The 111,169-nt window shown below is 26.0% G+C and overlaps 2 protein-coding genes across 3 annotated transcripts; both read left to right on the top strand.

Annotated features, from left to right (window-relative positions):
- The first annotated feature begins 9,027 nt into the window (after nucleotides 1-9,027).
- On the top strand, nucleotides 9,028-10,695 carry LOC129615366 (inactive peptidyl-prolyl cis-trans isomerase shutdown). Its single transcript, XM_055530528.1, has 3 exons — nucleotides 9,028-9,202; nucleotides 9,257-9,588; nucleotides 9,648-10,695. Exons 1-3 carry the CDS (start codon nucleotides 9,147-9,149, stop codon nucleotides 10,598-10,600), a joined length of 1,341 nt encoding a protein of 446 aa, XP_055386503.1. The 5' UTR covers nucleotides 9,028-9,146; the 3' UTR covers nucleotides 10,601-10,695.
- A 17,889-nt stretch (nucleotides 10,696-28,584) lies between these two features.
- LOC129615478 (juvenile hormone esterase-like) lies at nucleotides 28,585-68,432 on the top strand. Of its 2 annotated transcripts, none has more exons than XM_055530722.1 (7): nucleotides 28,585-28,629; nucleotides 64,201-64,357; nucleotides 64,409-64,534; nucleotides 64,609-65,323; nucleotides 66,186-66,569; nucleotides 67,312-67,438; nucleotides 68,235-68,432. In XM_055530722.1, exons 2-7 carry the CDS (start codon nucleotides 64,223-64,225, stop codon nucleotides 68,374-68,376), a joined length of 1,629 nt encoding a protein of 542 aa, XP_055386697.1. In that variant the 5' UTR covers nucleotides 28,585-28,629; nucleotides 64,201-64,222; the 3' UTR covers nucleotides 68,377-68,432. The 2 variants fall into 2 exon arrangements, with proteins under 2 accessions (XP_055386697.1, XP_055386698.1); XM_055530723.1 differs by lacking the exon at nucleotides 28,585-28,629 and adding an exon at nucleotides 63,947-64,146.
- The last annotated feature ends 42,737 nt before the right edge of the window (nucleotides 68,433-111,169 follow it).

Below are 111,169 nucleotides of genomic sequence, written 5' to 3'. Positions count from 1 at the left end.
TATTTATTCACTTTTCAAGTAACTCTTCAATCTGCACAAGTGCTTCTTCTTTTGTAGGAATATGTATTTTGCTTTTCGTAACTTTTACAAAAGTGTGTTAGTGTTTAAATACTTATTGGTAATAAAATTATTAAGAGTTAGGTTTTGTAAATATAATGAAATTTCTAATTTTATGTAAATTCTAAATTGGTTAAAATGATGACAGCCGATTTTCTCAAATTCAATTTTTCTATCTCTTAGTTTACTTCTTTCCACTATTTTTTAGTGTGTTCGTGTTATTTATTCTTCATATATTATATATTAAATATAAGCAAATACATTAATGCATACACGTATAACAATTTTATTTATAATTCACAGCACAATGTTTTCAATATATCTTTTCTTTCAAAACAAATGGTTATATGTACATAAAAAGTAGCTTTATTCCTTTTATTTTAATTTAAAAAGGACTTAACACAGGCAATATAAATTTTTATATTTCTATATTTATGTATATAAAGAAATCCAAAATAGCAGAAAAATAAATAATCAAATTTAATAGTTCCTTAACACATCGTAATTTTAGAGCTCTTTTAAAGATGTATTCGTTGTTAGAAACATATGTAGTGTAGGAAGTACAAGGAAAATTGAGTTTATTTTTTTCGTTAACTATTATTAAACACTTTCACCGTGTTTTTTTCTTTTTTTAATTCTCTTCTTTTGTTAACCGTAAGAAGCAGCGTTATCCAAAAGTATAAACAGGAATTCTGTACGAGTGCAAAGTTACACCTTTAGCTTTGTTGTTCTCTCTCTTTTATTCTGTAAGAAAAAATAGAAGAAATTCATTAAAATACTATAAATTTTTAATATTATACAGTTTTAATGTTAGTTTAATTACACTCTAATCCAAAAATTCTATATAATTCATACATACTTATAGACGTATTTACCTATGTACGTAGATGTTATTTAGTATATATATATTAGTTTAGAATTTTTCGAGTCAAGGTATAATTAACATTATATCAGCATTAAAAAAGGATAATAGTACTCATTATTATAATACGAAAAAAAAAATAACAGTTTATTGTTGGTTGTTTTTTTTCATTATTAAGGTGTTAAATAAATATCCTTTACAAAATTAAAACTTAAACTAAAGTATATTTATACATTTAAATATGTGAAATAATAAAGAATTTATTAAAACTAGTGTAGAATTTATTAAAAAGTAATACAAAATTTAAAAAATCCCAAAAAATTAGCTTAATTTAACTTAAAGGAGAATTGATTTTTAAAGTTGGATTAATAAAATAAATCGATCATTAACAGATTAATAGTCAGTAGTGTAACCGGTAAACAAAATTATATAAATATTTTAAACTAATTATATACCTACTTGGAATAAAAGCGCTTTAGCGTAGCAATTTTTAGGTATCACTAACATCAAAAGTAAGGTATCTGACTAAATAGATTATTTGTTTAAAATTGATTTCAAATCAAATTTCATTTATGAAAACAATTATACTTTTCTGAATTTTTTTTTAACTTTAAGAACAGGCTTGGAACAGAATTTTGTAATGAATTAGCAGAAGAAATTATGTATTGCAAAGAGATGGAACAAAGTATTTTTATTTTTAATATATATTTATTTTTATAATTATAAATAAATTGGTTTACACATTTTTTACACTTTTTGCTTTGTAAAGACTTTTTTACGACTTTACGGAATTATACTGAAAACAAATGTCAATAAATGTCAATCTTTGATGTATGCGCTTTCAAAGCTTCGCGTTTATACATCATATTGAAAATGGCGACTACGAGTTTTCACTAATATGAAATTTCAATGTTAGACGTCTCTTTCGCGATAACGTTTGAATGTTTTTCAAACACGGTTCTAAATTTATTTTTTTTTGTTTTAGAAGTTTTTTTTGTAGCAACAATGACATTTTTATGAACGAATGCAAATAATGACATTTTCTAGTATGAATACAAAAAAGTAGTAAAAAATGCTTTGAAGTAGTATGGTAGTATAGAATGCAAAAATGTAGTAAAAAACTACAATTTTAATAAAATTAATAACACTCTTTCTTACCACCAATTTTGATATAAAATTTTGAAAATTATTAAAATAAATTTTTCTAGATTCGGAAAATAATTCCTTTTTGATTTTAAGGGAGATAAATTGAACCTTGAATTCAAAAAGAAATATTTCGTTCAATACTTGAAAATATTAAATGCACAATAATATTAAACTATTGCGTAACATCCATCTTACTTATTTTTTAGTGTTCAATATAATTATATGAGCACCGTTGTTTTAATTATCACAACGACAATTTATTTTGGAAAACTTTTGAAATTATATAATAAACATTTTGTGTATAACATTTATTTACGAAATTGTATTCTTATACATTTTTTTTGTTGAAAATCGCTAACAAAATTTAAAATGAACTAAATAACTATAATGAACAAATATATTTTTAAAAAATGAATAGAAATTACAGTAGATAAGTGTACCTAATTCAATAAAACTTCATTTAAAAGAAAACCTCTACATAAGTAAGTGATTTTGTAAAATCGGAAAAAACATTACATATTGAAAACATAAAAATGTTGATATTTTTAAATAATAAAAAATATTATATTAAATTTTTTTTTATAAAGTAATAAAAAAATATATACATATGTAATGACTTATAAAGTATGTAAGTAAATGTGTATGTGTGAAAATAATGCACCACTACATATTTATGCCTATATTTTTAAGGATAACAACTTTATATTGAGAGTATAGCAATTTTTTATCACATAGCTACAAAAATACATATACATACTCATATATGTATACATTTTTATACATAATTTTAGAAAATCTCTTTTTTTTTTTAATTTTTATATGACGCAATTAATTAATTAATAGAAAAAAATATTTTTGTTTTTTTTCTCCTTTTCAAATTTTAAATAGTAATTCTATGGTGAAATGTTAATGAAAATTATAAAGAACTGTTTTGTTTCCTTTTCTTTTTTTGTTTGTAAGCAAAACCGCTCCCAAAATAATACTATTTTTTTTTATTCACTCTTTTTATTAATTTTTCCACATATTTGCGTTTTTGTTTATAAAAAAAAACCAAATTTCATTACAATTACATTCAGTGTGGTTGGGTATTTATATATCAACTAGTGGATGTATATATTGTAGAAAAAAATAAAGCTACAATCATAAAAAACAATAAATTACAATATGTGTGCATATTTTGTGTGTATATGCATAAATACAAATTACATATGTATACATACATATTTTGTTATATATACACGAAAAAATTGTATAATTATTTATACATAAATAAAATAAAAGTTATATAAAAACAAAAAAAAAATAAATCAATACTTATCCAGTTCTTTTTTAATCCATTTTTTGTTTCAGATTTTTCATTTTCAATTTTATTTTTTTATATTTAATACACAATTTAAAAAACAAAACTTTTCCCTTGATTTTTCATTTATAAGCTGAATTTGAAGAAGAAAAACAAGGAAGATATTTGAAATGTCCCCGACTGATTTGTTCACAAATTTTCAAAAAAATTATTCAAAAAGCACTTTCAATTTAATTTTTGTATCTTAATTGTAGATCCATATGCATTTAATTACAAAAGTACATAAAAATCAAGAAACCTAAACTTTAGATTTATTTTTTTTTTAATAAAATCAATAAAATTAATAAATAAAAATATCAATTTCATGTTGTTATCACAAGATTCTTTAATTTTTTTTTCAATTTTATTGGAATGGTTTGAAACTAATTTCCAAGTATTATATTTTAATTTTTGTTAATAAAAACAAGAAAAATTTATTTTAAAAATGTCAATACAACAATATTATATTTTAGAACTTTATTTTACTAAAATTTAAAAAAAGAAATAAAAAAAAAGTTTTTTTAAGTGCCATATTATACGTACACATTTTTTTGCACGCCATTATCCTACTAAAAATAATTCAAAAAATATACACAAAAATTTTGATGTAATAAAATCGAAAATCGGAAAAATTGTTGAAAAATTAAAAAAGTTCGAGGTTTCAAGAAAAAAAAATTGTATACCAATTCGAATATTTTTCTAAATAACGACTGCTGCTGCTGGTGCTCTAACTTCATGAGAGAAGAGAGACAAAACAAGAAGAAAAAGTTATATAAAGAAAAAAAAAAAAACACAAAAAACATGAAAAAAAGGAAAGCAAGGCAAGGCTACCATTACATTATGTATACATTTTATAAATGTACATGTATATACATACATATGAAAAACAACATACGTGAGTACATATGCACACACAATTTTATATATAATTTTTACACATATTATTTTTTTATATTATTTTGATGTTTTTTTTATTTTAAGTTTGTATACATAGTTGAATTGAAGGAATTTTTTTTTATTTCTTTTTCTTTTGCTTATTTTCATATAGAAATCGGGATATACACAACTTCATTTTTATAATAAATGTTGTAGATTTTTGTAGTTTTTTGTATAATTAAAATCGAAACAAATGGATGAAATATGGAGTATGATCCAGAAAATATCAAGTGAATCTTTTGTATTTTATAAGATTTCGATTATATTGTAGATATAAAAACATTGATATAGATTATATTGTTTATTCAATGCTTACACACCTAAAAGACGCAGTACTAGTGGTGTTTTTTACAGATCTTTTTTTATTTTTGAATTTCGAATTAGAATAATTAAAAGTGGTAGGGGAGTGAAGAACCTTCAACTGATAGGGGTTTGAAGGAAGAAATTTAAGTTGAACTAAAGTATATTTGAAATAGATATGTAAATAAAATTTCTAATAGTATTTTTGATATAATGAAAATTAAATTTTGGTAGCAACCGATACCTGCAGCTGTTTTAATCCCGCAAATTATTGTGTGATTACTATTATTATAATTATTCTAAACAACTTAAAAAAAAAAAACAACTGAAATTAACAATTAGTTTTAATTTTTGATGGTTAATAAGTTGTCACTACTAATATTGTAATACGTGTTTTAATGAATACGTTATTCTTTCTTCTTTTAAAGAATAAATAGGACGCGATCGAAAATGTTAATTGTATTCTTATATCCAAAATCAGAAACAAAGTCTTTTTAAAAATTTCAATGTTTTTGCAGCAATATTTTTTATTTTGTAAACTAAATTTTTAATTTCTAGTGACAAAAATTTAATATTTATCCTTAATAGGTAATGGCTTCCAAATTCCAAGTTATCAAACTACTTTTGGCCCTCACAATGTACGATAAACGACATTGAGTTTTTTTTATCATTATTTTCCCTACGTTGCTTTTGTCGTTCATGTTGGGGGCTCACGATTGATACTACTTTGGTGCTACAGATGTATAAGAATAAAAATGAGAAAAACAAAAAAGAAGCCAAATGAAGATACATTGATATGTATAAACATATCTATCATGATAATATGTATATCAATGTATCTACCTACATACAAAATTTTAAATCAAGACTTGGATAAAATGGAGATGACTGTGAAAATGAAATGTTTGTGTGTACTTGCATACAAGCATGCCCATTATAAATGATTTCTTGAATACAAATTTAAAATATTTTTATAGAAGCATTTTATAGTTCTCTTTAGATATGTGTGTAATTATATTTCAGGCTAATATAAAATAAGAAAATATAATGTAAAAAGAAATGATCGATCATTAATACTTTTTTAGTGTTGGTATACCGGCTGAGAAGAATAATGACGTTCGAATTATGGAGAGACAAAAAAATATCAGTAGGTACCTACATTATCCTTCAATATAAAATTTTTACAAAGGTGAACAAAAAAAAATTGTAAATTAGTAAAATTTTATTATTATGTAAAGTGAAATTGGCTAGATAGGGTAGGTATAAGTACATACCCGTCTTACTACAAAACATTTATTAAATTTTCTTAGAATGCTTTAAATTTGATATAAAATTTAAAATACAATAAGGAAATAACTATTTTGTGGCACAAAGACTTTATTCTAGCTGAGAGTTGTAATTCAATAGCAAAATTGGTTTCTTTGTGTTAAATTTTGAAAATTTTGAATGATTACTTGTGTAAATAGCCAGGCAGGAATTAAATGCGTTGCAGTAAACATATCATAAGGAAGGCCCTTGCGAAAAGACAATAGTAAATATTAAACGCATCTATGTATAGATATAAGCATGTTACGTTCGTGTCTTATTAAAAATTTCCTACATTTCATAGCATGTGTCTTCATAGCGAGTTTTATTGTACATTATGTAGTTTAAATTTTTTAATTTTATCACTAACTCAAATTTTCTATACGTATACGTATTATATACATATTTCTACCTATTTTCTTAAACAAAGTTCCAGGTTTTTCGCTTTATAATAGTTCTCTCGTAGATACTGTTGTTTTTTTTTGTATAGTTAAATATAGTTTTCTAAATTTTGGATAAGTATAGGTACTGTTTTGTTTATTCTTTAATTTCATTTTAATTCCATCTTTTGTCGTCCATTATCATCCGACCAGAAATTATATTAATTTATGTACCTATATTACACTCTATATGCATGTATGTATATACATGTATTTCATGGCTCTGCGTTGGCATGGTCGACAGTGGTGCTGGTGATGATGGCATTGAAGAAAGAAGAAAAAATAAAATTAAAATAAGTTAAAAGCAACAGCCGCAAATTATATACATATGTATGTATGTAGAAGAACAGAAGAACAGAACACCAACAAAACAAAAAAAATCTTATATTAAATGGGGCGGCGCAGTGCTTCGCGCATTTTAAAAATCAACGCAGAATTTTTTTTTCTTTTTGTGATTTGTAGAAGCCATTGACACCAATGTATAAAATTTTGTACAAGTAAAATTAAGAAAAAATTGCAACTTTCTATAATTTTACCAATAATTTATAAAAATCGTTTAAATTACTAATATGTTAAGTTAATGATGAAAAATGCAACATATTTCTAAAATTTTTAATTATCCCATTCATTTTGTACGAAAAGGTAATATTATTGTACCTACCAGGTTAATAATTCCGCTTTATACTTGAGAATTCATTTACACTTTAATTTTCAATGCCAAAGGTTTATTCACTTTTTTTTATTCTTCCATCGTATATTCCGCAATCTGTTCAAGTTTCGAAACGAATTAAACAGCGAAGCGAATATAAGCTTTTATGCCGGTCCGGTATTTTTTTTTTTCTTTTAATGCTATAAAACATTTTTCAATTCCAACTTTGTATTTTCAAAAATTTTCACTATATAAAAACTTTATGGTTCTTGTTAATTAACAAAATTTTTATGTATCTACTAACCAAAAAAAAAAAAAAGTTAAAAGTTAATTCCACCCGAATTTTGCTTTCTTTCCACATATAAAAAACTCAAATGATGTCTTCTGACATTTTCCTACTTGGACAAGATTTCATTTGACTATTTGATTTTTTTTCAATATATGTACTCAAATTTTGAGTAATTTTCCAATTGTTGTGTATTGAAAGAGAAAAAGGGACCGTTATATATGAGCTCAATGTATTCTTTCTTACGTATACCCGCTACTTTAATCGCGCCAAAAGTCTTAAACCACTTATTATTAAATATAGTAAATTAATCAATTATATTATAAAATTTATATTTACCTAATTTACAAATTTGTAGAATGGATCAAAATATTAAGTTTTTTTTCAATAAAGTTGTATTCAATTTATTTTTTTACCTTTATTCTATTAATTGTTTCAACATGATAATCTTGACTTCTTGCACTTTTAAAAATATTCAATTTTTGACTTTGAGTGGTTTTAATTTTGACATTCGTTTACATTTCACAATTTCACATGGCATGCCGACCGCATTGCCGTGTTTTCATATATTTCTGAGAATTCTCAAAGAGTTAAGATGGATTCCTGAATTCATTGGTTTCGTAATAGACTGCGGGCAATTTTTTCATAAAGTTGAACCAAATTAGATTTTGGTGTGTTTATAATGTCAATTTTGCACTCCTAATATTATAATATTAGAATTATATTCCGCGTTTACATGTCAATCACAAATTGGCATTCAAAATTGAGATTGATGAAGATTGACCATGCAAATATCGTCAATCAATTATTTTCATCAAACTTTTGATTGACGAAAAAATAGAAATTGTTCCTATTTTTTCAATAGAATCTCATTGGTTCTAACAGAAATAAAATAAAAAATGGCGTAAATATAAGTTTTTGCAAAAAAGTGCTGTGAGCAGCTGTTTCAATGTTTTGTTTCTATTTGTCATTTGATAGTGGAGTAATAGTTTCTTAAGTTTTTAATTTTAAAGTGCATATAGAAAGATTGATAATGATTCATTGCAATACACATGTAAATTCTCATAAATTTCCATCATTCTGAATCATAATTGTCAATCTACCTCTTCTCATGACATGTAAAAGCTGGCATGTACTATTATTGTCAAAGAATGAAACATTGAAAAATTATGAGAAGTGGCAACTCTACCTAAAATAGGTCACTTTAGAAGCAAAGAACACCTGCATAATAAATTGCATAATGTTTGGCTGAATTCACATAATAAAATTTAAAAAGTAACTCAGTAATTTATTAAAATAAACCTCGAGGCTTATGTAACATATGTAATTTGATTTAAAAAATAGATTAGTTACAATTAATAAAACTTTTTGGACAAGTTAATATTGAATAATAATATTTGATGCAAAAAAACACGTACACGAAACAAAGCTTATTGTTTTTTTACTATAAAATGCATGTTTAATGAAATGGAAAGTTAAGAATTTAATCTAAAATTTTGAAATGATAATGAGTAATATAAAAAATAATATATTCAGCACCTTTAGAAGAGGCGATGAATCTTCATGATAGAAATGTGAGCGTCTATAAAATAAGTTCATCCTTTCGGTAAATTCAGCTTAAAAAAAATATAAAAGTATAAACCGATTGAACCAGCCTATTTTATTCGGACGATGGCAGCACTTTTATTCAAATATCAAATTTTTTGATTGAAGAGGGAGCATGGGAATTGGGAATTTCAAAAAGTAAATTAAATTGCTTTCAGTTGAGTATATTTCAAAAATCATATATAAGAAAATTGAAACGCTAAAATAGTGTTAATATTAAGATGCCTTCCTCAAATGATGTGGATGGTGAAGTTTTATCTGAACCTTTATCAATTGGGTCGGTATTGTAAAAATTGAAGCATTAGAAATTGTGAAATATATTCCAATTTAGGGACTTGTTATCAACTGGGAAAGAGTTCGAGATAAACTCAAGTGCTAGTAATTATGATGGATTCCGCTCTGACATGTATGACGACTTCGGGTTTGGCAGTTCGGACGAAGAAGGGCCCGAGGTCGATCCTAAATTATTAATATCGCCTTGGCAAGAACCATTCGAGAAGCTCAGGTCGACCATGGTAAAAATTAATGACTTAATTTTTAAAAGGGTTGTCTTGGAAGGTAATAAAGAGTCCAAAATAGTGCCGGATAGAGCAAGAGTGTCCATTCAATATACATCATATGCCGAAGACTCTAGCAAAACTTTTGATTCCACATACTTACGAGGTATTTAAATCGATTCAGGAAGTTTGAAAGACAAAGTTGCTTGATATTGTTTATTTTAGGTAAGCCACATACATTTCATACTGGGAATCATGAGGTTCTACCTGGAATAGAAGAAGCAGTTAAAACAATGAAACTTGAAGAAGAATCCCAATTTATAATATCTTACAAATTGTTATATGGTGAACTCGGCTGTCCTCCCAGAATACCTCCAAAAAAAGATTACTTGTTTGTTATAAAAGTGTTAAGTTTTGAAGAAGTTGGTGATTTAGATGCAATGAGGGAAGTTGCTGCTCAAGACAAAAAGAAATTTAAAATCGTTTTTCCAAAGGTGAGAGAAATCCATAAAAAAGGAATTGATTTCTTCAAATTAAATAATTATCAAGGTGCCTTGAAGGCCTTTCACAAGGCTGTTAATTGTTTGATAGTTTGTCGCTTGAATGATGAAAGCGAGCAAAAGGAATACGATGAATTTATGGTTAAACTTTATACAAATTTGGCAACAATTTATTCCATTTTGGATAAACCTGCTAAAGTGTGTTCTATGTGTAATGAAATGATTGCTATTTCACCAAGATTATACAGATCTAATGCGAAAGCTTTATATCGTGAAGGTAAGGCATTTTCTGATTTAGGGGAATATGACCGAGCTCACAATAAGTTAATGGAAGCAAAACGACTTTGTCCAACAAATGAAGATATAATATTAGAATTAGAAAAACTCAATACCCGTAAAACAGAGTACATGAAACAAAATCAGGAAATTTGTGCAAGAGCATTCGGTTTGTTAAACATCAACAAAAAAAAGGAAACTGTGAGCGAAGAAGATATCTTTACTCAGGATATGAGGGAAACTTTAAATGCTTTTAAAGAAGATGATAGTTTAAAGGAAATTCATTTGCCAGATGGTTTGTCTGCACACGAAGTTGAATGCGTTGAAAAATTAGTTATAGAAATGGGAATGAAACTATCAACCGCGACTTTAACTAAAAAGAAGGTTATTATTAAAATTTAGAACTTCACACGCATATTCTTATTTTCATTATTGTTGAATTTATTCATTATTTCCATTACAGTTAAAAAATTAAAGAATGATTATTTTTTTATACTTGAAAATCGTGTTTTAATATCGATGTGTGAGAACAAAGAGAACCCCTTTTGAGAATAGGATTAAATTTTAATTTCGTAAGTTCGACTATGCATTTTAAATGTTTTTCTAATTGTGAGATAATGAGTAAAATAATAATCGCCTTATTATATCATGCGTTCGGTTTTATAAATTTACTCTAATTGTACATCGTTCTTTCAAAATAAAGTACAATACTTGTCAATCGCTTTTTTTTTGTCGAAGGTGTCGTATGGGATTGTAAAATATTGTAGACCACGCAACATTTTATTTGTTATCTGTTAATATATAAGGCCAGTGTCGTTATAACAATTTTTCGGTTTTCTTGGACTTCAAGTTGTATTTGTCGAAAGTACCGAAATCGAGATGTACTAACCAATTAACGCTTAAAAAAAAATATATAATATTTAATTATTATAATAATATAAAATTTAATACTAGCTTTAACTTTAAATATAAAGGTAGTATTAAACTTTATATTTATTTTTTAACTTTATAGGCAGTATATAAAGTTTAATACTAGCTATAAGCTAGTGTTAAACATTTTAAGAATCGTGTTCCCTCGAATGATATATGTATAGAATGTCCTGCATCTGACGTGTTTGGGTTATGTCGATTATGTCATAACATACCTACTGCAGCAGTAAAACTATGAGTTTGAATTTTTGTAGATCTTGTGAAAGTTTCATGTCCGTTAAGGCACACTTTGCAACTTGTTTTTTCAAATTTAATATTGACTGACATCAAGTTTAGCTTTTCGATACAACGTTGGCTTATTTTGATTAGAGCATTCAGACTTGTTCGTTGTCGAATATTGAATACCAATTTTTAATGTAAAAAATGAAAATTGTAACAGTTTGCTCAATGTTGCTCTTTAAGCCATTACAATGATTTCAATAAATGAAACAATTTTGAATAGATAGTAAGTAAACTATTAAAAACAAGTGACAAGCAATAAGGATACACCAAAAATGCAAATTAAAACAAAACAATTTAACAAAATCATAAAAAAAATTAATTTTATGCATAAAAAAAATCATAAAATATATAATTTAATTTTTGTTTTTAGCGTGAAAGTATTTATAAATTTGAAGAATTGGAAATTTCATGACAGAGGACGCCTTTTACGGGTCTTCGTTTTTCCCTCGAATATATTCAGTAAATATACAAAGGCCTCCTTTGGAAGTCTGCAATAGTTTATAAATCTGTGAATAAAATAAAATGTTTGTTACTAACTTACTTGAAAAAATTATTGTATTGGCTTACACTCCATTTCGCAAATCCAATGGATTAGAGCTGTCGTTAATCTTAAATCTTTTGATCCTTAATTGTTGTTTTATTTAATTTCATCACTACCGGAATCAGATGAATCCGTAAACCATAATGCAAATGACATTTTTAATTATTTAAAAATATAAATATATATACGGAAAATTTTTTTAATTTGAACTTTACTCGCCAAAATTTCTTTTTTAAATGCATCAGTTTCAATTGAAACGTTTCATTTTCGATTATTTCTCGGACTCAAGTCACTCGACAATCAGAAAACCACATTTCAAATGATTTGACAGCGACAACGACAAATGTCACATAAGTGACGCGACAACTAGAATAAGGTTCAATTTTTGCAGCAAGTTCTTAAATAATCTATAATAGAAATCTTATTTTCATCTTATTATCCAGATTTTATCTCATGAACTCTATTTAAATTGGACATGATCAGAGTATTAATTCGGGTAGCTATCATACAACTTCAAAATTTATTTGACTATAATTAATTTATTCAACTATGAAAGTTGTGGTATTGAAATTTCGTACAAATAAATATATTAGTAAGGTCAATGTGTTTGATAAAAGTCGCTGAAATTGCTTGGCTCCTCCTGGTAGCTGCCATAAAACTTCAAAAGTTATTGAGCTATATCTCAGAAACTATAAAAGCTATGATATTAAAATTTCACACAAACGAATATATTAGCAGGGTCAAAGGTCGTTGAAATTGCTTGTCTCCTTTTGGTAGCAGCCATACAACTCCAAAAGTTATTTGGCAATATCTTAGAAAATATTAAAAACACAGTACTGAAATTTTGTATAAATTAATATGGTAATAAGGCAACTTAAAGCCATAGTCTGCCCCATAGTTAGTTTTGGCACATTAGTTATTCGCACATGGAATAACAAACTCGTACGGGTATCACAAAGTTGACATGGTCAACTCTATTTTTGCTCGTTTTTAATAAAGAAACGAATGATCGATTATAATCACTACAAAATAGAGCCATGCGTATTATCCTCAAAATTAATAGATTAACTTCAAAGAATTTAATGTTTAGGACTTTGAAAACACAAAAAATGTTACTAGTTATTTAACAAACATATTAGTTTACATTAAAAATGTACAAAATTATTATTTGAGAAATATTTTTGATTTTAGATATTGACTTGTTTAACAGAAAAACACAAAATATGTTGATATACTCGTACAGCAGCCTTAAATTGTTTGATAATCTGCCTCTCACTTTAAAAATTGAAAATGTAATAAAAAAGTTTAGGAGGGCCTTAATTAATTATTATAACAATTGAATAGAGTTGGCTCAAACCAATGGTTTGTAATTTAGCACTTTTCCTTCGACAAATGAAAATACTGATTTTAAGAACAATCTAGCTATTTATTATATACTTAAAATTACTTTCATTCATATACATGCAAATATATTTCAGAAATAGCAAAAACGTCTAAGATAAGCAATAAACCAAGAAAAAATTGAAAGATGCGTTAAAATAATGTCCGCATTTAAGTTAAGGAAAATAATTATAATTCGATAGAGTTAAGGAAAATAATTAAATTTTATAACATTTATCGTTAGCTTTCTAGATTTATAGAAATTTGGAAAACCTTATAGTTTGAAAATATAAAAGCTGTTAAATTTTCAGATTCCCAAACCTTTCGGTATACAAGGAAAACGATTTAAAAAATTTAGAAAAAAGCGGTTTTAGGTAACGGTAAATATGCCGCGGTAGAATAAACAATTCACTATTCTGTGTTTACAAAATTTGAAAAATGCTCTAATACGAGTAATAAAAAGTTTCGCTCTAATAAATGTAAAAATGGTATTTTTACAGTTTTTAGGGGCTATAACTTTATAAGTGGGGGGAGACTAGGTAAAAATTTTCAGTCTACGTATGAAATTTCAGTCTTTCGTCTTTAAGGGTGTAAATGTGTTGTTAACATTTACGTTGTTTTGAACGGACGGGCAGAGTGAAACTAATAAGCAGTTTTTTTCAAAATTTTTCTGGAAATGTGCTAAAAAATGATAACCGACTTAGTACGAGTACCAAGTTAAAATTATAGTTAAACTAATGTCTTTATATCTAACAAGTCCCAATACTCAATTTTTTTTACGAAATGTTACGAATTTTTGGCCTCGTTGTTGGTTTTTTCTTTAAATGCCACTGATCGTGTCATATTTTTTATTATTTTTTTCTTTTTTTTTACGTAAAAAAGAGATTAATATTTTAAAAAATCTCAGGATATTATACACAGTGTTCCCACTCGGAAAAAACAAAATGTATCCAATTTCGAGAAAAAAATGTATCCAAAATGTATCCAACCTCGTAATATAGCATTATTATAATAAGTCGTCTTATTTTGTACAAATTAACCCATAATTAATATTAATTTGCTTTATTTCACAATATGAGTTTTGTTATTTATAGTAAATTCTTTAAGAAATCACATACAACTTCTATTATATTTTAAATGTGAAAGTTAAGGTCAGAAATAACATATGCATATATGCCTTCTGTAGTTGTTGAACTATGCGGTAAAGACGATTGACCATGACAACGGACAAATTTTAAAAAATATATACATCCAATGCATTTTCTATTACATCTAGCTAACACTAAAATATTTTTGGTACGTTCTTGTATAAATTTTCTAAATTTGAATACAGGAAGAGGCAGTTAATAAAGTATCTTTTTTACTTTCTTGTAAAAAATTCGGAAAGCTGCTTAGAATGGCCAGCAAATAACATTTTTTGTAGATAAAGCAAATTCGCGATTTAATATTAGCAGCATTTTAACTGTTTTGTAATATTTATTTAGTGTTTGAAAAAAAATGTATCCATATTTCAGCAAAATTTTAAAATGTAGCCAATTTCGGCATTTTAGCAGATTTGAGTATCTTTGTATCCAAGCTCAAATTTAAAGCAAAAATGTATCCAAATGGATACAATTGTATCCAAGTGGGAACGCTGATTATACACATTTTTTAAAAAGCTTCCCATTTAAATTCTATTGCACGAAAAAGAAAGAAAGGTAGGAGGAAAGAAAAAATGAAAAAAAATTTCAAATTCATATTTCAGTATGGTTTCAAATGTTAATGAGGAAGGATGTATGATTTTTTATGCACATTTTGTATTTCCCAATAAGGTAAGTTGAGTAGTGTCGGCTAACAAAAATGTTATTAAAAGTAATATAGGTTGACACATTTCAACAATTTGAATTATCTCATTTCGATTATTCATACGTTACTTATAAAATTGTTTCAAATAATTTCAGTTAGTTTTTAAATTATTAAAAATAAATATGTATGTACCAACTTCCAATAAATTTTTTTTTTAAATAATTATTTTAAAACTATTTCAAACATGTTATATTGAGTGCTTCAAAAATTTTGCTGTGCTCTTTTTTCATATTTTATTAGCAGGTAAACAAGAGCAATCTATTTATAAAATGTCCCTGCATGTGTATGTATGACCTATCTTAATTCTAAACGGAAAGAATTTTAAAATACCTGAACAAAAATTTTAAAATACCTGTTATTTTACAGTCGGAATTTTCGAGTCATGTGGTAAAATACCATTTATTTCAAAAATAGAAAAATATTCAAATCCGGCATAAAAATATATGATTGTTTTTTCCAAACATTTTAAATTTTTTTTTTTCTTAGGTAATTGATATAAATGATAGTAAGTTTTTAATATTTTTTCAAATAAAAATAGAGGTAAAATTTTGAAGTTTATATAAAATTTGTATTTAACAAATAATATTTGATTGTATTTTAGATATTATTTTCTAATTCCCTCTTCAAATTTTTTCTTTACTATGTATTTATATCAATATTTAAGAATTATCTTTCATTAATTATATTTTCAACTTGACACCACAGGTACTTCCCATATCTTGCGTTAACTTACCCTATGAGAAAAAAAAGCTGTTCACTTAAAAATAATGAAATGCTTTCAGTAACAAATAAAACGTTGAAGGCGAAGGTTGTGTTTGTTGTTTTTCCGCTTTTTTTTAAATTTTAAAATAATTATCAATGAAAATATTAATATATTTTTTTGATTTTTCAAATATATGTTCTAAATTTTACCTGCTTTATAATAAGTGTGAATTTATTTTAATATTTCTTCTCAAAAAATAGCCACTTCGATTTAAAAAAGGCCATATAAAATAAGGTGTGCTTTCAAGTTTCTCTCTGAGCATTGGGACTTGTTAGATATAAAGACATTAGTTAAACACATAAATGTTTATAACAAAATATGTTATGTATTAAGTTTAGTAGAAAATTTCAAAAATATTATAAAATTAAAAAGAAAAAAAGGAAATTATATACATAATAGTATTTATACTAAAAAAAAACAATAAATAAAAAAAATAAATAAAAACTCTCTGTACTGAAATATTTGAAAGTTTTTTAAAAGTATTCATAACAGTCGTTTTTACTAATGAAAAGAATAAAATCGATAAGACTGATTATAATATTAAAATAAAATTCATAAAATTAGTAATGAGTTTTCAGTAAAATTAAGAGTAGAAAACACTTACTACTTAATTTGTTAGTTTGTGTTGATCAGTAAGCATACTCTTCAATTTTTTTATTTGAGCGTGCCTCAAATTTTATCTACATAATCAAAAACACGGACATAATGTACTTAAATGTAATTTAGGACATAATGTACTTAAATAAAAATAATGTACTTGTTTATGTAAGACTTTACGTGTCAAACTTTATTTTAAGGAAATTTTACATTTTAGGCACGTTGAATGAAAATTTTTCTTTTTTTCAAATCTAAAAATTTAATTTTTCTCTTATTACTTTTTACTAACCGCATTGTGTATACAATAAGATATGTTATGTGATGGCAACAAATTTTGCATATCGAGTTTTCAGTGGAAACGCACTTCTTTATGGTAGGGAAAGTTAATAAACTTCTTTTAGCAACCTATCGGTCTGTGGGTCTGCCTGTTTGTGCACGCGTGTGTCTTAAGTTTGGCTGAACCGATTGTTATGACATTTTACGTGTGAGTTTGTTTTGGCTATGGCACGGATTGAACAACTTTTGAGATATGTCAGGCCTCGGGAACTAAACCTTTTTCAAAATCAGCAAATTTTCTTCATATTTAATATTTAAACTCCGGCATGATCAGGGCTCGGAAACCGGCCGGTTTTACATTTTTTACCATATCTATGGAACAGATTAATGAAAATTTTTGAAATTTGATATTTGAGTTCTGGTTCTCATCGAAACAAACTGGTGAAGTTTTCACAGAAATTGGGTTGGTTCGAAATTCTTCTAAGAGCCTAATCTACACTTTTCTAAGTGTGTTAATTAAAACCTTGCTAACATCCTTAAATTTGTAAAAAAATGCTTGAAACTAATTTTCATAATCTTCTGCATATTTACACTAAATAGACAATATACATTGCGGTCGGTTATGCGCTGACCACATCAGATTTTTTCGTGTATGTATTCCTCTTTTTCCTGTAAAATTTGCACGATGATTCTAGTTTAAATGTTAGAATTATCTTAAGGAAGTAATCTTAAGGAAGTAATTTTTAAAAGACATGAAATTAATGCATTTTTTTTAGTAAAATCAGGTGGGATACAGAATTACTTTTTTTATTTTTTGCTCATCTGTTTTTCTTTCAAGTTTTTGTTTAGATATTATCGAACTTAAAGGAGAATGTCAAACTTTTTAAAAGGTTAAGTGACTTCAGGGAAGTTTTACCGACCGCATTGTATGCAATGAGGTAGGTTATGTAATGGTATCAAGTTTTGGATGTCGACTTTTCTGCGGGAACGCGCTACACGATAGTAGGGAAGCGTAAATATACTACTCTTACAGAGATGTCGGTCTGTCAGTCTGCGTGCGCAATTGTGTATCTAAAGTTCGACTGAACCGATTTTGGTGAAATTTTATATGTGAGTTTATTTTGGTTATGGGACGGATCAATCAACTTTTGGGATTAGACCTCGGGAACTGGACCTTTTTGCGGACTAATTTTACATTTTTGCGTATACAGTAATCAACCAATTTCCTTGAAATTTAAAACATATTTAAATTCGGAGTATTAAAACAATGAATCTATAAATTTTTTGGAAAGATCGCGGCTCGAAAATCGAAGTGGTTGCCGATTTTACATTTTTTACCATATCTGCGGCACGGATTGATGGAATTTCTTGAAATTTGATATTTGAGCTCTGGTTGTTACCGAAACTAGCTTTTCAGAGGATTTGGATACCACAAAGTGAAATTCTACTAAGAACCAAACTTACATTTTTCAAGGTATGTTGACTAGAAGTTGACTAGTGTCCTTAAAATTATAAAAAAGTGGAATTGTAAAATTGCGGTCGGTTATGTGCTGAACACATCAGATTTTATTATCCTTGCTTTGCTTAATATTTTACACATTTATGAAAACTCTTCTGTGTATTTTTATAAGTAAACAAAAGATATTGTATATCGTTGTTTTTTGCATTAGTTTTGAAGTTAATAGTGGCACTATCAACTTAATTTTAAGACTGAAATTTTAGTCTCTACAGTAAAATTTTTCGATTTCGCAATTCATAACGATAGCTAGAATAGGAAAAACTAAAAAGATAATGCTATGTATCTCACTATGAGAGTTAGATACAATTTCTAAGATTATACCAAATGTGTTATAAAAGTTTTTAAGGTAAATAAAAGATTATCGATAAAGGTAGAAATTTAACTGTATTGTATAAGTTATGCTTTAAAAAGTTTGTGTTCTTGACATTAAGACTAGCTTTTTATAGAATATTATTTTTTTCTTTTATTTTGTACTTATCTAACATAACAGAAGCAGTTAAAATTCATGTGCGTTTTCAATATTTTAAAAATATCAGATTCCATTTTCTTTGTTATTGAATTTGAAAAGGAGATTAAGTACTGTTAATCAAAGTCTTGTGATAAGTTTCATATATGGTACAATAATTAATTAAGCAAATTCACGTACAGATGGAAGTATGTACTCGTATGTAAATGGAAGTTGTTACAAAATATTTTGTTTTTGAATGTCTAGTGTAAAATTATCTTGTGTTATCACGTATAAACATTTGTAAAGGCTTATTTTCTTATAAGACAGAAACTTCATATAATTAGATTTTTTTCGGAGGTCTGAATAATGCACTAAATTAAAAGGTTGTTTCTATGGCACGGTTTTCATTGTCTAAGTCAGCCTTTTTGTTTGATTAATCGAAAAAAATTCAACATAATTAAAGGTGGTTTAACTGAAATAGATATATGGTTAATATTCTTGAAGTGTTTATCACGATGTATCTCGAAATTTTATCACGGCGTATGTAACAGAAAGAAGAAAATATTTGTGACACCGTAAAGTACATATATAAAATCCTACACGTAATCAAATTCCAATTCGATCTGGATATGTCCGCCCTTCAGATCCGTCCATCTTTTGTTGAAGCTATCACTTGAGAACGCAGCACAAAAACACACTCACTTTTGTTTTAAAAAATAAAAATTTGAATTTGGGATTGTAGTGAAAGTTGGTATCAAGTAATGGCTTCATGCTTTGTGACATAATAACCAATGTTGAGAAAAGAAATTTTTTTTATATGTTTAAAGGACGGAAACAACTTTAAAATATAAAATATTTAAATGTTTATATTTTTGAAACCATTGAAGTTATCAAGGTCAATTGAGAACAAGTTTGGAATGTTTTCTTTCATATGGTGACATAGGGATTTTTTTTTGATAAAAAATAATATCTGAAATACATTCGAAGTGTAAAATAAGCACCCGATTTGTAATTACACTTATTGAGTTTAGTGTGCTAAAAAAAGCAATTTAATACAAAAATTAAATTTTCTTCAAGAGAAATTGACCAGATCCATTTGTGTATAATATTTCACTTTTCTATATATTACAACATTAAAAGAACAAGTTTTGCTAAACAGCTTTTGGACAGATACACTTGCAGTTTTGCCGGAAATATGCTAAAAATTTATTAAAAATTAAATTTTATCAAGATATATGAGTTTTCTTAAATTAGAAAAAATTTGCTTTTTCAGAAATACTTACAGTCTGATAGTAATTTTTTGGTTTTTCTAAGTCATTGGTATAATAATTCTGTTTTTTTACATTATTGTTAATATATTAAAGTAAATTCAATGAGAACAAATAATTGTGGAATTGATTTATAATTTGAGCGAAAAACATACTCAACTTTGGGTAAGCAAATGTGGGCCACATGATATTAAATTAAAGTGAAGTAATTATAAAAATTATTGCTAATATTTCAAAATGTTTACTTACATAAAATTTTATTTTTTCCATTTCTATGTCACGACAAGGGACGCCTTTCAGTTTAAAAACGTTGCATACATTTTACTTATTATATGAAATAATTGAATGAATATGAGAATAATAATATAGAATATATAAAAGGTTTCCTTTATGCGTTATACAACTATATTTATATCTATTTATATATATACAAAACAATTTATTTATTGTGTTACAATAACTTTTGGCAAATTTTACGAAATATATCTACATACATATGTATATAATAATAATACGAAAATACGAGTATTTCGCGTGTGTTTGATGAGAGCATATTTTATTTTTACATTTGAACAAACTGAGTTATTATTATTAAAAAAATTATAATTTTATGCAATTCACTAAAAAAAATACAATAAAAGCTGCATTTGAATTTTCAGTATTTTTGTCTAGGTGTAAATATATACTGCATTATTGTATGAATGTATATTTGTAAATTATTTTTATTGAACAGAATCTAGAATTGATAAATAAAATATTTTTTAAAATTTTGTATAATATGTATGTATATACGCGTATTATAAACTTTTTCGATGTAATCATAAAATTAAAAACAAAAGCACGAAAAATATTTTACGTTTTTCCAAATTTTTTGTGTTCTGCATTTCTCAGGGATTTAATTTCTATAAATATGTAAGTATATAGATGTAATATCCTTTATCACAATGGGAAAAGTAAAATTTCAGATGAATGAATAAATAAGTTTTTTTTTGATATACAAAGGAAATTTTTTTTTAGTATAATAACGGTATTGATGATAATGATGATCTGTTATGATGTTGTACATATATGTATAGTGTTGTGCAATGAATTGAACATAAAAAGTTGCTGTTAATTTTCAGTCTCCAAAAAAAAAATTGAAAATTTAGGGGAATAAACAAATTCTATATTTTTAGGTACTTATGCGTTTAAATTCAACTTATAATGTTGGAATAAAAACTGATAGTGTTGGAAATACGAGTACTTATATTTAAATTTATATAAAAAACACTTTATGCATATTGTGTTCAACACATCAAAACAGAAAAGGGAATGAAAAAAAATATTAAAAAGTCTCAAAGGATTTAAACTATTTTAATATACCCTTGTATGAGGTAATAGAAATTGGTGTAAATTGTTGGTAAATTAATATGCATTGTACGATGATACATACAAACTTTAAGCTTATCTTTTTGTCTGATAATTTTGTAAAATTATCAGAACAATGACTTTTGTTTTAATGAAAACATTTATACGTTCATATATGAATGCACTTGTTTTTTTTTAGAATGGTAATGATAAGACAGTATTAAATTTCATAATATCAAAAATATTTATTTCATTATAATATTAATAAAAAATGTTTTGATGTACGAATATATTTTTGCTGTTGTAAGAAATTCGATTAAAAGGTTAAAGTTAAATAGGCAAAAATAATGAACTTTCTTCTGAATTTAAATAAAAAAACAAAAATTGAAGAAAATCCAAAATCATTTTAGTTAATTTTAAATAAAACTACCCCTTGTTTCTAAGTAGTTTCTTTAATCCATAAATTATTTTAAATTTTTTTTTTTTATTATAAATGTGATTCATTCTAGGCAGAAGTAGATAGTATATGAACATTTTAAGTATAAAATAAAATAGTATTCGAACTGTAAGCAATGTAATATTACTATTCCGTTAGTTTGTTGATAATTTACCTGCCCCTTCAGGTATAGTAGTATAAATGGTTTTATACCATTTTTTTGAATTGTATGATGAACATAATTTCTACTAAGCATAATTTAATTTAATTCCTTTATTTTGATCCGTATATATTTTAACAATAAAAATAAGATTAAGTAAATGATAATAAAGCAAAAATTGTATAATAAATTTGAAATAGTTATAGCAAAGAATGTATATTTATAAAGAATCGCAAAAGTCTAAAAAGAACATTTTTTTTCATCTCTACTTTGTGACAACGATTAGCTATTCACCTCAACATAATGTGGTGTGTTGAATTATTTTTATTTTAACTGAAATTCTCATTTATATATGTATGCTGGTGAATACACAATCATGTAAACTTTAATAAGTCCATAATGTGTATAAAATAATGCTTTGCTAAAAATTAGTTGTTCTTATGCATCTAAAGCTATGCAATTTCTTTATGGGTGAATAATTCTATATATGTGTGCATATGTTTATTTACTTAGAATTGAAACGAAGTTCAAAAGAAATGTTCACTTTTTTGTTGAAACTCAATGTTGATCAGGTGCATTTTTTGATAATTTTTTATGAAATATATTAATCTATTTTGAATCTAAATGGCATAATAGGCTTAAGTCAAGATTTATTTGCTTGCAACTCGCCTAAAATTGAATTTTTACTTACATCCAGAATAAACCAAGATCCTCTTGAAAATATTTTTGCTCAAGTACGTTCTAAAGGTGGAAATAATAAAAATCCATCTGTATGTGAATTTAATTGGATTATCGCTAGAATTATGTCTATGCGTATAGTAACGTTTATGCACAGTAACAAAAACTGTGAAAATGATACAGATATTATGCTGGATTGGGAAACAGGAATCAGTGAAAACATAAATTTAACATTTTCTGATTCAGATGAATCACAAATTTTGTCAGAGGCAGAAGAAAACATAAATAATTTAATTCTTGATGATGACATCGGCGGATTAAATAGACCTGAAGCAGACCCAGCTAAAATGTATTTTGTTGGCTATGGTCTTTTTAAAATACTAAGTCATAAAATTAATTGTACGAAATGTTCTGAAATTATGATTAGAAATGATTCTTTATTAAATTTACCGTCAGAACAACTAATAAAATACAAAAATTTCGAAAACAAATCCGATCAAATATTCTTAAAAATTTCGAGCGATAACTTTTTCGAAATATGTAACCAAAATTTTAATGTATTTAAACATATTTTTGACAATTTTTTTCACAATGTAAATTTAAAAAAACAAATAGCGGAAGCATGTGTCTCAAAAACAAACGAATTATATCCCGACTGGTTTGATCCAGAAAATGAATGTTATGATCATCGAAAAACTATATTAGATTTCCTTGTTCTCGTTTTATTGCGAAAAAATTGCTCCTGGTTAGCGAAAAATTCCACAGAGCCATTCAATAGAACATCTTCTTCACATCATCGACTACTAATTTTGCAGCAATAAAGATCATTCAATAAATACTTCGATAGTTTTATACCATAGAAAACTTTACTACTATTAAAGTCTCATCAAACATCATGAATATTAAATTTATCTGACTTAAGTAACTGAAATTTCTTTTATACTAAAAATCTTCTCTTCTAAAATACTTTAGAAGAATTTTCAGATCAAAAAGGAAATTATATTTTGTTAATGCTTATTAAATATGTATGTATATATGTATGTACATATGTATGCATGTGCGTACCTAAAAAAAAATAAAAATTCTTGAAAAATAAATATGAACAATTATTATTACTTTAAATAATATAAAAAACTATTTAAATTAACTCATGTAACCAAAATCAATTTTTAATTTTGCAAAAAAGGACCATTATTTTTGTTATTCAAGCCATACATATTACCTACTTTTGTTTTTAAATATCATATTGGATCAAGAAAAAGAACTTAAAAAATTTTCAAATCATATGTAAATAGTTTTCTACTCGTACTAATTGGTAAATTATTATTGAATACACATATTGAATTTGAATACAAAAAAAGTGTGTGTTGATTTAATATTGAAGAATTATGATGCAGTTCGTATGTGTTTGTAAGTATATATATTAATATTTTATTTATTGTCAATTCTTAATTTTATTTTTAATTCTGAATTCATTTGAACGTATGTATATGTTCACAACAGTAATAATAAAATTCATATATGGTATACATACGAGTATACATATGTACGAGTATGTATGCATATTATTAGATCATTCAACAAACACTTTGTTAAACCGAACAACACCATATTACACATAACAAAATTTGTTATTGCTTTTTCACATTCCTTATTCCAAAACAAATTTTTTTGTTTTTTTTTCTTTTTAAGCTCAAACACACCACATTATGTTGAGGTGAATAGCTAATCGTTGTCACAAAGTAGAGATGAAAAAAAATGTTCTTTTTAGACTTTTGCGATTCTTTATAAATATACATTCTTTGGTTATAGTAATTCCGTTGTCGGTATAGGACATAATTTATATACACAATTTAAATTACGTTTCGTTTGAGACGTTTCGTTAGAAAAGAACACAATGTTCTTCTTTCGTTACGCAAGGTTTGCGAGTTTAAGGTAATTATTAATTTCAATATAGATAGCTTTATTCTAATTTTAAAATACAAATAATTATTATTAACATAATAAAAAATATGGGTTTTTTAAATTTTTTTTCTCAATTTCTTTTAAATTTTTTGTGTTCATCTAAATATAAGAATACTTATATTAAGTAATAGATCATAATATGCAATCATATACATGTCACATATGTACATATATACATACTCTTTATTCTATATTTCGTTAAATATTCATTAAAAATTTAAAAGAAAAAATAGAGTTGACCGCGTCAACTCTGTGATACCCGTACGCATTTGTTATCATATGTGCGAGTTATAAATATCCAATAGCTGACTCTGGGACAGACTATGACTTTAAGTTGCCATATTACTATATTAATTTATGCAAAATTTCAGTTCTGTGTACTTTTTGTGTACAACAGTTCAGTACTTTCCAATATTTTCTAAGATATGCCCAAAATACTATTGAAGGTGTATGGCTGCTACCAGAAAGAGTCAAGCAACTTCAACGACATTTATTAAACACATTGACTCTACTAATATATTCGTTTGTGTGAAATTTCAATATCACAGCTTTTATAGTTTCTGAGATATAGTCAAATAAATTTGAAGTTTTATGGCAGCTACCCGAACCAGTACCCCGATCATATCATTTAAATAGGGTTCTGGCATTTGTGAAAATTTGGTGAACTTAGCTCAATTAGTTTTTGAGTGATCGTTAAGACGGAAGGACAGACGGACGGACGGACGGACAGACAAAGCTGAATCGACTGAGAATTCGACGCTGATTAAAAACATACACTTTAGTCTATATCTTAGACCATTATTTCTTAGCGTTACAAACGGTTAGGCAAAGTTAATATGCCCTTACATACGTTCGTACAGATATATTAAATAATATTTTAAGGTTCAAATAAGTGAGAAAACTTTGTTTGTTTATCTTTCTGTAATAATAAAACTGATTTGTATGCTTTGAATGCCTGAATATATGCAATATTTTTTTTCATTTAAATGCTAATTTTGACAATGACACTTTTACATGTTTTAATAAGCGGAACAATGTTGCAAGAAGACTCTTTCAAGAGAAAGTATATACAAAACGAATTATAATTATTTAATTAAAATTTAAATTAATATGAAAGAAAATATGAATTATTAAATTAAGATAATAAGAAGTACTAGAAAATATAAAATTTGTTTTAAATTTAAAAAATATAAAATTTGTTTTAATTTGTTTGGGAAACCTTTTGAAGAAAATTTGGAAAAGTAAAAAAGGTTGGTAGTTCTAGTGTTTGCCAGCTTTTGTTAATATTACCGATATTGCGTTTTATGACGACTATTGGTGATCAAGGAAAACAAGGATGTTTTGTTTGCTATTATTAATTTTGAATAAAAAGTTTGGTTAAAAATATTTGTTAAGAACTTTTAAAAGTCTCCAAAAATTTAATATTAATTAATTGTTCCAAAACAAAATTTTTTATAGAATAACTCTTTTGTTTGCTAATTTTTCATGTTTCTGAAATTTAAATGTCTAAGTTGAAATAAATCGTGCTTTATTTGCTTTTCGTTAATTTTTTTTAGTTTAAGAGTTTGATTGGGAGAAGTTGTCATGCTTTTAATTAATCTGTGATTAGAAAGGTAAAATGATTGAGGGGTTTCAAATTTTAATTAATTATGGAATTCGTTAGATTTATGTAATTTTTTTATAGTATTAATACTATTAATATAATATGTAAATATACGTTACGTTCTTCCAAATAAAAAACAAAGGAAATAAATTTTACAAAATACAAAGAGTAAAGAAAATGTTATTTATTGAAGTTTAAAGTCATTCTTTTTATTTTCTTTCTATTTATGTACTTTATTATTTATTATTTACTATTAAGAATCACTTTTCCTTTTGATATCAATGCTCATACATTTATGTATGTATTTAAAAATGATAGCGAATTCGAAATAGAAAAAATAAAAGATTAAAAACCGTGTAAGTGTGATGCAAATAACAATTCAGACAGCCAGTTAGTGTGCTTGACAGTGCGCTATTACAATACACTAAGAATGTAAAAATGAAAAAGTATAAAAAAAATAATTTATTTTTTTTTATTTCTCACATTTTTCACACGTTATTATGGTAGTTCATTGCTATATTTCATTGCAGTTATAGAGACTCTTAGAAAACAAAGTATTCTTTACATTTTTGAGTAAATAATACTTAAAATGTATTTTTTAAACCAAAGAGCTCCATTTTTTTTTGTAGATACAAAAAAAAAATCAAAATATTTTTTTTCCAACACTGTATTGCAACAATAAATGTAAAACTCCTTTACTTTAATTTCCTGTACAGTATTAGAAAACTTGTTTGCTTATATTTTTCGTCGTATTCAGGTTTCGTGTCTTATATGTTAACTATATGTTAGCTTTTATTAACATCATTAGTATATTTCTAAAGATACTGAAAAAATTCGGCTGTTTGTGCTACTCTACAAAATTTTTTGCAGTAGCAAAATTAATTTTTTAACGTAACGTTGGCAAAAATTAAATTTCATATTTCGTCAGATTAAAAAATTGATCAGAAAATTGTATTACTGTATATTATTAAAGATTGTAAAGTAAGTCGGAAATGCTAATTTCACATTCAAATTTAATTTTAAATTGAACTATTACTGTATAATGTTCAAGGCTGCGCATAAGTTTTTTAATATTTTTAATAAGTTTTTAAATTTTAGAATAACAATACAAAAATAAATATTGTTCAATTAGAATTTCAAGATTTTTTAACTTATACATCAAAAACCTTGAATTTTTTATTTCGCAACCCCGATTTTTCGTAACTTATTCTATAAGTGTATATAGAAAAGGTTTTTTCAATTTAATGTTAATTTAAAAGTACCATTTGGATATTATGATCAATCTCATTTGCTCTCAAAAGTAAGCATAATATTTTCATTCTTTTGTTGTCAAATTTTTAATAGCGTCTTTATTTACACAAGATATAGATATTACCTTTAGTAACTTTTTAGTTTTCCCTTCTTATAGTGAAAAATTTCCTTTTTTGCATATCATTTTCATGCCTCAAACTTGCTTGCTTTTTATTTCGGGAAACTAAATTTGAATTTTTAATATTAAAAATATTCTTTTAATATTGCATATTGCTGAAAGATATGCCAAAACCTTTTAGTAAAAGGAGAAAATAGCAACAGAAAAAATTAAAGTTAAATAGAGTAAGGCATATTTAGTTTTATATATTTCGTTCATATATGCAGTTATGCAAATATCAAATCTAACATGATAAAAATATGCTGAATGTTGAATATTACAAGAATAAAAAATAAAAGTAAATAATGCAATATGTTTTTCAAATGGAATACAACAGCATCATTTCAGATATTATAAATTCGGTAACAACTTACTTTTTATTAAATTTTAGAGATTTTATTTTTATATTTTATATAATTTTATCTGAATTTTTATTTTAATCAAAATTTTACTGCAATTTAAACTATTTAGTTTAGAGAATAAATAATAATAAATTTTTTAGCTTTAAATAATTGACTTTAGCAGATTTCTTAAAATGGCTATAAAAAAGATTGAATTGTTTAAATTTAAAAATGAAAAAATTAGCAATATTTAGTGCATGTTTACCTGGTCAATGGCATAGTGGTTATGATACCGCTTCTTTAACAGAATGGTGTCACGTTACTCCAAAAATTATATTCCATATATTAGCTTAATATTCAATACTTACGTTATAAAAAAAATTAATCTTAATCTGATTCACATATTAACATAATTTCGATATTAAATAAGAGCAAAAAAAAAAAACTTAATTAATTTGGATTAACCTTGATTATGGAAATAAAAATTAAATTACAATCAAGTCTTCAAAAGAATTTATCAATTTTGTATTTATTTTTATTAATTTTATTTTTATTTTTCTATTTTATAATTCTCATACAGTTCTTTGTAATATGGTGCTAAAAATTAAATCGAAAAGTCGTATATCAAGGAAGCGTTAAGAGAGGTATGCCTGTACTTACATTTATACAATATATAATATTTATTTGCAGAACGCATTCAAAAATTATTAAGATAAGTATTTAAAATAGTATACACCTTTTTCGAAATAAAACTGCAAGTTTTACGAAATTAAGCAAAATATTAACGGTAAGTGTAATGCCGTCAAAAAAATTTAATTATTTATCTTAACTCACTTCTTAACCCTCTAATTCGCTTCTATAACACTTCTTTTATTTGTTTATTTCCTCCTTAATGAATGAAATATATTAATATATTTTGATTTATTAACGAAAATAATTTAGCATCTAATAGCTAGATTGTTTAAGAAAATGAAAATATATTTATTTATTCAAGGAAAAAGTTCTACATTGCAAACCATTAATTTAATAATTTTCGGGGAAAGGCATTATATTTTAGTGATGTTTTATAGGATTATTGCATTCTAAAAGATTAATTAAAGAAATTCGAATATGCTAAGTATAGTATTAATTGATAAGCTCATTAACTTACTTCTTTTACCATTAAGAAAAGTTTTAGCAATTCTATAACGGTAGAAGTTTATTCTACTCAGAATTATTTATTTTTTTTACATACGAGTATATTTGCAAGCTGTTTTCGTCCTTTTTTTGTAACATTTTTAAATTTTATTAATAAGAGAGTACTAGTACGTGCTACATTCAATACTTACACGTGTTTAGAGAATTTTTCTTTTTAATATTTTAAGTGAAATAGTTGATCGAATGAAGGTGATCAAAGAAATTTTCGAATAAATTTGCGTCAAAGATTAAATTGAAATCATATTTAAAGAAAAATGTATAAATGAACTTTTAATATTGCCATATACAACACAAGTAATAAATTTTATTACCGAATGATATAAAATGAAACGAAATTAAATTCTGTAAAACTAATTTAGTTACATATGCTTACATTTGATTTATCTTATATTTGAGAGTAATTATTAAGGAAAAATTGAATATAACATAAAAATTTTTAATTCAGTTTTATAGTACTTCAAAAAAAGGCTCATACGTGAAAGTCTAATACTTCAAATGTTTGAATTTAAAGTTTATATATATGTATAAGTATGAAAACCATATATGTACTGTAATTCTTCTCATGATCTCATGTCTAGTTAAGTGAATGTGTTACAGAATATTATAAAAATGCATTTTAAATTCTTCTTTTCAATTTAAGTTTGGCGTTCGTAAGCCATCCGAGTTCCCTTAAATGCTCGCCAGCTATTTTCGGTAACACAACTAGAATATCAAATTCAAGCAATTCCATTCATTAGTCTCATTGTTATGATAAAAAATGTAAATTCGGCCTCTAGTTGTTTTAACATTCCAAATTTAAATATTAAATTTCATGGAAATTGGTTGAATTTTTCTCTTTATATGTGCAAAAATCTAAAATATTTTTAGAAAAGCAAAAAAGTCTAGTTGTCAAGACTTAATATATCCCACAAGTTGATCAATTCGTGACATAGCCAAAACAAACTGACGTATAAAATTTCAAGAAAATCGGTTCAACCGAACTTGGGAACGATTTTATATTTTTTATTATATCTACGGAAGGTTCAAAGTGAAATTCTACTAAGAGCCAAATTTACACTTTTTTAGGTATGTTAGCTAAAAGCTTGCTAGCTTCCTTGAAAGTGAAAGGAAGTGTTCAAAAGGCATTTTCATGATGTTATTTTACACTTTGACTAAACTAGGCAATATACATTGCGGTTGATTATTATTGATGTTGCGGATATTTGTATTTTTTCAATTATGTTGACATTCCAAATTATTAATTTCGATTTAATAAATTAAAAATTTAATTAACGATTTCGAAAAAATCTAAAGATATTCAAAGCAATGGCAATAGTTCTACATTTATGTTGTAAATGCCTATAAGGACTAGTTAACTTTTAAATCTACTCATATGTATAAATAATATTTGCGTTTACATCGTGTATAATAGTTTAGCATTTGATATAGCTAACATAAATTTTTATTTAAGAGAAATTGATTGACATTTATAATAGTGAATGTCACTATTCATTATAATTTTAAAATATGCAATGTGAATGTAAATAACATAAATTATTTAAACATATAAATTGTTTATATATAACAAAAAATATATAATGTACATTAATATTGAAGGTTGATTTATTAACTTCAACAGGAGAGCAATACATGTCTATGTTAACATATCTATGCAAACATATCTATGAGGGCAATAAATGCAAGTGTGTGATTAAAATATAAAATTGTCAAAAATTTATTTTTTACATAATTTTTTTGAGAACGTGGACATATTTTGATTAAATGTAGCATATCAAACGTAACTATGAATTGTAGTTTTCATACAAAATGTAATAATATTAATAACATTAATAATAACGCTATTGCTAATAGGTTTTTATCAATCTTATTATAAATATTACAGTTATTTCAATGTCATCTCAATCGATAACGACATTAGAATAAATGATCAAACAATTGAACTAGGTTTAGAGTTGAATTAAATATGACGTTTGAAGAATTATAAAAATTTGTATATATAATAAAGTAACTAAAATATTTTTTGAAGAAATTTAGTACTCGTAATTAAAATTTTTTAAAAAATTTTGAGGTACTTAGTTTTTAATGATTATATCAAGCAATAAAAAAACTTTAATACTATACTACTAATTAATTTGAGTTAAAATTTCAATATTGTGCTCATTTAGCGAGTTAACGTAGTTGAATAGGAATTAATTTTAAAATAAGATCAAATTTCTGCTTTTATTTTGTTTAAAAGATTATATGACAAATATAATTTTGTCAGAAATTAAATTTCAAATTCAACATATTTATTTTAAATTCGATTTGTTATGCTTCATTACTAACTAATATCGAACTAGCACATTTACAAAACCATATTTGTATTTGATAGTATATTATACAATATTTATCATGTGACATTAGTAATAGTGTAATGTTATATTAAAACTATTAAAGTGCTCTTTAAGATAATATTTTTAAAATGTTTAAGTAAATATTGATTTCGTGTCACATAGTCATTTATAAATAAAGTATAAAATAATATGTATGTGTATGTAGTAAAATATGTGTATAAATTTATAAAATATGAACCATTTACTAGTCAACAAAATCATATCCTTTTTTGAATGTCATAAAAATGAATGAGCTTTATTTCATCCATTTCTTTTGCTTAAATAATTGTATGAGTACTAATGTAATGAAAGTATTTTTATATGTAGTATTGGGTGTTTCCAATTAAAATTTTGTATAAAAAACATAGAGAAACATATATGCAAGAAAAGATGAGCTTAAACCCGAAGAAATCTTTTGTTTGCAATCAATATTTTTCAAATTATAAATTTGACTTTAATTTATTTGTGTACGGGTTCCACACACGCAAATTAGAGTGATTTTATTTAGAGTGATAAGATTTAGAGTGATAAGATATAAGAAAAAATTTATGATTAACCCACATGCGTTTTTTTTCTATGCTATAGTGATATTTCAGTTATCAAATGTTAGGATTTAGGGTCAAAGCAGTTTTCTCATGATTTTACATAAATTAACATTGATGCGATTTTGTCTAACTTTCTGGTTGTTTAAAATAAGTTTTTGAACAAAATTTTGATATTCATTTTTCATTCCTGATAGAATATTTTACTCTTCAAATATTTGCTGGTTTCTTTTTCCTTTTAGATTTCACATAACTTAGCGATGACCTACGGGTTTAATTTACTGCTTCAAAAATGATCGGAGTTAACAAGGTTTTTTTTCAATTAATTATTTTTTAACTGCTAGTATTTAAAGAGGGACTATTAAAATTAGGTAGCGATTTTTTAACTACTTTTTCACTATATTCAAGCGTTAATTAATTTATAAAATTAATCAAAAATAAATCTGGGATTTCTAAGAAGTAGTTTATTTTAGTAATTTTGTTTAAATTTCATTTTTGCAGGCATACCTTGTACAGCATACAAAAATGTACGTATTTCTGATAACGTATATGCCTTTATGTGCCCTAAAGCAAATAGAAAGCTAATTTTTCTTGAGGAAGTTAGAGCAAAAAACCAAAAATAGAGAAAAAAAGAAATAAAATAAAATTAAAATGTTACAGCCTATTTTGTTTCCATTTTCCTGATAATGAAGGACTTTTATCTAAATATGTATGAAATAAAATTCTATATAATAAAAACCAAAATAAATGTACATGTAAAAAAAACTGATAAATGATCGTTCAAACTGAAAATTTTTTATAAATAAAAAAAATTAAAAAAAATGTTTTTTTAATAGAGATTTTTCATAAAAATGTCATTGAAAACGACAACCCTAGTGGAGATTTTCCTTAAATTTTTTTCGGTATTCCTTGTAAGTTTTTTTTATGTTTTTACTTTTTTATTATTATTTATTTGATAGTCTATACATGATATTGAGTGAGTGATGACAAAAATGTATTCAGCCTACATCCTTAATATTTTGGAGACGATTTTTTTTTTTTTTTTATTTTGTTATTCCTTCTGTATGTCTTTGCAAATTTTGCGCAAAAATTATCAAAACGAAATAAGAAAAACGTAAACAAAAAAGAGCCAATCCATCAAAATGAAGTTATTTTAGTCTTCTATACTTTTCTTTCCTGGGCTTTTCTTTTTTCTCGAAATTTTGTTTGTTTTTGTTTTATATTTTTAAGATTTAACTATTTTTTCTGTCTTTAAAAAAAATGGATTGTTGTAGAGTGTTGAGAAAAAAGTTATGTCTGAAAAGGTATTCAATCCCAATTGCAAAACTTAATGTTATCAACATTTACAGCAAAATGTTCGAATTGAAATTAACTTATTCAACACAAAACATCGAATAAATATCGAATGTTGAAGCTTCACGAAAATTTTTTGTTATATATAATATGTTTCCGAATAAAAATTTGAAGAACTAATTTGTATTTTACTTTAGCAATTTTTTAATTTTTCATGCTTCTTTTCTTCTTATTATATTAATCTGAGAGTGTATTAGGTTCCTGTGCTGTACTTCTATATATACTTGTATGCAAAGTACTTACGCAGCTAAAATAAGTATTTACCGATTTGATATCTCTTTTAATTCTACTATAGTAAGTACTTGTTATGATATATATTTTTAAATATTACATATTTTGAGGGCAAAAGTTCAATTTTAAACGTTACTTGTAATCTGATGGCAATGAAATTTCGATATTAATAATCTTTTAAAAAATAAATATTAATACAATATATAACAAAATCTATACAAAAATAAATTTTGTAAATTTAAATAAGTAAACATTAATAATTTTTACCTATTTACCCTCTGGTTGAAAAGATATATGTATGAGACCCAGACCCACATATTTAAACTTAAATATATGAGTCTGTGCTAATAAATAAAAGTACGTTAAAAGCTTTGAATTCGAATAATATTATTTACCAATATCTCAAAGACATTGAAATATTTGTATCCTGCTATTTGATTCAGTTGTAATATTAACACTTTTATCTTGAAAGGTTGAAGTAAAATGTACGAGACAATTAAGAGACAATACATTTATGTGTAATATAGTCATTCAACAAGGAAACAAATAAATTTACATATAATGCAGAAATTTTCTGATTTGAACAGCACATGACTGACTGCACGAAAAAAATAAAATAATTTGTACTAAATTCTTTTAATATTAAATAAATTTTAGCCAAACCAATAATTTACAAATTCATTTTTTTTCTGGAACAAGTGAAAAAACATTTTTGAAACAGAATCGTCTAATATTCGTTATGTGTGATATAAGAATTCCAAAGTTATGTGTGGTATAAGAAAATAACATTGCATACTTTTCGAAGACAAAGCAAAAATTTAAAAAAGTGTAAACACAATGCTCGAATTTAACTTTTGTATGGAATAACTTACAAATTTAAGGTGTTATAAGAGATAGTTGTTTTATTGCTTTCATACAAGCTTCGGTATACTAACTTTTTATAATCATAACTTGGTAGCGGAGGGAGGATAGGAAACAAGTTTTGTTACGACGAAATAAACTGTAATGTAAAAATGTGAACTATGAAATACGAGTATCAATCTAAAACAAATGAAATGTGTGGAGATCGAACGGACTTATATTAATAAACACTTTCCAATTTTGTTGCAAGTTTTAAATAAATTGTTTAAATGTTATCTAATTAAATTGGCTTTTAAATAAAAACGCATGAATCAGAAGCTAAAAACGAGAAGCAGGAATGTGGAGACGAACATCTAACTGAAAATAATTTCAATGTAACCTTTACGTGTTTTTCACACAGAAAAAGTACAATTTTTTAAAAATTTAGCATGCAAAATTTGATTCAAAAACAGTACTTTCTTTTACTATAGTTGGTCCGCAAAATTTATAAGGTTTATAAATATACGTTATCATAATGTCAAAATAAAGAGATATTTGGAATGAATTCGATGTGAAAGAAAACGATTTGTCCTACAAAAAAATAAAAAAAACTAGACTTAAAACAAAGGTTTTCAAAAAAAGCACATTTCTCTGAGAAAATTTCAAATGCTGAGAAATAAGTTTTTTAATGAAGAAGATTTTTTTCACAATTGAACTATTTCTGTATTATTCAACTGCTTATTTGCATATACTATATAATTGCAATAATTAATAGTTATATAATTATTGCAATGGTTATATAAATTATATAATATATGTATATAATTTGCAATAAATAATGGTTCCCAGGTCTATAATTTAAACAGTCGAATAATTAAAATTTAAATAAAATTTCATTCATTTTTAATAGCAGTGTCTCTAACGCTTGCTTCTTCAAAAAATTTGTTAAAGTTTGCAATTTAGACTATTCTTTGAAAATTTATAATTTTGAAAAGAGTCAGGAAGGGGGTAAAATTTTTGTTGTAAGTTTTCGCCCTAAATCATTTATGTTTATTAAACTGCAGTTTTCTACTTGAAAGAACGTAGCAGCTTTAAAAACAATCGTATAGGTGAACACCCGTACTAAGTACATTTTTTCTAGTTTTGATGAAATTTGTTAAAAAAGGGAAAAAAATTTCTTTTTTTTTTGTTATTTTACTTTTGTTTGTTTATATAATAGTTTTTTTTTCATTCTCTTTTACATCCTGGCCGATATGTTATCATTTTGTTTTATCCTAAATAAATATACACATCAATTTGCATAAACATATAGATATACATAAATATTTACGTACACACATTTACATTATTATAAAATACATACTTAATAATATAAAAGATGAGTTTCCTTTAATATTTTGTTGTTTATTTAGTGTCACTGTCAAATAAATTGTCATTAAATTGGATTTTATTTTCATATTTTAATAGTTCCTAGATCTCATCACACCAATAAAAGGAAATACAACAAAAAAAAGGAAAAGCATTTGATGGGGAAAAAAGAGAGAACAAGGCAATCAAACAAATGATTTTTTTAAAGCAAAAATTTTTGATCGATTGATGTATTTATTGATGTTTTATATTGGATATTTTATAAATTTATAATTTATGATAAATTTAAGTAGAGCAGTAAAAAAAATTTTATTTTGAATATCATTAATTTAGGACAGACATTTAATGCACAGCTTTTTTTCTTATTTCAAATTCCAATTGTCATATATTTTTCTATCTGTTTGTGTATATGTACATACATACATATGTATGTCAACAGACTGCGTTAATGATGCAATCTGAATAAGCTGTATAACAAGATTTTTAAAATAGATGAAATTTCAAATGGAATTGCTACAGTTTAAACTATTGCTTTGCGTAGATTCATTTCTGAGTTATTTCTGTTCATTGTCCAACTATTTGAAAGCATTATTTTATCATTGTTTTATTACACGTACCAAAGTTCTAAAAGATAATATTTTGTAAGAGGTAAAGCATGGGTAATCATAATTTCATGTTTCCTTCTATGTTGTGGCAAACTTCAAGTTTCCACAAATTAATTTTTATAATAAAAAATCGAATTTATTATGAATCAAATTTATATGATAAATTGCAATTTGCACTACTTTATATTTACTTTGCTTGATAATTTGTTCTTTCTTTATATAAATTTACAATCGGCCATATTTTTGACAAAAGTAAGTATTCAAACTATTTAGAAAGCAGGAGCAGCTAATTTTCCTATACATATAAAAATTTATTATTTTTTAAAATCAAAACTCTACACTAAATATTTTTTATTTTGGTATAATTTTGTGTTAATAAATTTATTAAACATTTTAAAAGAATCTCAATAATTTCGTCTAGTCTAAAAGCTTGTATTACATTTTATAGAGAAAAAGCATTTATTTTTTGAATAAAATTTTATATATGTATATAAAGTGAGGGCATAAAGATGGTTCACTTGTTAATTGTAAGAGAAAATGTACTATATAACTTGCTTTAACATAATTTTTTAACAGATTTTTATATAAAATAATGCGGTTATTATTAACCGCACACACAAAACAAAAATAAAAGCCGAAACGAAAAAAATTAATAAACTAATAAATTAATTTTTTAATTAATTAAACGAACTAATTTGAATAAAAGATCTTGCAAATTACACAGAAAATTATATTAACCACCACGATTTTGTTTTTTTTAAACAACAAGTAATAGTGTTTGAAGCTCTTGTTGAATAATACAATTTTGTGAATATCGAATAAATATAAAATTTGAATTGAAAGTGAAAAAAAAAATGAATTTTTGTTGTGTATTGTTTACTATGGTTTAATTCAAAAACAAAAAGAAAAGTAAAAAAAAGGGTTAACCTACAGAATAGTTCAATTACAGCCATTAATATTACTCTTATTTTATAGAACTAAAACATATTTAATGGAATTGCAAGTTTAAATAAAGTTTTTCAGAGTTTATCCAAAAGGATCTCGTTTTAATACATAAATGTTAATTGGAAAATGTTCCTATTTTCTCGCTATACAAAATTTATAAAACTTTTATGAATGAGATTTCAAAAATTATTTAAAATCTTTCAATAATTGTTATTAGCTCCATAATAAATTTTTTCATATATGCATTCGCTATTTTGTTTCGTGGATTTGTAAATTTCACTAAAATGGTATCCAAGTTAATACTATTTTAGGAGTTATTGTTTGTATTTTCAAAATTGTGTTAACACATGTTTTTTTCTAAACAATTTGTAAAATAATAAAATTTCGAAATGAATTATTTGTATATATATATATATATATATATATATACATATATGTAATATTCGAAATGAATTTTCTAAAACATTTAATTAATGGTATCATTATTCTAGTAAATACAATAGGAAAATATATGTTACCACAAATTTCTTATAATTTTACATTTAGGTGCTGAATGTTTTGTAAAATAAAACTAAATTTTAAGATTTTTGAAAAGACTCTCATACACGGTAGTGTGATGTAGTATTGAATTACGAGTATTAATGGACAGTGAACACAATTGTTGTATCTCCACTTTTATTTTGTATTTGATCTTTTTATTCACCATTTTGGAAAGGTAAAAGTTTTGGCGACATTTTGAAATTTGAACCATGCACAGAATTGAGAAGTAATTGGAAATCTCATATTTTTATCATATAAAAAATGACAAATGTAACCGAGGAAATGAGAATTTTGATTTAAAAAGTTAACTTTTAAGACGACCAAATGAGGTATTGTAATAGGATTTAATTTTACATGTCGAATACTCGAACGAATGCATTTCTCTATGATTTTAAAACGTAGATAAACTTCGTCAGTCTTTTTGTTTGTGCACTAATGTATCTTAATTTCGACTGAAATGATTTTGATGTTAATTTTTGTATGTAAAACTTTTTTGCTGGCCACTCTTGCCCTATTAATATTTTTTATTAATATTAATGGTAATTTTTTTTGTATCATTGTAAATTGAGATTCGTAATCATTTTTATCGTATAAGACTAATTAATATTGGGCTCTCAATAGTGTCCAAGATGTAGACAAATATTTTTTGAAGTTATTACAGATATCGTAAAGAGTCGCAATCTTTTAACAAGTCTATTAGGCCTTTTACCACCTTCGTTTTAATTATTATTTCTCTGCGTTATAAATGGAAAGATAAATTTATTCATATATTTCCACGGATATGAACATGATAAGCTTTGAAAAATTCAAGTTCACGGAAGAATCTTTGAAAAGTAAAACGGTCGGGAAATTCTTGAAATAGGGCGATTTCAATACTTTAACTTTTCTTTGTTTTAAAATAATATGAAAATTTTATTCATTATATTTTATTCACAATTTACCTATTCGAAAAACAAGATATGCTTTGTTCAAAAATTCTGAAATTTTAATATCTCAACATTTTCTAAAATAATTTCCCATTTCGTTGCCCATTATGTATATTGTGCCCATTTCGCACATTTTATTGTGTGAAATCCTATTATTTTTAGTTTATTGAATTGAGTGCAATAGTTTTTAGAACATCATAATATAATAGTAAAATATTTTTGTAATTTTGATAGAAAATGTGAAATTCTGAAGATATAATTGTTTCAATAAAATTGTGGAAGTAATAATTGAAAACAAGTGAAAAGGCTTTTTCTTTATTGAATCGTTCATGTTAAACTACTATAATTTTAAAATTTTGTTTACTAATTTTAAATCGAGACAGGGCAATTAATTATGGCGCCATTATTATTTCTGAGCTTTACTGTAAAATAAAATTTTAAATTGTTATTGCATATCACCCCGCTTTTTTTATTTGTTTTAATACAAATAAAGTTGGGTCAAACCAATGGTTTGTATTGTAGCACTTTTCCCTTCAACAAGTGAAAATACTGCTTTTAAAAACAGTCTATGTATATCCACCACACTATTAAAATTATTTTCATTTATAAACGAAACTATTTCTAGGATTGCATATATTTAGGATGAACCATTTATGCAGTCTTTGAAATAAAGCAAAAATTAATATAAACAGGGGTTAACATAATGCTCGATTTTAAGGGTTAATTGTGTGAGTTAAGAAAAATAATTATATTTTTTAATGTCATGGAATTTACCGTTAGCTTTTTGCGTTTATAGAAATTTGAAAAAACTTGCGGTTTCGGAAATATAGGGTGTCAAAAATTCAAAATTTACAAATTTCAAGAGGCGATAACTTGAGAGTGGGTGGAGATGGAAAAAAATTTTCTTCTAACGAAATAAAGCATTTATTAGTGTCTAAAAGCTCTTAAAATTTCAGGCTTCTAGAGGCTGGGGTCTAGAAAATAAACAAAAATTTTGGAAAAAGTGGACTTTAGATAACGGTAAATTTGAGCGGCCATTTTGTTTTTCTAAAGTTAACCTTTAGTATAACCCGCTAGGAGAAGCAAGTCACTGCCTTTCTGCGTTTGCAAAATTTGAGAAATGCTTATGGTTTCATTGCACTAAATAGTTAAAAAATGGAATTTTTTGTGTTTCGGGGGGGGGGGGGGGGGGGGGTATAACTTCTAAAGGGGGGGAGATAGATAAAAATTTTGTTCTACGAAAATAAGTTTCTAGTAAAGATCTATGTACATACAAAATTTCAGATTTTTATCTTCAAGGGTGTAGAAGTTTTGTAAACAGACACACGGACAGACGGACGGACGGACGGACAGAGTGAAACTAATAAGAACTTTTTTTCCAAAAATTTTTGGAAAAGTGCTAAAAATCAGTATACTTCTGTTTATTTTAAGATTCCTATTAAATGGCTACATTGCATTCTAAGCACTAATTCTAATATTAGGCAATAATTCCAAACGTTTTAAACTTTTACACTTCTTGCTTGAAGTAGATGTCGCTTAAAATATTAAAGCAAAAGTGAATTATACAATTAATTTGTGTAAGTATATATTGCTGAGTAATGAATATCGCATTAAATTGATGATTTTTAATAAAAAAAAATTCAAAGTTTTCTAAATAAATTTTTTTTATTTAAATTTTGCCCTTTTGCTGTTTTCCTTAATTTAATCTAGTAAAAATTGGATATTTTCATTAAAATCTAAAATTTTTATGTTGACTTTCTATATATTTATGGTAATCCATACTCTTTTCCTAAATCAATATGTTCAAATTATCCTACTTCGAAACGGGAGACTTTGATTTTATTTACGCCCCACTTAATTAGTAACAATGAGAAATATGTACATTTCAATTCGAAAGACTGAATGTTTGCACCATAAATCAATACAATTTTAAATTTAAAAAAAAAAAATTATTTTTAACTTTTATATTTTGAAGTTAAGTAGGCAGAAATTGGTTATTTCATTTTGTCTCCCAGGCCAGGATATACTCTTAAAATGGAAAGAAAATCATACAGAGAAAAGAAAAAAAAATTTTTCGTTATTGTGCTCAATCAACTTTGACTTATCCTTTTAAAATTGGTAGTAAAAAGTTGATAAAAAACCATTTTAATCTTTTTAAAACATTTTCAATTGAAGATGACTACAGCAGTAACAACAGGATTTAATGCAATTTCGTTTCTCACTCCTGTAACATTTCCATTCTCTTACATTTTCCCATTTTGTCTCTTATCGCTTCTTGTCCTGTTCTATGATAATGTTAAAATATAAAAGCAAAAGGGACATCGACCTTTTTTGAGCGTTCCAATATAATAATAAGTGAGCACAATACGAAAGATTTTTCAGATTTTGTTTTTCTACAGCTACTTTATACGAGTTTGAAAGACGCTTAAACCAAACCAAAAGATAAAAAAAACAGTCCGAAACGTGCTATTACTGTAAATAGTAAAATATTGAAAATTTAGTGAATAACTCACGTTTTTCACATGAAATTGATTAACGATTTTTATTTTATATTTTTAGTATTATGTTTTGGCGCAGTATAGTAGAGTGCCTTATATGTAAAGAGTGGTCAACTGCTTTATTCTTTTTTTTTTGAATGGGATGAATGAATGTTTGGATATCTTGATGGATTTTTCACCTTTTTTTGTAAACATTTTTATATATGTATGTATTTCTTATTTTTATTGCAAGGACCTTTTAACTTTCTTAAGTTTTCCATTGGAAAGGAGATTCTTTTATTCCTTACATATTTTTATATGTTTTTCTGCTAGAACTTTATATACGTATGTACATTAATATTATATGTACACTTTTTTGCATAGGATTGCCATTTACAAAAAAGCTGAAATTTTTTTTCTACATAGATCTTTACTAGAAACTTATTTCCGTTCCGAAGAACAAAATTTTTACCTATCTGGCTGGTGAAAATAGTTACTGGCTTCTTCTATCGTACCATACCATATTTCAACGTGAAAAAAAAACAAAATCGCTGTTAAAATTTACCGTTACATAAAACGCATTTTTACCAAATTTTTGATATAATTTTTCTTTTAGACCGAAAGGTATAGGAGTCTGAAATTTTAGCAGCGTTAAACACTAATAACTAGTTCATTTCGTTAGAAGCAAAATTTTTTGCCAATTCCACCCCCTCTTAAGTTATTGTCTCACGAAATTTTTAAAATTTGAATTTTTGGCATTTTATATTTCCAAAACCGTGAGTTTTTTCAAATTTCTATGAATGCAGAAGGCTAACGATAAATTCCATGTCACTAAAAAATATAATTATTTTTCTTAAATCACGTAAATAACTTTTAATTCGAACATTATGATACCTCCTCTTTTTTTGGGTTATTTCAAAAATTGAATACATTGCTCATCCTAAATTTTAATAATATATGTAGCATAGGTGATTATTTGTTAATTATATGTAGCATAGCTGATTGTTCTTAAAAGCAGTATTTTCACTAGTTGAAGGGAAAAGTTCTAAATTGCAAACCATTGGTTTGGCCCAACTTTATTTTGTTCCAATTAGATTTGAACTAAAAATTTTCATTTTGTACCCTCAAACATTAATGGGGACTGCCTTATCGAATTTTAATAACTTTCCTTTTTTTTAAAAGGAAAGTTTTTTTTAAAGATTTTTAAAAAAAATTCTTTCAGATCAAAATAACTTTAATTTGCCCTATATCGTTGAAAATGGTTACACTTTTTGCAAAGAAAAAGTTCAGAGAGATATAGGGAAAGAGAGAGAGAGAGAGAGAGAGAAAGAGAAGTGTACATAACATTATAGAGTTTCTAAGTACAGAGGTTTTCGATTTCAGACAGCAAATCTTAATAATAGATTTGCGCTTTTTATGACATTTCACTTTAGAATATTTTTTATTTTGTTTATCTTGGATGAAAATCAAAAGAAAAAATCTCTGATATATTTAAATAAGAAAAGAGAAAAAAAGTATAGAAGCATTTCTCTTTTAATAGATTTTAGTACCATTGCAATAAAAACAAATTAGAGAACTGAATCTCTTTTTTTTTGTAATTTTATTTTTTTATTTAGTATTTAGATTTTATTTTCAATAATAGAATTTTATTTTAGTAGAATATTCTTATTGACGATTTTATTAAGTTAATTTTGTTCTTTTTTTTGTTACAATTTGAAGAATTTCACGTCCTGATTTTAGCTTTAAATACTAAAAGTGTTTTTTTTTTTAAGAGACTACATTGATGCATGTTATATAATTGCAATTTAATTTTCAAAAAAATAAAGGTTTGAAGATATTGTAATTATTTTCAACTTAAAATTAAACCTATATTTGCTATAAAATTAAGACCAAAGCATTATAATTACTATAATATTTGCAGAATTTTGCAAAATATTACAGTAAACAGTCACAATGCAGATTTATTAAAATCTAACTAAAATTTTTAAATTAATTAAACTAAAATCGAATTTTTAATATTCCACCTTTCATATTCTATAATGTTAAATTCTATCTTTCTGTAATCTAAAAGTAAGTTCCTTAAATTAATAAATAATTCTTGAATTAAGAGACTAAATTCAGTTTGTAATTCTTTTTCGTTTAATGTATGAGTAATTTTCGAACACGTTAATCGCTATATGATACTAAAATAATATTTAAATAAAAACTTTGCGGAGTCTTAAAAATTTTTATTAAATTTTTGGTTTACTGTCATTAATCTACACATTAAAAGAAGTAAAATTTAATAAAATTCATTCAGCTCATCCAATTTAAAGAGAAAATTAAAATGTTTGAGACATTAAAAACGAAAGTAAAATATATTTTCGAACGGTAAAGTTTAATTTTACAGATTTCAAGGTAGAAGAAAGAGGAGGAGGAGGAATATGCTATATAATTGATGTGTGTAGCATAAATTTCGGTTTTTATAACAGGTTATTTTCAGAAAATGGAAGCTTTACGATTGAGAAATTTTTAATCAGTCCGAGGAATGATATTGGAAATTTTGTTTTTACATTTACTTAGATGCTTTTTATTCTATTATTTTTAAGATATAATAAAGTTGGGTCAAACCAATGGTTTGTATTATAGCACTTTTCCCTTCAACAAGGGAAAATTCTGCTTTTAAATACAGTCTATGTATACCTATCATACTATTAAAATTATTTTCATTCATATACAAAACTATTGCTAGGATTGCATATATTTAGGATGACGCATATATGCAGTCTTTGAAATAAAGCAAAAATTAATATAAAAAGGGGTTAACATAATGCTCGATTTTAAAGGTTAATTGTGTGAGATAAGAAAAATAATTACATTTTTTAATTTCATGGAATTTACCGTTAGCTTTTTGTGTTTATAGAAATTTGAAAAAGCTTGCGGTTTCGGAAATATAAGGTGTCAAAAATTCAAATTTTACAAATTTCAAGAGGCGATAACTTGTGAGGGGGTGGAGATGGAAAAAAATTTTCTTCTAATGAAATGAACTATTTATTAATGTCTAAAAGCCCCTAAAATTTCAAGCTTCTACAAGCTGGGGTCTAGAAGAAAAACGACATCAAAAATTTGGAAAAAAAAGACTTTAGATAACGGTAAATTTGAACGGCCATTTTGTTTTTCTAAAGTTTAACCATAGTATACCGGGCTAGGGGAAGCAAGCCGCTGCTTTTATGCGTTTGCAAAATTTAAAAAATGCTTATGGTTTCATTGCAACAAATAGTTAAAAAAGGCCATTTTTAGTGTTTTGGGGGGGTATAACTTCTAGAGGGGGGGAGATAGGTGAAAATTTTGTTCTACGGAAATAAGTTTCTAGTAAAGGTCTATGTACGTACAAAATTTCAGCTTTCTATCTTCAAGGGTGTAAAAGTTTTGTAAACAGACACACGGACGGACGGACGGACGGACGGACGGACGGACGGACGGACGGACGGACAGAGTGAAACTAATAAGCACTTTTTTTCAAAAAATTTTTGGAAAAGTGCTAAAAATGGAAATTTATTTTATACATACATACATACACAAAAGTGAGGAATTTTTCAATTTAAAATGAAAAACCAAAGCAGGTTAATATGAACTTGCACAATAAAGTTACAAAAAAATAAGGTTTGTGGCCCGCAAATAAATAATTAAATCGTGGAAATCATGGAACTTGGAATGCATTTTGCTAAATGCTGCTAGACTAGATACTAACATAGACAATATAGAGATTTAAAAATTTCAAGAATGTATGGAATTGGATACAATTGGATGGATTCAACAATGGATTTTTGTGAAGCAGATTCTGCTTTTCTGATAATACAGCGACAGTATTATATGTTTATACATATGTCTGTAAGTATAGCTTTATATTATATGTATGTTAAATCTGTTGTGGTGACTTCAAGATTGTTTTATTAGTTTTTAATCAAATCAGGCATATCAAACTCCCTATCATCACGGGCCATTTTAGGATTTCCGCACATTGCTTCGGGCCGCACAATAAAAAAACTTAAACTACTAAATTATACTCAAATTTTGGTTAAATCTAATTGGCAGTTGTAATTCTTGATATTGATTGAAAATGTTTATGTGTTAATCTTGGTCTTTCAATCGCTTTATTATTTTTTAATATCGAAAGCAATTGGTCAAAAATATGTGCTTCCGAACATGGTTTAAATACGTTTAGCCCATAGTAATTGAAATATTGGGAAATTCATTTATATAGGTAAATCATTATAAAATTTAGTAATTTCCACTTCTAATTTTTTTAATAATTTATTCTGATTAGAATATTCGGAAAATTTCTAATTTACTTAATTGGTCTACTGTTTATAAATATAAGAAAATTAAACTGGTTGAACTTCTCGAAACAAGGTAACGTGAAAATTCGGTTCCGGCTACATTTTACATACTATTGTTTTTTTTTCGCATATGCATAAGTTTGGTTTTTGGATGTGTGGCAAAACTCTGCAGAACCCTCACTTTCTTACTGATCTAAAACAATATTTGTAACAATACTAGTAAGAATTAAATTTCATAATTGTCAAAAATCATAACGGGTCGTAGGATCCAGAGCTGAGGACAGCATCCAGCCTGCGGGCTGTGTGTTTGATATGTCTGAATTAAATAATCTGTAAATTAAATATTTATAAGAGTAGGATCATAATTATTTAAGAGATATAACTAAAAAATCATTTTAATAATATCGCATATTAGTTAGTGAATTATAATAGTAGAATTTATATCATAATAGTAGAATTATATGTTGTAGAATATTTTTTGGTATAATGTTCGTTATTGAGCACAACTGAAAAAAATTTAATAATTTCTTCTGTTTATGGTGTACAAGTGCAGATAGCGTATATTTGTGCACTACTCTGTATAATAGGAATCTAATAACAATCTAATAGGAATCTAATAATAAGAAATAAATTTGTAAATTATAAAATTAAAAACAAAATTTTGCTTAACAATATTTTCTATGCTTTTCCTGCTATCAGAAATCGTATGGAACTTTTCTTACCATTAAAATAATAAGACAATTTAAATGTTTATCAGAACCTTATAAACTTTTCCCATTTAGTTTATGGCAGAAGGCTTTTTACAAGGACTTTCTGAAGGGTGAAAGTAGTAGAGCAGATAGATTTTTACAGTAAACATGTAGAATTGAACGTGTCAGTTTTTTGTTTATGTTCACGTATATAGTTAACTACACTATACCAAAATTTATATGAGAGCAAGAGGGCAATTTATTGAATTTTATTGGGTAAATTTTATTGGGATTAAAAATTCTGTGACAGAAGGTCTTTTTACAATTTTGCAGAAAAAAATAAAAAAAAAAATTAAAAAGAAACTCCAATATATTGCTAATATATTTGCTTGTGCGAAATTTCAATATCACAACTTTCATAGTTTCTGAGATGTAGTCAAATAAATTTGGAAATTGTGTGGCAGGTAGCCGAACCAGTTCATAACGAATCTAAATGGGGTTCTAGTATTTACTATAATCTTATCGAATCTCGATCATAACGAATTTAAATAGGGTTCTAGTATTTACTATAATAAATTATTTGTAAACATATTGTGAACTTAGCTCAATTAGTTTTTGAGTTATAGTTGAGACGAACGGACGGGCAGACGGACAGGCAAAGCTAAATCTACTCAAAATTCGACGCTGATCAAAAACATATACTTGAGTCTATATCTCAGACCATTATTTCTTAGCGTTAAAACGGTACGGCAAATTTAGTACCTTCGAACATACGTTCGTACGGGTATAAAATTAGTTAAATTTTGCTTTTGAGTTTCGTAGGAGTCAAACCCTAATCAATATGTGCTTATTTTTACCAAATTCCTTCTGAATATATAGAGAATATTTCTTTATCAATTCAATTCATTTTTTAAAGCCAAATTTAAATTTAAAAATTGAAATGAAAAAGTGTGACTTATATGAAAATAATCAAGTGGTTCTTCTCACTGAAGAGCCAAAGTCAACCTTCTACCACCTGACTAGTTATAAATATAAACGGTTTCATAACAAAAAAGTAGTTGTTAATAATAGCTCGATGCTCTGTTAATGTCGTAGCCTGTGATAAGATAAGAAACTTTTGTTCTTGAAGAGTTTCGAACCTTTAAGATAAAATTTTAAAATTTTTTTAAAATTTAAATACATGTCGTCACTGATATCAAGTCGTGTTTAAAAGTGGTGCTATAAAGTACATTGCTTTTCTTTTAAATAAAAATTAGATTTTATACATACATGTATATGGATATTATGTTTGTATCAAGTAGGAAATATGCATTTTTCGCATCTTTTTAAAACACATTTAACTCGTTTTACTGTCAAAACTATGAGATATAGAGGAAAATGTTATATCGGTTAACTTTATTTAGCTTTCATTCTAGCGCAATGAAAAAATAATAACAAAACTTTTTGAGAAAATTCTAGCTTTTTTTTTTTAAATATCAAAAAACAAAAATTCTAATTTTGAGAAACTTTATCTCCGAAAACAATGGCTCAAAACAAATTGATTATTAAATCGAAAAATAAAACAATCAATCGCTAAGGCAAGCTCTTGACCGTTAATCTATGTTGCATGGTTCCGAAATTATAAGCATTTATTTACATATATGCAAGAAAATTTTGGATACTTGAAAACGAGTATACTCGTATCTGCACACCCATACAATTTTTTGATCAAAATTGATCAAAGTATCATCCTTGAAATTATTTGCCACCTTATGTGAAACACCATGTATAAGGAAGAGTTTAACACCTTGCACTTAAAAATTAACACTATTAACTTTTGATTTATTTAAATTTCCTTAAATTTTTGGTTCAGTCCGAAATACATTTACAGAATTATTTTTTATTTCATATTTTAACAAAAATTATTTTTTTTTCATTTTATAATTTTATCGGATAAAATACTGAACTTTTTAAAAATTTTAAATAGAAAACAAAAAATAGAAAATTTAATATTTAGTCAAATTTTGTCATTTAACTTTTGTAATTTAAAACTTAATTTATTTTTACTTGTTTGAAATTTATTGAAAATTTTTTAGAAATAAAATAAAACTGATTTTGGAAACAAAAGTAAATTATAATAATTGTGACAATAAAAAATTCAATTAAAAGAAATAAAATTATTGATAAATGAAATTTCCAAAAAAAATAAATTTCAAATCAATAAAATTTTAAATGCAATTTTTATTAATTGTACAAAGCATTTGACTATTAAATCGTAGGATAAAATAAATTTTTCGAAATGTTCTTGAAAGGATATTTGCAAAATACAAATTTAAAATTTTGATAAAAAATTTTTTGAATTATGAATTTTAATATATGTATGTATGTATGTATGTATATATTTTAAATTTTTCAAAACAAAGAAAAAGAAGTGTTCAACTGTTTCAAAATTTCTTCCTTATACGAAAAATAATGTGCATATGTACTTGTATTAATTTTGAAGAAATTTCATCTTAATTTTTTATTTATTTTTTTTTCTGTGGCATTTTGGCAAAACTGTCTACATTCACATTATTTCCCCCAATAATCAAATATATAATGCTAAACAAATTTACCAAATAATTATTTTCTAGGATGTACTAACTAAAGCATTGATGCAGACTGATTTCCATCTTGCTATGTTTAGCAAATAAAGTTGTATTGCTGCATAGATCAAATTAGCATATGATTTTAACTCAGTGTTGGTTTTGTTCAAAATTATAACCTTAGTTTGGGTCAAAATTATAAACGTGCTCAAACAACTTTGAATCTGAACTGAGTTGATATCGAAAGCGCATAAATTTTTTAACCAATTTAATTTGTTATTTTCGTAAGCTTGTCTTTCTTTATATTTTGATTCGTTTTGAAAATGTTAAATGTGAATAGTACTAAAAATTCTATATTTTGAATTTCCTCATAACTTCAGTTAGTATTTTTACGCAAATTGATTATATCAAAAATTGACGAAAAGTTTAAATGAAATTGAAAAGAAAGCAACAGAAAATATTTTCTGTTGTAGTAACATATACTAGTAAATTTCATTACTTTACCACATAAGGGCCAAAAAATTATTTTTTTGTGCGATTTAATTATTTTCTTTATTCCTTTATCTTCAATTTCACTTCTTTTTAAACATATGTTCATACTTTATACACTTTATGTTAATTTGTACCAACACAGAGTGTGACATTACAATAATCGCTTACCTGAAATTTGGCATAAAATATGTAATTTCATGGTTCCAAAAACAATTATTGTACGAGTACCTTAAAAACTTCAGGAGAACAAAAAAATATTTCTCACATTGTTATAAATAAAGATGGCGTAATGAGATAAGAAACAAAATATTGTTAATTAGTTTCTTTTAACATTTTAATTATTTTTTTAAATTTAAATATTTAAAATTAAAGTTTTCCACTTACCGTTAACAACAAAATTATAAATGAATTGAAGATATAAACAAATAAAATGGTGATACAATCTCGGATTTGTATAGTTATAATAAATGGGATTCCCAACACATTTAGTTCTAAGTTATTTACTTTAATTTCATGGATGGGCATTAGATGATTTTTTATATAAATCATGTACGAAATGATATACAAAATTGCAATGTTTTCAAGAGTTAGAACAATCGTATTTCTAACAATGATATTGCAACTCTTTCTACAAAAACTCAATAATTTTTATAAATTATTGCAATTCTAATTACAACTTATATATTTTTATATTCCCTGTAAGTCAATTAACACCGACTTTAAGTAAAATCATTTGAAAGAAATATAACAGAGGTCTATAAATACCGCGGAAATAGAAATACACTATATTTGATAGTCCTTTGAACAACTTACAATAAATTAATGCTTCCTATATAATTTTGAAATCTCATTTAAAGTTCGGTGTTTGAAAATTTATGGGAATTTGTGCATGATCCTAGAAGCAAGGGAAACTTTTATTATAAGTGCTCTTACAATAGTTGAATTTGAAACTGTCAAATTAGGCCTTCATATTCTATAAAATATGACTTATTTAATTTTTATCAAACGTTTCACATTAACAAATCACACTCAAATGCAGATTATTTTAATCGGTGCCGAAAAATTGAAAAGAAACCTCTTTAAAAGTTATATAATTTCGCTTCGCAACTGCTTTTGATGCAGTTTAACTGTTAATAATTGAGCAAATTATAATTTTCTTAATAAATTAATGAATGATAATAGTTTGTTAAATTTTTTTCTATGCTGGCTAGTAAAATTTTTCCGATTAAAATGGTCAATATTGGATACATCCTTCTGCCTGTAAATTTATCGTCAATGCATATTCATATGTATCATGACTATATACTTTAACACTTATATACGTGTTCGATTCTATATGTGTAAAAAAGTGAAAAGTTTTCATTTCTACTCAGTGAATAGAGATAACTTTTTCTAATTCATTTTAGACATTCTTAAAAATACCCATTAAAAAAGTTTAGTGTTGCCGAGTTATTATAAAAAGAAAATATTTAAAAGAAAAAAGAAAGTGCAGAAAAAAATGAAAACTTTCACAACGAACAACCATTACATTTTTCTTCTCATGGTTTTCCTGAAATAGAAAAAAAGTTTGTCCATTAATCAATTTTTATATTTTCGGTGCAATAACTGGAAAAAGGAAAAAAATATCAGGATAATGTGTACATATATGAATATTTGTGTAATTATATAGGAAATAATTTTAGAACTATGGAATTGTAATAGAAAGGAAAAAAATGTTGTAAAAACTTGATGCGATCTTTTTTGAAAATGCACATATGTACATAGAAAACATGAAGTATAGGATGCTTAACTATGCGTCTTAAAATGGTACTCGAAACCAAATATTACGAATTAACGTGCACGCTTTAGAAATTGTTTCAGAACCTTCTGTTTAATGATATTTACATTCGAATTTTACAAAAAAATTAATTTCAGGCAAAATAGTATTTCAGTATACTTTTCAAATCAAATTAGTATCTCGCATACTTCACTTGCTTTGGAAATATGAAATTTGAAGAATAAAGTGGCAGTTTGTTTTTGTATTTCTGCAAAAATTCATAAAAAAATAGAAACAATAAATCTATTAAGAAATGTAAAATATGGTAACAGCGCTTACATAAAGTTCTATTTGGCCCTTGCCCATTGAGTATTTTTATTTATTTTGCTTAGAAAAGCTTTCAAAGTCAATTAAGTGCGTTAATCATCGTGTCGGTACTTTAACAGTGGTAATTCACAAGCAAAGCGATGGAAAACATTCACTTCTGTTTTGCTTTCTGTTTATTTAACTTTTTTTCAACTGAACTAAAACCGTTGGGGTATCGTGCAAAATTTATTGAATTTACAGTCATATTACGTCATTTGAAATTGAAGCGTTTATGTTAAGTTGACATTTAATATGTGTACTTAGTAAATATTTAGCATAGTGTCATAACAAGATCTTCCATGTAGTAAGCAATAACATCCGTTAAAATTATAAAGGCAATTTCCTTGTTTTCAAACAATGAAAAAAAGATACTTTGATATTTTGTTGATTGTTCCGGCTTTTTGCTTTTAGGTTTACTATGTGATCTACCAAGTATTTCTAAAAATGTATGGTGTGATTGGTATATAAAACAATTTTGTGCGAAGAAACATGGTTTTTTACTTCTTGTAGGTCTTTGAATTTTAATATCCTTGAAATTTTTTTTTTATATATTTAGGAATGAATCATTGAATATTCAAGTCAATTTTCTAATGGCAAATCAACAATTAAATATAATATTACGTTTTCAAACAAATAAATGTCTTATGAATATGTTCATGAATAACTTAGTTTAACGAATTAAAGAAATAGCAGACGACCCTGTATATAATGTACATACATACACATATATATGTACAGTTGAACCATAATATATGAGTTCCTTGAATAGGAAAGTATTTTCCTACGGGTGAACTTGTTTTTGCGGTCCGATGACTTCTCTAATAATAATCCTAATATAACATCAATTTTATATTTTGGTTTAAAGTAATTTTGCTCATATAAGTATAAATTTACCTTCTATGCACTTTATTTTGCTTGAAATAATGCTTTTACTCTGTTCGTGAATTCATAAGTTTTCTTTGCTTGTAATTCTTTACAGTGAAGAAACTAGAATTGTGCTTTGCTGTAAGACTTCCTGAGAAATTTTTTTTTATGCAGGTTCAACTGTAGCTCATAAAATATAATATAAAGTAACGTCAGTGTATTTAACAAATAACCATTTTGTTTGAATGTAAGAATATGTATAACAGATATGTATATATGCAAAAATTTTGATAAAACTTTTGATGTGTGCACATTTCTCCATTAAAATTCTTCAACTAGCTGCGAATATCCGAAAATATTTTGAAAATTTAAAAAACAAAAATTTTTGAATTAGCAATAAAAATTTGGAAAATACTTCGATGCTTTTAGATATAGATCATTTATCCAAAAAGGAAAAAAAGTTGCACTTGTATATAGATCATTTATCTTAGAAAAGGAAAAGTTGTACAATTTTTATACACATAAATTATACATACATATATAAAGTATGATTTGTAAATTACTTTTATAGAAACTTTTTTCTAACAGAAATTTACTTTTGAAATGTACAAAACACAAACAATTTTCTTTGAATTTAATTTTTCTTTTACATTACGTATATTATCAGGGAAATTTCCTTAATTTAATAATTTGAGTAATGCATGGTTCTACAAATGCAATATGTTCTTTATTAATATTTTACGAGTTTGAATAAGTTTAGAAGAAAAAAAATCTGATGGAATCAGCACATAACCGACCACAATGTCACACCAGAAGATTATGAAAATGAGTTTTAATACTTCTTTACAATTATAAGGGCGCTAATAAGCTTTAACTTTATTGCGCCCGAATTATACGAAAAATTCGTCAGTAATTTCCGGTTACTAATAATCATAGCTCAAATATTAAATTTCAAGAAATTCCATCAATTCGTTCTGTAGAAATGGTAAAAATGTAAAATCGGCCACCAGATCAGTTTCCGAGTCCTAATCGTTCCAAAAAATTTATAAATTTATTGTTTTAACACCCCGAATTTCAATAATTAATTTCAGTGAAATCGGTTCATAATTTCTCTTTATATACGCAAAAATGTGAATTTGGCCCGTCGTAAAATTCCAGTTGCTGATACCTGATTTCTTTCAAAGGTTAGGAGGTTTCGTATACGGTCGAATGAAGCTTCTTACATATCAAATTTCATCAAAATCGGTTCAGCCGAACAAAAGATACACACGTACACACACAGACCGCCAAGTTGCTAAAAATAGTTTATTTACCATGGAGAAGTGCGTTCACACCGAAAACTCGATATGCAAAATTTGGTGTCATCACATAACCTACCTTACTGTATACACAATGCGGTCGGTAAAAAGACAATCCCCAAGTTTAACACCATAAGAACATTATAGAAGTGAAGGCCATATTTTTTATATAGAAAGTTTATTTTAAATTAACATTTTCTTTTCTTAAATTATAATATTTTTACAATGTTTTAATATTTTTTTTTATTTTAATTTAATTTTCCTAAGTATAATTATTCTCTTTATTTGAGTATTTCCCAGCGGATTGGGCTACGAAATATCCGCAGTAAGGTATGCTTGTGGTAAGAGTCCACTAAAATCCAAATGAAAATCCAGACGCGACGGACTCACAATGAGCAGCTCTCTGGTCTGCGACTGATCCCTGAGGGACGGCAGAAATTATATGTGCTGCCTTACACGAGGGAATTATTCTCAAAGGCTAGGAGAAGAAAACTCCGAAATAAAACAAACAAATGCAATGAACAAAACACAAGGATTGAATAAACCAGGTGGTAATCCAGTAATGCTGGAAAATCCACACTCTTCGGAGGCTGGTCTCATGGATTCTGGGGGAGACCACTTATTGCATAGTAGATCGGCGTTGATGGACCCATTTAGAAGGAGATCGGGTCATGCGATCACCCCCATTGGTGATTGCAGAGAAAAAGGACAGAGTTAAGGATGATCACTCTGAGAAAAAGCCTAATAAGTTTGCGGAAGACAAAAAAATGAAAACCCAAGAGGGTGATATGAAAAGGCATCTTATACAGGAGAATAAATTGTATACTCAGGACTCGAGAATAGCCGAGTTGGAGAGTCTTTGTAAGGTGCTACAAAACGAGATCTGTAAATTACAGGCAGAGAATGTAGATTTAAAAAATCAAATAAAATCTGCATCAACAGAAAAGAAAACAAAGATGCGGAAGTTATCGTATATGAAACCGACGAGGAAGAACTGGCAAGAGAAACTGACTGGATCCTGAAACAGAATAATGCAAAGAAGCGAAAAATGGAAAAGTCTCCTGAAATAAATTCAGAGACGACAGTTAAAAAAAATAATGAAACCAGCCCTAAAATGAAGGCTGAAAATCCAAAAAAGCACAAGCCTCCTCCGGTTGTATTGAGCAACATTAAGAACTACTCCCACATAGTTAAGATATTAAAAGAAGAAAGAATAAACTTTAAGGTCAATATGATGAATAATGACCAATCAAAAATAAATGTGGAAAATGAAAATGAATACAGATTACTAACAAAAGCTATAAATAAGGCTAGACTCCAATTCCATCCATCGTGAAAGCCAGAGGATATAAAAAAAGAGCTTATTAGCAAAGGCTTTAAATGTCTAGATGTTGTAAATAAAATCAAAAGGAAGAAGGAAAATGGAAAATATATTTCAGTAAAACTTCCGCTCTTTATGTTATCTTTTGACCATTCGGAAGAGATAACCAAGATCTATAAAATAGAATACTTACAGCACATGAGAGTAAAAATTGAAGCTCTTAGAAGCAGCAAATCCATTCCTCAATGCAAGAGATGCCAGAGATTTGGACACACACAAAAGTTTCGCCAAAGAGAGGCTAGATGTGTAAAATGTGCTGGTAATCATATGACACCGGAGTGCAACAAGAAGGATAATTTTCAGCCCAAATGTGCGAACTGCAATGAGGCACACTCTGCTAGCTATCGAGGTTGTTTGGTTGCACAAGAATTGCAAAAAAGAAGATTGAAAAAGAATAAGACCAAACAAAACCAAATTAAATTTAATGAACAAAGAACTCCAAAAATAGACAGAACGACGGCACCTAGTAAGGTGTTAAAGGGAGTATCTTATTCACAAGCGCTTCAAAGCAAAATCCCACAAAAAAAGAAAATGAAGGCACCTGAGAACTGACGCAGCCATTATGCAAATGATGCATAGTATGTTGAATAGAATTGACGAGATCTCTAAGATTATTAAAAATAGAAAATGCATACACTGAGATGTGTACGGGGACACCAAAGAAATTAAGAAAAGATGTACGTAAATGCGGTACATATAGTAACTTGGAATGCTAATGGTGTTCTTAATAAGAAACAAGAATTGGAGGTCTTTTTCAAAACGAGAAATATAGATATATGTTTGCTGTCGGAGGCTCATTTGACATATTATACGAACCTTAAAATAAAGGGCTATGATTGCTATAAAGCGGTACATTCCAGCAATCAGCCAAGAGGGGGTAGTGCAATACTAATAAAAGAAAGTATAGAACATAATGAAGAATTCAAAGAGTGTGTTCAAACTTAGTGTTGGTGCTGTATACTGTCCACCAAATTGCAGCATTAAGAAAAATACTTTTAAAGATCTCCTGTACAAGCATGGACACAAATATCTAATAGGAGGTGACTATAATGCCAAACATACAGATTGGGGTTCACCTCAACTAGAGGAAGAGAGCTAAGAAAAGCTATTCAAGAGCTAGGTTGTTGCTATCACTCCACTGGCACTCCTACTTATTGGCCTACTGACACTAACAAGATTTCTGATGTTATTGACTTTTTTATAACCAAAAAAATATCAGAAAACTTTCTAAGCCTTGAAGATAACTATGATTTTATTTCGGATCACTCTGCTGTCATATTAAAACTAAGTGAAAAAATAAATAAAACATTATTTAGGCCCAGTTTAACAAATAGCACTACAGATTGGGTGAGCTTTAGATACGAAATAATAAACAATATTGACGTAAATATTAATATACAATCAAGAGAGCAATTTTATGTATGGAGTTAGAAGGATTTATTAAAATCATACAAGGAGCTGCATGGAACAATACAAAAATGTCAAAGTACAAACCGACAGCAAATAGCTATCCTCGAGAAATAACTGATTTAATAGGTGAAAAGAGAAGGGCCAGACGTAGATGGCAACGTTCGCGTCACCCTGATGATAAAACTGTTTTAAACAGACTTTCCCAGGTGCTTAAAAGAAAAATCCAAGAATTTAAATCGGCAACATACGAAAATTATATAAAGAACTTGTCAGCTAAGAGGGAAACGAATTATTCCTTATGGAAGACGGCAAGGAGCAAAAAGAGACCGATTAGGCACGTTCCGCCACTGATGAAAGCAAATGACAGTTGGGCGAGGAGCAATATAGAGAAGGCCGAATTGTTTGCTGATCACTTGGAAGACATATTCACGCCAAACGGAATAACCTCAGATGAGGGTTTTGTAGAATCTATCGCAAAAGAAGCAGACAGATTCCTGAAGTTGAAAAAATCGCCAGGTTTTGATCTTATTACTGCGGAAGTACTGAGAGAGCTACCAGACGAGGCATTGGAACATCTGACGAAAATCATGAATGCAGCTATGGATTTAAGGTATGTCCCTTGTGCTTGGAAAGTCGCGGAGGTAATTATGATGCCGAAACCCGGGAAATCCTTGAGGGAAACAAAGTCTTACAGGCCCATTTCACTATTACCAATGATGTCTAAGCTTTTTGAAAAGCGGCTATTAAGGAGATTGAAGCCAATAATAGAAAATAGGGGCATAATACCGAACCATCAATTTGGTTTTAGAAGAAGCCATTCTACAATAGACCAGGTCCATAGAATAACTAATATTATAGAAAAAAGCTTGGAAAATAAGGAAATCTGCTCTTCCATGTTTCTAGACGTAGCACAGGCATTCGACAAGGTGTGGCACAGGCACAAGTTGTGCTACAAAGCATAGGGCTCGTCTAGAACAGCATGTAAATATGGAAGCAGCTCGGCTGCTAGACAATGGCGTTATGACAGAAAGACTTAAACGAACAAGACCATTCGATTTAACACGAAATACCAATTTCCTTATGGAAGATATTTAATTCCTGCATGGAAAAACCAAGTTAGCGGAGGTAATAGTTGGTCTGTAGGACCAGTTTTATTCGTTCAGAATTTAGGTGATTTTTAAGGGTAGGAGTCACGCTCCCCCACTGTCGGAGGAAAAAGGCAGATAGAGCCGTCCTTCTTCGTCTTTCGAGATTTTTTCACCTAGTAGAAAAAAAAAAAAATTTGAATATAGTTTAAAAAATATTTTGCCCTTTGGTAATGTACCAATAATATACTTAGGAATTTGTGTAAATCAGATATACCATGACTTCAATAATGCGCTTACGACGTAAATTTTACAAGGTATCAAATTTTAAAAAGTTTAGTAAAAACTCTTGACATTGCACACTTTTCCTAAATGCGTTTTATATGTAGTGGTGACGTAAAATAAAAGTAAATCGGGTATCGAAAAAATCGAGCACGCTTTTTTCATACCTTGTCATATAAATGTTGCCATAAATAACTAATTAAATAAATTAGTATTTATTTTCAGCACAGTGTGCTAGTTATTAAGTTTTTTTCCAAAAATGCAGCATAAAAATGCAATATTTTAATGACTTGGTAACGTTTGCTAAAAATTAACATTTGCACAGAACTTTAAATTTAACTTTTTAAACAAACGTCAAAGTTGTATTGTAATGGTAAAAATTGTATTCCAAAATGTACGAAAAGCTTTAGTTGCTTTTTTACAATGTAAAGGTATTGAAAGCTCTGAAACGGAACTACAACCGTATTAATACCTTTAGTACTTTAATCCTTTTTACAGCATTATTGACGTCACGAATTTTTTTTGTGATGTTCTATCGTGAAGACGCAATTTCGTAAACAGGGAAATATTGAAAGGAGTAATGAAGTTCCTTTTGCTGTTTATACTCTAAACTTGGTGCTGAATAACAATATGTACATATTCAGTTTAATCCAGGAAAACACGAGATAAGATACATTTCAACTGGATAAAAATGTTTTTCTATTTATCTTAACCAGTTTTATGGTTTATAGTAGACATTAATTAGGAATTTATTTTATTAGAATAAAAATTTATTGCTATTGTCTTTTCCACCAAAGTTATTAATGGTTAAAGAATGCATTAATTAATTTTTAGCCGGCTTACTGCTTTTGAATTGTAACGCTAAGAACAATTTGTCTAAATTAGATATTTTTTTTTAAAGTACAACTATATCCGAAACCTCGACAACTATTTTTTATAAATAATTTTACAGAAATGTTTTCCCTACCAATTTTTTATTTCGAATACGTATTAAAACAGTTTTAGATATACACATACTGTTTTTAAATAAGTTATCCTTTTGAGCCGTTCATAAAAGTAAATTATCTATTTGGAATAAAACAATTTCCTGAACGAGCTAATCTATTACAAATCATTTCTTTCTAAACTATCTAAAATATTTGTTCTCCATTATTAATAAGTTGTGCATTGTTTTAATTTGTGAAAACTGTTAAAAACCGCAAATAATATTTAGTTTTTTAAATTAATTGTTAATATTATTTTAATATATTGTACAAGTGTATTTTAATAACAGTGGAAATAGTGTTTTTAACAATCAATACTTAAAATCTTGAAAATTAATTTGATATTTAAAGAACCCTTTATTATTATTTAATGTACCATAGTTGTCTCTATAAATTTGTTTATTTGTGCATCTATAATTTTTAATAGTGTAAGTGACTATTAATTTTTAAGTGGTTTAATAATAAATAGTTTTCGTAATTAGCTATTATATTTAATTTGTGTTTATAAATTTAATATTTTTCCATGTATGAACAAATAATAGAGTACATATATAATATAAATTAGTTTTACAATAAATATTGATTAATTAAATTTGAGTAGCCTTTGAAATTTTTAAAACTGTAGTTAATTAAATTGCTATAAATAAATAATTATACGCCATTGAAAAATTTAATTTAAAAATTCATTGTGTTTTTGAAATAAAGTTTAACAAAAACTGAATATTATTTTCGAAATACTTAGAATTTCAGCGTTTTTTTCGCATTATGAAAATAAAAACATTATTTAGTCGCAACTAAGCTACTATCAGTTACCAAGCAACAGCGTCATCATTAAAAGGAAAGAGAGGGAAAAGGAGAGAGGAAAAGAGAGGGAAAAAGAGAGGGCAATGTTGATTAAATATAGGGAGGACAAAAAAGGCATTTGAAATAAAATGACTTGCACAAATAAATACTAAATGACTAAACACATATCAACCCCGAGACACAAAAAAAGTAAGAATATTACAAGAAAAAGCAATAAGAAATAATAAGAAAAAATAAAAAATTAATAACGAACAAGAAAAAAAGAATATTACTAAAAATTTAAATTACACAAAAGTCTAGATCTGAGAGTACCCTTCCCAATAGTAGAACCAAACACCAAAGAATTATAATTAACAAAATACAACATTTTGATGACCGGCCCATTTCTACCATGACCAGTAGAATTATAGTGATCATTATACAATTCAACAGATCTAAGATTCCTTACATTATCTCTAATAGAAACTCGTTTCAACAATGAAGGAGCCACAATGGCCCCCGACACAAGCTGATGGATAAGCACTATGTCAGCAACAACCTTACGCTCACTCAAAGACTGTAAATCGATCAGCATCGACCCAGCTTTATAAAATGGCGACTTAAAAGGATCAGACCAGCTCAAACCACTCAAAGCAAAACGTAGAGGTTTCCATTGTACAGATTCAATACGAGAAAAATCACCACACAATAGGGTGTCCAAACCTGACAAGCATACTCCAGAATCGGCCTCAAACAGAACCTACAAACATGTCCAAAATACGGACCAACAAACTCCCTAGCCCAACACATTACAAAGACCTACTTCAAATAAGTTTCCAAGACACATATTCAAATGAAACCCAAAAGCCAAACTGTGATCAAGCAATAATTGTTGAGGCAATAATCATGCTGGATAACAGAAGACTCTTTCCTCACTCACGAAAAACTCAACACCCGAGCAACTAGCTCGACACCCCATTTGAAAGCTGTTAGAATCCCCTTGTAACGCCAAATAATCAAGCTCTGATCGGATCTCTGATTGAAGTCATCGGTGAAACTGTAAAGCGCGGAATCCAAAACAGAGCCAAAAGCATTATTAATCGCGACTATAAAAAGTATGGGACACAAATGACTACCCGCCTGAGACAGTACGGTAGCCATCAGACAGAGCCGAAAGCAAGAAATCTGATGCCCTACATAAATAGAAGTAGAGGCACATCAAGCTAAGAAGAGAAAACCTATACTAGCTATTTTCTCAGAATAACCTAATGCGGAATAGTACAAAAGCTATACTAAGGTCCGTAAAAACAACATCGACCTAACCACCGACTCCATAGAGTTAACTAAGAGATAAATTCTAACAAAGTAGCAACCGCAGACCTACCCCTTTGAAAACCATGCTGACAGGAATGAATAGAAGGTAAAAGACTGAGTGAGAATAGAGTGAGAATAGAAGTAATCAACCAAAGTAATCCCAAAACTCTAATTTTTGAGGGAAAATGTATATTGTACATATATTTTTCATTATTTTATTTCATTATTTCATTATACAGTTGTCTCGTATGGGTACAATTCTTTTAGACTTTCGTATGATATAAATTTATCTTTGGGTAAAGAGAGATAAAATGGTATATTAGCAATAAAAAATTGCTGTTCTAACTTTTTCTAATTTTTTCTTCACGTGTAAATTATAGTTCATAATATTATATTGCAGATAAACACTTCAAATCGCACAAACTTAGAAGGTAAAATACTTTAATTAACCTCAATATGAAATTGTTTCCAATTTCCCTGAACCTTTGAATGAACATTCACTTCCAATATGTCTACTTATCAATTTCCAGGAGCTAATAATATAATATCGAAAATATTTTGTAACAAAATGATTACTAAAACTGCATCTAGACATACATCAATATTGAGTATGCGATAGCGAAATATAATTTGTTTTATTTCAGTCCATCTAAAAGTAACTTTTAAGTAATAACGTATACATATACATATTGCTAATTCCCAGCTTTCACTGCCATACTAACTTATTTTATTAAATAACATCTTACTCGCAAAAAATAATTTTTAAAATTAATTTAAAGAAATTTCAGGTATACAGTTTAAATCCAAAAGACAATAATTTTTTAATTTCTACGTTATAAAAATCAATAAATAAAATATATGATATAATTGAAAAAATTAATTTGGGCAAGTTGGAAGAGATACTTTTAATATGATTAAAAATGTATGTAACTATGAATTTATTTATTTTTGAGTGTTATTTATTTTTATGAGGTCAAGAATCACGATCAAGTTTAAAAATTAAATGAAAGAATAAAAGTGATAATAAGAGAAACTTTACTCTCCAAAGCTGTTGCGTTTAGTTTATATTAGATTCGTGTTGCGGTTTGGTATTTAACAAAATGAACTAATGCCTTGGTTGTAAACAATTCAAAATGAACTATTGTTGAAATGAATTTTTAATAATTTTGTAATTAATTATTTATTTAAAATACAGAATTAATACATCTGATGAAATCATGAACTAATACAAATTTCTTGCAGTTACATATTTTTATAATTAATTAATATTTTTATTATGTGCATACCCTAAAATAAATGTGAGTTCAGAAAATTTATTCTAACAAAGTGAAATATGACAAATTTTTAAATGGCAAAATTGCAGTAAATAGGAACAAACTACATAATCATAGTAAAAGATTCTGAGCTACAGTAGAAATATGCAAATAGAAAAACGACAACACTGTAGAGAGTAATAATAAGAAAGAGAAAACGAAAGAAGAGTATTTTCTCACTTTAATTTATTTCTTGTTCTCAAATCTCAATTAAAAAGAAAAGAGAACAACGAATTTTATATTACAAGTATATAACTGGTGTTGCCAAAGTGGAATGTTTTCTTCAAAAAATGCATATTACTGTTGAAATGCATATTAAAAGTGGAATAAAAAAAAAGCATATTTTTTCATAAAATTATTCTACTAAAAAAATAAAAACATATTTTGCTTTTGGTTTTCACTTTAGAAAGAAAAGGCAATTCTTTTTTTCTAAATAATGTTATCTTCAAAAAATGTCAAAATGTGATTGTTGACTCTTTAATAAAAATTTCCTTTCAACATATTTTGGATTGGCAACTGCTTCAATTGACATTTGAAGTTAATCAAAAATATAAAAATCTTAAATGGGTTGAATGTATCGAGGAAACACTTTATTCAGGAACTAAATTTATTGAAAAACTTTGAAAAAGAGGTCAGAACTCTTTGAAATACTTCAAATTTAGTTCTGTCAATTTAATTTAATATTGAAAACACGTATTTAATTTTATGTAATGTGCTCACATGGAGCTTATATGACATGTTATTTTGTTTATTTAGCCCTGAAAGAAGTTATTTTTATTTTTTTACAAGGAATATAAAAGCATATTTTTGTGTAAAATTATATTTTTTTCAGACCTTTTCGGCAACACTGTATACAACAAAACAATGTTTTTTACCTGAAACTAATAAGTTTTGGAGGTATAGTTAGCAGGGCTGTCGGTTGATTTTTTGGACGGGGAGAAGAAATATTCAAAAAAGGGAGCCATTTTTAAAAAAGTGGAGCCAATTCCTATATTTCATAGAAAAACAATTTACACAACTTTGATCCTAGCTTTAAGATCACAACTTGATTCCTAGCTTTTCGCATCAATATTTTTAAATAATTCTTTTGAATTTAATGAATAATTTTTTTCCACTTCAACCTTAAAGAAGTAGTTTTAATCAAATTAACAGAAGAAAATACCCTTTCAGCTGTCGCACTACAATGTGCTAATCTGAGGGAGTTTTGAATAAATTTTTAAAGTTTACATCAATATACTCGATCGATTTTAATTAAAATGTCAAAATTGCAACATTATCGTCTATTGAAATTTCTTTACAAACATCTGCCGACGTCCACGAATTCTCCTTAGTTTGATTATTTCACACTTTATCTAACTAATTGATTAACTTGACTACAAAAAGATAGGTGACGGCTTTTGAATTAGCAGAAAAAGGTATTTACATAAATTCCTTAGCCCAGGTTTTGTCAACAAATTTTGAAATACTGCAAAAAAAGTTTCAACTGAAAAATTTTTTCAAGAATAATTATCAATATGGCTTTTGGGTCTGATTGAGAAACTAAATCGGAGTCAAATTGCAAAAGGAAGAGCCGGGGACACAAACTCGTCCCAAATTAGTTTAACTCCGATTAGTTTAACTCCATTTGGCTCCGATAGGAGTTAAACGACAGCCCCGATACTTAGTCTGATCTTAGCTGAGCACGGCGAGATCGAGAGCGTACGAATTTATTAAGTTTTTGTTTTTCTTTTAAAATTTTGAAAGTATTTTGTTTTTATAAATTTGTACGTTTATTTAGTAAATGATCAGCTTTTAAAACAATCAGCTCTAAAATTTGTATAAATAGAAAAATATTTTTTGTGGTTTAATTCATGGCCATTTTTAAAAGTAATTTTTATTAATTAATTTATATAACGCTGAATTAATAACAAGTATTTAAAGTTGTATATATAACTGAAGAATAATGGAATATCCAATTGTTTCAAATAATAAAACGAGGTTTATTGGCAAAACTCTAAAAACGTGGACAAATGAGAATTTTCATAGTTTTAGGGGAATACGATATGCCGTACCACCAACTGGAACTCTGAGATTTAAAGTATACATTAATAATATTTGGAATTCATAATAAATATTCAAATTTTATCAGGATCCGGTGCCTTATGAGTATGATGACGGAGAATACGATGCTACAGAAGACGGACATGACTGCTATAGCATTTATGCAACCAATCCCTCAGAAGATTGTTTGAATTTGAATGTTTACACCCAATCGGTATATTTTAAAATTTGGATGTTTTCAACTTATTTTCATTAAATATTTTTGTAACAATAATAATTTTTTTATAGACTTTAAAATCAAATCTTGCACCAGTAATAGCTTTTATTCATCCTGGTGGATTATATGTTGGTTCAGCGTTGAGTAATTTTATAGGACCAGAATATCTTATGAATAAAAATATTGTGTTGGTGACATTTAACTATCGTTTAGGTACATTAGGTTTCCTTAATATTGGAACAAAAGAATATCCTGGTAATGCAGGTTTTAAAGATCAAGTGATAGCGCTACGTTGGATTAATAAAAATATTATAAACTTTGGCGGTGATCCAAATAATATAACTTTAATGGGTTATAGTGCAGGTGGTGTAAGTATATGTTTGCATATTGTATCTCCAATGTCAAAAGGTTTATTCCATCGTGCTATTATTATGAGTGGATCGATTCCACCTCAATCGTATATACCAAAAGGACATCAGAGAAATTTGGCATTACGACAGGTTAAAATACTTGGTTGCAACACAATTCAAAATGAAAATGAAACTAAAGAAATTATAGAATTTTTAAATACCAAAAGTGCACTGGAAATATCAATGACTTTAAGAAAAATGTTTTTCTTTGGCAAAGATAATCCAATGTACTTATGGTTACCCATAATTGAAAATGATTACGGACAAGAAAGATTTTTAACTGATGCTCCATATGTGATATTAAAAAGTGGAAATTTTATGAAAATTCCTATCTTAATTGGCTTTACTGATCAGGAATTCGGGCAATCAGCTTATGGTAAATATAATATTTTTGCACTCCGTTATATAGAAATACATAGTATAATAATTTGTTTTACATTTTATTATTTCTATGATTAGAATTGTTTTAATATTACCTTTGCTTTAATTTTAATGTTTAAATAACTGTGTAGAAATTTTGGAATTAAAATTGAAAAACGGAAATTGTTATTTTTGAAAAACGTGTGTTTTATTAATATAATTTTATTAATATAACGGGATTAATGTGTATATGTAAATTCATTTGGTTGATTTTATACCTGTAGTTTAACTGATTTTAACAATTGTTACTAACATAATATTAAATTTAAGTTAGTGATTTATTAAAAATTTTTGAAATAAATTTCATTTTTAATTTTTTTAATCCAATGCAAAGTATATAATTATAAATTTAACTTTCAACAGTCTGTATCAAATCTCTGTAGAATTAATTTTTCTTGGAAGTTTCACTCACATGAAAAATAGGCAAAGTATACTTCAAACATAAATAAATTAAACATCACGATTTTCATTTGACCTCAGATAGCGTATTTTCATAAAGTGTTTTGAACTAGCTAATTTTTCCTTTGCATGTTTTTTTGGTTTTCTGAACAAACTAAATCATCTCCCTTTGTGTTCTAGCAAATCTTGTTCAAAGAACAGCAAATATACTTTTAAATTTAAAGTATTGAGTTGCTATTGCATTAAATTTTCAAAATTAAGGTTTTTTTTTGCAATTTATTAAATTTTACTCTTTTTCAAAATTTTTGAATTACAAATCACCTATTCATTAGAGTTCCTTTATAATATTCTGTTTCAGTTGTCCTTTTCATCAATTCTAATTTTAGTGAGTTTTTGCTTTTTTTTTTCTTTTTTTTTAGATATTTTGTCAAATGATGCTCTACAAGATGAATTTAACCGGAAATTTCAACAACTTGCACCAATATGTTTTATGTATGAGTTACATCAAAACAAGGATATTATTACAAATGAAATTCATAAAAAACTTTTATTAATAGAAAAAAGTCAAAAAGTTTTACCAACTGTGAATACCACAATGAGAATGGAAACAACAGATGTGAAAACTTCTAGTGTAGACATTAATCAATTTATTCAGTTATGCAATTTATTTTCTGATTCTATTATAAAACTCGGTGCATCAAAATACGCAACAGAAATGTCGAAATTTATAGATAAGATATACCGTTATAAATTTACATACAGGGGTCGTCACACCAATTTAAATGGAAATTTGAAATCTAATGGTGAGATACAAATTTATTTTAGATATTACGATATTTTTTTTACATTTGTAATTTCAATTTTATAATTATATATTACTTTTTGCACTGTTCATTAAAATTGTTTTCTTATTTAAAATATAAATTATCTATGTGTAGTATATATACGCACTGCCTACCATCTCTTATTTTGCTACATCCGTGTAGTTTATATTCTAAGAATTTTGTTTTAAAATTTATGCTACTTTGTTTTGTAATTTGAAATATCCTCTAAAACAAATTAAAATTATGGCTAAGTCAGAAAATGAAACATAAAGTGCATTGATTTGGCATCGCTGTTAACATAATGTTAATATGACATTTACATAACATTAATATATATTGCATTCCCTAAATACTCGTATTTTGATTCGCTATCGCTGATTAAAAGTATTAATTATTACAATTAAATAAAGTTAACAGAAATTAAAATCATTATTAATGTTATTGCAACTAAATATTTAAAATACTAATTTTTAAGATATCTTGTAAATTAATATAGAATTTTATTTCCAGAATAATTCTTCAACGTATATTTTAAATTAATAACATCATAATGTTTAATTTCATAGAATGCATTTGTAAAGAGTATGAAAGTTGATCTTATATGTTTAGGAAACTACTTTAGGCAGTGTAGAATATTTTTTATATTTTATATTCTATTTCATCATTGTTCTTTCAAACGACAAGGAAACTATTTTTTTTGTTTGCTTTTATTTCTTTTAAGGTGCTGAACACATGGATGATTTGTGGTATTTATTCAAAATGAAACCAAGTTTTTTACCTAGTGATCCGGAAGCTGATTTAATTGACAGAATGGTGGATTTTTTTACATCTTTTGCATTTGATATTGAGTAAGTTTATCATCATTTGAATTTTGATTAGTTTTCTTTCTTTCTTCTTTGGTTTAGACGTATAACAAAAATTATCCAATAATTCATTCTTGAAATTATATTGAATTTTACATTATAAAACTTTAAAAGGACGCAATTTTTGTCTCTTGCAGCAGTTTTTTTAAATTTGAAAATTTTAAAAAGTAAAAAAAAAATTTGAACAGTTTGTTGCAAAGTGTCGGGGTTATGCTAATATTTTTTTATCAACTTTGAAGGGTTAGTGAAACATTTTGCATTACAAAAATTTAATTTTTTTTTAGATATTTAAAGAATTTTTTACTCGAATTTAAATTTTTTCTGATTTCGTTAGTTTATTTGCCTCACAATTATAAAAAGATTGCGTTTTGTAAACCATGTAACAAATAGTATGAAAACTCTTCATGGTTGCGCTTCTTGGTGTAGTAAATACAAGCCATGGTGAAGAGAAATTTTGCCATGTATGTATATAAAACGATTTAAATAAGAAAAACTTTCGATGAGACTAAAATATTTGAAGTTTCTTTAATTAGCACTTTTGCAAGTAAGTTGCGGAGTTGCAAAGCAGTATCAATACATCATACTTATTTCGAGAACATTTGCATATAAAATAATTTTATTTTCAATGATAAAAGAATTTGCAAGAAGTAAATTGTGTCTAAGTTCTGAGGTGCGGATTAAGTTTAGTGTCACAAAAACCTGTAAATTATTATATTATATTTTAACTATATTTCCTGCAAAAATTTTTAACAATTAAATAAAAATTGCAATAATTTTTTAGTTTTCAAAATGGTGATAATTGGAAATTTAATAGCAGAAAATATATGGAAATTTGTGGAACAGAACTTATAATTAAAAATGATGAAAATTGGTTTAATGAAAAATTTTATGAGGATTTATTTCAACTTAATTGTTATAAATAAAATTAAAAACAAGTGTGTAAATATTTATCTAATAAAAATTCTTGTGAAAATATTGAAATATCTTAAAATAAAAAAATCATATGTACATATTGTTAGTTCTTATAAATTTTAAAATTTAACTATTAAAAAATCTTATAATATTTGTTTGTTAATGCAAATAGTAAGTTTCTTAGTTTCTTTAATTTTTTGAAATATTATTTTGTTAATCAAATTATATTAAAAATAATAATGTTGGTTGGTTGTTTTTTGAAATACAAGTGTGTAGTTTGGTTGCCAAATATTTATATATATATATATATTTATGTATAACTACAAAAACGAGTGAAAGATGTTAAATGAAATAAGATTGATTGAAGAACTAAAAAAAAACAAACGCTGCAGAGAGCGAAATGCCGTAATATCTTTTATTTGAAGTTTTCAAGTACACTTTAAAAGACTTTGAGCACAGTTTTCGACTCACTGTTTATACTTTATACTTTAATATTATTTCATAACATATTTTATTATATTATATATAGCCTTTGTATTTAAAAAAAGATAAATTAATCCTTCTTTAAAAAGTTTTTGTAACTTGTTGTATATAATATATTAAATTGGGTCACTCTGTATTGACCTGGTGCGTATAATATTTTGTGCTTGTACTGTGTATTTTCTGTCAATAAAAGATCATGAGATTAAATAGGTGAAAAATGTACGTTTTTACGGCGTAAAGGATGCAAGAGTTGTCAACAATGCTAGAATTGCAGTGCAAGAGTTGGTAATAATGTCAGAAGTGAATAGATAATAAAAATTTGGATGATTTGAGAAGCAAATGAATATACAGATTTCCTGTATATAGAATTTCACATATTTTTTTGGAATTCGAAAGAAAATGGACTTGACTGCCTTCATTTGGTCTGAGGTTTTTGGATATATATTTTAAAAACCAGGATTTTTAAAATGTATATATCTGAAAAGCTGTTAAATAAATTTTAATAAATAATTTAGAAAATTTAAAATAAATTTCCGATTACATTATTAAGTCTTCTCATAAGTTTTGCTTAACCTAAGCTTTTAATTGATAAATGTTTAATTTTTTCAAATCCAGTTTTATAGTTTAAAACTTTTACACATATTTATATATTTAAAATGATATCAATTTATTTCTTAAAATCTGTAATAATTTAAAATTTATTTTTTAAGATTAATTTATTTAATTTCTTTGTTTTAGTACATAATATGTGTATGTGAACATTTTTTATTTAAAGTTCATTTAACTTTTAAGTTAATGAAATTTAAAGGATCTGGCATAAAATTAAAGGCAGACAATATAATATATAAACAAACAAATTACTTTTAATAAAATTGAACAAAATTTTCATAAAAAATGTTTATTTCTAAATTAATTTTTGAAATTTTCAGTTATTTGTAGGTGCGTTTGTGTCCTTTTCTTTCACTAATGCATGAATTTAGAATTCTCCATCTCTCTAACGACTATTAGAGTATAATACAAACATACTATATCTCTATATTACTATATGTATGTATGTATTATTGTGTATTTTTGTTGAAATGAAGTGATTGTGAATGATATCTTTATTCATTGCTTTTATATTGCCATATACTCTTGTCTTCTCTTTCTATATATGTACATATACATATATCTACATATGTACTATATTTTTCTTTAATCTTGAATTCATACATCTTGGTTATGATATTGATAATGTTGATTACGATGATTATAATGATAATAATAATAATAATGTTATTGTACTTGCATAATACAAATAACATATGGAAATATTAATGAACAACTCTTAAACACGTGCTTCATCTCAGTCAAACTCCTTGAAATGATTGTTTTTGGTTGAATTCTTCTTTTTTTTATATAAATGTGTATAATATGTTTTTTATGATTTCAAGTGGCGTTGCATAAAAATAACAACTTCAATTCTTTTATTTTATATCTTTTATATATAACCAGTCCTCTTAAAGTGTTTTCTGACTGGCTGTTTTACCAGAAAATGAAATGTGTTTTAATAGCAATTAGTTGATGTTTTCTTTGCAATTCTCTACATACATACGAGTATGTAAATATATATAATTTGTCTAGGTACGTATGTATATTTATATATGCATTTATATGAGTAATGTGTGTTTTTGAATATAAAACGCGTATATGTTGTAAAAAGTTGCCATGATTTGTCAAAAAATTTTGACAAATCACTAAAAATTAAGTTAATTGGTTACATTAAAGTATTACATTAAACTATTAATAAAAATTTAAAATATAGAATAAAAATAAAAATTTTTAATGTAACCAATATTAAATTAATTGGCTAATTTGACTTTAATTTAATTATTATAATATAAAAAATAATAATGCTGCTTAAATTTATCGAAACTATATTGTATTTACGGAGTTTTCCTAATTAATTATGCAATTTATTTATCTATATAAAATGAAATATTTATCTTTCTTACTGAACATTCTGAAAATTTCTGAAAAGAACAAAACATTAAATACAAATATCGATTGCTAATACAAATAGTCAGTCTTCTAATACAAATATCGATATCAGGTCTTCATTTTGGATTTTTGCCGTATAAAGAGAAATAATCAACCAATTTCCTTGAAATTTAATATTCAAATTTGGAGTGTTAAAGCAAATTATCTGTAAATTTACAGATTTACAGATTAATCTATTGGAAAGATTAGGGCTCGGAAAGTGATCTGCGGCCCGATTATGCATTCTTTACCATATCTACGAATTGGATTAATGGAATTTCTTGAAATTTGATATTTGAGTTCTGGTTGTTACCAAAATGAACTGGCGAGCCAGCGAATTCGGATGACACAAAGTGAAACTTTACTAAGAACCAAATCTACATTTTTCAAGGTATGTTAACTTAAAGCTTACTAACGCCCTAAAAATTTGAAAGAAGTATTTAAAAGGTATTTTTATAATATTCTGTAACACTTTCAGTTAAGCAAACAATACACATTGCGATCGGTTGTGTGCTGAGCACATCAAAGTTTTTTATTATACCATGAAGATTTTTTTAAATGAAAGTTTAATTAAAAACGAAAAGTACTTTATAGTTAAAATAAATCATTTCTGTAATTTTGATGCTTCCAAATTAAAATAATTCTAAAATAAAAGCAAGTAAAATAATGATTTACGAAAATTACTCGTATAATGTACGTAGTCACACTCGTAATAAGTGCTAATTATGCTCGTAAAAATACTCGTTAATAGGTTAAATCTGTATGCAATTAATATTTTCTTTGAATGTTAACACTTTTTTATTTACTTTTGTTAAATACTCGTATAATTTTTTTTTACATATTTTGTTTAATTTAATTTAATATTATCTTGTTTAATATAAGCTTCAATTAAGAAATTTAATTTTAAAGGACTTTCTTTATTTTTGTATTAAGATTTCCTAAAACAATTTCATATTGTGCAATAAGAGTTTTTGTAATTAATTTTCGTCTTTGTTTAAAATTAACAAAATGACAAGTTTTTTATTTACTTCAATCCATTTTTCCTATACTCTTTAAAAAGCAAGTTTCAAGTAGTGATGGCAACACTTTATGAAAATTCATTATTAAAGAAATTAACAAGCCGATAAACCTGAATTTTCTCCTTTTCATTATCTCAGTACATAAACACGCACAATAAATACAATTTAGAAAATTTTAATTAAATTTGCACTGATGTCTGTTAAACCCGGTCGCAGTTATTCTAAATTTTATGAAAATTGTGACTTGTACAATTTTTTATTGATTTTAAATTCCTCGTAATTAATTACTTATTTTTAATTAATAATATAAAATATAAAAAAGTACAATGCATATAGATTTCACCTGTTTATTTCAATTTTATTTAAATAAATTTCAATAGAAAAATTTTCGTTTAAATCCTCTTAAAATCTACCTGGAATTTTTTTAAAATTAAATATTTAAATCGAAATATTTTTTGACATTTACAATTTTATTTTAACGTATTTGAAGATTATATGAAAATTTAATTTCGAAGAATTTATTTTTATAAAATTCAAATGAAAAATACATATACGTATAGGTAAAATCATATTTTTGTATGAATGTAGTATCAAATGCTATGTAATCATCACTGTAATGCTAATTACAATTTATATAATGTGTACCATACAAGTACATAATTATGAGAATTTGTATATAAATATGTACATTAATTATTCTCAAATCTATTGTGTCAAAATATATGTATTATTATTTTTTATGGGAATAATTAAAGATAATCTATGTATATATTATATTTATTATTTGTATATAATTATTGTGTACAGCAGTTAAATTAACAAGTTAACCACATTTTATAAATTAAGCATATGCATAAATTTCTTTAAAGAAAATTTATAATAATAATATAGTTACAATATTTGCATTTATGGTCGATTTACTATTGCTTTAAGAGAAACCAAACACAAAATCCACAAAATTTTTCTACATACGTATTTATGTATATATACACATGTAAGTATATACACATTTATATGTAATATGCATGTGAATGTATAAACAATAAACTCAGCAATTGTAGCAAAATACCACATAATTGAAATTTAACATTTCTTTTCAACACGTCTTCTTATAAGATTATTGTACCAACAACCAACATTTTATTTATTTAAAAATCTATCGTTGTATCCTTATACAGTACTCGTATTGTACGTATATATATAGGAAGAAAAATAAGGGAAAAAAATGTAAAATTACAATAGAATATTCATGTTATATTTAACAAATGAATTTAGAATTTTATAATATTTGTACATATAAATGTGTATACAATTTTATATATAAAATGTATGTAATGTGCATAATTCACACTTTTGAGGTTTTCATCTAAACAAAGTTATTTTATAGATTGCGAATATTTTCTCTATAAAAACATACATGTTCCATATATTTTTATATATGTAATTCTGTAAATTTGTACATTCATACATAGATATTGAAATATGTATGTACATATACATGGTCGAAATGTTTAAGAATCTGACAACATCAATTACATCTTTTGAAATTCTGTGGTTCAGTAAATAATAGAAATAATATTATGTTTGATATGTGTATGTGCATCTGTGTATATTTATCATTATTATGTAATTTATAAAGAAGAGCATAGGAAAGCAAGAGAAAGAAAATATTAAATTGATTTATTTTTTTTTCGTTTTTCAAAGTGAAATTAAGGAAATTCGATACTTTTCCTACATATATTGTTTTTAATATGTTTGTGTGTTTGCAAACCATATCCATCTTGGTATACGTATGTACGTCGTATTTTTTATATACATATATGTATAGCAAAATAATATTTTGTAAAAAATTAAAAAATATTTTTATTTACGCTGTACATGTATACTTACAGAAAGTTTTGTATATAATAAAATAAAATAAATAAAAAGGTGAGAATTGAATCACTTGTTTGGTTTTTTTAGCACAACATTTATATACGTATCTATCATTTTACACCTATACATAAACAAATGATATCTTAATAAATAATTTATTAATAATTGTTTTTAAATATTTCAAAAGTTCAAATGTATTATAAGATTAAGTTTTTTTTTCCTGTTTAGTAGCATTTTATAAAAAATACAAAATCCATATGAGTATAACAAGCAAAAATTGCATAAATCGAATTTAAAAATTTTTAGTTGCACCACAAATTCAGAAAAGTTTAATTTATAATTTCTGATGGTATAGTTAATTACATTTAATTAATTTAGAAGTTGTAAATTACATAACTTCCAACTTAATTTTCGAAGAATACGCTTTTTTACTGAGTAAGATTTTAAAACTTTGGTGTTATAAGGAAATCTTTCAGAATAATATAAAAAAGCTTTTGCGTATATTTAGGCGCAAATATGATATTTGATAACTCCAAATGAAAGTTTCGCTAAGTGATTCAATATGGTAAAATGATTATGTTAAAAATTTTAATTGAAAAATTTTTTGTTAAATCAAATAAAAAAAGAAGTAGAATAAAAAAAAATCAAAGCAAAATTTGACTACAAATAAAATCAATCAATTTCTTTAATTTGTTCAGAAATTCCCACAAACTATAGCCAAATTTACTACAGGAGTAAAATAGGATTATAAAAGAATTCGCCACAGGAGTATAATAGACTATGAGAAACTAGTGGATCCTGACACCTGGACAGGTCTTGCATCTATTGTTAACTTTGACATTTTTGAGGAGCGACTAAAACAGATAATTGAAAGTTATATCAGAAATATACCTGTAAGAAATAAAAAGGGACATGAATGGGTAACTAATAAGATTGTACAAGCAATAAAGATTCGTGATTCATATTTCAATATTCCAAAAAATTATCAGGACGATCTACATCTTCGAGTTTTGTACGAGGATGCTAAAATTACTGTTAGAAAGCTGGATGACGATGCAAAAGAAAATTTTATTCAGAAGAACTTTCAAGTGATCCTAATAATAGTATTTACAAAAGGATTATGTTCAGTACTTACAATAATGCAGGGTCGAATAATGCAACTATTGCGCGAAATTGCTGAATGTTTTAATGATTTCATTGTGAGTCCAGCAGATTCGGTCGATCACGAGTATATGAATAATTTTCTAGTTCTTATATGTGGCCTACTGATGCGGAAAATGTGAAAAATGTGATTGTTTTTCATAATTCGGCAGCAGCAACTGGGTGTGATGGAATTTCCGCAAAGTTAGTCAAGAAATTTTGCGGACCTTTAAGTGAAATACTGGTAAAATTTATAAACAGGTCTTCAGACACTTTGTTTCCCAGAATCACTGAAGAGGGCCATAGTAACTCCAGTTCACAGGCAGTGCAAAAAATACTTGTACTACCCGAAAATATTTGAAATTATCGTGAAAAACCGTCTAACGTATTTCTTGAGAAAAGATGGTGTTCTTCATGGGGAACAATATGGCTTTGAAACAAACTCCAACACTACTGCGGCATGTGTCAGTCTGACAGATTTTATATCAAGAAACTCGGATAGTAGTAAGAAGTCGAAATCCCTTTCAACTGCATCGATTATGAAATGCTACTCCAAAATCTTCATTTAATGAATTTTACTGGACATCCGACTCAATTCTTTCGCTTTTACTTGTTGGATCGTCAGCAAATTCTGTGAATCGGGGAAAGTTGTAGTGTACCGAAGGTTGTGAGAGAAGGAGTTCCTCAGGGATCTATTTTGGGTCCAGATTGGTTTAAAATATATATAAATGAATATATAAATAAACTTGAAAGAGTCTATTCAACTTAATGCAGACGTCGCGGTTTTGAAAAAACAAAAATTATGGAGCAACTAGAGACATTTTAATATGGTGGTGGTGCTGTTGAGGTGGTGAAAACATTCAATATCTTAGGTTTAAACCTTGATAGTGCGCAAAGATGTTAATATATTGCTTTCTAAAAAAAAAGTGGTACAAAGTAAATTTAAAGTTCTTACCTTTACAATAAATGGAAATATTGTACAACATTGTTCCGATTTTAAATTATGATATTTGAGTAATTCAAAAAATTTTTTACAATTTTATGCATAAAGGTTTTTGAATTTAAAGTTTTATTGCTATCAAAAATATTATAATTTCATTGTTACATTATGTATGAAGTTTTTTTCAATGTTTTAATAATAAATCAGTTTAGGTGTTTAATTTGCTGTGCTGTAAAGTGTTGTTTATAAAAGTTGTGTTTTATAAATGTATTATCGAACGTTTTCAACCTTTTGTACCAATTTTATTACCAATGGCTAACAAAACACAATAATGATAAATGTATGATTTGTACTTGAATTTTTAAATTGTTCTCGTATTTAGGTTAACTTTTAAATTTCGGTTGAAATATTAAAAGAGCATTTTAAAAATAATGTTGCGCTATGTATATTATGTATTATATGTATGTACTCGTATATATATAACCTGGGGCAATGGTGAAGGTTTTAAATTATATAAGTGTATAAGTTAGGTACAATAGTAACTATAATTCATTAAGTTTTATATATATATGAATACTCGTACGTTTTGTGCCCATTTTTGGCATATTATAATGAATGATCTCACATAACTTTCCCAAGTTCCGGTATTAAATAAAACGATTTTGCATTTTCTTAATTATCGACGTTTTGATTGTTTTTTCTCCAGGTCTTAAGTTAAAAATTTATTGTTGTTAAAACTACTATAAAAAATTATAAAATTAAATCAAATTAATTAAAAGTAGTATGGAGAAATATGAATATTACTCCTGTCTTTCGAAAGTAAATTATAACACTCAAAATTATTTGGGATTAGAGTATAGTTTATAATTAATGAAATGTTGCTTTATTGAATTCCTGTTATAAACAGTACTAAACAATGGCGCTGGACAAACTTAAATATTAAGGAGTAGACGTACGTTTTTTATATAAAAAAGTAACGTCTTATTTGCGTAGTCTAGTTTAGTTGCAAGTGTTATGCGTTCATAGAGCATTTAGATACATTAAGAGTGTTAATTGCCTTTAGAAGGAATATAAAAATTGTAACAAGTTGATTAAAATGATATTGATGGGAAAATATTTTTCAAACTAGTTTCCTTTTGTTTTACATTAAATTACTGCAAAATTTTTCAACCGACCCAAATTGCTTAAATGTTAAAAAAACTTTGCTGCTGGAAAATGTATTAATAATCTAACATTACTGTAGTAATTACGCTTTACATTTACAGTATATATACTACACCTACATATTATACGATTGTTTATCTATTTCTGAATTGATGTGAAGATTATGTGAAAAAGAGAAAAATAGTATAGAAATTTATATCCTCATTTGCTTTCTTGCGCTCACGTTTTATTTTATAAATTTCTTTGTTACTGGTACATGCTTTTGTTACCATATGCACTGTTAATGTTATAATTTTAACATTTTTCGGTTTGGTTTTTTTTTTAATTTTTTCTTTTTCTTTTGTACATATAGGAGATGCTGCCTGAGGTGTTTAACCCTTTGCATAAACATTTTTTTTGTGCTTTTGTTTTCGTACTATTTTATCCTGAGAATGAAGAAAAAACAAAAAGAACGAAATAAAGAAATTGTAATTAAATTCATCTTTGTAACAGCTGAGGTGTTTATTTATACATACACAGTATGTTGTGTTGTTATTCAATGAAAGTGTACTTTTTTTTTGTATGCAAGTTAAGTTCAAATTAATTTTGTGAAAGAAAATAAAGACAAAAAGAAAATAAATAAAGAAAAAACAACAAGATTGGTTGAACATAAGAGAAAAAAAGCAGTAAAGAAATTGGTTTTTTTTGTTATTGTGCAAGGATATTATTTTTAACGAAATTGTTACCTGTGTATATGCAATGTAATGAATGCAGTTAATTTGCAGTTTTTATTTTTCTTTTTCTTCTCACTTATGTCGTAAATTTTCTTTTTATATTCGTATATATAAAATATTTTTAGATTCTTATGTCTTTTTTTTTTGTTAATAATAATAAAGTGTAATTACATAGAAATCATAATTATCAAGTTTTTTCTTTTTTCTTATAGTATAAAACCATACTCTTTATTTAAGAAAGTAAATTTAATATGTTTTTTTTTCTTTAGAAAATTTTTAAATATTTGTGTAGGTGTGTGTTTAGTATATATATGTATCTACATAAGTGTTAATATAAATTTCAAAATGTATGTTATATAGTATGCAATTTTCAACCTTAATTATCATAAATTAATAATAAATTCATTATAATTTTAACTTTATTCTGTGTGTGCATAAATAAAGTATATAAGTCAATTAAAGTTCATTGCTTCATTTTTTAGTTTTCTTATACACCTGGATTATTTCTTTTAAACGATTTTATTATACTTAATGCATGCGTAAGCATATTTCAAGTTAGTAAAAATTTTATAAATTTTATACATAATAATTAAAATTTTAAAATTATATTGTCAACTATTAAAAGGATTATTAATACTATAAAAGAAAAATTCAACAAATTTTAGTCTTAAAGCAAAAATTGTTATAAAAATTTTTAATTAAATAGTGTGCTCAAAAATTATATAATAATTATGTTATGGAACATTAATTCAAACTAGATGTTTGCATATAACAATTAATATTTATTCAGTCATTACTGTCATGCTATTATTCATGTATATCGTACACTACTGTTACTCGTATACATTGATATTTTAAAAACATATGGTGAATGTTATTATTACATTTTAATCATATTTAATACTAAATATTTATTGCATTATCGTTTTACATCATTGTTGAAAAGAGTGCTATAATAATGGTTAATATATTAAACCAATATGTAGTTAAATACAATTGTATTAAAGCAAAATTTCAATTGATGTTCCGCGAGATAATAGATTTTGCATTATATTTCTTCATGGTAACGGTTATGATAATTGACATGCATGTTATTGCCATGAATGTAATAGCATTGAGTTGTAGCATTTTATATTGGATTTGGATGTGCTATACGCTTAATAAAGCGAATTTTCATTGTTTCAATAAAATTTAATTCTAATAAGGTATGATATGCGAAAGGTAAATATGATTCTAAAAGATAATATAAATATCTAATTGTTTATGGAACATTGTATGGGAATTATTTTGAGTTTGAATTTATTTAAAGCGCATATATGCAATTTTATGGGTATCAGAAACTGTTCCATTGATTAGTTGTAGTTTTAAAAGTATAGAAAAATTAAAAATGTTTAAATAAATAAAATTCTTGGGTTATAGTAACAATAACATGATTTTAGTGCATAACGAAAGTTTTAACAAAATATATTTTGCAAAATTCTTAGTTAATTTTTAATGATCTTGTTGCCTTGTTGTTTCTTATTTAGAAAACTTTAAAATTTTGCAATATATGCGTAAAGAAATTAAACTTAAATATTATTATAATTAATCTGTATATGTATAAAATATTACAATAATACTATAGTTTTAATTTTTTAACATCAACTTTGAACCCATTAGTATTTAGTATAGATATATTTCAAAATATATTATATAAAATAATTATTATTTTTCCCAATACCTCAAATAACATTCTTTTTTACTGATACATTCCATATATACATACATTTCTTTTGAATCTTTATATAAATAAATTTAACTCTTTATACATAAAAAAGCAATAAAAAAAATCCTCAATTAAATGAAGAAAATACTCGAATTTATAGCATTGATCGCGTATATATTAAATATGCATTAGGTTTAGCTTTATACCTCAAAATTAGAATATTTGAATAAAACATGAATATTGAGTAAATATATTAAAACTGCATAATATTGTGATTATAAGGATGTTGCATAAAAATTGGCACACAAACTTTAAAATTTTTTTTTTTGGGCAAAATAAGTTAGTATTATTTTAATGACTTGGGAAAAACTAATTTTCATAAAATATTTCTTTAAAATTTTTTTTAAAAATTTAATTCCCCGGTGAGTTGGGAATCTGGTCCAGGATGGACGGCTTCCTGGTCTGAGTTTGATACCAGAGGGACGGCAGTGGAAGAAACTCTGGCTGGGTTAACAGCGATATAACTTATAAACAAATATGAAATGCCCAATGATAATAATATAAATGCGGTGGCGATATCTAGCAAAGTGGCAAATGTTCAAGACATTCAGAGAAGTTGTCAGTTGAAAAGAAAGATCATATAAGGGTTGCAAGGTTACTTCCTGTGGGGTAAGTTAGAAGAAAAACCAAAGAAGGTTATATAGAAAGAAGGTTTGAAAAAGACAACAAAAGTAAAACCACAGGGACCAATGGCCGATTCGCGTATAAGCGACTTGGAGAACCTGTAGAAGCTGAAAGCAGAGATCTCTTTAATAAACTTAAGGCAGAAAAGTTAAGATTACTGGGACAGCAAAATGCAGTTAAATAGAGTGAGGAATAGTTGGCTAGAGAAACTGATTGGATTCTTAAAATCAAAGGAAACTCAAATAGAGGGTAGAAAAACTCCACCAAAGAAAATGCTCAACTTAAAAAACATAAACCTCTGCCAGTAATAGTAAGTAATGCAACTAATTATACGCAACTAATAGGGATCCTCAAAGAGGAAAGTATAAACGTGAAGATTAACATGACAACTAAAAATAAGAATGAAGAATATGTTAAGAATGAATATAGACAATTAAGTAAAGTTTTTAATAGGGCCAAATTGAAATGGCACACTTATAAAAATAAATTGACGAGGCTAAATAATGGTCAGAAACGAAGAAAGAATGTGAACTTATCGAAAGGGGATTCAAATGCGTAGATGTCATAAATAAAATTAAAAAATAAAAGAAAATGAAAAAAAAATTTAGAATCTAAATTTTAGAAAAAATTCAAGAAATTTTGAGATAAATAGAAACGTGAATTCCTTGAGTCGAAAATATCTTCCATTTTAAAATTTTAATAAATTTATTTTTGAAATAGAAAATTATTTTGAACATCTTTTCATTGAACATTCGGTTTAGACAATCAAAATATTTCCAATTATGTGCCCAATTTTAAAAAGCTCAATAAGTCTACATCTTATCTTTATCTAATTTTAGTTTGATAACATAATTTTTATTCTAGATATTTTCATTTGCTTTTTTATTTAAAATTTTTTTTTCTCTTTTTCCATCAAACATTTAACGTTAGAATTTGTCGCTTCTGAAAAAGAGAACCCAACCTACAAATCTACTTATTTGTAAGAAATATGCTAAAATATAATAATTCTATCGTCCAGAAACCATTTATGTAATCTTTTGCAACCTATGAACATATATTAAAGTAAATTTATTTTAATCTTGTCACCTACACAATTATAATGTATTCAGAAGTAAATATATAAGTATTTAATTTTAAAAGTAACAAAAGACATACCTACCTTTATCGTTTTTAGATGGAAGATTTAAAATATTCTACTGATATGCAAAATACCGTGCAGTGCAATTTACTTGCATATACAAATATAAATACAAATTAGAATTAAAAAGGAAATTCATAATGTATGCAATACATATTTAAAAACATTCTTGTGTACTCATATATGCAAGATTATATATAAGTTCTTTTAAAAATAAAAGAATTTATAATCGTCATTTACTGTTACACAAACGCATAATATGGGTCCTTTAAACATAATATTGTGCTTAATAAGTATGTATATGAAAAATATTTTAGCTGTTTATAATCTCTATTGGGATGTTAACCAAAAATTATCATTTTTGAAAAACTTTGATTTTTTGTTCTTTTTTCTATACAAAATTTTGCTAGAATAATAAAGTAGTATTAGAAACCAGAATTTCTAATCAATATCGAATTACTTGAGTATACATATAGGAAATGCACAGTTATAAACAACTATACGTTATCATTAAGTATTCTTTGACAGTGCATGTTAAATCTCATATCAGGAAAAAAAATCTTAAATCGGCAAAAGAATAGGATGTTGATTATATGGGTTTTAATGGAAAAATGTTTCTTTTGAATTTTTGTACATTCATATATAGCAATTACCTATATGCAATTACAATAAAAACAAAAAAATTTTCGCATCATATGGTTTTTTTATTTTGGAATTTCAACAAGTTTTTATTATATAGTTGTTGCTGTACGGTTGTTGTTATTATCATAGTATGAAGAAATTCTTATGTAGAATTATACTCAGTTTATGACATGATATTTATCCTAAAATATGATTATTCAAAATATAATTGATAACCAGAGAGGCAGAGATATAAAGAGAGTGAGAAATGTAATATTACTGTTGTGACAACAAATGACAAAAGCTGTTCCTTGTTGAGTGAAGAATTTTGTGATTTTGTTTTTTAAAAATAGCTTATAAAAGGAAAATATTGTAATACTAATGAAAAATAAAATACATACAGATGAATGTATATTGACAAAGAGTATAACATGTGATATGTAAGTTGATTGTATAAATTTTGGATTTAGGTTATTTGTTCGCTTTTCAACATTTAAAGTGAAATAAAACTGTATTTATGGAAAAGCTAATATTATGCAGGAATAATTAAAAAAGAATATTTAAAAAATTTGTTCCTTTTTAAAGGATTTGTAAATTTAACTTGAAAGTAAGAATACTTTCAGAACCAGATGGTGATCTATAAATGTAAATATAAATTTCTTAGTTGTTTTTATTTTTGAAAGAATTTTTACATGTATATGCATTTTTAAAATAACACGTTATTATTACTTCTTCTTGATGAAATTCCTATAACAGCAGTAATATGTATTGTAATTTATAATATAAGTATGTACTGTGTATTTTTCTGTTATTTGGACGGTAATATTACTGTGATCATATAAGAGTTACATTATAGGCAGTTAGTGTCAACATGTAAAAAGTATTTAAAAATATCATGTCATGAATGTTGTCTTATAATCATTAATGTTGGTGATGTTTGTTGTTTCATATTATGCAAGGATAAAACGATAAAGTGCATTTATACAATACATATATACTATACATAGTTGCAATATATATGTACACGTTATATGATGTTTTTAAATTTTTATATCGTTGGAGTAATCTGTGTACATTATTATGCATATACATAAGTAAGCATATTGAAATAATTCATTTGGTTGCCTCTTAAATTAAATTGAAATTTTTTTCAAAAAATTTTGGTTTTTTGTTAAAAGATGTAAGATAAAATCATTTTAATCGTTGTTATTACATGTAATCTTTAAATGTTCTTTTTTCGTTGTGTATACAATATGTTCGTGTATATGTATAGATATAAAATTTTGTATGTACAATATGATATTAAATTACAAGTTGTGGAATGCAAGAGTATTTAAACGGATAGTTTTTAATTTTTAATTTTTAAAGCTGACTTACAAAAAAATTTATAAAAAATTGAAAATAGTAATAGATAACCATACTGCTAACATAAAGTGAGAGTTAATGGCGATCTTATTTTTTTGATATTTCAGGATGAAATTTTTATAAGATTTTTAAAAGATATAAATTGATTCCTTCAGTTTTTAAGAATTTTATAAATATATTAATGTTAAAAAATTTATTACCAGATTTTCGTATTTTAAAAGCTGTAGAATATTAATTGTAAATAAATGGAGCATAAATAAATTATTTATTATCTTAACTCATTGTATATTATGTCGACTATATGTCGTTACTTACAAGTGAGAAGAAAGTGAATAACTATCACATATTCGCATAATATAATTTTCGAATTAGAAGAATTATTTGGTTTTGCGTATCTCGGTTTTTCTAAAATGTGTACAAAATTTATTTACTTTGTTTTTGAAAGTGAGACATTCAGGCCATAATTTGAGAAAAAATCTTGTTGGAAAAATGAAATATCTATTAGAAAAACAAATAGTTCTAGCGTCTTACTGGAAAAATGGTAGGGTAGCACCAAACAATTTGTATGGTACTACCTTTCCATTTCTGCAAATACGAAAATCGTTGAACGAAAATCGAATTTCATAGTAAGACCCCTGGTTCAAAAGGAAATAAAAAGTGAGTAAAAAAGCGAGATACACGATTAGGATGTTAGTGTAATCGAAATATATATGTGTATTAACAAGTAATTTGATCTTTACTGATATAAGAAACTTCAAACCAGAACTTAGAATTTTCGAAAGAATGCGTTGATTAATTTAAATTGAACTGGAACGCATATATCTAAGAGAAAAATTGTGTTTTCAGAAAAAAATCTTTATATTCCCTGGTAGACTCGGACGATAAAAAAATTAGACTTTATTCATCGAATTGGTCTCATCAAAAAACAATGATTATCACCGAATGTTTTGACGAGAAATACCTAAACAACAAATTTGCGATTATAAATTGACTATAAATTGTTGATGCTGAATGCGCACGCTTTTTAACTAAACGTTTTATGTTGCCGATTTTATTTGCGGCCATTAACATTTGAATGTTCATATTTAATTGGACTAAAGAAGAAAAAAGAATAAAAGAACTTGAAATAGAATTAGATCAACTAAAAATTGTTAACATACAAGCAGTAGGACAAGTAAACTAGGACGGTAAAATTTTTTCAATGCCCAATCGAAAAAATGTTTAAGGGATCCTCATTTTTAACCGAGAGGTAACTAAATTAATATTAAAAGAAAATATTTACAGATAAATAAAAATTAATTCAAAATAAATCAAAAAGCAATAATGAGATTTTATGTAAAAAGACTAATGTTAAAAAGGATTACGCGAGCATCTTATAGAAGATCGCGATAAAATTATACTTCTGCTACAACAGAATGAAATATTGATGGTATTATGCAAGAATCGTGGGGAAGATACCAAACTTTTTTGTAGCCTCTTTCTGCTAAATGTAATGGTGATGAACCACGAGAATCTGGTTATAATGACATTTTATGTAAGAACACTAATGCCTCTTGAACATCCGGATGAAATATTGATGGCTTTGTTCTAGAAAATATAAATAGTTTTCTCACAGTTAGCTAGCTCCTTTAACAAATTTAGATTGTAGAAATAAAGAGAAAAGAGAATCATAATTAAAGTATGCTGTTATTACGAGTACTACCGAACATATTGAGAGGGCCGACATCCTAGACACGGGAACGGGAAAATAAAAATAAGAGAAAAGCAAGAAATGAAATAGATAAAATCGGAAAATCGACGAGGTGCTAAATATAATCTGTTCAAAAAATAATCTAGCCGTTAATGTGGGTAAGTGTTATAATAACCTTCATCGTTCTTCTTTTGTAGTCTCAAATTACTTTGTTTGTGGAGAGATATTGGTAACAACTACTTTAATTAATTATGGGTTTTATTTGATTGCCAACTAAACTTTAAACATCACTTTTATAATATAATCAGTTGGTTCGATTTTTGGAGTATGCTAGCTAGGTTTGTTATTCATTCTATGAAACACATATTAATCAAGGCAATGCAAAAAAAATTTTCTTATATTTGCGTTGCGAAACTTAAAATGGGCATATATGTCCGTAAACCTATCGCGATATAGCGGTAGCTCTATAATATGTGAACTACATATAATGAGTGCGATGAAAATTAATTTTGAAATACTAAAACACAAACTACCTTCTTTAAATTTAATAAAAAGCGCAATACCGCAAGTTTAAGTTTTAATTAAGTTCGTGCTAAATTATCAGTATAATATGAAATTCGAATTGGGTCTTTGTTAATGTAAAGTAATAACCGAAATAGGCTGAAATGCCATCATTGAAGACGGTTCACAAAAAACCATGAAGAAACTGAATGGCCATTATAAATAGAGGATATAGAATCAGTGAAGACGCTAGCAGTGCAGTGGGATTCAGCTTATGACTATTTTTTATTTAAAATTGCTAAACTACAGGACGGAACATCAAAATGGACCAACCGCTTAATTCCAGAAACCCATCAGAGGTTTCTATGTTGTTTGATTCTCCGATGGCTGTCAGGATCAGACTGGGAAGATGGGTTGGAGAAAATCCCGCAAGACACATGGAAACACTATAAATCCAATTTTATGAAATTGAAAATATTCAAGATTACTAGATGGTTTCATTACACTTCAACGGCATGTACAATAGAACATTGATTATTGTGAAGCTTCAATTAAAATATATGCAGGAGTATTAGTGGTCACTAGGCACAGACAAAAGTGATGAGTGAAAAAATAATTTGGTAACACAAAATCCCAACGGTGGCTTCGATAAAAACAATTTAGTTACTAAGGCTGGAACTGAATGGAACGGCGTTATTAATAAAGTAAGTAATTGGCCTAGACAAACTCGTAAATTGTTATGCCGTTGCTTCAAGGGTATTCGAACAAATGGAATACATTTGTGGCAAATGGTTGGAAAAAATTTTGCTCTAATAAATCTATATATGAGAGCACTGATCAAGAAGTTTGAAAATCAACAATTTTGAACTATTGGTACAAAATAGTTTCCGCAACAAAATCAAAAATTAGTTGTTGCGCGCATATTTTTAAAATCATTATCTAAAACATTTTTTAAAGTACTGCACTTTATTGCAAAAAATACTGCACATTTAGTACAATGTTAGAACTTAATTATATACAAAGTTAGAATAATTTTTAAGTTACTATTTCCATAAATTTGCAAAGCTCTTTGATCTTGTCAGATCTATCCTATATTTTAACTAACTTAGAAAAAAAATATTTTTGTTTTTGAGGTGCAATCAACAACGATATTGATATATGTAGGTGGATAGATGGAATTTAATATTATGAATTTTTAGAAAAGTTGAAATTGAAAAAAAATTTGAGGTCAATTATTCCAACTTACATTTTCTCTTTATTGAATAACAATAGTATAACCAATTAATATTCCTCTCAATTATATTTTCAATAAGTGTGAAGAACAAAAAAAACTCATTTTGTTCTTGGCCGATTTATATTTATATTTCAATTAGCTTTTGCCAAACATTTATTCTTTTGTATTCATGCACTTAATTTTCTTTAATGAAAATGTTTGGATTGTTATTCGTATATATTTTCAATTGTATAAATAGTTATTATATTTACTCATATAAATATCGATAAGGCCTTCAACAACACAAAATTGCAAAACACAGAGCGGAATTCATTTTCACTGTTAACAATTTTCATTGCTATTAAGCTTTAAAACAAAATATTTTGTAAGCAATTGTCTATTTCTTCGCTTTTCGGACAGTTATTAATTCAACTGTTTTAAAATTGAATGTTATTAGTTCTAATAAAGAATGTTAATAATTATCGTATTTTATATTATATTTTTTGATGAAGACCACAGGAAATGAGTGGAATATTAAATATGGTAACAATGCCAATAAATAACACCAATTTTAAATTTTAACTCACATGCAGCTCATACAGTTTCATAGCTGAAATTCTAAGGAATTTCAAAAAATAATTTTTTAGAAAATATGGAATGAAAATAATTTAGAAATTTTTTTCTATTTAGTGCATTTTTACATAAAAATGGATTTTGCTGAGAAATCTTTTTTTGTAGAAAAAACTTCTATCTATCCGTTAGGGTTCTTAAAATACCATGTTTTGATAATTTATTGCTTCGAAAGCACAAACATTTTTTAAATTCCGCAAACGCAAAAAATGACTTGTTCTGTTGCGAAATTATTTTTTATTATTATATTTTTTCTTAACATTATTTTTGTCTTTGGAGATATCTGCCATTTTTTATGTAGCTTGAATTTTAGCAGCTCTTTAATAAATATGACAATTTTTTTTATTTTTACTTGTATTATCATCTGTCAAAATTAATACATTTTGGATGTTCATCAAATCGTTTTTTTTAAAGTTCTCCTTATTGAACTTCTACATAAGTAAACGCAAATGTCTTGTCAAGAAAATTTCATTAAATGATTCAAATGATTCCATTTTGCTACTATTGTTTTCCTCCTGAAACTGTGACTTCAAGAATGACTATTTTGATCAAAACTTGATAATAGTTGATAATTGCAGCGCTTTAAAATAAAAATAAACAATAGTGATAATTCTTTGAGTTTCTACATTCTACTACATTTATTAAAATCTTGACATAGAAATGGTTTTTGTGTTATATCTTCTGTATCACAAAACATTTTTTAACATTGAGTGACTTTAATTAAAGCTGAAGGAAGAGGCCGAAATTCTGTAAAATTTAGAAGTTTCAAAAAATTGCAAACGAAGTTGTTTAGACAAAAAAACTAAAAAATTTAAATTTTTCTAAAGTCCGAAAGCATGATATTTCGAAAATACATAAAATATGTAATCAAGTATTATTAACTTGCCTCCAAGTCCTTTACTAGCCGTTTTAGGAACTGTTTGTATGAACCTTCTATCTTTTTTCGGAAGAGAAGTTATGTGCAAAAGAGCTTGAGTAAGTAGAAATTTCGTGAAAATTTGTTAAAATCGCTGTACTTCGGAAACCATTGAGATTTAGCAACTAATTCTAAATAAAAATTTTACCGGCATTCTTGGTGCTCTTAACTAGGCATGTCAAGCTCATTTATCATCACGGGGCATTTTAGGGTTTCCGCACATTGCTTCAGGCCGCATAATAAAAAAGCTTAAACCACTAAATTATACTCAAATTTTGATTTTTATTATCAACATAAAAAGTTATAAAACATAATACAGTCATACAAAAAAATATATAATCATTTTTTTGAAGAAATTTAGAAACGTTTTTTATAACTAAATCTTTAAAATTTGCTTGAATTTAATTGGCAGTTGTAATTCTTGACATTGATTGAACATGTTGATCTATTAATCTTGATCTTTCAGCCGCTTTATTGGTTTTTAATATCGAAATCAATTGTTCATACAAATATGTGCTTCCAAGCACGCTTAGCTAATAGTTATTGATTATATCTAATAGTTATTTAAATATTGGGAAATCGATTTATACGTAAAGAATTATAAAATTTATGAATCTTCACTTCTCTACATTTTTGTTTTAATACAGAATCGCACAGCGTGAATTGCAGAGTCGAGTTTTCTTAAGTGGTCTACTGTTTACAAATATAAGAAAATTAAATTGGTTCAAATATTATAAGTACTTTATTTATAGAGCAGTCGCTTTATACTTCTCAAAACAAACTAACGTAAAAATTCGGTTCCCGCTGCATTTACATACAGTAATTGTTGTTCGATGTATAAATATTTAAATATGCAGTAGATGCATAAGTTTGCTTTTGGATGTGTGACAAAACAACGCGGAACTTTCATTCTGGTTTCAACACTTTCTTACTAATCTAAATCAATATTTGCAACAAAAATATAAGATTTAAATTTCATAATTTTCAAAAATCGACACAGGCCTCGTGATTGACGTGCCTGCTCTAAAGTTCAGAAATGCATCGATCGACGATATTTTTAAAGTTTTATATTAACCTTTAACTCGAAATGAAAGCGAATATTTTTAAAATGAACTCAGTACATGATGAAATATGAGCTATTACGATTATAAGGTTTAAAAATAAGGCAAAGTTGCTACAAGTTTTTCCGGGCAGGTGTGAATACAAGTATGTTTGTAATTTCCAATTTCAAAAAAAATTATTTGACATTTTTACTACCTATTGCCGTATCTTGACAATTTTTGTTGGCACCCAATTATTTTTAGAAAATAATTTTAATTTGTTGCTCATATCTTCGTATTTAGATATTATAAAATTGAACGGACCTAAACCATATCTTAAAACATCTTTGTGTTCAAATCTTCATTTTGTTGTTTTCTTTATAACAATTAATTATTTCTCAATCTATTGAATATGCTAGTCAGTATATATTACTGTGTTTAATTATCATAAATTAAAAAACAACATCAATTCAAATTATATATATATATATATACAATCCATATGCTACATACAAAAGAGGAATAAAATAAGGAGGATATTTTAATTGTAAATTTTAATTATAACTATTATTATCAATATAATATACAAAGAAACAATACATTTGTTTTAAAATATAAATAACAATGTTATTTGCTTCTCAATTCTATAAATAAAAGAATTCTAAGAATAAAGCAGAGTATGCATACAATTAAAAAATAATGTAGGTACCTTAAAATCCATATATAGACACTTTTATAAATACAGATCTATACTAAATTGCTAATAATAGTGCAAAATAGATATAGAATTGGATCTGTTTTGTTTTTAAAAATTTTCTATTTAATGCGGTTTTTCTTTTATTTTGATTTAAAATAATATTATGCATTAATCTATAAAATATGTGCTATATAAAATATATTAATTAAGTATATAGAATAGACAATTTTATGTTCACCGTAAAGGGTTCAGAAGATTGCAAATACATTATTATGCTGTTCCATACTACATAGAGGTATAAAAATTTAAAAAGAATATTTAAGGTGGATTTTAAATAGACGAAATTGAAAAACGTTCTCTCAATGTCATCCATAATTCATTTAATCTTCATTTTATAAGTTTAAAAGAGTGAAAATTCTTATAGTTGTTCACTTTAAAATTGTATGAACGGGCTTTTAAGCCTCTATTACTTTTCAAGTATGATTTGGCAATGAAATTGTTTTGTAATAATTGAAATCGATAGGATCTTATTATTTCTATAATCAAAACTAAGATAAACAGTGAGCGCTGATAATTGATGTAAACTCATAATCAATTCATTATTATAGATACCAATGATATTTGAGAGATTTGAGGTTCAAATTTTGTTGTATACAACAAGATTTGAACCTCATCTCTGGAACAAGTAAGATATTTAGACGAACAGTTTAGCTGTTTATTTATTGATAAATCTAATTTATGTGTAGCAATAAAGAGATTGAGTTAAAATATTTTGCACTTGTTTCAACATATTCAGATTTTATACACAAGTACTTCAGCTTAGTAGCATAATTATTTGAGGGAAAAACCAAAAATTTCAACCTAGTTTTGAAAATTTGTGAATATTAGTCCCATTTAACAAATATTTTAAAGCCTGAGTAGGGTTTTACTGTAATGAAACCTCTTTTGTATAAGTGTTTTACTATACATTGATAGTTTCATATTTTTATATCTAGTTTATTTTAAAATTAATATTCTACTTGTCGACCTATTTTACTTACACAGACTTATTAATATTTGAATAACAATTTCATAATGTGCCTTTTTTGCTCTAATATTCTACACAATGTATTAATTTTTTCTAGAAAAATTTTTTGTGTTCGAAGGTCCATTGAATTCATGTTATTATTTAAAATGCAAATATCCTTTCCATCCATATACATATATGTACTATATGAAACACCATTATTGTTTGTTTTAAATACCTTTTAGTTTTATAGTTACAATTTTATTGAAATTGTAATAAAACAACACTGAATAGGATTCAACTTGCACAATCATACGTGAAAAAATAATATTCATGAAAATTAATACTCGTATAAATGTATGAATAAAATGGAAAATAAAATGAACAATATTGTTTTATTTGTGTTTGTTTTCAGGTATGTATACTCATGTAAAATGAATAATGAAAAGAAAAGAACAATTTGTTTCTTCTATTGTGCATGGAAGCAGTTTAATAACCTATTACAATGAAGGTGTTTTTTTCCTGCTTGAAAATAGAATATGTTCTTTTTAAAAACAACTTTGAGTTAAAGAAATTAATTTCAATAAAAAAAATTAAAGTTATTTTTTTTATTATTTTAAGTTAGTAATATTAAACCGCGTATCGCTGAAATTTTATATGTACATATAAAAACACCATTTCCATTTTAAATATCTGCCTCCCTCTAAAAGTTATACTCCCTAGAAACTAAAAAAATTGTATTTTTTAACGATTTATTGCAGTGAATAGCATTTTTCAAATTTTGTAAACGCAGAAATATAGAAGCTGCCTTCCTCTACCCCGGCATACTATATTTGAAGTTTAAAAAAACAAAATGGCCGTCAAATTTATCGTTATCTAAAATCCATTTTTTCCAAATTTTTGATGTCGTCTTTCTTTTAAAAATCAGGTTGTGAAAGTCTAAAATTTTAACAGCTTTTAGACATTAATTTAAAACAAAACAGCTTTTAGATATTTCATTAGAAGAAAATTTTTTCTTATATCCACCCCCTCTCTAGTTATCGTCCTTCGAAATTTATAAAACTTGAATTTTTGGCAACTTATATTTGCGAAATCGTAAGTTTCTTTTTCTTAACTCAATTAACCCTTAAAATCGAGCATCGAGCATTATGTTAACACATATTTAAATTTATTTTTGTTTCATTCAAAAGCAGTATTTTCACGTGTTGAAGAGAAATGTGCCACAATACAAATAATTGGTTTGACCCAATTTATTACTTGTTATTCGAAAATTAGCTTCAACATTATAGTATATTAATACTCTGGATACTCATCACAACTCTCGTAACTCTAGTTGTTCATGCAACGTATTTTTCGTCAACTAATTTGTTAAAACTTGTAAAAAAATAATACAAGTATGAAACTTTAGTACCAAGTTCAGGCACCAGATGACAATTTTTTATCAAAATTCTTGATCTGTATGTTGGCAAAAATTAAATAACGTAGATAAAGAAAAATAATTAAAAAAATATTTCAACAAAAGTTCACATTATGTATTTAGAGGCCAAATCCTCATAAAGTGGAATAAAATGATATATTGCTTAAAAGTGATTTTTTTTGTATGTTCATAAAACTTGGAATAAACACCTTATAGGTTTCAAAAGTCTTACCAATTATCAAACCAGAAGGTGTAGAATGGTGTCAGATGAACATAAAATAATAAAAGACATATTGTTTTTACGTTTCTACTCGAATTATTCGATATCAAATTTGATTTTCCTAACAAACCTCCTCTTTAATATTTTCCATTAGTAATGACGAATTTTGTAAACTTCTTTTAAAGCCAATATAATCATATACTTAATATATCACAATCTGTTTTTGGTACATTTTTATTTCACAAAATATTTGAGTTAAAACTTTTAGGGATTTGTTTAAGGAACCAATTTTCTTTCAATAATTATTTACCCTAAATTTTTATTTCTGTCATAGCTGCTTTTTCAGTTTTCATTTTGATAATATTTGTATTATATTAAAAAAGATGGTATTGAATAAGTCTGCAAAATGCAAATTTTTGTATTAAACCAAATAATAACACCAAAAATTTTAAGAAGTTTACAATTTGCATGTAGTGCAAATATAAGTAGATGTAGATATCATAATTTCTAGAATAAGTGCTAATCCTTCAAATTCTTAACGTTCACAGTGGACGATCATGATATTTTAATGATGAAAATGCCATGTGACTTCAATATGAGTTTTTTGACTTAATGCGCCAATACAAATGTTCATTCGTGAAATTAATGCATGTGAATATTTCTCAAATTACCATTGAAAGAAGTTGAAATTGCATTTTTGTATACCTATACACAACAAGAGATATCGACTTAAAATTAAAATTAACATTACAATAACATTACATTGTTTTTAAAAAAATTTTTGTATGGCATCTTGAGAAATTCTTTATTGTCTTATCTGTAAACCTATGAAATGAGAGTTTTCTCTTTAACTTGTCTGCAATTGCATCATTTTTTCTTATATTTAATTAATTTAAAAATGAAATAAGAATATTTTTTTTTTCTTTTCAATGAATTTTATGAAAATGCATTATAAGCATTACAATAATGATTGCTCATATCAAGATTCAAGTATCTTTTTATCTATATTTTTCGTCCTTATATTATACTTATGCTTAAAACTAAAAAATATAATTAATTAATAAAAAAAATAGAAAACTGAAAATCTTCAGTGTATATTATTTCTATAAAGTTCAATGAATACAATAAACTATAGAAAAAATACGTGATAAGTAGGAACAAAATCAAAGGAAAAATAAAGGCAATCTTTTTCTTTTCGAAAAGGATGAACTTTTAGGTTTTCACTATATTGCTGTACTTGTACAGTTTCAATAAAAATGTATAAAACGAGAACAGGTAAAGTTGACCGTGTTGACTTTGTGATACCCGTACGAATGAATAATTTTAAGTGCTGATGTATGTAAACTGTTTTATTATGCATTTATAAACCACGCTGTTTTTTTATATATGCATGGTGCTTTTATACATACATGTCTGTTACCACATACACTTATACTATATCAAAGGAATTTTGTTGAAAATAATGGCTATATATTACGATTTTCGTTTACGCAAAATAAAAATTTTCATAATATAAAACCAAATGACTTTCGAAGTTTTATGGCAGCTACCATCACAAATCACGAAATTTCAACTAGTTTTATTAAATGTAAAATAATAATAAAATATTTGCTTGCGCGAAATTGTATTTAAGGTCTTATAGTTTCTGAGATCTAACTAAATAACAGACCGTTTTATAGTTTCTGAGATTTAATAACTTTCGATGTTGTATGGCAACTGTCATAAGTGCTCATAATATCCTAACTGTTCTTCCAAACATAATGACATTTTCACCATTGTCGTTTTTGCAAAGTTTCAATATTGCAGCTTCAAAAAATTTCTAAGTAATGACCAAGTAACTTTTGAAGTTGTATGGCAGCTAACGCAAATAATCAAGTAATTTTAAAGATTTTTGTGACAAATAACAGCCCTAATAATATATTTGCTTTTGCAAAATTTCGATATTATAACTTCAATAATTCTGAAATATAATAGAAAAAAAATTGTTTTTGAATTTCTAAGGCCTCGATTACATCCAATGTCAATACGGTTCCGGCATTTACATCATTTGTGAAAATTTGGTGAGCTTAGCTCAATTAGCTTTTAAGTTATCGTTAAGACAGATAGATGGATGGACAGACGGACAGACGTGGTTAAATTGACCCGGAATTCGACGCTGACCAAAAACATACTCTTATGTCTATATCTTGGATCATTATTTCTTAGCGTTACAAACGGTAAGGCAAGTTTAGTATGTCCTTCAAAATAATCTCGAATGGCATATTCTCGAATAATAGAAATAGGGAAACAAGAGCAGCAACTCTGAGTCAAAGAAAAATGCTTGAACATCAATCAAATTGTTTTGTAGCGCACACAAATGAATAGAGAAAAAATATAGAAAAATAAGGAACAATAGAATTCTCCCTAGAAATATAATTAATGTCCTTTTTTTAACTTTTTTGATATATTTTGCTGCCCTCTTTGTAGAATCTATAGGATAATATTATATTATATACGTAGTTTTGTGTACGTTTGCATATTTATGTGCTCTTATATTAATTTATGTACCAAAAAAATATTGATGCAATGAATGGAGGCTGTTTTTTAGGAGGTGGATTAAAAAACAAGGATTTTTTTCCTTCATTATATTCTTTATGGATATTTCATTTTAGTTTTCTTTTTTTTTTTGAAATGCAATACCCTATCGGAACTTTGTATAATAATTTTTTATTAGAAAATAAAAAAGGAGATTTCCAGTTTATTCTTCTTTTTTTTTGGTCCTCAACATATAATGTCCTTATAATAAATATATATATATATATATATATTATGTATGCATGTAATATATTTGTTCTTAAAGTAATGTAGAAGCTTTTTATTTTTGTTATTTTGTTTTCCCGAATTTTTTTATATTTTTTTTAAATATTATGGGAAGAAGAATAATATTTGGTCCGATGGGAGTAATTTTTTTAAGGTTTGGTAATATTTTTTCTCTTTTTATTAAAATACACATATATGTATGTATGTATATGTATATACAATTTTTTTTATTCCAAAATATTATTGTCTGACAGTTTTTCTTACAGTTTTGTAAAAGGTTTATGTATTAATTTATATAGAAAAAATTTGAAATTTGGTTAATATTGGAAATGTTAAACAGGGTGTTAAAAAAGTATGTTTTTGTATTTTTTTCTAAGTTAATTTTATCAATTAAAACTTAAAATGTAAGAATATTTTGCCACATGATGAATTTTCTTTAACATTGGTAAATTTTGAGAATTAAGGGATATAATGGTTGGAAAGGTGCAGGTTTGCAAAATTTTTGAAAAATCATGAACATATTTACATTGTTCAGTTAATAAAGTATTAATTGCAAATTTTTCGAATAATTTGATAATTATTGCTTACGTTTAGGCTTGGAGCAAAATCAAAAGAAGTCGCAACAAAGAATGGAAGTACAATTTTAGTTGAATCATTTAAACTACATATTTGATTATATTTTCCGTTAAGAAGTATTTTCTGTTACGTTATTTGCCATTTGAAAAAGACTATTTCAAAAAACTGAAATATCGTTAATTTTGGGGGACGTTCGTTTGAGAAATAAAATATTTACTGACGTTCGGAAGTTATCGTCAAAGTCTAAGAATTGTTGTTCAAAATTAAGAAAAAGAGATAATACCTGTTTATCATTAATTACACTAGTTTACTTTAACGGTTATTTTTGTCATTAGAATAGTTACCAATGCTGTCTCATAGTAAAATAAGCGGTATTTAGCAATTGAAATTGTCAGAAGTTAATATATTTCAGGGGCCATAATTTTTGAAGTAAGATAAATAAGTCAGAATTATTAGGAAGTTGACTTTTTTTAGCAAAATACAGTTTTGTATAAATAAATTGATGGATAGAAGGAGTAAATTAAATAAGCACATTTTTTCAATTTTATTGGAAATGTGTTAGAAATTTCAACTTTTGGGTAAAAATTTTATCAATTAAATGGGGAGCTCGTTAGCTTGAGAGTCATCAATTTTGAATTCAGAAAAATTGGAAACAATTTTCAACAACTTTGTTAACCAGTAAAGTAGGGTATATTAATTATCAATCTTCCATCGCAGTAGATTAAATAATATTTAATCCCTAACATCACATAAAAAAAAAACCACAATCTGTTTATAACATTTTTATAATTTTTTTTTTCTCATTTACGATCAGTACAAATATTAATGTGTTAAATAATATCACTATTCGAATGAGATTAGGAGTAAAATTTACGTTACATGTATTTTTTCTTTGTATATTTGTTGCCTTGTTCAATGGTAATACTTGTTTGATTGTTGATATTTGTGCTGTTAACCTTTACATTATTTTTCTTAGAAACTTATTGTTTTATCATTAAATCTAAAAAGTTTAAATATTTTGAGCATTATTAAGAATAACTAAACATTATGAATTTCGCATTTATGTTAATAATTTTTAAGATAACAAATATTTTTCAGTTCAAATAATAACAATCATATATGGTGAAAACAATGAAGACATTGTAAATCCTAATGCATTTTATTGCTCAGCAGATGCTAAAAGTCATGCTTTTGTAGACATTGTTAATTTTACATTACATATCATCGAAGATGCTTCCACTACTCAACAATAAATAGACTTAAAAATGCATTTTTGCAATTACTGGTTTTGACACCAATTATACATAATGCACTCATGTAAATATTCATAACCTATAGTTAAAATTTGAAATATTTTTCACGTAATTTGGCAACATTGCATCCAATATTCCTATTTACTCTATACGCATACACAGAGTAAAAACATATAACACAAAGTATAGATAGTTATTCAAGTTAAGTTTTAAAATCTTTTATTTAATAAAATTTTTGTAAAACATTGAGGTTAAGAATTTAAATAAGAGCAAAATTATGTAAGTATAAAGAAAAATTGTTAAAAATTTATTTTATTTTTTAAATAAATTACATATGTATACTTACTTATTTTCTTTGTAGGTTTCTTTATTTTCCCATATGTGAGTAAACACAGCTATATTTATAATCAACTTTCAGTTTTAATTACAATCAAATTTCAATAGAATTTTTATTTAAATATTTCTGAGTTTAAATGTAATGACGTTATTTTATATTGTTGAAAATAAAATTATATTATGTAATTTGAATAAAATCTCTTAAGATTTTTATTGTTGTGTTTAGTGTTGTTAAAATTTTGTTAAAACCACCAAATTTTCTTTCCACAATGATGAAAAGAAGTTTCTTTTTTTGTATTGTTTGCGTTTAAAAGAATAATCATTTCAGGCAATTGCGGCAATGAGGAGTAAAGTATTGTATGAATACTTTCGAAACTTAAGTAATTTTGAATACCACAATTTCTTGCATTACGTCTCAAACATAGTTATTATACTTCCACATGCACGTACGTGTATGAGAAAGAAAATAAATAATATGGGAAAATTATTCATGAATAAAAGTGACAGATCTTTGTTATTTTATAATTTAAATTCTCAACTTGTAATTTTATTTGGTAAAACGTAAGCATATTTTTAGTTTTTACTCTATTTTATAGCATTTAATAATATTTTTCCCTTTGGCTTCCTCTTTGTTTTTTAATTTAACTAGCAATTTATGTAAATATATACATTTGGATTATATTTTATTAGAATATAAATATTTGATATTTCGCATTTTATTAGAAAACGTAAATATTTAAGAATTTTTAAAATATGAGGAATTTTTCTATACTCATGTGAGTTCAATACACGCAAAAATTTGTTAATGAAGAGAACGTTAATTCGTAAATGTTAGCGTACAATCTTCTCAGAAATAAAATGACATTTATGAATAATTGTAATAACCAAAATTTTTTAGAGAAAAACGAACCTTCTTAATTACATACACTTATTTACATATTATATAAAATTTTTGTAAAAACGTAAACAAACTCAAAATTAGGTACTTAATTCTTACGTTAGAATATTGAAATTTGATGAAAAAATTGACATGTTGATAAGTTTAAAATGCCTAATGTTGTCATAAAATACGTAAAGTGGATTAAAAAATAGAAGTCTACCAAACTGCTACATTTTTGCTAATGCTTGTTTTATTTTGTACGGTTGTTATTTTGTACATTTTCGTAATAAAATCCACCGTTTTATTAACGGCGGCTTAAAAATTCGTCTTTATTCCATTACTTAAATATCAATATTTTCTAAAGAAAATGCTATACCTCATGTATAAGACGGCCTTTAATGAATAATCAAGCTAATTAACAGAAATTTTTTTGTAGATCAGTGGTTCCAGTTCAGTTTTAAAAGGTGAATATTTTAGATTTTCGACTCTAAAACGTCTTTTAATTACGTCAACCACCTGTTCGGCAGTTGCATGAAAAAATTTTCTTTCTTTATTTCAAAAGTTTTTAAGAAGTTTTTAAAGAGATTTATTGCGATTTTGTGAGGACAATCTAAACTGTTATTATAGAAAAAAGTAAAATATTTTTTTAGGGTTAATGACATTTCTTGCTGTTTATTTGAGTTTAAAACACTCGTCTATGAATGTTTTTGCTAACACAGCAAATTATTGAACAAATAAAGGATCTTTTTTAATTCCGAAAGGAGTTGAAATTTTAAAAAATAACGCAAAAATTTTTAGAGCGATTAAGAACTAACTAATACTTCCATTGAGTTAATAATAACTGATACTGGTGTAACAGTATAAATTACTGAAGGGTGGCTCAAAATAATTTTTTTTCAAATGTTACCTTCGGTTTACTTTTAAAGTTTTAGAAAGATCCACTTACTTTCGTTTTTTTAAAATAGGTATAAAATACAAATACTTTAACCATGATGACTATTATTTTATTTATACTTATATATTTCATTATTATCATATAATTTTAATTTTAACAGCCAAATAAATATAGTAAGAAAAATACTTGCAAAGATCAGCTGTAAAAATTTCTTGAATACTTATGTATTTATTAATTTACTTTATTTATTTATGTACTCATCTTTAGCTCAAACATCTTACAAAAATTAAAATTAAAGGACACATACGAGTATATACGAGAAACATTACAAATTTTGTTAGACTATGTTAAAAAATAATTATTGACTTATAAATTAATTTTAAAAATTATACAATATAAGTTTTTCCGAAACTCTTCCAGTAAAATCCATCTTTTTTTTGGTAAAAGTTTATTTTTAAAAGTTTAATGTTAAGTATTTTTTAATTTTAAAGTTTGCATCTCTGTCGAGGTGTTAGAATTTTTGAAATTTTGCAATCTATTTTTTTAATTAGATTTCTTTAACAAATATATTTTCAAAAATTCTAAAAAATCAAATAAATTTTTGATACATTCTGCTTTTAGTGTTCCGTAGTACGTTTTTCTTTTTCTGAATTTTCCCTTAAATTTCGAATGTATATGTACCTAAAGGCTATAAGTGAAAGAAATTGCTCCCACGTTTCACATTAATGACTAATGGTCAATGGTGATCATCTTTGAACCTATTAAAGAAATAAAGAAGAAAAAAAAGTAAAATCGAAATAAGAGAAAAAGAAATAAATAAAAAGATGTTTAGAAAAAAAAAAGAAAAATAAAAAAAATGATAGGATATTGGAGTCCTTAAAAAGTAAGTCTAATGGTTTTTCTTTTAATAAAATGTTTGTGTTATAATTTCGTATCTCGGAGACTTGAAATTATTTTAATGTGTTGAAAACTTTATCAAAATGGAAAGGTTAAAATAAATAAAGTAAAGAGCAAGAGCGAATTTATTCAATAAATTTTAGAAAATACTGTAGAAAGAAAGCAAGAATTAAAAGTTATTAAAATTCGAATATTATTGTGTCAAGGAACGTATTACTGAAGGATATTATAAATTGTGTTTGTAGGTGGCTGATATATTATGTATAAAATATTTGTATATATCCACGTACATCAAACTGAAGTAAAGTTACATATGAGTGTATTAGTCGAATATTGTTAAATATTTTCGCTTTTGGAGACATAAAATATTTAATGTGCTGGGATTTTGGTGATGAGAATAAATTTTTATTTGATTATGATGGAAAATTTAGGAGTTTAGCAGTTTAAGAATTTTTTTTTTGTTGTGCTTTTTTATTTTATTTTTATAATGGCGACTGCATTTAGTTCGCGATATTATTGACGTTTGCTTATTGTTTTTAATGTTATTATGATATCGATTGAAAAAAAGCGAAATTCTGTTTTAACGATGGTCGTGTATATAAAAATGTTAAAAGTTCTTAAAAATAATTTTTTATTTCATTCACATTAGTATCCACATACACGGTAAGATTATAAATCGGCTTAATATTGGTATGGATTTTATTAAAATATAATCATATTTTGTGGATCAATTTTATGATTTCATTTGTAATAATATTTTGAATTGGGATTAGTATGAGAATATAGACACATACATATAACATATACTTTGTTCATTTCAGAGTTTTCAATTTGATGTATGTTATATGGTATAAAGCTTAAAATTTTATGAACACAAATTTTAAATTTATGAACACTACACAAGTATATATCTAGTAGGGTATTGCGGTAGATCAATAACTCAATTGGAAATACGGCTTGTTCGTAAATCCAAACAAATATCAGATCGTTTTACATATTGCCAACAATGGTGTTATGGCTAAATGGTGTAATAATGCTGAAGCCAGCCAACCAGTTAATAATATTTGCCAATACTTTTACAATTGTGAAGTATGAATAATTATAGTCTAAGTAATATGCTAATTAATTAACATTTTTTTGTAGTTTTAGCCGTCTATAACTTATTATTTAAAATTAATTAGTATTGGTGACCAATCACTTTCAGATTTCGTACTGAGAAATTATTAACTGAGTGATAAATTTTTAATTGGAATTTATTACAATTAAATGCTTAATATCTTACAAACTAAATTGAATAATTCAGAAATTAATTATAAAAAAGTCTTGATTTACGGTAATATGATTCAAATTGTCAGGTAGTTTTTAATAAAAAGTTTAATATGTTGCCAATTTCAAAATATTGAAGCTCTTATGCACATTTTCTTAAAATTTAAAATAAAATCTTTAAATTTTCAGTTCTCGTTTCTTATAAAAAAAATTAAATTTATAACACTTTTTGCATATTAAGCAATAAACGAAATTAAATTCTTTTAAGTGTAATTTTTAAATTGCGAACCATTTAAAAATATAATTGGAAAAAAAAAGATTAAATATAAATTTTCTTATCCCTATCCCTATTGTGCGTGTATAATACATTTTTAATGTGCATAGTTAGTCTTAGAAAAATTTTTTAAAAGAAGTAAAAGTAAATTTTTTTAATATATGGGACGTTCGTACTCATTTATATTTAAATTGAATTTTTTTCCCTTTAATTTTTCCATGCATTTTAATGGTATTTTTAAAAGAGAAATTTCCTTTTTTTCTTAATTATGGTTTTTGATATTAATATTAAAGCTATCTACAATGTATGTAGGTATGTATGTATATAACATATATATGTAACAGTACAACTTCGATGATTCCGATACCGAAGTTTATCTTTACAGAAAGTAATGATAAATATGTATGAAAAATGCATTTTTCGTGTGTTTTTAAATACATTTAACAGGTCTTACTGGCAAAACTACGAGAGATAGAGGAAAATATTATATGGGTTAACTTTTAGATCTCATCGTAGCACATCGAGAAAAAAAAATTATAACAACAATTTTTTTTGAGAATTACGAGTTTTGTAAAAAAAAATTCAAACAAAAACTCTAACTTTGACGAGCTGTATCTCGAAAACTATGGTTCAAATCAAATTAATTGTAAGACCAAAAATAAAGAACAATCAATCAACTGTGAAATAAGTTCCCGACGATAACTCTATATTTAACAGTTCCGAAACTATAAGCATTTATTTGTATGCAGGAAAGATCTGGTACCTTTTTTTTAACAGGCTGTAGCTCGAAAAAGAGGGGGTGCCGCTCTAACAATTTCAGAAATTACTTGAGACCTTATGTGACATACCCTGTATAGGAAAAAATGTAAAGACTGTATAGTATACAGTCTATATAGGAAAAAGTGTAATAAATAATTTTTATATAGATCTTTTTGAGAAGATATCATGACTATATACATACGTTAAATATTCGTTATGTATATGGTATAATTATAATCCAACACTTTATTTACTCCTCTTAAAACATAAAAATTATTTGGACTATATCTAATTATATTTCAAAATAAGAATTAAAGAACACTATATGTTTTTCAACAACATTATTATTTAAGGTAATTGAAAAATTTGTGAAAAAGAAATACATAACATTTTCCACTATTTTAAGGCAAACCATTTTTATTAACTTCTAAGAAATTTTTTCGTAAATGCATACTCTATGTTACTTTAATGATTTTTACTTAATTTATAAGCAAAAATAATGTGCACCTTACCATATAAATGTTGATAAAATTTTTCGAATATCTTCAAGATCTTAAATAAAATTAATTGAACTGCGATATAAACTTGTTAAACAGCTATAATCACTTTGAACAATTTTGAACTTTGAAGTTTTGGAGCTTAGTTAAAGATCAGCTAAAATTTTATCATACAAAATTGAAATGAAATTAAACATTTATTATAGGATTTGCCGAAGTGCACTTGCAATTTTCAAGAACACTATTTCAACTTCTGTAAACTAGTAAACTTTTTAAAAATATTTGTACTAATTTCTTAATTAGAATGATCTAATTTATTTTCTATTTCAAACAAACAGGCAGATTATGAAAGTTAATCCTTTAAATTGCACATTTGTAACTTCTTGTACACTCAATTTTGAACAATAATCCTAGCGTTATCCTTAAGCTAACATTAATCTTAATGCTCTTAAGTTTTGTATTTAGTTTTCTTCACCTTCTTAAATAAATAAACTCTTATATACTTACTATAATATATGTACATAACTTATTTATGTAGATATTAATATAATATAAATTTAATTAATTTCAGAATAATAATTTATGCATTTTACTATCTGTGTTCTTGCTGAAATTCTATACAAATAGAACGCGAGAATATGTCAAATAAAATAAAATACAGGAGAACAAGAAAATAGGAAAATAATAAACTCATAATTATGCCATAAAAATTCCTTTTGACATTCAAGATAATAGATTCTTACATTTATATTTATAAATATATACATATATAATGATTTTATGATATATAAGTATGTGTAGAAGTACATTTACACTTGCGTGTTGTATATGCATGTATTGAGTATTTCAATAGTGGCGTTTATATCAATACTGTCAATTTTGTTGAAATTTATAAGCGGTTTAACAAATGGCGTATGTTTACTGTCAATTTATTTGAATTTCAATTTTGTTTATTCACCTTTTGTTACAGGTTATTTAAGATTGATTATGACATTATTGTATATCGTGAATAATATAATCTTGGGTACTGGAACGAGTTTTATATTTGGAAAAAATATTTACATTGTGTTTAGTATTATATTTTGTATTTACGATTTGTTACACACACACGAAAATAAACCAATTTAGAGTTAAAAACAATAAATTTATTAAAAAATCATAACAACGTAAATGTATCTTCAGCTTTAGAATTCGAAAACTAAATCAAAAAATTGGTTATATTTCTAGAAATAATAGAAGTTAAAAAGCTAGAAGAATGATAAGTGACCTTCTTTCTTAAACGAGCCTTATGCGATGTTATTTGTTGTTATGTTCTCGAGATATAAAAGTTGTGTTGAAAATTTGGAAGAAAACCTGTAATTAATTGTACATGTTGCTTAACTTATGTTATATGAAAGTTAAAAAAATTTGTGATTTTGTTTTAAATCTTTCTGAATTTAATTGTGAAAATAAACTGACTGACTGAAATAAATGCCTGCAATAAAATAATCTATGCCAAAATATTAATTCCCTTAAAATCTTATTCAAAAGAGGGTTAACGAAAAACTAAGTTTTAGTAGACTACATTATATTTCGCTACATTATATTTATAGAAAGTTGTTGTACGACCTCATGCCTTATATTTTAGTTAAACGGTAGCGCTCCTAATAACTAACCTTATTCTCGTACAATTATCATAAAGTTATATATATATGTATATATATATATATTACGCAAGTGTTTAATCTTAAGCTCATATTCTTTTATCACTTTCACTCTTTTCTTCAAATATTGTTATAATGGTGTAGGAGAAACAAAAAAAGACATCATCATTGAATTAGATTAAAAAATATTAAAATGAGATTAGAGAAAAAGCGTATACAAATATAATAGAATATTTGGCGCGAATATAGTTTGTACATTATTATGGCGTCGGTTTAAACAAAATGAAGTTGAAATGTTGGGTCAAAACAATAGTTTGTACAGAAGCACTTTTCCCTTCAACAAGTACTGCTTTTAAAAGATATCTATATCGTTTCATTGTTATACCAAATTATGTGTGTATGAAAATATTGCATACATTTAGGATGAGCGAAAAAAAATAAATTAAAAGAAGGATTAAAATTTTGGTTGAATTGGATGGTTTTTTGTAAGTGAGTTAAGAAAAATAATTACATGATATTTATTTTAGCGTTTTGCATTTATAGAAATTTGGAAAAGGCTACGGAAATAAGATGCCGAAGATTCGAATTTTTCAAATTTTGGAAAGCAAAAATTTTTAAATTCCGTTTTAAAAAATTTATCGAGAATTTTATTGAAATGTTCAGTAAATCAGAATCAAAAATTAAGAATAGAAAATTTTTTAGATAAAATTATTAACGACTAGTTTAGTAGTGTTACAAATGAAGAGGCTGATCATTTATAATTTTATTCAAAATATTTTGTTTCAATGAATAGAAAGTTAGATATGAGTTCTTGGTACTGAATCTGAACTCTATTTTATGTAGATTTCTAATACAGGCATATATAAATATTTATATGTACATATATATTTTATTTAATGTTTTTATCAAAAAAGCAAATTACATCATAAAATCGCAATTTATATGATGAAATATTTTATCCTCTTTACGTTCTACTTCATCTCAGCAAATCATGTAATAAAATTTACACATAAAATGTTTGCTATTATAATATAAAAGGAAAAGAATAGTATAAAAAGTGAAAGAATTGCTATAATGAGCGTCTAGCATATGGAAAAATGTATTGAAGTACGAGATTGTATTCAATTGAATAAAATGTAATGGTATGTTAAATTTCTCATCTTTTGCCGTTTCATCAATTTTCTCTTCTTTGTATTTAATGTATTGTGTCGAAACAAAAAGCAAAAGGAATAGACAAGACTGGGCAAAGTCTCTTTTTTCAGCCTTCTCTTTAATCAATGTGCGCAATACTTATATATAAACGTGTTAAACAAACAATTTAATTTATAAAAAACTTTAATACGAGTATGCAATGTTAAAATTTCTTTATAAAATTTGAATGATGTTGCCTACTAATTCTTTACCATTTGTTTTTAAGCATAATACAACGTTGATTCATAATTAATTGCTAGAAAAACAAGAGATCATCCTGTTTATACTAACTTATATAGAAGAGACTTGAAAGGACTTTCAAGTAAAAGTTAAGAACAATGAGGTAGCAATGCGACGTAGTCGTTTTAAAAATTCCTATAGAAAGTCTACACAATATTATACATAGATTTTTAATTTGGAAATGGAAATTTCATATTTAACCTTTTTCATCCGAAGCTCAATAAATGTAATTCTTTTTATGTATACTTATAGATTCTTACTCTTAGATAAGTATGATTTATACAAAAAATTAATGATTTTAGAAGGAATTAGTGACGTATTTAGTATTGATCCGTTTGAAAATGCGCAAAATGTACTTGAAGTTGTTAAAGCGAATTAATTAACACGTTTTACATTCAATTTCAATTCTTAAATTTAAAATAAAATATGTAATGATAATTTTAGAATAAAGGAGAATAACCTTTTTAATTAAATCATCAATTATCTTTGTTTCATTTTATTTGTTTAAAGGTTTTCGAGCTCTCTTCCAATATTCTCTTTTAACCCATGTTTTGCTGTAGTGTAATAAAGCCATAGCGGAATAAAGTGTCGATTACATGTACTGTTTTTGTAGTAAAAAAATGGGAATGAAATGCAAACAAAGTGTAAATTTTTACTAAAAGTTAAGATAAGAACAAATATAAAATGTTGAAGAGTAAAAATAAATTTACTTTGGGTTGCATTGCAATTATTTTTTTATTACAAAAAGAAAAACTCGTCGACAAATCACAATGAGAAATCTGGATATTTTAAGGGCATATTTTAAGGATATTTAAGAACGCGGAAAGAGATTTTAATGCAAGGGACATTAGTGATTTATTTGTAACTTAACGCAACATATTTTGTTTAAATTCATGAATGTTAACCTTTTATTTATGAATTTGTTTTAATTGTTTTTATTTTTTCTAAATATATTTCTAATAAATATTACAATCCTCGACTTGACGCTCAAAAACGTCAAAGTCCAGTTTCTGAAACCAGATTTCCGCAAAAATTTATGTGGCTTTTTGTATCGTATGCCAATATAAAATTTTAAGAAAAGTTTTCATATAAAGTTTTGTTGTAAAGTTTTTATATGAAATTTTAAGAAAAGATGTTGAATATTATCAAAAATGTAGAATCTGTCAATGGTAAACGGCTAAATCTAAAGTAAACTCTGACGTACATTTTTAATAAAATCACATAAACAAGCATACACACACAAAACAACAGTCCGATTTCTTCATAAAAATAGTTTATTTACACTTATCTGTCGTGCAAAAGTGCATTTCGACCGAAAATTCAACTCTCTGAAAAAATTTGAAACAAAATATTTGCTGCAATTTTTTAAAACAGCAAAGGGTGCAAACAACCACGATGTGGTCTTTCAATCTTGAAAAAAACTAAACACTGAATTTCCATAGTTAAACTTAGTTAAACTACAACAATGTGACATTTTTCACTTGATCTTTAATTTATTCCGGTTTAATAGCTTAATAAATATAGTGTATTGTACTGTATTAAAGATAGTTTCCTTCTTTTGAAAGTATTTCTGGTCAACCTTGACAGAACTCATAGATTGTGAAATACTAATAGCATGAATTTGTGTTACTATGGGCCTCGCTTTGTGAAGTAAAAGTCGGGTTCTTGTATTGAGAGAAGTAAATCTCTTGAATTAAGAGAGAAGATACTATGAAATATAAAGCGGAGAATATACTTATCAGTTGGACTTGTCTTGATCCTGTAGTACGATAGCATAAAATTTTTATTTTAAATTAACAAATTCTTATTTTTTGAATTTCAATTTTAATTAGCTACATGCAATACAAAATAGGGTTAAAATTTTAGAAAATTTTGTGTTTTCACTTAAACTTTAACTTGAATTTAAGTTTCGAATTTTCGGATATAGCAAATTCTTATCTCGATTTTGCCCCTTATACTATAAATAAAAACAAATTGTTGTTTGTTTTTAAATTTTTTTAAATTACAATTATTCTTGAATATTATGAAATATATTACTACGTCATATGTGCATTTCCTTCACAAACTGATTATAGGGGTCAAAAATTATAATTAAGCTAAACTTCGGTCTAATTAATTTAAATAATGCATATATAGCTTTGCTTTTAAAGTATTGTCTTAGAATTAGAAAAAAATTTAATTAAATAAAATTTTGTACTTGTTTTCTCATTTAAAAAAAATTTAATAGCTAATAATATTAATTCGTTCGCAATACATTATTGTATTTCGAAATCAACTTTGTGTGAGTATGTGTGCTTTATATATAATGTGTATATAAACATTTTCATTTAAAATTGAAAAATTTTCGATTGGTACGCCCGTATTTCCCAATTTTTATTATGTTTATTGTATTTTTGAAATGAGATAAAAATTACTATTTATTTTCCATTTTCTCTACATTCTTTTAGAAAAAAGAAGGAGATATTTGTATGTATATACAGTTGATCAGATAAGCTTTAAGATTCTATGAAAATTACAAATTTTAATTACAAATTCTTAAATTTCAATTATAATTTGTTGCGTTTTTAATGTGGTATGTAGATTTTCATTTAAGTTTATTTTCAAAATGTCACGGTTTCAAACTTATATTTAAACTAGGCAATTTAAGTTTCAAGCCTAACCGTTTAAACTTAAAATTTCTAAGTCAATATTTAAAATCGTACAGTTTAAAATCCAAATGACTCAATTAATAAAATATGACGTAAAATAAGAGCACATAACCGACTATAAGTTGTATCGTCTAACTTGACGAAAATGCAGCACTTGCTTATAAAAATGCGTTTGATGCGTGTGATTTCTTCTAGAGATTTGGTTGTGTTTTGACCTCTCAAACGACGCTTATATTTAAAATTTCAATTTAATCTGTTGAATATTTCCTTAAAAATGATTAAAAATGAGAAATAAGCCCGCAAAATGGATCAGTTTCCCAGGTATGATATATGCCAAAAGTTGCGGTGAATCCGCGACATAGTCAAAATAAAGTCGTACAATATAAATATTCATCAAAATCGCTTCAGCCGAACTTTTGATAAACGCGCCTACACACATATCGGCAGACCGAAATCTCGCCAAAAATAGTTTATTTTACCTTTTCTACCATGAAGATCTGACCATACCCTAATTGTATACAATGCGGTCGATAAAATGTGTAAGAGTTTGATTAGAATTTAGACATAATTTAAAATTTAAGAAGGAACTATTTTAGGAATCGAAATTGCTTTAAAGAAATATTGCTTTTCTGAAAATTTATGAGATATATATGTAGGCTATTTATAATTACCGAATTAAATTAAAATTATAAACGAACTAACAAATCACATAAGCCAGTTTCAACTCTTTATAAAAAAGTTCCAAGTTTCCTTTTTTAAAGTTATAAATATCGGAAAATTAAAATATAAGTACAAAAAATATTACATGCATATATAAAATTGTATAATATTCGAAATTGTAATATATTTGAACTACTTAGCTTATAAGTTATTAATATTTCAATATTCATATATGAATGTAAACAGTACACATACCTATACTTATAATCTATAGTAAATATACTATTAAAAAATCGACAATATCAATTTATTGTAACTTGTTATATAGGATGAATGAAACTACAAGGACTTGGTTAATATTATATAAATATAAAAAGTTTTCGAAAGTTTTTTTTTGTTTTAAAATTTATATATGGTTAAATATGATAATTTTTGAATTATGAATTTTTCTCCCCATTTGATTTTCAAACTGAACAATAATATTTTAAAATATTTTCAAACTAATAATTGAAAGTAAAATTTGTTTCAAAAGATACTTATATTGTATGTATGTAGGTTAATAAGTAACTCTTGCTACATATAAGTTTATATAAGTATGCGTATTTAACGTATAGATACAAAAGAAAGTCTCAAAACCTTATTGAATATTTAAAACTCTTTTGTAACAATACTATTAAAAGTGGATTTTTTTAAAAGTTTGTTTAGTGTTTCTCGACTATGATAAGTATTTTGTAACAGTTAAACCATTCCTGGTCACATTGGCGCATTCCAAGATTGATGGAGCTCTCCTGAATGCGGGTAAGAGAGCTGATTCATTCAGTCGCCCAAACTTCAGGCTGGTGTTTGAATTACTTACTGGACATTGTTTCTGTATATTATAATATTAAAACCTAAGGGTATGAAGTGCAACTTGCAAGTTTTATAGCGGCAGTGATTATGAAAATTGAAAATTTTTAAAAACTTTGTGCCTCTTAATATAAGTTTTCCAATGAATGTACGTTTTCTCAATGAATAATGAGAGAACTTTGAAACAAATCAACTGAGAATTTTGTTTTCAAAACAAACCGAATTGATTCTTGAAATTGTTCTCATAAAATATTTTTTTTTTTCGTTTTAAAAATGTTAGTAGCAAATTTAATCGGTTCAAAAATTTGTAAAAGGTTATTTGTGGTATAGCTTCTTTTTACATCTTCAATTTGAAGTAGATACGTAATATATTATTCTCTAACACAAAACTTGTAAAAAAAACTTGTAAGACAAGTGTAAACCCAAGAGATAGTTCAGAATTATTCTTGAGATTCTCGAAATATTTTTAAGATTCCAAAAATATTTTTAATATTATCAGTCTGAAGTTTATATAGAATGTTGTTAAAAAAATTGTAGCTTTGAGACATGCAGCATGATTATTTAAAATTATATATAAACGCCGAACTCGCATGCTAATTTGAAAAGTATTAAATGTTAGATGTTAATTAGAAAATGTATAGTACAAGATAAAATTTTATAAATGTTAATAAATTTGTATGTTTGGGTATAAATACTTTTGATACAATTGGATTGAATTTCATTGGTTTCTATTGTCTAGTTTTTTTGCAGAATTACAAAATTGACAAACCATTTTATATCAGCATTACTTTTATTTCAGAGGCTTTATATTTAAGGCGTTCTAAATGGGAGTGGAAATATTTGATAATGTTATTGTAACGCAATAGGCATATTAAGATAAAATAATATTTGTTCTTGTGCGTGCCCGTCGCCCGAATATTTGTATAACAAAGTGCTGGAATTTATTAT

The sequence above is a fragment of the Condylostylus longicornis genome, unplaced genomic scaffold, assembly GCF_029603195.1.
Source record: "Condylostylus longicornis isolate FDR11 unplaced genomic scaffold, ASM2960319v2 ptg000135l, whole genome shotgun sequence".
Classification (NCBI taxonomy): domain Eukaryota; kingdom Metazoa; phylum Arthropoda; class Insecta; order Diptera; family Dolichopodidae; genus Condylostylus; species Condylostylus longicornis.
Note: the sequence above shows the minus strand (reverse complement) of the source record. Positions and strands in the feature narration are given on the sequence as shown.

Excerpts from the sequence above, each read along its gene's own strand:
- LOC129615478 (XM_055530722.1), top strand. The coding sequence starts at position 64,223 with ATGGAATATCCAATTGTTTCAAATAATAAAACGAGGTTTATTGGCAAA. Across the intron at positions 65,324-66,185 it reads ATTCGGGCAATCAGCTTATG|ATATTTTGTCAAATGATGCT; the intron begins GTAAATATAATA and ends CTTTTTTTTTAG. Across the intron at positions 66,570-67,311 it reads TGGAAATTTGAAATCTAATG|GTGCTGAACACATGGATGAT; the intron begins GTGAGATACAAA and ends ATTTCTTTTAAG.
- LOC129615366 (XM_055530528.1), top strand. The coding sequence starts at position 9,147 with ATGCCTTCCTCAAATGATGTGGATGGTGAAGTTTTATCTGAACCTTTA. Across the intron at positions 9,203-9,256 it reads TCTGAACCTTTATCAATTGG|GGACTTGTTATCAACTGGGA; the intron begins GTCGGTATTGTA and ends ATTCCAATTTAG. Across the intron at positions 9,589-9,647 it reads TGATTCCACATACTTACGAG|GTAAGCCACATACATTTCAT; the intron begins GTATTTAAATCG and ends TGTTTATTTTAG.